Genomic DNA, 144179 nt, shown 5'->3' on the forward strand with positions numbered 1-144179 from the left:
ATATAAAAAGATTTTATTTCATCTATTTTCTATTTTAGATTAATAATTTTGTTAATATTAACATGAAAAAGAATACTCATAGCAGTGATGTTTCCAGTGATTTCATTGGAATAAATCCTTCTCTTTCCAATGAACAATTATCAATGAAATCTAATTCTTTGGATTGTGGCATTGTAATTGATTCACATCATTCTGTTCAACATTCTACCAATAATTTTAATTGTTTAAGGGATAACAATAAATCTATCAATTCACAACTACATGATAATAATAAAAATAATAATATTCCTATGAAATCACTTTCACAACAAGCCATTAAGGATTATAATCGTGTACGTATGTATTTAATTGATTTAGCTCAAGAATTAAATATCCCTGTTGCATACGATATTGAAACAGCTCTTGATTTGTGCATCTTTAAACTAAAAACACAAGTTTAAATTCCTATGTAGGCAGGAAAAAAAACAACAAACAGTTATACATATTGACCATTCCATGTCTCGCCTACGGTGAATATCTTTTTGATTGTTATTTCTACCTCTACAAATGTTATTACTTCTGTTATTTTGATCATTCGACCAGTTATTTTTCTTTAAGCATTGTCTTAAATCTTGTTGTATTCTGCTTTGTTCTGTACATGTTATCTAAGTTAGCAAAAAAGAGAGTAAAATAGAATTGGAGTACTTTACCAAGTAATTAGCAAAATGTTTAAGCCTGTTAATGCTTGAATTAAATTTACCTGACTGAATTTATTTATAATTTTCTTGAAATGTGACTATGATGGTTTCGTTTTCTATTCATAGAAACTAAACTATGTGATTTTGTTTTACACTCTTAACATCACAATTCTATTCTTTTTTTCACTTATGTACATATCCATGTAATTACAATAATCACTTTACATTACTTTATATAATTTTAATTTCTTTTAAATGTTTGTGTTTTTGTGTTATTGTTTACATGCTATACACTAGTTGTATTTAATTTGTGTGTTTTTCTAAGTTGCTGCTCATATTTATTTATGATTTTAACGAGTAATTATTATTTGTTGTTTACTGTTCATTTAATTTATTTCATCATAGTAACGGGGTAAATTGATTCTAGAAAAAAAGTGATTATAATTAACAGGGTCTAAATATTGATATTCTTAAACGTTTACTTCTATTCAAATTAAGTTTACCTGGGAGTTTTGTGTTATGTATTCGTCAATTTATTATGAATGAAACTTGAATATAGTAATAATAGTTACGTTGAGAAAACAAACATTAATTTTAGACAACTCATGATTACAAATTCTTGTCGTAGTGTATGTAATCATTCGTTAATGGTTTGAAAGTTGTAATTTTCTATGTGGTTATTTGTTATGTCTGCGAAATATTTAACTGGCTTGATACTATCTTCTGGAAATGGTGAATCGATTGATGCAAATAACATGAAGACAGTGAATGCGAACCTAATTGACATCCAAAATAAGTTGAAGTGATATCTGAATATAATAATTTTCACTGAATAATGGTCAGATTTTCATACAGTGAACTAAGTGGTACTTGGCAATAGTTCATCAATAATCGATTAGATAAACAGTAGTCGTCTATGGCCAACAGTTATATTGATATGATTATTTCCTATAATGTAACTACATAGTATAAGCGCTTGGGAAGAGAAATTAATATCGTATATCAATGATATTTAAATGGATAAAGCGCTTCTTTAATATATCACCATGTATAACTAATAATGCTATATTTTTCTCTAGTGTTATCCAACTAATATTATTTATTCACAACTTATCTCTACATTCATAGCTTGAAAAGTCTATTAAAGCTAAACTATTTCATTGGAAATGCTAAAATCCACTAAATTGCTTCCCACTATCTTCCAGTATCAAAATCTGCAGCAAGTTGACGGTTTGTGCAGAATAATTTTGAAATATGAAAATTTAAATAGTATGATTGCTTGGTTTTGGTTTATTCCTATTCACATATACTTGATGTGACATATAGGTTATTCAGTAGTTCATTAAATTAGATGGTGGTAAGAGTTTCCTTTCTGGCTTGAACCATGAGATAGTTTTCAATGATGTTTAATTAGTTAGCTGTCACTGGTTACGCTGGAAAGAAAATCCAACTCTAAGCTTTCGAGAATCTGATTAGATCAAAAAATTGTTTTCGACATAATCTTAGAAAAGTTTAAGAGGTAATTTATTCCTTCGGAAATATCACCAACTCGGTACGTAATTGAATAAGAATGAAATTAATATAAGAAAATAACTAATAGCTTGCGAGGACACATTTATTTCATTAGCATAAGTTATGACACAACTCCTAAGAATTCCATATTTCAGTTTTTAGGTATTGTATTTTATTGTTGCTGCTAAAATTAAATATTTCATTCAATCTCTGGATACTTTATTCAAAGCATAATTTGTTATATAGCATCAATAGATGACTTGATCATGATTTTCATTTGACAAAACAAATGATTAGGAAAATAATGTGAATGATTTGACAATGACAATATTACTTTAGCAAGTTGTTACAACTTAATCCTTTTATTCACCTCAAAAAACATGTATGTTTTCATCCAGTAAGCTATCTATAGACCTTAGAATTACAAATAGGCAGTAAAATAAGTATATCTTCAGGTCAACGGCAATCGATTTGACCAACTTTTCAGTACTCCGCATGTATGTGTTCATAGTAAGGAAGTACTCGAAGCTGACAAATACATAAGTATGAAATCAATATTAGAACTCAACTTTGATAAACATTTCTCAGCTTTATGTGTATGTATGTGCATTTTACTCTAGAGATTTTCATGATTCAGACTAGTATTAAAACGATAAATAAATAGATGAATGTTCTATTGTCTGCTTTGTTTTTATTGTGGCCTAAAAACAGTAAGCAAGACGATATTGATATGTTTCCTTATGGTAGTGACGCTTTTAAATATATTATGGGATAGCAGTTGAGAAAAAAAGATGAATATGATCTTGAATACCTGTTATTAAAGTGTTATTTACTTACTTACGCCTGTTACTCCTCGTAAAGGAGCATAGGCCGCTCACCAGCATTCTCCATCCAACCCTGTCCTGGGCAGTCCTTTCCAGCTCCTTCCAGTTGTTATTCATCCTTTTCATATCTGCTCCTATTATCCGACGTAATGTGTTCTTTGGCCTTCCTCTTTTTCGCTTCCCTTCAGGATCCCAAGTTAGGGCTTGTCTCGTGATGCAGCTTGACGATTTGCGTAATGTATGTCCTATCCATTTCCATCGTCTTTTCTTAATTTCCTCTTCAGCTGGAAGTTGGTTTGTTCTCTCCCACAGAAGGCTATTGCTGATGGTATCCGGCCAATGGATGTTGAGTATCTTGCGTAGACAGCTATTTATAAATGCTTGTACCTTCTTAATGGTGGTTGTTGTAGTTCTCCAAGTTTCAGCTCCATACAGTAGAACTGCCTTGACGTTCGTATTGAAGATTCTCACTTTGATATTGGTTGAAAGTTGTTTTGAGTTCCATATGTTCTTCAATTGTAGGAATGCTGTATTTGCCTTGCCAATCCTCACCGCATCTGCATCGGATCCTCCTTGTTCATCGATGATGCTTCCCAGGTATGTGAAGGATTCTACATCCTCCAGAGTTTCACCATCAAGTGTGATTGGATTGCTGTTCTCCGCCTTGAATTTGTGGACCTTAGTTTTCCCTTTGTGTATGTTGAGGCCTACTGATGCAGAGACTGCTGCTACACTGAATGTCTTTGTCTGCATCTGTTCGTGTGTATGCGATAGGAGTGCCAGGTCATCTGCGAAGTCTAAATCGTCTAATTAGTTCTGAGCTGTCCATTGTATTCCGTGTTTTCCTTCAGATGTTGAGGTCTTCATAATCCAGTCGACCACCAGAAGAAAGAGGAAGGGAGAGAGTAAACAGCCTTGTCTGACTTCCGGTCCTTACTTGGAATGTATCTGTCAGCTGTCCTCCATGCACTACTTTGCACTGTAGTCCGTCGTATGAGTTCCGGATAATATTGACAATTTTCTCAGGAACTCCGTAATGTCGAAAAAGTTTCCATAATGTCTTCCTATCTACACTGTCGAATGCCTTTTCATAATCAATGAAGTTGATGTATAGTGATGAGTTCCACTCAACTGATTGTTCGACGATGATCCGTAGTGTTGCAATTTGGTCTGTGCACGACCGATCCTTACGGAATCCAGCTTGTTGATCTCGAAGTTGGGCATCTACTGCATCCTTCATCCGGTTCAGCAACAATCTGTTGAAGACTTTCCCTGGTATTGACAGTGGTGTTATGCCTCTGTAGTTTTCACATTTGCTCAGATCTCCTTTCTTTGGAATCTTGACGAGGTGTCCTTCTTTCCAGTCCATCGGCACTTGTTCCTCCTCCCAAATCTTTTTGAATAGGAGATAAAGCATGCTTGTGGTTGCTTCGATGTCTGATTTCAGTGCTTCAGCTGGTATGTTGTCGGGTCCCGCTGCTTTCCCGTTCTTGATTTGTCTGACGGCCATTCTAATTTCTTCCGTCGTTGGTGGATTGACATCTATAGGAAGATCTATGTGTGCTGCTTCGATGTCCGGTGGATTCATTGGAGCCGGCCTATTCAGGAGTTCCTCGAAGTATTCTACCCATCTATTCCGCTGTTGTTGAATTTCGGTGATTGGCTTGCCTTCTTTGTCTTTGACCGGCCTCTCTGGTTTACTGTATTTCCCTGCTAGTTTCTTCGTTGTATCGTGAAGCTGTTTCATATTTCCTTCTCTTGCAGCTTTTTCCGCCGTCGTTGCTAGTTCTTCCACGTATTTCTTCTTGTCGGCTCTAATGCTCCTCTTCACTTGTTTGTTTGCTTCTATGTATTCAGCTTGTGCTTGGACTTTCTCTGCTCGTGTTCGGCTGTTGTTTATTGCTGCCTTCTTGTTCTTCCTTTCTTTGATCTTGTCCAGTGTTTCTATAGAGATCCATTCCTTATGATGGTATTTCTTTAGACCGAGAACCTATTGACACGTTGAAGTTAATGCTTCCTTGATGCCTTTCCAGTTGTCCTCCATAGTAGTTTCTTCTTCTTTCAGTAGATCTTGTAAGGCTTGGGACCTGTTGTTAAGAGCTATCTTGAATTCGTTGAATTTGTTAGTATCTCGAAAGAAGGCTGTATTGAACCTTTGTATTGCTGTTTGTCCACTTGTCCAGTTCCTCTTTGGCTTCAGTTTTAAATTGGCTACAACTAGGTGGTGATCTGAAGCTACGTCAGCACCTCTCCTGGTTCTCATATCTTCCATTGTCCTTCGGAATTTTTTGTTGATGCAAATATGATCTATTTGGTTTTCTGTGGTGTGGTCCGGTGAGATCCATGTAGCTTTGTGTATGTGTTTGTGTGGGAATGTTGTGCCGCCTATGGCCAATTTGTTGAATGCACATAGATTTGCAAATCTTTCTCCATTTTCGTTTCTCTCTGCCAGTTCATGTCGTCCAATGACATCTTCATATCCGGTGTTGTCTATTCTGACTTTGGCGTTAAGATCTCCAATCAGAATGGTGAGGTCCTTTCCTGGGCATTTCTCTATGATTGACTGCAGCCACTCGTAGAATTGATCTTTAATTTCGTCGTTGCTATCATTGGTGGGTGCATAACATTGGATAATATTCATTAAGATCCCCTCCTTCTTTGTTTTGAATGATGCTTTGATGATTCTGGATCCGTGAGATTCCCATCCTACAAGTGCATTTCGTGCTACTTTGGACAGCATAAGAGCGACTCCCTGAGTGTGTGGAGCATTGTCCTCTTCGTGACCGGAGTATAGCAACATCTCTCCCGTAGCTAGCCTTTTCTGTCCAGCTTGGGTCCAGTGGGTTTCGCTGATTCCCAGTACTGCTAAGTTGTATCTCCTCATTTCCATTGATATTTGACTGGTCTTCCTGGTCTCCCACATTGTCCGTACTTTCCATGTACCTATAAAAATTGTTGCTCTGGTTGTTAGAAGGGGCATCGGCCTCGTGGCTTCCGAAGGAACTCGGCTTTCACCATGAGGCGTCATAATTCTTCTAAATGAAGACCTTCTAACTCCCAGGGCAGAGTTAAAATGGTTTGGATTATTTTTTCTGGTAAGCGTTTTTTTAGCGAGTTAGTTTTCTACGGGATGGGCTTGGGACCGGCAGTAACTCTAGAAGAGCTACAGGTGGAGTTATTAAAGTGTTATAGAATGACAGATTTTCAGTGCTTCATGTATTACAGTCCCTTTTTCAGAAAGGGAGAAGTAGCAATCACTGAGTACCAATTTGTTAGAACCAAGTATGAGAAAAATTTGATGTAGTAAGTCGTGTCAACGTTTCCTTGTCAAGTCATGCTTATTTGTCACTAAATTCGATAAAACACTTATTGCAAACTACTTATAGGATGACTTACAAAATGCTGCATGACATTACTTATGAGCGTCGGTAACCCAAATTATGAACGGTAATCGATGTTGAATAAGAAAAAGAAGAATTCAGCGAAGAAAATTTTCTTTTCGACGAAATCATTTACTTAAGCTGTACATTCGTATATATAGTTATATGGAAAATGTATGTCTATAGAAAGATAGAATGGATTGTATCACAAAAATGGATTCGACAATAAATAACAAATGAGGTTAACGTACTAATCAAGGGGTAAGAAAGAACAAAATTTAAGGGTCAGATAATAGTCCAATTGACAGATACGAAGAAAAACGACAAAACAACAAAGGTCATAATAATAGACTGAATAATAATCAAGAAAACTTGTAAAAGGTAATAATAATAAATGATTGGAGTTTAAAGTGCAAAATAGTAATAATAAAAGTGCATTGAAAAAAAAAAAAAAAAACACCTAGAAACATACCCATTAAGGGAATTAGGGCCAGGGAAGGATGAGAGGTTGGACAAATCGTTTCTGCACGCAAAGTTCAGGCTTTAGTTTGTGGATTGCCAATGTCTCTGTGGTGCATAAAGTATTGATTCGAACCCCCTTCGATCCAGTTCCTTTGACTCTGTAAACTATTTTAAACGAAGAGTCTTTTGGAGCGATATGTCCACAGTTGATTAAGTGCTCCTGTATAGAACTCGTGATTGTTTTTCGCTCCCCTTTCAAGAGCCAAGCCGGATAATGTTCCGAGATGCGTTTGGATAATGATGGCTTTGTGCGGCCTATGTAACATGCCCCACATGAGCAAGTAAATTTATAGATACACATTGAAGTGGCCCAAAGCGAAAGTTTGTCCTTAACACACCCCAGAATGGTAGGTCGGCTAGAGAAGATGATTCGAAGCTTAGCTGCGTGGAACGTCTTATTCAATGATTTCGAAATCCGTTTATTTAGGATTTCAGCAGCCGTATCTCCCTTAAATTCCATATTCATAAACAGAGTTTTTTTCTCTACTGTCAATGCTTTATCATGAGGTCTAGATACTAAGTTTCTATCGATGAATCTCGGTGGATAACCATTTTTGATGAGGGTCTGTCGAAGATAAAATAGTTCCCCATCTATTGTGTCGTTGGAACAAATTCGCCTGATCCTTGAGGATAAAGAGTGAATTAAATTCCTTTTTCTAATTAATGGAACCCAACTGTGGAAGTTCGTGTATTGTCCATTCCAAGTGGGTTTTCTGTATATCGATCTCTGTAATAAACCGTCAGGTATTCTTTTTAAATGGATATCAAGAAAATGAAATTCGTTGTTTGTCTCTGCTTCTTAGGTGAATTGGATTGATGGGTGGCAGTTACTGAAACTATTCAAAATATCATTGAAGTCAATATCTTTTTCGCAAATAATAAAAGTGTCATCCGTATATCTTTTATATAAATGAAATCTTTCAATTATTGGTGGAAGTACCGAATTTTCTAGGTTCGCCATAAAACAATCAGCTAGGAGAGGACCCAATGGAGAGCCCATTGCAACTCCATCTATTTGTTTATAGAAAACATCAATAAATCTGAATTGCACGTTGAGCGTACATCGTAGAAGTAGTTCTTTAAGGTAGTGTTTCGGGATACACATATCAAGATTATTGTTTTCAATATAGTCACATAAAAAGCAAATGGTTTCTGTGAGAGGAACATTTGTAAAAAGAGAAGTGACGTCTAATGAGAACATTTTCTTACCGGATACATTGATATTTCTAATAGAGTCGACAAAGTCAAAGGAATCAAGAGAATTGTGTTTGTTGATATGATTTTTAACAGGTTGTAGAATGTTAACTAACCATTTAGCGATTAAGTGATAGGGAGAATTGTTCATATCCAGTATAGGACGTAGTGGGATATTATTCCTATGGACTTTGGGTAGTCCATATAGTCTTGGTACAACAGAACCAGATGGTTTGAGGTGTTCATAGAGGTCATGATTGATAATATCCTCATCTTTCATTTTCTTCAAAATTTTAATTAGCATTTGTTCAGTTTTTTCAGCAGTGTCTTTTTGAACTTTCTCAATAGAGAATTTGACAGGATCAGATAATATTGAAGATATTTTGGTAAAATAGTCAATACGATCCATAAGAAAAATTCCTGCACCCTTGTCTGGGTGGCATAAAACTAAGTCCTGATTTCTCCGAAGATAATTGAGATTTATGTTCTTTTGTGAGTAATCGGCTAATTGTAGGTATTTTATTTACATATTGATCGATGTATTTCGTATTCCTTAATCAAGTTTGTGCTTTTATCTTAAATGGTGCTGCATTTTGGTTTTAAGAATCTATGGAAAGATAGTCGTATAGCATTTTCTCAGTGAATTCCCTGATTACTAATCATACACTACCTTCTTGTGCTTGAAGAGATTAGGAATTGAGCGCCTCTCATTACTAAGCTCACTGTTAACCAGTTATCTGATTACAATTGTTCAACTTCAATAAATCAGTAAACAACTTAGGTTTTTTTATTTATGTCCAGCTGTCAAATAGGTTTATGTGACATCATTTTATCTTTAGGAAATATATGATTAGTAAATTTATATGAATATGCTGACAGTTAATAGTTTTGCTAGATAAAATTTATTGTTCTTACAATATATTTCTGTCCGACCGTAGCTGCTACCTTGACGCGGTGGTCGGGCTTGCCTATCGTCATTACCCAAGCAAGCTATATTGGCTGGAACATATGTCCCTGTAGGTTCTACCATGCCAGGCAGATCGATTGGAGAACGGTAAGACTAAAATCAGCAACTCAAGGTTCGAGGGCGAAGTTGTACTGCTGACTGTAGAGGGGTGTGACAGCAGTAAGGTGTTTCCCTCAGACAACCAGCATTTACAGCGATGCTGCCTTCCCACAAGGAGGGGTGGGGTTAGAAAAGATCGACCCTAAAAATGTCACACCTCACCTTACCTCACGGGTTTCCGTCTCCGGATGTAAGGCCCTTTGAAGAACGGAGCTAACAAATTAAAAACCTCCCACGGAAAGGCCATACGCGACCAGCCTCAAGCAGTTGTCCCTTGAGATCTACCGTCACGCTCCCAGGTCGCTAAGGCCAACACTAATCCAACTTCTTTTTCGGGTTCCTCAAGAAATAACCTCCCACGGTGTGAGCAGCCGGGAAGTGAAATCATCCCTCATACCCGTAACAGCACACGAGACCAAGTTGGTCACATTCAAATCCTCCCCACACCTCCTAATACCACTCTTATCTCCACAACTAACCCTTCTCACGTCTGTTTATCACCTCGCACCGCTAGGGCAAACGATTCGAGTACGCGGAACGCTATTCCTGGTCTTCTGAAACCACGCTCTAAACTTCATGTTGGAGATTATAACGTCCAAACACTGTGCCAAATGGGACAACAGTCTTCCTTAGCTAGGACTTTAGAATCTCGCACCATCGATGTGTGCTGCGTCTACGAAACGCGCATACAGGATCCGAGTAGCGTCATTCATTTGACTTCACCATGCCAAAATAAAGAACCGACTCGATTCACACTTCGTGTATCTGGAAGCCGTGATTCTGCTTCCCGTGGCCTCACTTGTGTAGGTGTAGCATTGAGTCCTAGGGCAGAACTATCTCTCTTAGACTGGATCCCAGTAGACAGTCGTTTGTGCGCTGTTCGACTAAATGGAACAATAAGGAGCAACACTGGATCTCAGCAGCATCTACCGCACCGATAAATGCTCGAAAACTCATTCCATCTGGCTCTGAGCATAACGAAGAGCGGAGTCAGCTTAAGCGCAAGCTGACAAGAAGTCTACGCAATGATCGTGAACAGTGGTGGGTAGCGAAAGCAAGAGAGATGGAAAAGGCAGCGGCAATAGTAATATCAGACAATTATTCAAACTTGTTAAGGAAACCGGTATTAGGAAACCGACTGTTAGAGAAACACTCTCAGAGAAAGATGGACATAGTGTTCATTCTCAACCCAGGAAACTGGATCGGTGGGCAGAACACTTTACGATCAGTTCAACTGGCCTTCAGCCACACTTCCGTTTCCCACGATCTTCAGTCAACCTGAATGGCAAGTTAATCTAGAGCTGCAGGTCCTGACAAGTTTACTCCTGAGATTTTTAAGGATAGTGGTCCAGTATCAGCAGGGAGATTGACTGAGGTCTTAGGTAGAATTTGGGAACTGGACGTAATCCCATCTGACTGGTCTCAATCACTGATTGTGCCAGTCTATAAGAAAGGACAAAAGTTCTCTTGTGATAATTACAGAGGAATCAGTTTGACTAATATAATGTCTAAAATATTAGCTTCAATAATACTTCAGCACCTAACCAAAGCTCGTGAAGAGCAGACTAAGAAAAACCTGGCTGGTTTTCGACCTGGACGTGGTTATATAGACCACATATTCACATTACGTCAGGTCCTAGAACATAGACACACATTAAGACGCCTCACAATCGTAGTATTTCTCGACCTTAAGGCGGCATTTGACTCTGTTGATCGTGAGGTTCTATGGCAGTGTTTGTCACTGAAAGGAGTACCAAAGAAGTACATTAACCTTGTAAAGGCTTCCTACTCGAACACAACTGGTCGAGTAAGAGCTTATGGCGAATTGTCATCAGAATTGATTACCTCAAGTGGTGTTCGTCAGGGCTGTCCACTCTCTCCATTCTTGTTTAACTTTGTCGTTGATGTGCTTTTAGAGATGACACTTTCCTCATCTACATTCCCAAGGGTTGAACTTTTACCGGGAGATTCACTTATTGACTTAGAATATGCCGATGACATAGTTCTACTTGGTGAAGACACTGATAGAATGCAGAGTCTTATGACCACTCTAAGCAACAATGCAAGCATGTTTGGGATGCAATTCTTTCCCTCGAAATGCAATATGTTGCTTCAGGATTGATTACATCGACACCCGAACTAATGATAGGGAGTGAAGTAGTTGAGTGTGTCGACCGCTTCACTTATCTTGGAAGTCTCATCAGCCCTTGTGGTCTGGTGTGTGACGAAATCTCAGCACGGATACAGAAAGCTCGACTAGCTTTTACCAACTTGCGTCATTTATGGCGTAGACGAGATATCCGTCTATCAACCACAGGACGTGTTTACTGCGCAGAAGTTCGTTCCGTCCTAATTTATGGCAGTGAAACATGGCCGGTAAGAGTAGAGGATATCCGTATGTTACTAGTATTCGACCATAGGTGTCTTCGAGGGATTGCTCGTATATCCTGGGACCACTGAGTAAGTAACGCAGTTGTTAGGAAACGGATACTAGCTAAGGATGGTAAATCAATTGATGAAGTAATGAAACTTCATCAGTAGAGATGGCTGGGACATGTGTTACGTATGTCCGACCACCGACTGCCCCGACGTGCGATGTTCAATGGTGTAGGAGTAGGTTGGAAAAAAGCTAGGTGCGGCCAGTCTAAAACATGGCACAAATCCATGAAGTCACTGTCAAGTGGACTGTCATGTTGGTAGGTGTAGACTACTTGGTTGGGATGTACGAGACGATAGCAACCGATGGTATGGGACTCTGAATGACATGGCTCAAAATGGTTTGCAATGGCGCAGGTGCATCCATTCTTTGTGTTCTCCCAAATTCTAATCTTTTGAATTCTTCATGTCCCTTTCTTTATCCTCTTTCCAAATTTATTTCACTGTATTATACTCCTTGAATAATATCTTCAAACCCTAATCTTTCCGATTACTGCTTATACTCTTACCACCTCTACCACTACGGGATTTGAATCGACAATTGTATTTATGTGCTAATGTGGTGTGGCAACTCTAACTGATGTACATATGTTCGAAGTTCTACTTTGTTACTGACTGACTGATTTCTGGTTATCTTATAGCACAGAGTCTAAAATGGTGTGCTTTTTGCGAACTCTTTTAAAATTTCGTCTATGTCAAAGAAACATCTAAAATTCTTTCTTCTACTCACTGAATTACTAAAGATTTCTCATTTTTATCATAAATCTTATTTGCTTTTATATATTCGTTATTCAGTTTTGTATAAATTCCCATAACGAAAATTGCGGTCTCATTAATTATTAAAATTATCATTTCCCTATCAGTTTATGGAGTTTCCTAGCGTAGTAACTCAGTATTAATTTCTTCTAGTAAGTTATTTCACTCTTCCAGTAGTGATAAAATCAATCATAGTAAACTGTTTACTTTATGTACTTCGGATATTTTACACGAGCACTCTCTTCTGTAATAATTCACGTATAAAATCAGATTTAGAATCAAGTTAATTATATATTTTTTACTTCTATTTCAATACGTTTACATACTTTTAATTAATGTTGATTAATTTTGATGTGTTAGAATTAACTATGTGAAAATTCATTAAAGAAAGTCAGAGTGTTTAATGCAGAATGCCTTGTTACTGTTTAACTAATACAATTGAAATATTATAATTAAGAAATTTGTATACAATCTCCACTTTCCAATCAATGTAATCAATTATATTATAAATTAGATTCAACTTTTTTTAAATAGTCATGTTATTTATTACTGTTATTATTGATATCTATCTTACAGGCCACTTCACACTGAAGTAATAAATGTTACACTACCAGCTATCTGAGACTAAATAAATTAGTCTTTCCCTTCAATTACTGATTATTTCATAGTCATTTACACCAAAATGTAACTAGTAGTCTCTGTTAAGTAAATGTGATATTTCCCCCTAAAATATTTTCTTTGTAGTCATAGGTGAGTTTTTGCCTTTTGCCAATCCGTGGTTTAACAAGATATAAAGTTCTGGAGCAGGGTAGCTATGGAATTGGTTATTGGTTCATGTATAATGATTGTATAACAGTTTTTCCAATTATCATTATTATTGACTCGGTGGTCGAACTTTCTCTTGATATTAAAATAAGCATCTTCACATAAGTCCAGTGAAATGGTTCAACGAAATCGGTATGAGTACATCAAGATTACTTCATTATAAATGACCATGAATATAATTCCTTTCTTTGTAGTATGTATCTTTAAGTTCCCTTGTTCTAGTTGTTCATGTAGGAATGTTTCAATATTCTGCTTAAAGTTATAATAAATTATTACTAGTTTATCATAATCATTATTTAGTTTTGATTAAAATTTCAGTAAATCTTCATTCAAATAGAATATGCTCATAAATCAATTAATAGTATTCCTAGTTCTTCGGTGTTAAATACAAATACACTTTGAGAATAAAAAAAGTCAAAGTCATTAAGGTAATATATAATTCTCAAAAATCTTTCAGTTTTTCTTATGCATTATTAAAATGAGACATTTGTATTAATAACCTGAAATATAGATTATATTAATGTATATATGTATATGTATGTATATAGTTATGTCAATATTGATATATCTAACTATAAATGTATGTACATCCAGTTTCGTCTGGTTCTACTGATTGAACATATTTATTATGAAAAAAAAACTACTGTCGTTGAATGCCATTAAGAAGTATAATAAACGTGTTTCTTTTTAAGAAAGGGAAGTAATATAATATTATTAATAATAAGACAAGAATTAAAAATGGATACAAAAGGAGTAAGAAGAGTGATAAAATGAAATTTGAAACAAAACAGAAACACATAAATCTTTATCAATATTTTGATTTTGTTATTTTTTTTTCTTTCTTTATCTCTGTATGGATTTTACATTTTTCCAGTTTGCTACAATTAGAAAGACTAAAAACAAAAGAAAGAAAAGCAGTTGACAAAAATGCAAACTATTTAGTTTTCTTGTATAGATATATATAAACTTGATTGTTTTTCGTTTAAATAAGTCACTGGGATCCTGGGGTGTTTACACAAGTATTATATATAGTAATGTATTCACAGTGTCACAGCTTATACCCAGTCTAGCATCTAATGAATATGTTCATATATTATTAGTTCACTTCTTGTATTCAATGTACCAATGATTTCGGCTTAAGTGTTATGTATTTCAAGGATGAAAATATGTCATCAATAGTTTATGTATGAATAGTCCTTGTTGAACTATTAAAAGATAATTAATATTGTCAAAAGAGTTTATGAAAATATCCTATTATAATAATAGATATTAACTTATGAGTATAGTGTTAATGTGGCAAAAGTTTAGTTTCTGATTCACGACGTCCAATATGTAATGAACGATTTGCTCCAATTAAATGTCCTAATGGAATTCCTGTTCCTTCACTAGCCCTTGACAAATAAAGTAGGTTAGAATCACATCTAACTTGTGGTTCACATCGACTCATTTGTCGTCTCCATAATAATTTTTCTTGAAAATTTTCAGTACGATAATTCTCTGGATTGACTGGTTCACCTCTACTAAGATTATTTAAACCTTGATTATTATTGTGATAATTTGTAATTGATGGATCGAAAAAGTGATTATTATTGTTAGTATTATTATGATTTTTATTGTTATGTATATCGTTATGGTAAAAAGGATTATTATAACTGTGACAATTTTGAGTTGTATCAGATAAATTAGATGAATAACATTCAGATGAAAGTGATGAAGTTGGACTGACTGTACGTGAAGTTGATTTACTTGTATGTCTACCATTCGATGGTTTCGTTTTTGATGGTCTATGCTCTTTACGTAATTGATCAAGTTCCGATTCTAATTGTTCAATAGATTTTTCTTGTTGTTTTATCACTTCTGTTTTAGATGCTACTACTTCTTCAATTTCTTGACGTTCTAATTGAAGCATTTTTTTCAATTCTTGTAATCTATTTTGATAGAAAAACATTTCAACAGAAATGACAAGAAATAGAATTAATCGACAGATAAATATATAGACAGCAAATAGTAAAAAAGTAATGTATCTATAAAGGTCTAATTATTACGTTACCATTTGTTCAGATTATGATTTTATAGAAAGTAGATTGAATTGTATGACACTTTAAAATGTAGGTAATACAACAGTTTAGGCAATGTTATGTATCATATACATTTTAAGATAATATTTTGAAATAAACAAAATTAGTGTAATTTGGTGAGATGACTAATTTGTGACTTTATTGATAACCTTAAAAAGTTTGATTGTAAAAGAAATCAAATTAGACGACTTTCACTGTAGACGGACAACTATGTTGAACTGTATAACTGTTTTTTTTTTGTATTTTCAAATTTCACTACATGATATACTGGACTTTTAGGCTTTCAAATATACACACTACTGATCAGTTATGAAGTTGAAATCGATTGTCAACTTTCGATTCACTACTTAGTACAATTATAGAATAACACTACCGGTAAACATTCAGCCTGACTTACAAATTGATCGTCTCCCTAGATCGATATTTTCTATGAGAAAATCACTGAATCTTTCTTGATGTACTGATTTATTACCTAATTTAGTATTAAAATAGGGTGCGAATTATTTAATGATAGGTAATTATTGCTCGTTGATTTTTAGTACCTTCCAAACCCATACTTTAAAGTGAAAATAACTTTAAATCTAATTCAATTCTCTTATATAACATCATTGAGATTTTTTGTTGTTAAGGCAAGTTGAATATTCAGTTTTAAATCCTGTCATGTGTAAATTTTATTTTTTGGGGATTTTTTTCAAAAAAAAAAACAACATAGATATTTTATAGTTTAAATGTTACTAAGCTTAGACGATAATTGATTATTAGCCCCATAACTATATACATGTACATCAGATGATTTTTCTCACTAAACAGATATTTCTTTAAATTCAATAACTATTTCTAGATGTTTTATCTATAATTACAATGTTTATTGTTTTAATGGTTGTTACCATAGTATTTCAAGTGTAATTTATGCTTCATTATCATGCTGGTTGATGTATGCGTATACTTGGGGACAAAAGAAAATATTTTTTAAGAATATCAATACAGTACGAAAGTATATTTTATTAAAGCAATTAGTCCGTTTGATAAATTTCGATAGTGTAATAAGAAGACGAAGATTATCAGAACTATGTGATATATTTGCGCAATACATTTCGAACAATCTGGTCACACATATACTTGTTAAGAACATTTATATATAAAAATGAAAGGTCAACTAGACTGGAAACGGGGTAAGAGGAGATAAGGTTAATGATAAGAGTAATAATAATAATAATGTGAACACAATTTGAAACCTAATCACTCTGGATAATAAGCCAATATTACCAGGGTAGGTTTAAGGTGAGAACAAACTGTTTCCGAATACACAAAGGGAGTTTGAATTTTCGTACGACTAAGGCTTCAATAAACCTTAGTATCTGCTTTTATACAACACCACAAAAGCCGAGTTAAGATCAATCTTATGGCAGAAGGTTGAGAAGATCGAATAGAAGAGAACGAGAACAGATAGTGATTGATGTGGAAATGAAGGAACAATCAAGTCTGAGACAATTGTCTGACATTTTTGCTAATGAATTATTTACTGTATGATTCTGAGATTTTACTAAGATATTCTGTAATTTTGTATTCAAATACATTTGATTATCTCCACTGGTGTTCCCATTCACTATAGCGTTACAAACGAGAACAGTTATCGTGTGATCAAAGTCAGGACGACTGATAATGTTACGCGAATACAGCTAATATTCAAGGACTTTCAGTGGTATTATAATCATCTTATCGAGTGATTAATTTATATTTATAATCATAAGAAAATTAAATTTCTTCAAGCATAATTCGAAGAATGTTGTTACAGAAATTTATATTAGCTATCAACTAGCATAAAGAGTCTAAATTCTCTAATAGAATATCCAATGCCAAATACATGTATACTAAAGCATGGATTTGCTAGTAAATAGGCTAACTTAAAGGGTTTTCTTAACATGATTCCTACGGTTACTAAAAACACTGGGAAATCAATTGATCATCACCGAGATTGTTTATTTCTCATACCATAAGTACATTTAAACGCTGAATATTATTAGAGTACTTTCGTTCTGATACCTGTACTACAAATAATAACCGACCTGTCTAGTTATTACCACATAATTATCTTAGTTATTTAATATATGTATCGATGCATAATATATCCATAACATGTAAATACAGTATGATAAGTAACTTCTCCCAAAACAGTGGAGTTTTTCACTACAGTTCTAATGGATATGATGTGGGTTCCACCGAGATCTGTTTCATGGTGAGGCTTAGTAACATGAAAACTCACCTAAAATTTCGATATCTTTCGGCAAATGTATTTTATATTAGTTTTTTTCTTAGAATTGGGACTAAAATAATCTACTCACTTTTCAGCTAATTGATCCAGACTTGGAGATTCAGACAAATGATTTTGTCTTGCAGAAATTCTTCTTGGTTTGTTATTTTTTGTGGTTGTTTTCTTTGTGTATTCACTTGTATCTTCAGTAGTACATTCTGTGATTCTATCATCACAATCGTCATAGTCATAATCACTATCGCTTGTACTTGAACGATCAATAGTTACAGATGCAGAATGAGTAGGAACTAATGTTCTACCAATAGCACACTCACTGGTATAATTATCATCATCTTCATCTCCATCGTCATCATCATCATCATCTTTACTTATTGAATTATTATTCGTTTTGTCTGAATTTTGATATGGACACTGTGCTTTTTTCAACACACGATCTAACGGTATAGGTGTTGAATTATCGGATTTTGAATTTATTATTTTTCGTTTTACTTGACGATAACTATTCTCATCAGTACTTTGTCTTGATAAATTTCTATCAGATCTTCCGTTGTTTATATGGTTATTATTTCCATTGATATTGGCATTATTATTAAGAATTCTATTTGAAGGGTTTCTAATTCTATGTACAGATTGTGTAGAATGACTTAAAGCATGAGATAAATTTGGGTGATGACAACAATTCGGTTCAACTTTTTCAATACAATCATTTAACTGACGTAATTGTTCACGATATTGACTTAATAACTCCTCCATGTTTTCTGACTGTTCAAGGTCATTTATGTGTATTTGTTTAAATATCATATCGGCAGAATTAAATTTACATGGTAAATATTCTTTTTGTATAATAAATGTATCCCACGATTTTTCTTGTTTTGTATTTGAAATAAATTCATTACTATTAGCTGAACTATTTGAAGTAGCATTATTATTAGGTTCTTGTTGATTATGTATTGGTTTTACATTTATAGGTGCTTCCGGTGATAGCTTACTGTCTACGTGTAACTTAGCCAGCTATTAATGTTATAAAAAAACAAAAACAAAATGACATGCATTACGTTTAGGATTTTACATGGTTAAACAATGTATTGTTTGAATTTTATGTAATCATATGCTCAGTTTTTTTCTAAGTAATGAGATCTTAATTAACTTTTTGAAGTTCATTTCTTATTCTTTAACATACATACGTCGTAAAAACGTAAATAAAATTAATCTTATGTTAATGTTAATCTAGAATTAATCAGTATTATCATATTATGCATCATTCCTGTAAAGTTTAAACATTTGGCCTTTTACATAGAATAAGCAATTCATTAGTTTTAATCAATGGATCTTTCTTAAAATCACTGATATTTATCATCTCTTTGAATGTTATCAAGTTTTCCAAATCTATTTATTAGATGAGTTATGTTATCAATAAACCATCATTATTGATTTTAATTTATCAGAATGGGTTTTGTGGAGATTTTTGGAAATTTCACAGGTTGAAATCATTAGTCAATTGAAGCTAGACCAGCATGGAAAACCTGGAAGCACTGGACATTAACACCGTTGGATGCCGGCTCAGTGGTCTAGTGATTAAGTGCTCGCGAGCGAAGCCAGTAGGTCTTAGGTTCGAATCCCGCGGGGTGTGGGATAGTGGATGCGCACTGCTAAGGAGTCCCATACTAGGACGAAACGGCCGTCCAGTGTTTCCAGGTTTTTCATAGTGGTCTAGCTTCAATTGACTCATGATTTCAACCTGTGAGATTTTAATTTAATAACTTGTTTTTTTCTTTTCATTTATTATAAGTTAGTTATAAAGATGTGGATCAATTAGTAACTGTATTGAGGATTCTAATTAGAATAAAATTTAATCTTTGTTAGATGTTAATCATGTAGAAATTTATAATTAGGGCTTTAAATGAAATTTAATCATTATTTGATGTATTAAATTTTACTTCTAGGATTAGTAAATTACCTGTATTCACTTTTAATGACTGTCGATGACCATACTACGTTGAAACATTGGTTCTTGTCCGATTACCTCAGTTAATCGACGTTGGATCTGGTCAGTACTTACATTGATGAATAATACTCTTAATTGATAATCTAACTTGTTTATATAAATGGTATCTATTTTATTAGCTGAATATTGTTCTATATATTCAATTGTATATAATGCTTCATATTGAAAAAAATATTATAGTGTTTTAATCTTTGTAAGATTTATATTCTTTGCAAGTAGTTTGCATCAATAGATATTTGAAGATCAGTTACCGATTCGAGGCACCTCATTAAAAAATCTAGTAAGCATGAATTAGTGGTAATCGGTAAATAGATACTAGTACTAAGTTTTCATTATACTTAAAGCATCTTTTTAAAGAAATTTTTAGGGAAAGACGAACAATAAATCTGTTTACCTTAATATAATGAGGGGAACTTTAATTTACCAACTTACAAATTGAGTTTCAGTAATGAAACGTTTTTCAACCTTAAACATCCATAAAAAATGTTATGGCTAACATCAGACTCGTGAACTGCAAACACGAGAGAATCAAGCTGGCTTCAGACCTGGTCGTGGCTGCATCGAATGACTATGGCTAATATATGTAATGTAATAATAGTTTTAAGTTATCATTTAGTCTTCTGGTGTTTATCGTCTAAAAAATATCTCACTATCGTATTGTAATTCACTATGCGGGATATTTTTTTCGGTAGTTAAAGCAAGTTAACTGTTTTGTTCTGGGTAGTATTTTAAGTCTAGTGATATATCTAGAATCATACAATGGTTTTCTAAATATATGCTAAATACTCTTCAAAAACGTTTGTTATCTTGAATGGAACTGTGAGCATCTGGGCTACCTGTTCCTGCCATCTAGATATTTCAAAAAGCTATCTATTTTTTGTTTGTTTTAATATATCATTATGTTTATTAATCGCATAACCTATTCTGCTGCGTTTCTGAAAAGTGTACAACCTTTCGTTGTCAAAGTTACAAAAAACTCAATAAGAGACAATGTTGTTGCTGGCAATATACAGCGAAAAGAATGCACATTATTCAGATGTTCATTTACTGATCTGCTAACATCTAACTGGCGATCACTCAATATTTATCGCCAGGACCGACCAAGAAGAAAGAAACGGAAACTTGTTGAAATACTTTACGCTGAGAATTCTATATTGTACCAAAAATATAATATTGAATAAAGCTGATGATAATAATAAATAATTAACAATGACTTCTACATAATAAGATGTTCATTATTATTTAGTTATTTTCAAGTACTTTCCTTGTTAACTGTTGTTTAAAATTCTGTTTGACAAATAGTGATACATTAAAAATACGTTTATTTGTAATACTTAGTGTATGACCTTCAAAAATCAAGACAGTAAAACTACGTTTAAATCACTCAGCTTGTACTTTATTCTCAGCGATTCCAGCCTACGGTGTAGTATATTCCCGTATCATTTGAACTGGTTAAAATAAAGTAACTATTGAATTCGAATTTTCATATGAAAGATTGATCTTGTTAGATAACCAGTGAAAACCAATAAGTTGTTTCGGTCTTGAGTGAGATTCCTTAGCAACGTGCATTCACAATGCAATAGGGGACAGCATTCAGGCCCCTCAAGCCTTGCAGAAGTAGATCAATCTCTAGACAGTTGAGTTGAGACCTAACGGTTTACATTTCTAACTTCAGTCAATTTTTTTATGTTGCACGACTGGTGGAGTTCGACCATGTCGGCCGTGAGATAAATCTCATCAATAGCAAGGAATGATGATCACGCAACACCAAGAGATAGCTGAGGTTAGAAATGTAAACCATTGGGTACCAACTTGACTGTCTGCATTTCAGTCACTTGGTACGAAAACTGAAGGTCCTGGATTTGAGTCCTGGTAGGATTCTGGATGGATATTTTTGGAGATTCTCACATCAAAACGAAAAGGCTGTCCGATGCTTCCTGGTTTCTAGTAGTTATTTGATGAAGTCGGTTCTTGATTTGAAACTTCTTTACAGTACCCTACATTAATAATTACTTAGTATGCTTAAAAAGTATGTTGTTTCTTAACAAGCTAAAATAAAACTTCATCTAATCACTTACTGATGGTTTTATGATGGTAGTCGCTTCTGATTGCCTTCTGTTATCAACACCCGAAATAGGATTATTGTTTGAGAGACTATGATGTCTTGGTATTCCACTTCTAGAAGAATGTGAATTACTATTTGTGTTTCTTTCAAAACTGGTCTGACTTTTATGATTCCATGATGTAAAGGTTTGATTATTTAATAACTCTGAAATATTCTGTAGTAGGTCTGGTAATTCAGCAATTTGTGGCGTAATCTAAAACATGAATTTATAAATGGATTAAAAAATAGATTTTTCGAAAATCTGCCAAATGAACATTGAAATAAGTTATATTTGATAACTGTCATTAGTTAGAATAGTTTTGAAATGCTGATATCAACAAATAGAGATTTTACCTTATTTTGAATTTTTCATCAGTGAATGCTTCATACCCAAGATCTACTGAATTCATGGTTAACGGTTATTATTCAGAAGTTTGATCAGAATTCATTGGTTTGCATTTCCTTTTTTATACAGTTTCTGTTGTTGTTGTTGTTGTATGGTCTATTCTCATTTCTGGGTTGACTGATTTTACCTTTACAGCTATTCACTAAAATCTTATAATATCAAAGGCTTTTGTTAAACTTTAAAAATGCATTTAGTCCGACTCTTACAAAATCTTTATCGATAGCGGTGTTGAATGTTTATTTTTCAGATCATCATTAGATCGCTAGGAAAAATCTACTTAAAACTCTTCCAGTACCATCCAATTTATTTGAGAGATCATCACTTCTTATATTGAATAAATGAGAAAATATAAATTTTTGATCTGTAAAATTAGAATAATTAAGTGGTTTGAATAATTTTTTCTGGTTAGCGTTTTTTTAGCGAGTTAGAAAAATTTAGAATGGATCTGATGCAGATGTGAAGGCGCAGATCGGCAAAGCAAGAGCAGCATATATACAACTGAAGAACATCTGGAATTCAAAAAAAACTGTTAACCAACACCAAGATTAGATTTTTCAATCAGTCAGTTACAACATAGGACCAGGCGCATAAATGCATCGGTCCAAGTTGCCACACTTCATTAGCACAGCAAGACGAACACCGGATTCATAGAAGCAGTTAACTCAATGGTGTAATTAATAAAGGAAATATTTTATGTAAGGATATGGTACAGAAAAAAAAGAATTAGTTCAAAGAAAGAAAGATATGAAATAAATTTAGTCTCATATTTTAAGGGAAGACAGAAAGTGTATACACCGACGCCATTGTGATTGAATTTTCAATACAAATGTCAAGACAGTTCTACTGTATGGGGCGGAAACCTGGAAAACTACGAAAGCCATCATCCAGAAGATACAAGTTTTATTAACAGTTGTCGATACAAAATACTTCGGATCCGTTAGCCACACATTATGGGAGAGAACAAAGCAGATTCCAATAGAGGAAGAAATCAGGAAGAAGTGCTGGAAGTGAATAGAACACACGTTGAGGAAAGCACCGAACTGTATCACAAGGTAGCCTTCACATGGAATCCTCAAAGCCAAAGGAAAAGAATAAGACCAAAGAACACATTTTTTTCGATAAATGGAGACAGACATGAGAAAAATGAACAAAAAATTGGATAGAACTGGAAAGGATAGCCTAGGACAGAGTGAGTTGGAGAATACTGATCGGCGGCCTATACTCCACTGGGAGTAAAATTAGAATATTTTTTTAGTACTATAGATCTGTTCATTCTTTTTATGTAACAAAAATATAAAACATAATACCATGATATTTATAAAACAAAATTTATTCACTATTGAACGTACATTAATTTTATTAATATAAAGATTAAGTAATTGAGTCAGTTTTGCAAATTCATATCCTAATTCAATAAATTCATGACAATCAGAATTAGTTGATAAATGATAATTAGAGTCGGTATTTGAAGCAATTGATCGAAGAAATTTATACATGATTGGTATTTCTGGTTCAATAAATGAATTTAATACTTTCATATGAATTTCTTTATCTTCAAATAATGTTAAATTAGCTAAATTTTGTAAAACTTTTGCAATTAATGTTAAATTTCTAGAAATACGATTATTTTCTGGTATAGATGATGTTAAACCAAATAATACTGGACCATGTATAGCTGGACAAATAAAACGCAGAAATAAACAACTTGAAATTAAATGTGCCGCTGATTGAACTCCATGTGTTTCTTCAATTGTTAATGCTAGTGCAGTGAAAACGTCACGTAATTCTCTTTTTTTTTAGAAAAAAAAATTAAGCAAATGATTTTAAGATTATGTCAGATTAATTAAGTTAATGGTATTTAAAAACTAACAAATATCTCTATTAGTAATGAAGGATTAGTGAAAATTCGACTTTCATTACTGACAATTATTATTTGAAATTGTACTTTAAACTACTTTAAATTTGGAAAAATAATTTATCAGTCCTTGTTACAGGGAATTATTTTAATGAACAAGCAGAGTTGACTTTCTCTAGTCGACCAGTAATGTCTACGCAAACGAAGGATAAGTTGCCTGAGTTGGCCTCCTCGATGTGCATTTACGAATTCAGCTACTCCTGTGGAGATAGCTATATCGGGCGTACTACCAACGAATGAGTGAGCATCTGCCAGCTTGGTTTATAAAGGGCCAGATAACAACAATTCGCAGTTCTATCTTGGCATATCTTATTGATAGCGGTCATGCTGTAGATAAATCGAAATCATTTCGAGTGATCTATCGTATACCTTCATCATTTCCCAACGGAGTTCGTTCCCGCCTCCTACATATAGCTGAAGGTACAGGAATTCGTACATATGACCCCAATTTATGTGTACAGAAGAAATTCGTAACCCCCCTATCCATAACTTACCAAACGATTTTCTTTTTTAATTTTTATCATTATTATTATTTATTTATCTTATTCTATTTTTGCTACCATTAACCTTATTTTCACATCCATTATTTGTTTGCAATTTTCCTCCTCTTTCCGCTTGTATTATTCACTATCTAATTATCTACACACTTCTTATTACGTAATGGTTTTAATGTTTTGTGTTGACTATTCCAAGTCTATTTACCCACATATGACCTTCTATTTACAACGTTAAACTATTGATAAGACTTTTGTTATCGTATTTTATTATTCCTACTACTATCGGTACACCTGTCTTCCTACTATCAACATATATTTTTATCTATTATGTGTAGAGACTTATTCTATTTCATTGTGATTATTGACCCATATTGCCTTGATTGGTTTAACATTTTCGTATAAATATTCATGTATATTAGAGTAAAGCCTGATGACGATCTAATTTAAAACAATTGTTCGCTTATATGTGTTTTACTTAAGATTAACACAGGTTTTATATGATGCCGAAAAGAAGTACTCACTTAATATGACAGATTAATATTACATCAATCTATTCACATCTTAAAAGACATTTAAATTTAAACAGTTACTACAAATGATCATTTTGTCCCTGTTTAACTAAACAATTGTCCTGTTAAGTAAATCTGCAACTGAATTATGAGTATGAAAAATATGTTTCCACGCCGCTTAGAAACACGTTTTGTGTCAAACAACTGTAAACTAAATAGAATGATGTAAATTCTGAAATATTTGAAATACTGTTGCAACTATGTAATTAAATCATGTTTTATGGTGAAAGTGTCTTACAAGTTTAATGCAAAATAAGATTGAGTAATAATAAATAGAACGACATATATAAGCGGACAATATCGTATTTAATTAGATCCTCGTTAGGCTTTGCTCTAATATACAGTAATGAACATCCATCTTATCTTTAATAACACATATTCTAGACAGATTGTTGAAATAGCAGTGCGTTCATCTGTAGATCTTACCCTTACTGATTTTTTTTCTTGCGCAACTAGAAAATGGACCTCTCAAAGAGGTTATTAATAAGCTTGACATTTATTGCCGTTATATTGATAATACTTTCATTATCGCCGATAAGAACATTGGAAAGGAACTTTGAGAGCTATTTAACAATAAGTATTTAGCAATCAAATTAACGTGTGAAGAGGAACTTGGTAATAAACTAAATTTCCATGACGTTTTGTTAGGAAGAAAAGAAAGTGATTCTGTCAGTGGCAGTGTCTATAGAAAAAGTTCTTCAGCAAGTCAGTGCACATATTCCTTGGGTTTTGTACCTATTCGTTATAAGCGAAAACTAGTTAGATGTCTTGCAAATAGAGCTAGGAAGATATGCTCAGACGATAATATAAACAAGAAGCTAGAGCTTATATATAATATGTTGATTGAAGTGGGTTATGCGCAAGGCTTCCTGAAGAGACACTTGCATGTAATAAACAAGAAATTAGCGACACCAACGGTCAGTAAGGACCCCCTCTTCCTGAAGCTGCAATTCAATGGAGATATAGTTCGTGATGTGCTAAGGGATAGAGTTACTAAAGCAAGGACGAGAACGTTTAATGCAGCCAAACTCTGTCTACCTTTCTACAGTCAGCCTACGGTTTTCTCTGGTTGTGTTCTCATTCACAACAGTGTGCAAGGTTATTTCTTGTTTTTGAAAAAGAGTATGGTCAAATTTATTTAGTGAAGTAATTATCTATTGTTAATAAGCATGTTTTAGTCCAATGACGTCAAGAATTAAGGTCTTAAAATAATTTCCATATATAGTAGTGAATTTTTTACTACAAGTAGGTTCTCATCACATGCTTATCATTTGATATGTTTGTACTTTCAGCAAATTATTAGGTATTACCAGTCATTATTTCTAATGAATAAATATTTATTTGAACTTACTTCGGTAGTTTACATTGACTTGATTCAATTCTTCGCCAGATCATTGCAACATTTTTTAGTAAAGCAGTACGATTTCTTTCTAGTATAGCAGATAATGTATTTCGGTTGTTTGATGCAGTAGATGAATCATTAGAAGCTCCTAATCTAGAAGGATCTATTTCGAAGTCATCTCCAATAACAAGTAATTGGTCGATTACTGGACCAAGAATGTATCGTAAATACTGAAAGATAACAGGAAAAAAGTAGAATATAATACATTCTTGTTGCTTTGTACATAATGGTAATGAAACTGATCTGTCTTCTGTACGAAACTGTTTAAAAAAACCACACTAAGTTTGCTTAATGTTGTATTCTGATTTAGTTAAGCGATTTAATGATTCAATAATTACACAACCAGAAGAGATAGAGTATAATTTTGAACTATGAGTTTTTCTCTATGGGATTATTTACATAATATCAAATAGATGTCCATATATATAACATATGCCAGTCGTCTTAATTCATTAATGATATCGGTGAAGAGAAATGATGAATTGAGAGATATTCAGTAACGATGTAGTGTTCAATTAAATAAACGCAAGTTGATTAATTTTTTCGAGGTAGTGGTTTATAAGTGAACTCAATGTCAAATATATAACCCCTGAAGTGGCTCTGTTCATATACCCCAAATTTCATGTAAGCTCTTCAATTTCAATACAGTCTAGTTCTTTATTAAAAAATGATTTCCAGTGAAATTTCCAAGCTGTTATATGAACAAAATAAACCATGAGTTACGTATTACAGATAATCAAAACGTTTAGACAGTTAAAAGACCAAGTAACTACTAAACAGCTTGTAATTTCTGAAGATAGAGATGTGTGAGTTCAAATAAATGATGTTTTGATATTAAACAATAGTTTAAACACCTTCATACATCAAAACATAGAGTACTTAAAAGACATTCTCATCACAAACTTTTAGTATTTTTTTATTGTTTTACCAGTGTTACTCATTTTCGCAACACTTATGAAAATATTGATGCTTTCCAGTTAAATGTTTCGTGTCGGATTTTTGCTAAAACGTCTTAAAGTCTCATAAGTTTTAACCATTACATACATTAAGAACAGGAAATAATGGCTAATTTTTTATTCATGGATTAAACTACACACGAGATAACATGTCGAATTTGAAATGCCTACGCTCAAACTATAAGAATTGTTGCTGGGATACATTATTAAATATCACTTTTAATCAAATGATGTGCTTTGTTAAGGCTGCCAACAGACGAAGTTTCATATATAAATTGAAAAAAAGAGTATTTAAATCAACAATTGCTTTCAATAACTTCATGATCAGACTACGGTTTTAAGTCCATAGTTATTGCGTTATTTTACAAAAACCGAAGTAAGGAATGCTGGAACTAAAATATAATGTTGAATTAAGCCATTAATAATAATAATAATAATAATAATAATAATGAATTAAACAGCGTCATATGTTAGAAATGATTAAGTTTATCCGAGATGATGAAGGTTTATAGCTTAGATGGATGATTTAGGTGGTTTTGTTTTCTGAGCAGGATGGTTTGGTCGTGAAGCTTTCATATTATTTTCGAACAATATTACCAGAACAGACTTCAAACTGAAATGAAGTATCCGAATTTCTCCACGCATGACTGACAGCTTGTCCTGTGGACCTCGATCTTGATTAGCTATATTTGACTTTTAACCTGTCATTTTCTACCTTTCTTTTGATTGTTTCTTTCCTTGATTTGATTTTTGATTCTACATTTGTCCATGATTTTTCTGATTAGTTGATACATTGGATCGATTTCAATGTGTTCGATAGCTGATTGACCTCAGTGCCAAGCTTCTAAAAATTCTCTGATGCTTTTAGTGTTCTATGTACATAAACTGGATGTTATCGATCCCTTACCCCCCACTACTAATTATTTTTTTGTTAATATCTGTTCTACCTCCTCAATCTACACACTTATCTTTCCCAATTCACATGTATTTCTTATCATAATTACCTAGATTACATTTCACTTATTACATATTGTATTCACACGACTTCATTTTTATTGTTATTATTATCTCCACTAGCCAGGCAATATTCTCCGGTAAGACTATAATTTATGGACAACCTTTTAGCAATGCTAAAATGACCTTGGAATGTTCGCCTATTTACCAGGATTAAATGAGAGTTATAAATTAGTGTGAAGAAATTAGGATTAGGATTTACAGTTAAATGTTAGGGTTAGGAATTAGATTTAATGTTTTCATCATGAACTGACATCAGCTAAAATGTCAAAATGGTATATGGCCAAAAGAGTGAATGAGCTTCGTGCCAAATCCAAGATCTGCTATCTTAAATGTGATTGGTTTGTCCATAAATTATAGTCTCACCAGTTCTCCTAATATGAATTTTATTCACGTGGTTTATTTTATTAACATTATATAGGTCTAGAGGTTGAGCGTTCGCGCGTGAGACCGAAAGTCTTGGGTTCGAGCCTCAGGTGATGGATCGTGGATGCGCACCGCTGAGGAGTCCCATACTAGGATGAAACGGCCACCCAGTGCTTCTAGGTTTCTAGTGATGGTTTAACCATGATCGATTTATGACCACAATCAAAACTCATTTATCTCCACAATCCTATACTGATAATATCATGTTGACTAGTACTCGACACCTTACGACGAATCATTCTGACCGTTGACCTTGACAACATTCTTCCAGATTAAAAACGACATAATTTAAAACATTTAAGCCGTAACAGACACAAACGTCTATCATTTTCAACATATGACACTGTTCATTTCACTAGCATACCTTATTTAAGTCTTTGTAAAATAACAGTAATTATGGACTTAAAACTGTAGAGTCGGATCACGAAGTAATTGAAGTAAACGAAATATAACCAGAGTCATAAAATAAGAAAGGTCGGTTTGGTAAGGAGTTCTCTTTTCGGTGACTTCATTTTCGAAGCTGTACAATCGCAGATATATACTTATTTTTCAAAATGATGATAATTACAATACTGGTGATAACAAAATTCTGTTAAACATCATAACAGTGAAGTCGAATAAACAAAGGCATTGAAACGTTAGTTTTTTTAATTAGGGTTGTTGTTTCTGCCTCGAATATCAATCATGACGTTAGATGGGGAAATTATAATTGGGAAATGAAGGCTAAGTATAATAAGATAAAATGTTGAAATTGAGATGAACTATAATCAGGAGGATCATAGTCATTGAAAACAAAGTTCATTTAAATATTCTTTGATTAGGAACATTTAAATTGATTAAAGTTGGTTTCGCTTGAATTTTCAAGGATGCAATTCACTAATTTCATAAGTATTCATAAAAGTTAGCCAATCAACTTATGGATAACTATGTTACTAAGGTTTTCCACATACTCAAAATACTTTTAATTATACTCTGAATGTGACCTTAAATTGACTTGTACTAGACAATGCACTCTATCGTAATAAGAACAGTGGATGACAAAGTATATGGTCCAAGTTTCGAATCAGTTCCGAACAATTTTACTAAATTGAAAATTATTGAAGGTTTGAGGAGATTGTTTCATTTTATTCACAATTTTGATTTTAATAGGCACCATAATAATATATAACTCAAAAAATAAGGTTATTATTTTACATTACTTATGAGTAACTAAAATGCATTTACAAAATTAGATGTAAGAGAAATCATTTGTTGGATTCATTCAGGAGTGCTATTGTACTCTGGTCATAAAATGCTCCGCACACTCAGTGAGTTGCTCTGATGCTGTTTGAAAATGCACGGAATGCACTCAGAGGATGGAAACTTTATGGATCCAGGATCATTAAAGCGTCCTTCAAAACAAAGAAGGAGGGAATTGCAATGAATGTTATCCAGTGTTATGCGTCCATCAATGATAGCGATGAAGATCAAATTTACAAGAGTCTGCAATCAATCATAGTGAAGTGACCAGGAAAAGACCTGATAATCCTGGTGGGAAAGCTAAACGCCAAAGTCGGGATGGACAAAATCAGGTATGAATATACCATGGGACGACATGGACTGACTAAGAGAAAGGAATGGGAATGGTGAGAAATTTAGAAATTTAAGTACATTCAACAAATTGGTTATGGGCTGCATAATATTCCCATACGAACGCATATACAAAGCTACGTCTGTCGCACTGGACCACACTTAAGAGATTTGGAACGATCACATATGCATCAATAAAAATCCAGAAGATCAATCGGAGACGTGAGAACCACCAACTGGTGGTTACCAAGATGAAACTGAAGCTAAAGAAGCATAGGACAACTGGACAAACAGCAGTAAAAAGCTTCAATACAACCTTCCTACGAGATACTAACAAACTCAACAAATTGAAGACAGCTCTCAACAATAGGTCCCAAACCTTACAAGATCTATTCGAAGCTGATATTGAGGATAACTCCGCCTGGAGTCCCTCCGGGGCTACTGCTGGTCCCAAACCCGGATAAAGGAGGAGGGTTGGGCATGGGGTTAGCGTCCCCATCCCGTAGAAAACTAACTCGCTAAAAAAACGCTAACCAGAAAAAATCATTCAAACCTTTTAAACTCTGCCCTCGGAGTCAGAAGGTCTTCATTTAGAAGAATTATGAAGCCTCATGATGAAAGCCGAATTCCTTCGAAAGTTACGAGGCCGATGCCCTTTCTGACAACCAGAGCGACCATTTATTTAGGTACATGGAACACTCGTACAATGTGGGAGACCGGGAGAGTCTTCCAAATTGCTGCAGAAATGAGAAGATACAACCTAGAGGTACTTGGGATCAGTGAAACACATTGGACACAAGTTGGACAACAACGACTAACTACAGGAGAGCTCCTGTTATACTCCGGCCATGAAGAAGAAAATGCACCACATACACAAGGAGTTGCATTGATGCTGTCCAAACAAGCGCAAAATGCGCTTATAGGATGGGAATCTCATGGACCAAGGATCATCAAAGCCTCCTTCAAAACAAAGAAAGAGGGTATTTCAATGAACATCATCCAATGCTATGCGCCTACCAACGACTACAATGAAGACGCTAAAGATCAATTCTACAAAAGGCTGCAGTCAATCATCGAGAAGTGCCCAACAAAGGACCTGACGACACGGACTGGGAGAAAGGAACGAAAATGGTGAGAGATTTGAAAACCTATGTGCCTTCGATACACTGGTCATAGGCGGCACCATATTCTCACATAAACGCATACACAAAAACCACATGGACTTCACTGCATCACATCACGAGAAACCAAATTGACCATATCTGCATCAACAAAAAGTTCAGGAGGACGATGGAGGACGTGAGAACCAAGAGAGGAGCTGATATAGCATCAGATCATCACTTGCTGGTCGCCAAGATGAAATTGAAACTAAAGAAACACTGGACAACGGGGCGGACAATATCACAAAAGTTCAATACGGCCTTTCTTCAGGATACTAACAAACTCAACAAATTCAAGATAGTCCTCAGCAACAAGTTCCAGGCCTTTCATGATCTACTCAATGGAGAAGGAACTACTGTGGAGAGCAACTGGAAGGGGATCAAAGAGGCAATCACTTCAACATGTCATGAGGTCCTGGGTCACAAGAAGCACCATCACAAGGAATGGATCACTGTTGATACACTGGATAAGATTCAAGAAAGGAGGAACAAGAAAGCAGCAATCAATACCAGTCGAACAAGAGCAGAAAAAGCCAAGGCACAAGCTGAATACACAGAAATAAACAAACAAGTGAAGAGGAGCATCAGAACCGACAAACGTAAATATGTGGGAGATTTAGCAACGACGGCGGAAAAGGCTGCAAGAGAAGGAAACATGAGACAATTGTATGACACGACAAAGAAACTCTCTGGAAATCGCCGCAAACCAGAACGACCAGTGAAAAGCAAGGAAGGCAAAGTAATCACCAACATTGAAGAGCAACAAAACGGGTGAGTAGAACACTTCAAAGAACTCTTGAATTGACTAGCTCCACTGAACCCACCCAACATCGAAGCAGCACCCACCGACCTCCCAATCAATGTTGGCCCACCAACAATTGAAGAAATCAGCATGGCCATCAGACAAATCAAGAGTGGCAAAGCAGCAGGACCGGACAACATTCCAGCAGAGGCACTGAAAGCAGACGTAGCGGCAACTGCAAGGATACTCCACATTCTCTTCAATAAGATTTGGGATGAGGAACAAGTACCAAAAGACTGGAAAGAAGGATTCCTGATCAAAATACCAAAGAAAGGCGATCTCAGCAGGTGTGATAACTACAGGGGCATCACTCTTCTCTCAATACCGGGAAAAGTCTTCAACATGGTATTGTTAAACAGGATGAAGGACTGCGTAGACGCCCAACTTCGTGACCGACAGGCAGGATTCCGTAAGGATAGATCGTGTACAGACCAAATCGCAATTCTACGGATCATTGTGGAACAGTCAATTGAATGGAATTCATCACTCTACATCAACTTCATTGACTACGAAAAGGCATTTGATAGCGTGGACAGAACAACACTATGGAGACTTCTTCGACACTACGGCGTACCTCAGAAGATAGTCAATATCATACAGAACTCATATGATGGATTACACTGCAAAATCGTGCATGGAGGACAGTTGACAAACTCGTTCGAAGTGAAGACCGGTGTTAGGCAAGGTTGCTTACTCTCACCCTTCCTCTTTCTCTTGCTGATCGACTGGATCATGAAGACGTCAACGTCTGAAGGGAAGCACGGGATACAATGGACATCTAGGATGCAGTTGGATGATCTAGACTTCGCAGACGATCTGGCCCTTCTATCCCAAACGCAACAACAGATGTAGGAGAAGACGAACAGTGTGGCAGTAGCCTCAGCAGCAATAGGTCTCAATATACACAAAGGGAAAAGCAGGATTCTCCGATACAACACAGCATGCACCAATCCAGTCACACTTGACGGAGAGGCTTTGGAAGATGTAAAAACCTTTACGTATTTGGGCAGCATCATTGATGAACAGGGTGGATCTGATGCAGCTGTGAGGGCGCGGATCGGCAAAGCAAGAGCAGCATATTTACAACTGAGGAACATCTGGAACTCAAAGCAACTGTCAACCAACACCAAGGTCAGGATTTTCAATACAAATGTCAAGACAGTTCTACTGTATGGGGCAGAAACCTGGAGAACTACGAAAACCATCATCCAGAAAATACAGGTGTTTATTAACAATTGTCTACGCAAAATACTTCAGATCCATTGGCCGGACACTATTAGCAACAACATACTGTGGGAGAGAACAAAGCAGATTCCAATGGAGGACGAAATCAGGAAGAAGCGCTGGAAGTGGATAGGACACAGATTGAGGAAAGCACCCAACTGCGTCACAAGACAAGCTCTCACATGGAATCCTCAAGGCCAAAGGAAAAGAGGAAGACCGAAGAACACATTACGCCGGGAAATGGAGATAGACATGAGAAAAATGAACAAGAATTGGATGGAACTAGAAAAGAAGGCCCAGGACAGAGTGGGTTGGAGAATGCTGGTCTGCGGCCTATGCTCCATTGGGAGTAACAGGCGTAAGTAAGAAAGTAAGTAAGTAACATATACAAGGGAACACAAATAATGTTGAATGTACACCATGTAAGTGTACATGACACATTGGTTATTCAACATTTTCTCAATGAATTGTTAGATACAATCATTGGCTTCGTCGAATCCGTTTCAACGAATTGCAGTTGCAGTTAAACTACGATGGTCTAAGTTTGTTCAAAAGCTCTAACCAACAGCTGTGGCCGATCCTAGGTCGTATAGTAGCTCCACTAGTTAGTAGTGTTTTCGTAGTTGGGATCTACGGTGGTGAAGTAAAACCATCTGATTTCAACGACATGTCAGCAACACTTATAACAGAGTTACAGGAGTTGCTGACAGTAGGTATTAATGTAGATAAGTATCACTTACATTTAACAGTTAAATTAGTTGCTGTTATTTGTGACGCTCCAGCTCGCAGCAACGTCAAGTACATTGTGGGACACAATGGTATCGCTGGCTGTGACAAATGTCAGGTCTTAGGGACGCGAATGGGTGGTCGAATGACTTTCCCCAATGGTGAACACGACTTAAGAAGTGATGTCACTTTTCGTTGTAGGTCCCAATCTATCCATCATCGTGGCAGAAGTTCATTTGAAAATCTGCCAGTGGATATGATTAAATGTTTCCCTTGTGAACCCATGCATATGATATATTTAGGTGTTACCAAAAAAATTGTTTCATTATGGAAGGAGCTAGCTCTTAAGCGACTTAATAGGATGGATCAATCAATTATCGCATCAATAAATGATGCACTAGACTTATGTAGACAACACACGACATGCGATTTTCAACGGAAATGTCGTTCACTTAATGAAGTTTCTGTATGGAAAGCAACTGAATGTCGGTTGTTCTTATTATACTTAGGACCTGTAGTTCTTCAGAATAGGTTACCATTATCAATGTACAGAAACTTCCAGTCACTCTCCTTGTCTATTTATTTATTATCGCACCCTAAGTTTCATAGCATATTCGCTAACAGTGTTAGGGTTTACATTAATAACTTTTTATTAGGTTACGAAAGGTGTTACGGTACCGAACACTTAATCTACAATGTGCATAGTTTAAAGCACATTGCAGACGACGTTATGGAACATGGTACTTTAGAATCGTTCGCAGCATTTCCTTTTGAGTCCTACATGAGAAAAATTAGGCGTTCAGTACACTGTGGATTCGCCGTGGCTAAACAAGCCGCACAGCGATATGCCGAAGAAGTTTACTTTCAAAGTATACTGAATCAGGATATGGCTGACAATGTCACTGAACCTGAGGTAACTGATAATTCTTCCAAGCAAATGGTCAGTTACAGGAACTCAAAGCTATCTACTTCAAGGCCGGACAATGTAGTTATTGCCAAAGGTAGACCAGGGTTCGTAACAGAAATCCGTGATGGAGGTCTTATTAGGTTCCGGCCATTTCATAGTCCTTCTGATTTGTATACTGACCCTTTTCCCTCCAGTAGTATTGGTATGTTTAAGTGTTCTACCTTAAGCCACGAATGCACGTGGATAACACTAACAGACATACTTTGTAAGTGCATGTGCTTGCGCACACAACATTATGAGGTCATTATCCCTCTTTTACATACATTCTAGTAGTAGATGTGACATCATTTCTCAAGGACTGTTGCAAATATAGCACTTTAGCCAGTAACAGTCTGTTGGTTAGTGATTTTGCGTCCTCCATCAGGAAGTGTTACTGAATTTTCATCAATGCAATATATGTACAATTTTTCACGCCTGCGCATTCATTTACAGCATCAAAGTGGAAAGTACATCTTAGTTGACGATAAGGAAAACAAGCAAGTGGTCTGTATTCCGAACAAATGGCTCCTGACCAACAATCATTACCTTTATCGTGATGATATCAGTGAGCACGAAATTGTTGAGGGTGTTGATGTTGACATTCGATTCGACGTGAGAAAATGTGCCGTTATGCATCGTTGTGGTAAGTTGTAATCAATTAACATTTATTGTTTTCAGACGACTACAATGTAGCCCAGGAATTAAAAGTGTGTTTAGCAACAGTACTGGGCTACAATACTAACATCGCAACTAACGATGAAACGCAGCCTTGTGACGCTAAGAAACCAAAAAGGTAAATTGTTCAACTTCTTATATCATTTGTGTTAGAACTGTCAAACGAAAGCTTAATGATTATCTATGCACCTCGGAAGAACTAGAGGTTGCTGAGGTTGAGGCTGGATTTGCCCCGGTGGAATTTCCAGTTGTCAACATTTCAACAGGAACGTTTTCTCCGATTGCGAGGTTTGTACCTACTTTATCAATACTCATAGATTAGTTCATCGAAAGCTAACCTTTCATCACCACCAATTCTACGTACGTCGACTGAAGGTGATAAACCGTAAGTTGCATTTACTTTATTCCTGATAACGAAAGTTTGTGCGATGATACAAACAAACTGTTAAGAACGCTCCTGAAATCGGTCAGTGAGCTGTCTACGAAAATAGACAAAATGCTATTTTTGTATGAACGCTTAGCCATGGGTGTAACTCACGGGCGTACAGAGGAAATGGATAGTGATGCAATCACTTTCCCATTACGAACGCATGACGAGTTGCGTTCTTTAGAGACAGCTTTAGAGAACAAAAATTCCGGGATCATTTCGTAAGTTGTAATCGGTGTTTGAAGAAATTTTAGATGGGAAGATTATACCATCTACTATGTGATGATCTTCGTAAATCAGCAAAAGCCTGTCTGAAATACCTCCTTTCTCCGGAACTGGCAAACACGTACACCTTGCACGGAACCAGAAGAAAATTCGGGATTAGTAAATACAAATTTTACTCCACGGTTCAAAGTAAGTCCACATTACTGTATCAACATATTTGTAGGTGCTTTGTGTTCACACTTCCGGAGTGCGACCTGTTCGGAAACGGAGATCACGCACGCCATGGCTACAGCAAGCCAGGCCTTCTTGCATGACGCAAGAGATAAAGTACATAAACGTGGATGGCGATCCAAAGAAAGGGTGAGCTAAAACTACTTAATTTGTTTGTTATAATACATATGTTAACTTTGTCACACATTGTTCCTACACGTTCCCCTTCCTACTGTTTTGTATATTGTTTAATACCACTTAATAAAATGAAGTATTCAGTTGTATTCCCAATAACTGAAGTTCACTTTGGGGTTTTCCCCAAAATTCACAGGATGTTAATTTTCATTATATTTATCACTATAATCACTGTACTTTAATTACTGTAACAGCTTATGACTTTGTGATCAATACTCAAAGTAATATAACTTGTCTCTTGTATGTTTCCCTTTCAGCTGGCTTCGCAGGCTTTATCAGACGTAACTGTAAGTTCTTTGTTCGCATTATTAAGAACATTGTTATACTGTTGGTACATCACCAAACTTTCACATATCTTGACACGTTATTATACACTACAAATGATTTATTTATTTATTTTTTAGAACATTATCAATGACATTTCTACGTCTACGTAAGGTGTTGCTGTTACAACGCAATGAAAAACTTTGTACAAATGATTCATTTGTAATTTTATTAACTGTAATAAACATTTATATATTTCATAAATCAGTCTTTTGATAATCGCGACAAATCGGTTAACATTAGGTTTCATTAGCAATGCGCGATTGACGAAAAGTAATAAAACGTCGCAGTAAGAAATGTACGTAAGCATACTCCTAGGTCTTCCGTGATGTCGATAGGCTTTCGAGAAGCTTTTGCGTCAAAACAGTTTTCCAGGAAAACCCAAAGGTTTGGGGAAGCTTCCTCAAAATGATATAACTATCGTGTTCGTTCCCCTTTCACCCGGCTTCGCAGGCTTTAACAGACGTCACCATAGTGTATTTGTGCTTTTGTATATTGTTTTATACTACTTACAAGAATTCAGTAGTCAGTTGCATTACCAATAACTTCAGTTAACTTTGGGGATTTCCCCAAAATTTCCCCAAACTTACCCAAAATTTTCCCCAAACTTACCCAAAATTTCCCCAAACTTCCCCAGGTCAGGGGAAATTTTGGGTTTTTTTTCTCATTTCCCCAAAATTTCCCCAAAATTTATTATAGCGGCTTCCCCAAAATCGACTCGATTTTCCCCAAAGTTGGGAGCCTGGGTAAGTAAGTAAGTAAGTAAGTAAGTAAGATATTGAGGATAACTGGAAAGGGGTTAATAAGGCATCAACCTAGACATTACAGGAGGTTCTTCTTGGGGACGTTAGATCCCCAGAGCTCATTTGGGAAAGGATCCAATTTTGTAATTTTATTTAGAGAATTTGAATTTCTTTGTTTTCGCGCCGAAGGCGCTCTTGTCACCTTCATGTCGTATTTCCCACTGGGAAATATCTTCAATTCTATTGGTCCGTTGCGTCTTTTGGTATGCTATTTGGTAACTCTCTTCAAGGACGGTTTTGTACTGTATATATACGTTTTGAATTGTGTTTGTTGTTATCGCTCGTTTCTGGCTGTTTGCAGAATATACTTCCCCATTCCAAGTTTGGACTTCTCCATCTAGTTAGCGGTACTGGGACGCATTAATAGTTAGCTTGCTGGGCTTTTGGTTACCGAGTTTTGTTTCTCGTTCGCAGATTAAGTGAACTCGTGACAGCTTCATCCCTAGCAGTTCTGGATCTCAAAAACACCATTATATACAATGGGTCTCTATCGAAACCTTAGACAAGATTCAAGAAGGGAAGAATAAGAAGTCAGCAGTCGACATCATTCGAACAGGAGAAGAGAAGGCCAAGGCACTGACAGAGTACACAGAAGGAAACAAAAGAGTAAAGAAGAGAATTAGAACCGACAAGTAGAAATATCTAGGAGAGCTAGTGATGACATAGGAAGAAGCTGCAACAGAAGGAAATATGAAACAATTAAATGATACAACGAAGAAACTCGAAAGGAAATATTGTAAACCAGAGCGACCAGTCAAAAACAAAGAGGGAAAGCCAGTCACTGAGATTCAAGAACAGCGAAATGGACGAGTAGACTACTTTGAAGAACTTCTGAATAGACAAGACCCACTGAGCCCATCGGACATAGAATCAGCGCACGCAGAACGTCCTACAGATGTTACCCTACTAACAACCGAAGAAACCAAGCATTTAAAACTGTGGATATAAGCACATTATGGAAACTCCTTCGACACTCTGGTGTTAGTAGCTGAGAAGATCGTTACCATCATACCGAATCCATGCGACGGACTAAACTGTAAAGTGGTGCGTGAAGGATAGCTGATAGATGCATTCTAAGTGAAGATTGGTGTCAGACAAAACTGCTTATTTTCAACTTTTGTCTTAATTCTGGTGGTTGATTGGATTATGAAGACCTCGACATCTGAGGGGAAGCATGGAATAAAATGGATAGCCTGTATGCAAGTAGACAATCTGAACTTAGATCACCTGGCCCTTCTATCCCATACACACCAACAGATGCAGTTGAAAACAACTAGTGTAGCAGCAGCCTTTGCATCAGTGAGCCTCAACATACGTAAAGGGAAAATCAGGATCCTCAAATACAACATGAGGAACACCAACCCAATCACAATTTATCGCGAAATTCCGGAAGAAGTGGAAAGTTTCACGTAACTAATCAACATCATCGATGAACAAGGATAATCTGATGCAGACGTAAAGGCGAGGGTTGGCAAAGTAAGGGCCGCATTCCCACAACTGAGAACCATATGGGACTCAAGACAACTGTCAACTAACATTAAAGTAAGAATCTTCAATACGAACGTCAAGACAGTTCTGCTGTGCGGAGCTGAAACTTCGAGAACAACTACAATGACTATCAGGAATGCAGAAGTATTCATAAACGATTGTCTACACAAGATACTCAATGTCCGTTGACCGGATACCATCAGCAACAGCCTACTGTGGAAGAGGACGAACCAGCATCCAGCTGAAGAGGAAATTAGGGGAAGATGTTTAAAGTGGATAGAACACACATTGAGGAAATCACCAAAATGCTGAAGGGAAACGGAAAAGAGGGATGTTAAAGACACTTTCGGGAATTGGAAGTAGATATTTGAAGAACGAACAGAACTTGAGAGGAGCTGGGATTTCCCAGGACAGAGTTGGATGGAGAGTGCTGGTTGAAGGACTATTCTCCACAAATTTAAAACTCCTGTAATGCTTTACACATTAAGTTTATAGCATACATCGAATAGTATGTGTGTACCATTTGAGAATAAATAAGATAAATGATGCATTGAGTGGTTTCATTCTATTATATACCTGTTGGGATATTCAGGAAATTATCCCAAAAATTATTCTATTAAGTCTAATGCTATTCTTAGACTTGGAGATGGTATTATTTTCTTATTGGTCAGTACTTATTTCACCTGTCACTTTCCTACTGGTCAATATTGTACAATGTTATTTTCTATTTTATGGTACGATGTGGTCTGCTTGATTAGCATATAAACAGAGTGTGTTTGAAATATAGTGATTCATATATCCGAGACTGAGACTTGCGTTCTGGGCTCAACTGGATGGGCTAGACAGGGAAGCGGGACCAATCAGAACCCTAGGCCGTTCTACGTGTTTGCGCGTCTTTGGTCCGATCAATAATTCGCTACCCTCTAATCTGCAGCATCACAGTTATAGCAATACCTAACTGATTTGTTATTAAATATCGACTAATGAACTAAGTGGTAACCTCCCTTAATTGTTGATTTATTATTTTCTGAATCATTTTGATAGTGTTTTTCACAAGTTTTTCACGCCATTCAGAAAATTCTATAAAAACTAAGCAGTATCAGAATACTATTTTAATGAATATCTTTTAACTGTATGCCATTTATTAATGACTTCACTTCAATCGAGTTTAGTTCATTATCTTATCCTTGAAAAATGCCTAGCCTTAAACAGTTGATGTGTTTTTTTCACTTTCAGTAATCTCATGCTTAACAGGAACTTGTAATAAGTATTTACGAGTAAATCACTAAACTTAATAAATAAAAATTAAAGGTAACTTCTTCGGGAAGCTCATTAGTGTATATTGAGTGATAATAACCTTTCACTATCCAAACATACACTATTATAAGTATGATGTCATACGTTAAATACATACAGGAAGGGATTTTACTTGAATGAGAGATGATTAGTTGAAGTTCATAATTTAACATACCTAAATTCATTAAATATTATAAGCATTCTATTTTTCAAATTCTATACAAACCTCAAACTGTTTTCGTTTATTTAACTTTCGGTTGATTATCAAAAAATGAATAATATCAATAGTTGAGATCATTAGTCAATTGAAGCTAGATCACCATGAAAAACCTGGAAGCACTTGATGGCCGTTTCGTTCTATTGTGAGACTCCGCAGCAGTGCGCATCCACGAGATTCGAACCCAGTACCTATCGGTCTCGTACTTCCAGGTTTTCCGTGGTGGTCTAGCTTCAATTGACTCATGAATTCAACTATTGAAATTACTACAATCTCCACAAAACCCCTTCTGAAATGAAGAATAATTAAATATGGGTTAAATGTTATGTATAATGAATCCAAGAATTTGATCATTCCTATTGTTCAAAAGACTAACTATATAAACTGTTTTGTCTGAAAGTGTAAAATGTTCATTTGGTGATTTTCAAATGTGTCAAATACAAGTCGCCTAACTAACCGTAATCTTTAACTTCTAATTATAATGTATAAATTCTACTGTATCTTTTTGATAGACACTAACTGTCTGGATACATGTAATTTTTGAGTTATTATAATTTATGTAAATTATACAGACTTTATTTATCATTCATGAGGTTAGTTTATCTGTGAAGTTGATTGAAAATCTTAACTTTTAGTAAAATAGATTATTCACAGAGATACTTTATCTTTAGAGTAGTGAAATTTCTATTACTTTTCAAGTGCGCAGTTATTAACGTTAAAGTTCAAGTAGCAAATAGTAAATTATTTTGAGTTAATTTAAAATCATCGTCAAAAATTATCTAAATTTGTGTGGAGTATGTTTATTACAATATTGGATGATCTTAAAGAGGAAGAATGTATTTGTAAAATCTCAGCGAATGAATTTAAAGTAAATTCAACGTTTCACCTAGGAATCTGGTTCAAGCTTTTTCAAGGAAACATAATCAAACATTAAAATTATCGAATCTAAATAGGTACATGGTTCACTGTATACTAAATAGATCATCCAATCAACGTTAACAATGTTTGAATTAGGTATTTGCTTTTGTGTGTATGAGATATGTGGTGTGAAACGAAAAGTGTGTTAAGATAACAGATTGTATGTATACGTAAGTGGTGTGAAAAGAAATTTCATTCATTATATATTGTCTCTAGTCGGTGAATTTTCAGGAAACATACAATTTTTATATATGATACAAATCAAAAATGTCACAGCATACATAAAATGAAGATAAATAAACAACATAAAGGAATGAATTCAAAGAGAAAGGATGTATTTGTAACTGAATTTAAATGAATGTTTATGCTAGTTTTTTATTGTTCCGGTTAACTGTTTAACATATTCAGATAAGACAACTGATTAGAACCGTTAAACATAATTGCTGCCATTCAGATACTAAACAATAGATAAAATGGAATAAGGAGTTCAGGTTTATTTATTAATTATTAGTTGTCATAGGACAACTAATCGTATTCCAACTCTCTTATTAAAACTGTTTGGATTTGCCTCCCATTAAGTCGTCACCCAAATACTGTGTAACTATTCGATCAAATTTAGATAAAAGTTCTTATATTGGATGATCATATTTTAAATGTTTGATCGGGCGTTTATATCCTTGAGATGACAGATATATTTTTCTGAATACTTTCGATGAGTTCCTATGGGCCTGATTAAAGTTCTCTTTTACTTAAACCATTTATCTTATTGATTGCTACTGATTAAAATTGATCAACACTGAAGGCTATTCCACATCAAATTAGGCATCAAATAAGTGGCTATGCAGTTTAAAGTCAATAAATCAATCATCAGCATAAAGGAATGATATATATTTTCTGTTATAAAGTTACCTTTGATATCAAAAACCTAACACTACACTGCTCAACTTTATTAATGATAAATATGACTCTCAGTTTGAAACACTGTAATTATTTCTTGACGTTTCTTGAAATGAGTTATCAATGTATCTCATTCCAGTATCATCTTAGTTGTTAAACCATCTTCTAGTTATTTCCAGTTGCATAATGAAACTACTTTCAGAAATATCAGTTTAGGTGTTGTGGAGATTGTTAAGTTTTTGGTTGAAATCATGAGTCAATTGAAGCTAGACCACCATGGAAAACCTGGAAGCACTGGACGGCCGTTTCGTCCTATTATGGGAATCCTCAGCAGTACGCATCCATGATCCCGCACCCCGCGAGATCCGAACCCAGGCGCCAGGCGCTTAACTAACTAGACCACTGAGTCGGCATCCAATGGTGTTAATGTCTAACCTCAACCAATCCACGAAATTGTGCGACCATCTTCCATTGTACTGAGGTAGACACCTGTTTCTACCCGACACGGATTAGCTCCACTGGTCACAGAAATATGATGAGAAATATGATTCTCATTTACTTTCTTTCAAATTTTCTCTATTTTTCATATATTAAGAAGTTATATTATATAGATGCTTTGACTTTGTAATCATCTTTAAATATCCGAAAATTCATACAAAATAGATAGAAAACTTGAAAGTTTATGTATGTTTTTTTTCCGAATGACAAAAGTATTTAGAAATGTTAATTGAAAATAATACCATATTTACTAATGTGTTCCTTATTCATTTTGTCAATATTGAATGAATTCACTTTACTTCACGAGAATCAGCACACTATTAATTACTAGTATAGGGGTTGTGGAGATTGTTAAGTTTTTGATTGAGATCATGAACCGATTGATGTTAGACCACCACAATTGAAAACCTGGAAGCACTGGATGGCCGTTTCGTCCTATTGTGGGACTCCTCAGCAGTGCGCGTCCACGATCCCGCTTGCGGGATTCGAACCCAGGGCCTTCGGTCTCGCGCGAGAACGCTTAACCAACTGGACCACTGAGCCGGCATCCAATGGTGATAGTTTCTAACATCAACCAATTCACGAAATTGTGCGACCAACTTCCGTTGTACTGAGGCAGATACCTGTCTCTACCCGACAAGGATTAGCTCCACTGGTCACGGCTGAGGAGTCTCACAATAGGACGAAACGGCCGTCCAGTGCTTCCAGGTTTTCAATTGTGGTGGTCTAACACCAATCGGTTCATGATCTCAATCAAACACTATTAATTATTAGGACATTTATTATTCAATAATAATAATAATAATAATAATAATAACCTATTTGCGTCCTGTAATCAGTTATGTTAAAATTACATAGTTGATATAACAACTAATAAATTATTCATATTTTTTTATTTTCCTTTCTATCCATTTTAATATTCCTATTTTAATTCAGATCTTACTTTAGGACATTTTCGATTGTGTATATATATGTGTGTGTGCATATTTCAGCTTGAGTATATGTATATTTGTATGCATGTAGGTGACATCTACTTTATTCACTTTGATATTTGTTTTTATATTCTACAAAAAATAATACTCTGAAATAGTTCCATAGTTGTTTGATTTTATAGTAAACGGAACTATACAAACAGTATTTTTGTTGTTTGATCATATTCTCAATAATAATAATAATAATAATAATAATAATAATAATAATAATAATAATAATAGTGATGATGATGATCATAATGAGATCATAATAGATAAAATAACGTATTCGATTGTCCATTATGCCTAACTGGATGTAAAAACAGGATTTTTCTCCTTTTTTTGGGTCTGTTGTTATTTCCCGTTTTGTTTTTAGTTTCCTGTCCGAAATATAAACAAAAACAACTATCGAAAATATTTTATTCGACTCTTTCTGTTTTATATGCTAGAATTCTCTTATTTAATTAAATCTTTTCTAATACACTAAGAAGAATAGACTAGGTAAGATTGATACTTTGTTGTTTGAATCTTTTAGTTACTTGAATGTTCCGTTGTTATATAACATTCAATGAGAAGAATATTATTCTGTTTATTTTTTAAACAGAATGCATACAGATGTTATTGTCTCTTTGGTTGGTATGAATGAATCTTAGATGAAAAAGATTTATTTATAATCAGTATAGTAAATACTAAAGAAAAATAGCTATTAAGTATAATTACCTAACAATCGTTTGGTGAAGAAGCGGATAAAATGCAGAGTCTTCTGGTAGCACTAAGCAACAATGCTTGGAATGCTCTTCTCTCCCTCTAAATGCAAAATGTTACTTCAGGACTGGCCTGCATCAACACCTGAACTAAGGAAAGGAAGTGAAGTAATAGAACGCGTTGACAACTTCACTTATCTTGAAGTCTGATCAGCTCTAATGGGTTGGTGTCTGCCGAAATCTCAGCACAGATTCGAAAAGCTCGCTTGGCTTTTGCCAACTTACGTCACCTATGACGAAGGCGAGATATCCGTCTATCAATAAAAGGAGTATACTGCGCGGCAGTCCGTTCTTTTTTAATTTATCGCTGTGAAACATGGTCATTAAGAGTAGAAAACACTCGTAAGCTACTAGTATTTGACCACAGATGCCTCAGAAATATTGCTGGCGTCTGCTGGGATCACCGGATAAGTAATAGTGAGGTTAGACGTAGGGTATTAGGGAATGATGGTAAATCAGTTGATGAGATTGTGGATCTTTGTCGACTGAGATGGTTGGGCCACGTGTTACGTATACCTGAACACCGACTACCACGACGTGCAATGCTAACCGGTGTTCAGGATGGTTGGAGGAAAGTTAGGGGCGGCCAAACCAAAACATGGCATCAGTGCTTGAAGTCACTAACTTCTAGTCTGAGCCATGTTGGGAGATGCAGACTACTCGGTTGGGGTCCGCGTGACTATCGTAACCAATGGTTGGAGATTCTTGGTGACATGGCTCAGAATCGATCACAATGGCGTCGGTGTATACACTCTCTATCTTCCCTTAAACTAAGAGATTAAAATTGCCCCATATCTTTCTTTCTACGAACTAATTCTTTCTTCGTGTACTATATCCTTATTGCAATCTTTCTTTTATATATTACCACCATTGAATTAACTACTTTTATGAACCTGGTGTTCATCTTGCTGTGCTAATGTGGTATGGCAACTTGGACTGATGCATATATGTGCCTGGTCCTACGTTGTAGCTGACTGACTGACTGACTAACTGACATAACAAGTGTATAATAAGCTAGACAGAACATAGAAAAGTTTTAGTGGTGAGCAATATTGTGTTCCAATTTTATTTCATTCCATTAAAATGTATCAATATTTCTGGTAAATGAAACAACAGGAAAACAATATAGATTTTTAAAACATAGTATATAAAGTCTGTAGCAGTTAATTACATTATGACTTACATCAGTTCCCACTAATTTAATATAACATTCCATTGCTTTTGATCCTGCTGAGTTAGCTCGAAATATCATAGATTCTTTTCCTTAATTTAAACAACAAAAAAGGCAAATAGTTAATTGGGTTGTTTTTTTCAACAAAATATATTTTCAATAAACAGTGAATAATTGTCTATAAGAGAGTTACATATATGAGAAAGAAATAATAGTCCAGTAGTTTCTAGGTTTTAATGTTCCATTTAGCTAAATTCATACCAAGGTGTAAACTACAAATTAACAAATTTACACAGACTTCTTGCATTAAAGTTGATAATTTACCTGATAAAATATGTTTATAAACCAATATAATACTGGTTATGATAAAGTAGTATGTTATAGAGTCTATTAAGTATTTAAAAAAGAGAACATAATTTAGAGACTGATAACAAGAAGTGAAATAATTGACTAGTTCTAGGGGATTTCATACTTTATATGATCTCATAGTGTCACTGAAAATCAGACGAAAAGTATATTTCAAAGATGAGTATATGAAAATCAAAGTCTATTAAATGACACATTTTCAACAAAACATTTTAACAGTATAGGAGTTATGGAGATTATTATGTTATTGATTGAGATCATCAAGCTAATCCGTGTCGGGTACAGGCAGGTATCTACCTCAGTACTATGGAAGATGATCGTGAAATTTTGTGGATTGGTTGATGGTAGACACTAACACCATCGGATGCCTACTCAGTCGTCCAGTATGTTAAGCGTTCGTGTGAGACTGAAAGCACTGGGTTCGAATCCAGCGAGCGGGATCGTGGATGCGCGCTGCTAAGGAGCCTCACAATAAGACGAAACGGCCATCCAGTGCTTCCAGGTTTCCATTGGTGGTCTAACATCAATCGGTTCATGATCTCAATCAAAAACATTTAAAATTTGTATCACAACTAAATAAAAGAAGCTGTTGAACAATTTACTATTTTTCACATTGTATTGGACCGAATTTATACTTCCGTCATATTCTCAATGTTTATTTATTTGTTTTGAAAAATTAATTAAATGGACAACCGGAAGTGAATTATGATGATTCATATGATGAATTACTGCCAACTAGACGTAATTTAAATATTTATCATAATTCTATAACTTATACAACATGAAAAAAACAACTCTCCAATCAGATCATCTCTGCATCTTTGAAAATACCATCCCACTGAAGTTTCTGCTTGTAGGTGTGGTTTGTATTTGAATCATTATAAGCAACAATGCAAGCATGTTCGGGATGCGATTCCCCCCATCAAAACGCAAAATATCATTTCATCCAAATAATTTTAATACTTTTGGTGAGTAACTAGATTTCCAGGGGTTGAACTTCCACCGGGAGGTTCACTTGTTGACTTGGAATATGCTGATGACATAGTTTTATTTGGTGGAGACGCTGACAAAATGCAGAGTCTTCTGACCACTCTAAGCAACAATGCAAGCATGTTCGGGATGCGATTCTCCCCCTCGAAATGCAATATGTTGCTTCAGGATTGGGTTGCATCGAAACCTGAACTAATGATAAGGAGTGAAGTAGTTGAGCGTGTCGATCACTTCACTTATCTGGAGAGTCTCATCAGCCCTTATGGTCTGGTGTGTGACGAAATCTCAGCACGGATACAGAAAGCTCGACTAGCGTCATTTATAGCGTAGACGAGATATCCGTTTACCAAGCAAAGGACGGGTTTACTGTGCAGCAGTTCGTTCCGTCCTAATTTATGGCAGTGAAACATGGCCGGTAAGAGTACAGGATATTCGTAAGTTACTAGTATTTGATCATAGGTGTCTTCGAAATATTGCTCGCATATCCTGGGACCATCGAGTAAGTAACACAGTTGTTAGGGAACGGGTACTAGGTAAGGATGGCAAATCAATTGATGAAGTAGTGAAACTTCATCAGTTGAGATGGCTGGGACATGTGTTACGTATGTCCGACCACCGACTGCCCCGACGTGCGATGTTCAATCGTATAGGAGTAGGTTGGAAAAAAGCTAGGTGCGGCCAGACCAAAACATGGCACAAATCCATGAAGTCACTGACAAGTGGACTGAGTCATGTTGGTAGGTGTAGACTACCTGGTTGAGATTCGCGAGAAAATAGCAACCGATGGTTAGAGACTCTGAATGACATGGCTCAAAATGGTTTGCAATGGCGCAGGTGAATCCACTCTTTGTGTTCTCCCAAATTCAAATCTTCTGAATTCTTCACGTCGCTTTTTTTTCTCTTTCCAAATTTATTTCACTGTATTATACTCCTTGAATAATGTCTTCAAACCCTAATCTTTCCGATTACTGCTTATACTCTTACCACCTCTACCACTACGGGATTTGAATCGACAATTGTATTTATGTGCTAATGTGGTGTGGCAACTCGAACTGATGTACGTACGTATGAAGTTCTACGTTTTTACTGACTGATATTTGATCCAAGTATTGTTGTTTAATTTTTTGAACAGTTAACCGGTTTAGGTTAAAATCTAGAATGCTTTTTCATCAAAATTATACATTATGAAAGTTTAAAGTAAAATATGACAGTAAGATATTATGAAAATATTGAAATGAATGATTTCACTCATTTTTGTATTATAAGCTTTAGGTTACATGTGAAATAGTTCTATAGTGTATGTTGATGAAGACAAGTAGATTAGTTTCAAAACAATGATATTTTAAATCGTTGTACTAAATATATGGAACATGAAGTAAAAAGCCTATGTTGTATGCGATATTATTAAGCTAAGTAATCTTAGTATCCTCTGAAAGATGACTTATTTAATTCACAACTATCAGAGGTAAGTAGTAAGGTACATTGGATGTATAAATAGATGTGGGAAAACTACTTGAGAATAGTTACAATTGTAGCTCAATATAATGGATAAAATAAATTCAGATAGATAAATCATTTAAATAGGTATTTAGTTTGCTTCTTTCAACAAATGATAACATCAATATGTTTTTGATAAACGAATGAGAAATACTTAAAAATAAGACGTTTTTTGGATTATCACTATCATATACAGAATGACAAATGTAACAAATGTTTGTTCTTTCCAGACAAATCAACATAAATATATATCCACTTTATTAAAATTAAGATATTCAGTAAAATCAGTTAGATAAGGATCTGACGTTAAGTATTTGTAATAGTCAGTCTTGTATTTCTTTTTTTTCTTGAGGTTATCAATAAATTGTATTCAAATCTTATAATTTGCTATACTTTGATTAACACATCTATGACATTAGTATATCAATATTTGATATTCTTGACGATTCTATATATTTATTGTTTGTGGATGGTTAAGACGATATAATAGTTTGTTTTTAAGAATTAGCATTTGACAAACTTCATTAACACTGCTTGCAAAAGTTGAAGTCTATAACTAAAGATTCTTATTTATATTTCTATGAATTAATTATCAGATGAGTAAATATGTTATTTAGCTCATTTTTTGATTTCTTTATTAAGGTTGATATGTGGTGTATGCTACTTATATTGACATAAGTATTATATGATGTTAGTCGTGAACAGAAGGTCTGGCAGCAGAGAGACAAGAGGATAGAACAGTAAAGAATGGAAACAGGATGCAATTTGTATGAAAATGCAAGAACAATGAAGTCTGAGTCATTTTCAGACAATTGGTGGACATTTTGCAAATTAGGCATTTACTTTATGATTGTTAGATTTTATTAACAAGTCCTGTAATTTTGTGTTAAATACATTCGATTGTCCCCACTGGTGTTCTTGTTCACTACAGATATAATAGAATGTCATGATTATATTAAACATAACAATATACTTACATGCTTTCTGTGATATAAGCAGCTTCAATAAATTACAAAGTTTCTTCAAGTGAATGCAATCAAAATAAAGTGAGAAGCTTAAAAAAGCTTCGAAATATTGATAGACTTATTCTACGGTGTGTTACCTTTCTAACTTCAATGTTAAATAATTAGTAAGCAAAAGATTCAATTCTTAAACAGCAAGTTAAATATCTAGTTTAACACCAGTATAAGGGTTGTTGAGATTACTAAGTTTTTTATTGAGATCATGAACTGATTGATGTTAGACCACCGTTGGAAACCTGAAAGCACTGGACGGCCGTTTCATCCTATTGTGGGTCGTCCAGTGCTTCCAGGTTTCCAACGGTGGTCTAACATCAATCAGTTCATGATCTCAATCAGAAAAATCTAGTTTAATAATAAATTACCTAGTTAAAAATTAAACAAACTGTTTATAGATGTTTAGCTATGAGAATAAATCGTTATCTTGACTTCGGGAATCGTCATTTAAAAACTATTGAAGACGAAAGGTATTATAAAACTATTGGGTATAATGTCGAAAAAGATGTCAGAAGTTACTACTATGTAACCAAACCTACCGAATAGATTAGTTAAAAATGATTATGATTCGGTTTTATATACTATTGTGTTTTATGAATCACATTAATTAATAACTAACTTGTCTGTTTTCATTGTTCCTTTAAACACAGAGTATCATGAAAAACTAAGTTTTCTAATACATAATGTAATTAAAAAAAATAATGAGAAGAAAAAAAACCTACCATTACTACTTAAATCTTCACGAAGTAGTACTGATAAAAATTCCGCTACAGATAAATCTGGTAATTTTTCAAAAATATTTACAAAACAACTGGTCAATTCTTCTTTTTGTTTAGCTGATAATTTAAGTTCCAAGTTTCGGATTAAATCTAAATATTTTGTTTTGATGAACTATAAATAAAAATAAAGTGTATAGATGGGAAACATTTAGAAGTATGATGTATTATGTATGTAGTAATGATGATACTAAGTAGTTAGTTTAAAAACAATTAAGTGTTAAATAACCCGGATTACCTTCTCTTAGCGGGGGTGTTGTTTACGAAATTGAGAGGATAAAAAGCGAATGCCCTGCGCCTTAACCGAATTGGTGGATATGGAGGATTCATCTAAGGGAGTTGGAAAACTCTGATTCCGAACCAATGGTGCACATGGGCTCTACTACCCTGAGGAAACAAATGGCATATGAATTAGTTGTTGATCATCAGCTACCATGGAACTGCACCTCCTGACGTCGCTCCACTGCCTTGTGGATTAGACTTTTAGTTAGAAGACTTGGGGTGTGGACCTCTAAAAAAACCACCTGCTTCGGTTTGGGCACCCAGGCAGTATCACAACCTACACACAAATCAAGTTACTTGTGTGAAGCATATGTATCTACTGCCGTTTTGTACCAATATTTATGTGTTCAAATAAATAAAATAAATGACCCAAATAACTGTGATTACAACAAAGAATGTCAAGGGGTATCAATCTCTCACTAAGTATGTTAATTTTTTCAAGATGATAGTTGTATAGTTCTGGTTATTCAGAAAAGAAAACTTACTATTCTTTTCAATTTGTACCATTAAGTCACAAAATTATCAAAAAATCTATAAAATTAGCTTTCAATCCGATCATATTTCTACTAGAAAATTAACCGAACTATCTAATGAGGATGATTCATTCTTTATTATTGACAAAATGGTTAAAGATAAACGACACATTTCTCGTTTATAATAAATGATAAATTTGCTTGGACTAACATTTGGACAAGGTCATGTATGCATCACTAACTTTCAACGTAATCTATATATATATATATATATATATATATATATATATATATATGGTGAAGACTACCTAGTTTCTATTTTTATGATTTTTGTTTTGTTAAACAAGAGAAAAAAAGTTGTTTGTCTTAATAAGAAAGAAATAAATCCCCAAGATAAAAACATATGCTGTTAATGCGTTGAAATTATTCTAGCCAAGAAAAACAGTTACAAAATCGTATGCAACGAAATTGATTGTATATGCTTGGTTTTATTCTTTAATGAATGCTCAAGTATTTATATGATAACATTACGGTTTATAATATTTGAATCAGATGTTCACATCAGGTTAAATATTTCAGAATAAAGACAGTAGACAGATAATCTCCCAATCTATCATCATAGTGGGAAATCAATCAGTCATTCAGTTAGTAACAGCGTAGAACTTCGTACGTACGGTACATCAGTTCGAGTTGCCATAGCACATTAGCACAGAGATGCAGTTGTCGATTCAAATCACGTAGTGGTAGAAGTAATGAAATTATAAGTCGTAATCAGAAAGATTAGGGTTTCCCCATAGTGGGAAATAAAATAGACCACTTGAATTTACCTTGTATTTACTAAGTTAACTGCTCTTGTAAGGCTCGTTACATCAGGCGGATAGTTAAGTAATTCAGACACAAAATTTCCGAATACCATCCTTATTAGGTTACTAAATAGTAGTTAGGGTTGATTAAGAGAACAGCATTTGGTCATTTAATCAAAGTTAAATAGGGTTGAACAAAACCTTTCGGTTTATTGATTGTATGCTACTAAATTTGTCTCATTATATATGTATTCTTCTTTTGCGTATAGTCATAGCTTTCCGCATCCATCTTTACAAACCTGACCTCGTTCATAAGAAATTTGTGGACCCATTCATTTTATTTTGCTCACAAACAAAGGCCTGTAACCTATATCTTACTATTCCTTCTTCTAGGATTTCGCTAAAAATTTTTAATTTTCTTTGTAGCTTTTTTTCTTGCATAAGTGTAATGTTCTTCTTTTCGTTCTGATGAAACGACTATTAACATTTTACATCATAATCAAATTTTTCTAGTTTACTCGACATTATGTAATAAGTCAGTCATATAACTACGTATTCTATTTCATTAATTTAGTTATATCTTTAAGTATTACGATTACACTACACACTTTGACGTTTTAACTAGTGTGTTAAGCACCCTGTGAGTTTGTAATACCGTGATTTAACATATTCACCATTTACTTGTCACCATTTTTACCCTTGTTGTCAAATAACTTTATTTTAATTGAGGTCATGAACCAATCAATGTTAGATCATCGTTGAAAACCTGTAAGCACTGGACGGCCGTTTTATCCTAGTATGGGACTTCTCACAAGTCCAAATCCACGACCCCAGTCTGAGGACTCGATCCCAGGACCTTTGGTTTCTCGCGAACGTTTAACCTCTAGACCACTGAGCCGGAATTCAAAGGTGTTAATGTCTAACTTCAACGAATCCTACTTTATCTTAGTGAAAATTTATAGTATAATAATAATATAATGAAAAGTCATTTGAAAAAAATACATATTTCTTTCCTCTACTTATTGTTTGGGTAGTAATTTCATTGACATAGAAAGCTCACTTTAAATAATTTACTTTACATTTATACATTTTTATACAAAAATGTAACAAGTTGGACGATGTTTTTCACTATTTAACAATCAAATTTAAAATATACATAAGCTGTTTTATATATACATTTTCAATGGAATATATCTTGGGAATTTATTAATTCATACCATGAATAAACGTCAACTAGTTTCTATGTAAATGGGTATTGAGGTCGTTATTGAGGTTAAATGTAAACCGATTTTTCAATATGTCCAACATCTTGTTACGATATGTCGTGTTAAAGTGTAATCATATATATATATCATCTGTGAGTATATAACAATTTAACAGATAATAATCTTTATTTAATCCACTAGAAAACTTATAAACAGGGAATGTTGTGAATATTTGCATAGAAATACAACATATCATTTTTGTTAAATCGATAAATCGTAATTGCTTACCTCTTTTAATTCATTATAACAAGCAATCGGTAGAATATCAACTGTTTGATAATGAATCATCATTCTTAGTTGAGGTAAAGAATTTTCAGGTAAAATAAAATTATTTGTAACTGAATTACTATTAGGTGAAAGATTTGGTGAAGTAGCACTTGATGTAGACGATGATGATTTAGAAATAGTTTTATTAGTTTTATTAAAATTACTATCTGTACTGACACCAGCAGTCCATGAACATTTCTTTTTTGATAGTTCCATATGGTTATACTTTAGTTCATTATCATCATTTAATTTATGATTACTATTAGTAGTATACTGTGAATTGGGTATAATTGAAAATGAATTAGAATATCCAAAACATGAAGCTGGAATCGAATGTTTACGAAATCGTCCTGATACACCATTTGAAGAATTGGTCGATGGTGTTTGATTTGTATCTGTTTGTTGTTGATGACGAACTTGTAAATTTTCTAGATAATTTAAATTTGAATTAATTTGTGGAGGTTGCATCGTAAACCATTTTTGTATCTCACATTGTTGTGAATCATCGTTTAGTGGAATAGTAACATAACCTATTGTACAAAATAAAGATATAGTTTTATTCGATAAGAGATCAGCATCACAAAATAGTCAACTAGAGCAATTATGATGTGGGATATTACTTAGTATACAATGAAATCCGGTATATCCTTGCTATAATAAGTCATACGAGGTCACAATGATTCATTACTAATATCGCTTACTAAGGTGATTGAGAATGTGGTATAAATCTCACTTGGAGTACCAATTCACTCAAGATTTAGATATACCCCACTGCTTTGTAAAAAACCTTAGATTCAAGGCTATCTACTAATTATCGTCAACCGTCTAACGTGCCAAATGGAGTATACAGACGCATAGAAATAACCAGTTGCAGAAAAAATCTTCAAGATACATTGATTAATTGACTGGTGAGTAACTTTAAGATACCTGCTTCAATTCAAAGTAGGCACTGAAGATATCATCTGGAGTACTAACAAAAGCTTCACAATCCTATGTTCGTTATCACTTGCCACCATTTTGATATAGGTGACGTAAAATTATCTTCACATAGGGTGTCTTTTAGAAAAAAACCTTATTTATTCAATATTGGAAGGCTAATATTAAGGCTGTGATATATCCTGAAGCACATTAAATGTGGGTATTTAATTGGTGTAGACATTCAGTAACATGGTAATTTAACATGCAGATTTAAAAGCCACAAAGTTTATCCACTTTTTCAATGTAAGCATTGAAATCCATGAATAATATTCATATTTACTTTTGAAAGCTATAATCAAACTAAAACACTAATCTGAAATGTCTCTAGAAGCCTACAATATTACATACCACTGTAGCTGCCATTTTATATCTAGATGATGAAGTGACTAAAGTAGTAATTATCCAGTAAGTGAATCCTTTATATATAGTTTTGAATCAATTTCTACATACAATCTTTTTGTTAAAATGCACTTCATTTATTACTTTTCATTCTGTGATCAATAATCATTAATTCTGTGAGGATTCTACTGATATTTTACTAAAGTTTGATTTCCCTAGAAAAAAATATAGTATTTATATTGGGTTGTGGAGATTGTTCAATTCCATTGAAATCAAGAACCGATCAATGTTAGACCAGTGGAGTTCAACCGTGTAGGGTGTGAGAATGTTATCTACTGAAGACAATGGAAATGGTCGCCCAACATCATGAATTAGCTGAATTAATACATTAACACCATTGGATGACGGATTAGTGGTCTAGAGATTAGGCGTTTGTGTGTAAGACCGTAGGCGCTGGGCTCGAATTCCGTGTGTGGGGTCGTGGATGCTCACTGCTGGGTAGTCCTATACAAGGACGAAGCCGCCGTCCAGTACCTTCCGGTTTTCAAACAGATTTCTATGTACAACTTATAAAGATCAAATTCACCGGTCATATAAATGCCATTGTCAGTTGAAACTAGGATGTATTTTGGATTTTTATAGAAACGATGTAATTGGGCTTGACTTGTTTCTTTTTATATACAAAGAAGAACAAAACTTTACATACACACATAGAAATAATACGTAGTATACCTTTCTAATATATTTTTGGTCTATTAATTTATACTACTAATAAAGTAATTTTTCAATAACCAGCTTTAATGAAGAAGTTCCACATAAAAATATATATGAAATAGTTATATATCACATACTGATAAATTGATTCTGATTTTTATTCCTTTGTCGTTTGTCTTTTACAGAAGTTGCTTGCCTGAATAAATTTATTGTCATAATGGATATTATAGGCAAATTACTGTCATTGTAAATAATAAAAGAAAAAGTAAGGAATAATAATAAATGATCTTACTTTAAATAAATTAAATACATAGAAAAAAGAAATAAGATAATCATACAAAGACAAATTGAATACAGGATTACCCATTAATTAAAAACAAAGGATAGATTTTGAATAGCATCTATGTCTATTGAATTATTTAAAATAATTGTCAAGCAGACTTCTTTCTTAGCCTTTTTTAAATAGGAGAATATTCTCATTATTTATGTATAATCAATATAGTTTTGGCATAAGTATTTTCATTTTTAACTTTCAAATATGAAACCTTTTGTATGAATACATCTTTATAAAGTAGATATAAGAACAATGAATGTAGAAATCTACTTTCACGTATATTCACTTATCTGTGGGATTTTTTTTAACTGAAACAAAATTAAATGGTTTAGAATGGAGCTGTTAACCGTTTTAGCTACACATTTGCTTGACCACACTGAGAGGTGTTCACAAGCCCGAATGTATAAATTCCTAAAACATCTGCCAATATAATAAACAAAATTTCACGTTCATACTTATTCCTATTGTTAATGAACAACTAAAATTCATTAAATGCTAGCATATTAGTGAGTTAGATGTATAATAAAAGTTTTGTTTTAGAGAATCTGTTGTATAATGAAAAGTGGTATTTATAAATTTGCTAATTGGATTTAGTTGTGTTGATGTTAACGTCTAATATCCATTTGTTATCCAATTGGTTACCATTCGAGAAAATAAGACCAAATGAAATTCATTATCAACTTGAATCAGTTAAATTATGTCCATGTTACTGATGTGTATTCATTTAATATATTCGATAGTGAATGTTATACAATTCTGCCCTCGAATGCCCTGGTATGTCCGAGAGTGGGGAGAGTTAACTTTCTCTCTCGAAATGCTCTCACATGGCCACGCGTATATAGCCTCTGCCAAGGAAGTCCTACTCACTGCCTTCTCTTGGCGGGGGTGTTGTTTACGAAGCTAGAAGGATGAGAAGCGAATGTCCCGCCTTTCAGCCAGGTTAGTAGACACGGAGAGTCTACCTAGGAGAGTTGGAATACTGTGATTCCAAACCGATGGTACACATGGGCTTCAGTATCCCGAAGGAACAAATGGCGTATGAACCAATCGTTGATCACCAATCACCATGCAATCGCACCTTCTAACGTTGCTCCACCGCTTTGTGGACTAGACCTTTAGGTCAAAGGCCCCGACTGTGACTCCCTAAGAGAGCCACTTGTTTTGGTTTCGGCACGCGGGCACTATCCCAGCCTTCACACAAATCGAATGATTTATGTGGCACATATCTAGTTGGTGTCTCCTTGTACCAATATTCATTACTTGTGATAAGAGGAAACTCTGTCATAACAGTTCAAATATCTTAAAATTTTATTGTAATTGGATTATATATAGAAATAAATACTGTTATAAATTGCCTGGATAATTGGATGTTATGGTGTAAATGAACATAGAAATTAGGTAAAACTGTACATTGTACATTTCCATTATTAAGAAACTGAATTTAATAGCAAATAAAATAAGATACTGACATAAATTTCACTCAGTGTTCTACTGTTCTCAAGTTGTCGAGGCAAAAGCTGCTTCTAGGCAAAAATGGTTAAAATATTGACTGATAAGAAATTATGCAAAATAAATCTTTCGTATAGATTCTTCTGACTTTCGATCAAGTGATGTTGGTAAAGAATACTGGATATCAGAATAATGCACATTTTCGCACTTGGAAGACATTTTGATTACTGTTATATCCCGAAGAGAATTATGAATGGTAACTTTTGGAAACTATTTACGAACCAGTACGATACATATATTTTTGTCGTATAATTGTTAAGTAGCTAAACTATGCATATTCGTGTTCCTCTTATTATCAGCTTTATTATTATATGACTTACCGTTCTTGGGTTCTACCCAGTCTACTAATTACAGTCTCTCACATTCACAGCCACTTTTTGCGAAATCTTATACAAAGGTTATTTTCTATTTTATGGTACGATGTGGTCTGTTTGGTTTGTATATAAACCCAGTATGATTGAAATATATGATGCAAATCGCAGAGCCTGAAATTGATGTTCTGGACTTAACAGGCAGGGCTAGGCAGGAAGCAGGACCGATAAGGACTCTAGACTGCTCATACGGGTTTACGCATCATTAGTCCGGTCGAAAAATCATTGTTGTCTAATTGGTGGTATCATTACTTTATATATTAATAGGGTACAAGGCCACAAGTTATAACAATTACTTCGTTTATGAGGTATCAATGTCTCGAACAATTTCTATGCAGGTTGAAAAATTAATTAGTTCGTCCATATTTAATGTTTACATCAATATGGATGCATATTCAATTAGCAGTATAACATTTTGGATTTTTACGAAAAGAAGTAAATTCAGTGAATACAACTTAAACTTCATGAGAAACCGTCTTGAAGTTTCTTGTTATTGCATTATTTTGAATATATTTAGGAATATAAGATAATGTTTCTTCAAATACATAAGTCATACCAATATATATAAAAACACAATTAGGTACATTCATTGAATATATTTACCAGAAGTACTCGTCAACTTAACATTAGTTTTTTCAATATAGAAAATATTTTGTGATATCCCAAAAGATTATGAATTGTTGAAATCATCAAATGATTCTTCAACAGTCTAACACAGTAAAGTAAGTAAATTACATTGGATTTTGCATCGACCACTGCGTAAAATAATGTTAACACTGCTAAATATTACTGTAAATGTATTTTAAGAAAAAAACATCTTAACCAGATTTTAAGTAGAAAATTTCAGTTACCATTTCAAACTCTTCATACGTCCTATTTATAATCATAAATAATTTAAGGGATATTTATTTTATAATTACGATATATGTGAACATAAAGAATGGTCTGAATTATTTTTCTCTGGTTAGCGTCTTTTTAGCGAGTTAGTTTTCTACGATATGAGGTCTTTAACCCCATGCCCAACCCTCCCCCTTTATCCGGGCTTGGGACCGGCAGTAGCCCCAGAAGAGCTCCAGGCGGAGGAGGAAATCAGGAAGAGGAGCTGAAAATCGATAGGACACACATTGAGGAAAGCACCCAACTGCGTCTCAAGGTAATCTTTCACTTGGAATCCTCAAGGCCAAATGAGAAGAGGAAGGTCAAAGAACACATCGCACCGAGAAATGTAGACAGACATGAGAAGAATGAACAACAGTTGGATAGAACTATAAAAGAAGGCTAATAACAGAGTGGGTTAGAGAATGCTGGTCGGCGGCCTATGCTCCATCAGGAGTAACAGGCGTAAGTAAGTAGGTAAGAACATAAAGAGTCATAGAAAAAATATGTTATTTCATAGAAATACAATACCAATGACAAACAAACTTAAGTGTAAAATGTGATTATTTTAATTTGTTTAAAATAATATTTATAATGAAAAGATTTAGAAAAAATTTACAAAAAAATATTCAGTTATTTACTTTAAATCAAATTGTTCCCCCCAGAATACAGTTCCATCTGACAGTTTACTGGTGGTACGCGCATATAATGTACGATCCAAACATATTTCACAAAAGTATCTGTAATAATTAAATAATAAAATATTCTTATCTTTAAAAATAAAAAAACAATAACAGATGGATGTTTATTAAATAATTTTGTTGCGATGTCCATTTGTTGGATTGACAACACTAATGACTAATTACATGACATTTATTCATTCAAAAAAAGTAATAGGATAATATAAAACTATTTATTCGTGTATACCAGTTTCGAAATAATATGCATTTAATTATTATTTATGTTTTATTGTGACTTATCCGTTTATTTCATGACAGATATGCTGCATTTTTGTCATAACCAACGAATAGAAATTTTACATTACACATTACAACCCTAAACTGAAAATTATAATATGCTCATTAGGGACTAGATTTGAGAGAGAAGCTTTGGAGTTCTGTTAAGAAGCTATGACTAGTGAAGTTTAACCATCTTGGATGTGAGGAAACCACATATCGAAGACATTTTGAGCTAGTTGCGCAACATCGTGAATTAATTGTAGTTAGACATTAACACCCTTGGATCCCGGGTCAATGGTGTAGAGATTAAGCGTTCTTGTGTGAGGCTGAAGGTGCTAGGTCCGAATCTTGTGTGCAAGATCGTGAATGCGCACTGTTGAGAAGCCCTATACTAGGACGAAACGGTTGCCCAGTACTTCCAGGCTTTCAATGGTGGTCTAACATTGATCAGTTGACGATTTCAATGAAATTAAAAAATATTCACAATCTCAAACTGAAAACTAATCATTGTACCACAAATGAATCACATCTTAGGTTTGTATTTCAAGTAGTTGTTATCACAATATTAAAAAGAAACTATTAATATACAGGACTTGATATAATTTTAAATGTAAAAATCTTTTTTAAATAAGTTTCTACTTTAAATACGGGAAATACAATTCGAAAATGTGGAAAAATCTCTCTAGTAATATCAACTAATATGCTTCAGTATTATCATGAACAGTAATTTCATTTCTTTATAAAAAAGGAAATTACATTTATTTACTATTCATTGCTCCAAGATTATTAAATTACTGAAAACAATAAAAATGGAATATTGTTTGTTTTCTGATAAGTTCTATTTCGAGTTGATATCTTTGTATAAATCGGAAAGTAACTAATTGATATCAGGTACGAATGAATTTGATCACGTGTGTAATAGTTGAATTATGATAAACAAGTTATGAACGAAATTTTTTTTAGAAAACACTCGAAGTTGATAGTTTTAGATGAAACGATTAGTGACAAGAATCGAACTGTCGAAGAAAGTGGATTTTTTTGTACCCATGTATATACATACAAATACTCATGAACAGATAATGAATTAGCTTTACATTTGCCTTGATAACCATCTAGTTAGATAAATACTAAAAGAGATCTAAATTCATTTTTCTTTACTAGACTAGCTCAATATTTAGTTTCAGCTACAACGTAGGACCAGGCACATTTATGCATCGGTCCAAGTTGCCATACCTCATTGACACAACAAGATGAACACCAGGTTCATAAAAGTAGTTAATTCAATGGTGGTAATATATAAAAGAAAGATTGCATATAAGGATATAGTGCACGAAGAAACAATTAGTTCGTAGAAAGAAAGATTTGAGGCAATTTTAATCTCTTAGTTTAAGGGAAGATAGAGAGTGTATACACCGACGCCATTGTGATCGATTCTGAGCCATGTCACCAAGAATCTCCAACCATTGGTTACGATAGTCACGCGGACCCCAACCGAGTAGTCTGCATCTCCCAACATGGCTCAGACTAGAAGTTAGTGACTTCAAGCACTGATGCCATGTTTTGGTTTGGCCGCCCCTAACTTTCCTCCAACCATCCTGAACACCGGTTAGCATTGCACGTCGTGGTAGTCGGTGTTCAGGTATACGTAACACGTGGCCCAACCATCTCAGTCGACAAAGATCCACAATCTCATCAACTGATTTACCATCATTCCCTAATACCCTACGTCTAACCTCACTATTACTTATCCGGTGATCCCAGCAGACGCCAGCAATATTTCTGAGGCATCTGTGGTCAAATACTAGTAGCTTACGAGTGTTTTCTACTCTTAATGACCATGTTTCACAGCGGTAAATTAAAAAAGAACGGACTGCCGCGCAGTATACTCCTTTTATTGATAGACGGATATCTCGCCTTCGTCATAGGTGACGTAAGTTGGCAAAAGCCAAGCGAGCTTTTCGAATCTGTGCTGAGATTTCGGCAGACACCAACCCATTAGAGCTGATCAGACTTCAAGATAAGTGAAGTTGTCAACGCGTTCGACTAATAGTTAGTTCAATGTAGATCTTCAACTAGTATTTATACTTTAATGATAATTATCTGGTTTTAAGGTCTTAAGTTTAGATCCCTTGATACGGTAATTCAAGTTATTAATATAAAATGATTTTTTAAAATTTACTTTAAATATTTATCACAATTTCTTATTCGATTCATGGAGTGTATATTTAGCAAAAACTGTAAAGAAACTAGCGAGTCCAATAAAACTCAAAAGTAGAAACTTTTTTGATTTTCAATTAAAAAATTTATACCAACCGATTAGCATGAGTTAGTTTAACTACAAGTATAAAACATGTTTATTTCATAATGTTGAATGTGTCACTCAATTTCGTGGATTAGTTGAAGTTAGACATTAACACAGTTGGATGCCGACTTAGCGGTCTAGAGGTTTAGCATTCTCACGCGAGACCAATAAGTCCTGGGTCCGAATCTCGAGAAGCGGGATCGTGGATGCGCACTGAATGTTTGCCAGTTTGTTTGTTTATTTTTACTCATAATATTTCCTTATTTTAGTAAAGTTGATTAGAATGGAGTTTAATGAGATTGTGAAAAAAAAGTTTACGACTGCATCTCAAGTCTTATTAATTTCCAGTTTAAAATCAAGATACACATGTGTAACTTAGAAAAAAAAATTAGCACAGGTTAAATTTACGCTTGAAATAATCTGTTTCTGTTTTGTTACGTTTCGTAAGAGTTAAGTGTTCTTGTCTCAAACAAAAAAACAACTAAATAAGGCATATTCAGATGACTTTAAATTGTCATGTTTAATTAACAAATTAATATATTAAACAGTACTCATTATGTAATTGAACTGACTTAAAACTCTCAAAACAGAAATTAGGTGAATTGAACGTTTCGCTTGCCAATTCTGTGTGGATTTCCCCAGGGAGATAATCAAAATTATTATTATTATTATTAATGTCAAAAATACAAATATGTGCTTAATTGTTTTTGATTATTTCTCTTAAGAAGCTTAGACCACATTGTAGAATAAAACGTTGACGTTATAAATTTTCAGTTGTTGAGATTTCTATATGTACAATTTTTAATTTTAATGATTTTTATTCATATACAGGATCTAACTATTATGAAACTTTTCGTCCAAATCCGGACAGTTCTTATCAAACTATTTTTATGTCTCAGAAAAACTTATAGACAACCTTTTTGTATGCAAAGATGGATAATGGTTAGCAGTGGAATCCAGGACGCGAGTTTCATCCTATTTGGCACTCGTCAGTTGAATGTACCTGTATCCCAGAGTTCATGTTCACTGTAGGACACGAACCTAGTACCGTTCGCTTCAAACGCCATCTCATTATCCATTTAGCTACTGATCCCTAATGGCCACATGCTTGTGCATTGGGGTGAATTATAAATTCACTGGGTGTTGTTTTATTTGTATCTTCTCATTGTTCTTTAGGACTGCAATTGATCTGTCTCGTATTGGCATATGTGTGTTCCGTGCGGATTGCCTCGATATAGCCTTAAGTCATGGCGGTGGGTTCGAGTCCCGAATTGAACATCAACTCAGAGATGCAGGTACGTTCACCCGAAGAGTTCAAAATAGGACGAAACGCGCTTCCTGAATTCCACTGCTAGCCACTATCCATCTTTGCTTATAAAGCTTTTGACTTAAGGCAATATCAAGGCAATACGCACAGGGTGCACATATGTCAACAAGAGACTGATGAATTGCAGTCCTAAACAACAATGGGAAGGTACAAGTAAAACAACGCCAAGTGAACTTAATCTTTTTGTATGTTTCATATTCATACAATGACTTCTATAAATGATAAATGATACCATAGATTCCTGACATTCATTTATTGCTGTCAAAAAAAAACTGTATTTTATAATTCTTTGCATTACGTTTAGTCAACTACAGTGATAGAATAAAACTACACAAAACATTGGAATGTATTTTGTCATTGACTTTGTTTGAATTAAGTATCTATTCATTAAGATTGATTTAATTTACAATGGATTAATTAGGCAAATTTTTAGACGCATATTTAAAAAAAAACCAACTTAATGTTTGTTGTTATTGTATTGAATAAATAAATAAATCGAAAACTTATTTTCATCAACAAGGAATGTGCCAAAATTAGTGTTATTTGTCTATTTTCAGCTTTATTATAAAAAAAGGACCATGGGTCTTTCTTTTAATAGACCAAGTAAGAGATAAACTCAGTAGAACAATTACTTTCTAATTTGTCTAATCATTTGAGTAAATAATAAACCAAATAATTTATTAGTATTTAATAACAGTTGACTAATGAACTGATAAGATGTAGTAAATATTTAATATGAAAGTTTTGTTCATGCAGCAATGTATAATCGTAACACATGAATACTCTGTTAGGAAAGCGGATAAGAGGAAGGTCAAAGAACAAATTACGTCGGGAAATAAAAGCTGGAAAGAACTGAAAATGATTGCTCAGGACAGGGTTGGATGGAGAATGCCGGTGGGCGATCTATCCTCCTCAACGAGAAGTAAAAGACGTAAGTAAGTATGAATACTCTATGCTGAGTAAATCTAAGTAAGTCGATATATAATTAGAAATTCACTGTATATCTGAGCAAATATGTATTATAGGCTATATTAATCAAATAATGTTTTGGTAAAAGTTTCATTTTATTTTCTTCTGAAGGATTCTTCATAGCTCGTAAATAACATTTATAAAAGTTTTGTTTCAAAGTATGGAATGTCATAATGTTCAGCTATATATTACATGCTTTAAATCTTGCATGAAATCGCTATTATTGCTAGTATTATTATTAATGACTTTATTCAATATTATATTTTTGGTACAATACAGAATTCTCAGCACAAGGTATTTCAGCAAGTTTCCTTTCCTTGTTTCTTCATCTATCCTGATAATAAATATTGAGTGATCACAAGTTAGATTTTAGCAGTTCAGGTATCGACATCTGGTTGTACTTTTCCCATAAGTTGCACAGTGAAAGATTGTAAACTTTTTGTAAACGCGCCTAAATAGTTCATGAGATTAATAGACAAAGTAAATTGTGTTAAAACAAACAAAAAATAGGTGACTTGTCGACATATTTTGTTGTTAGAAACAGGTAGCGAAAATATTTAAGCAGGCCGCCAAAATATAGATTTGCAATTGTTTTCATATCACTAAGTAAAAATCTTCATTATATTGTACAAATTTGAGTAGTTTCTTTAAAATGAATTCCATTGAATATCATACTAATATCAAATGGTTATAAGTAATGTATTGAACTCCCAGTGAATACTATATCATGATAAATATTGAAAATAACAAAACTACAATATCCCCCCCTTCCTTCAAAAAAAACATTAAATCATTATTTTTGTGACTATAAATCATCGGTAGCTTTAACTCCTTTGTTTTCTCCTTTGTGTTCAAAATTACATTGATCAATGTATGATTTTTATCAAACAAATGATAGTTTTCTAAGTAATAATAATAATAATAAAGCTTCCTTAAATAAGCTAAACATTTCAACAACTCTCACACATATACATAAACTCGATGTTTTATTTACATTTCAATATTTGGTTGTTATGAAAATTCTTTCTATTAAAAGAAAGAAAAAAAGATGACAGAAATGACATTCATATAAAAATGTTTCTGTTCTATTGTGTTTTATTTATTTTAAGCTGAAAACATCATAAAAGAAGATAAATGTATAGGTTGCATTCATTTATCTTTTCTTTTTTTACTATTTTTCTTAAAAAGAATAGTCAACTTTATAGCATATTTGATTTTAAAGTTAAGGTCATATTATTCTCTATCTTAACTACTTGGGTATCATTCAGTCGAACTAGTAATTTGTAAAGTATCTGATTGTATTGAACTAGAAATAATTACAAGTATTAGGGTGACATTTGTTGATGTCGCTTCATTGATGGATATTTTGGTCTTGTCTTCAATAGATTTTATCAGATAAACCTTATGTTATAAAAATTTGTCTATTGTAATCATTGAATATTTTCTCATTATTAAGGGTTGGACGTATTCTCCGTCAATGTTTCAATGGATTTCATACAGTCTTTTGAAGGCATTAGAAATACAAGTTAAATTCCATAGTTGACTGTCAAGAGAGTGACCGATGCTACTCAATATGAAATGAATATGCAACTTTTGTATATATATATTCTGTTCTGCAACATATGATCAACGTTAGTACGTGATAATAGTTTTATATTGAAGCACGACATTGTCTCACAACCATTAGTAAACATTTTAAAAATCATATGATTGCATAGATTTTCTTTATTGTTATGTCTTAATCTTCAAAAGTATATATATATTGGTAGTTTATTGACTTGTCATTACTTAAAATGTCTTCTAAAATCACTTAAACGCCATTCTTGGAATTTTTCTTTCCACTTGAAAACATTTACAGTTTTTACTTATTACATTAAAACGTTCATGTTTATACCGATCTTTTTTTACTTCATTAACAATAAACGCTACTAACTAAATTCTAGTTCATTTAAAAAAGACTTCGTCAACCATTTTTGAAAATCATTTCATCTTGCTGTTATTCTTTCGTTAAAACAATGTTTTTCCATAACACCACTGACTGTTTTTCTGTTTACAGCATTATTACAACTTTAAATTAAAATAACTACATAATACATGTTGTAACACATGGTTTGACACAGTTTTAATACTAAAATAAAACGAACAAGAATGTCTGTCGGAAAAAAATTAATTAAATTTCTAGGTAGCTAAGTTGTTCATTTACAAAAAATTGACTATAAGCTAGAAGTACTGGGTCAGGAAAGTCACTGAAGTCTATGGTGCTTTAGTTATGGATTTTAAAATAAGATTAAGACTCATAGTATAAAAGGATATTTATGTGTACACCTTAGTCTACTTGAGCTGAAAATAAAATTATATTTCTAATAGACAGTAGCGACAAGTTTATTTTTTCCCTGTTATGTAAGAAACGGTTAAAATTTGTCTATTTTATTAGGTAAAATAATTTCATAACTAAAATTTGAAATGTAATTGTAACCAACCTATTTGTCAAGAGATGCGACTTAGATATATGTTACAAGAAAACCTTCTGTATCGATTTCTTTGCAAAACATTTAATCAATAATTATACCTTAATCGCGTGAGAATTATTAAAGTAGATGGGTCTGAATAAATATTGTCTTATGATGTCCAGTATTCATGACAAAACTAGATTGTTTTTAGCTGTTTGTTCTGACTATCACATTTCTAAGTCACCGTTTTGTGAATACTTTATAAAAAAAGTTACCTTAGTTAGTATTCTCATTACTGAATTTAATCTGACACCAAACTGATTTTATTTATAAACTATAGAAATTTCACATATTAGGAAGGTAATAGAGTAACAAGATGTTAAGGTTTAGTACTAATAGCTTTCAATTGAATCTGTAATGTGAATAAATTGGTTTAATCATATCTTACACCTTCGGTTCAGTTTAGTTTTTAAAACATTTAAAATTATAGGATCAGAGAAGTCTTTTAAGTTATGTTTTATTTTAGATTTCACTCAATAAATTATGGAAATTCAATCACCTATCCCAATGAGCTAAAAATCATATCAATCTTAAGCCAAGATAAGGCTTAAACAACATAAACCAGCAAAAGATTTTCTAGTTTACTTATATAAAACTTCAACTTAAACATTAGCAATCTTTCTTATATCATACTAGCAAAAATAGACAGATTAATTATATATAAAACTAATATCTATCCTCAAATAGTATAACCGTTTTTGTTAAATTCAACATGATGTTTAAAAGTTTTAATTCAAACTTTTAATATTTATAAATTAACTCCTCGAAAAAAAACTACTGAAATCCTTCCATACATTGATCTTTTCATAAAACTCATTAACGATTCATTTCTTCTACTGAAATTGTTTTGTAATAGTAGACATTTTCGTTTAAATAAACAGTAAATGTATTTATATGTGAAAATTACATTTGAAATAATCTCAGCGATTGAAATTTAAATAATTCCAACGTTTCGTCCAGCTAACTTGTTTGGACTTCTTCAGGGTTATAAACCCTGACTTCTCTTTACTCGGCGCCCAACTTCTGTCAAACTATTCATTCTAACCCTGGCGAATATTCGTATAAAGTAAATGTATTTCTTAAACAGAAATTTTTAAACATTTATGAAGTAGATTAAAGGAATGATTTATTTCAGGTTTCGAACCAGATGAGATTTATCACCCTATAGCATATTATCTATTTATAAAGTGAAAATTACATCAGTTGTCTAAAGCTTAAAACAATAACGAATAATTTGGTTTGTGTGCTTATGTGTAATATTTAAATATGTTTAGCTAATTTTAGTTTAAGAAGTTCCGCAAGCCAGTTTCTTTTTGTATTTAATGCAGTGAAAGTCATCTCCTATGAAAAGTAATGATAAACAATATTATCAGATACAAAAAGCCCCATAAATTTTGATTCTCTAATTTGGTGAATTACTGTTGTTGCCAAACGGATTATTTTAATAATTATATAGTTTTGTTTTATATTTTTCATTAAATGTATATTTTTGATCGAATTCCCGTCTTTCCATAAATCACAACAAGGACAGTTTTAATGTCGTCAAAATCAAAAGATTAGTGTGATATGTAAATTGATTTTATTTTTTTTCTTTCTAATGTCATATATCATCCGTAATCTATAGTATGGGACTCCCTAGCAGTGCGCATCCATGTCCAGTGTTTCCAAGGTTTTCCATGGTGGCCTAGCTTCAATTGACTCATGATCTTAACCATTGAAATTACTATAATATCCACAAAACTTCTAAAATAATTATTTGATCATTATTTAACAAATTTATTCTATGTGTTTTTATTTAGAAAAATTGTAAACACTATTATTAAATGTGAATATACTGACTGACTGATTGATTTTCTGGATAATTTGTGATAGAAAAGTTTATTTCCCATATAATTTAAGCATAATGAATTTAATCAGAGAGGGGTTTTGTGGAGATTGTAGTAATTTTAATAGTTAAATTCATGAGTCAATTGAAGCCAGACCACCATAGAAAACCTGGAAACACGAGACCGATAAGTCTTGGGTTCGAATCTTGTGGAGTGAGATCGTGGATGTGCACTGCTGAGGAATCTCACAATAGGATGAAACGGCCATCTAGTGCTTCCTGGTTTTCATGAATTGAACTATAATGAATTTAATTTATTGAAAGTTACATTTTTCTCTAGTCATAACTTGAAAATAGAATCTTCATTTAAATTAACACGAATTAACATTAACTACTTAATAAAAATATTTTCAATATAAAGTTTTAAAAATTGTTCTTGTTGGAAAAATTTCTCTAGACATACTTGCAAACAGTAGATGATTGTGTAAATAAATGATTTGAATTCTTATCATTATGCTCGCACTTTATTTTCTAGGTAATGATAAACACCCCTTCATTTTTAGCATAACAGTGAAAAATATAGTTGACACTTAATCATGTGTTTGTTGGAAAATGACTGAGATGAGTCTTTGCAGTTTTATTGAGAAACGGTTAGTGATGTTCATTCATCTCGGTGGGGAATCAATTGATGACACTGGGTAACTAACATGCCATATTGATAACTGAATGAAGTAATTAGAAAGAAGTGAACCCTTGTACTCCAGCTCTACGATCCAAACCTAATGGGCATGATGAGAAGACTGAAGTTTCTAGGTTAGAGTTCTGATGTGTTTGGGGTTTGTAATCCTTTAGAGTCTCATGCTAGAGCAAGAAATCCACCCAGTGCTACACGGTACTCAACGATTTCTCAATTCTTAACGAGTGGACAATTAAGTCAATTGCTTATAGCAAATATTTGATATTTATTAAATTCTACTAAAATAAAAAGTTGTTTAAGGTTTCGCAGAATTTTGTAATCGTTTTATTAGACTATAAACTATTTGTACAGGTTAGTAAGAAATAGGTATCTTAAATTGGATTCAGGTTTAAATGAAATTCAAATTCTTATTTCGAAAGCCTTTGTATGTTTCGATAATAAACTCTGAACTAACATTGGGCTCAGTTTTCTCGAACCATAAAGTCAATTATCTCCTATCTGTACAAATATAGATTTGTTATAACTAGCTAGTTATGTACATAAAACACATAGTCTATGCATGCCTTTCTTCAAGGTTCCACAAATTTCTAAGATGCCACAAGTTATGAAACTCAGATAAAAATATGACAGTAGTTAAGATATTTTCTTCCTTACCAAATGTTTAAAGAAACAAGAGACACATTGAAATTCATGTGCCAAACATGTTATACAGTACAAAGCTGATTGGAAATGTTTACACTTGAAGATTATGGCATATAATGAACGTTCAATGAAACGTTCATTATAAATCTGAATATTTAGAGTTTAATTGTAAATTAAAGATGATTTTTTGTACAATTTTGTGTATTTTGATCTGAGGACTCTTAACTATTACCATATTTATGATATTGAGTGAAGTGTTTATTATGATCATTAAATTTCAACTTTTGGTCAATTTCTATGGAATATTTCTATTGAAAATTATGAGTATCCACATTTCTCTAAACCTAATTCATTGTAAAAAACATTATTTGTCACCATACGTTTACATTGATATTTATTCCACAATATAAACAATTTTCACATTTATATTAACAAAAAGATAATCTAGAAGCCGCATTGTGTAGAAGGTTATTCATTATTGGTCTTGAATTTATTCTTTGAATTGACCTATTTTATTGTATCCTGTTTACATCTGCAAATGTACTAGAATAAATACTCAAGATTTGCATCATTATTTTCTCATTTAATCATGTGTGTTAATTATCAATAGCTTCTTTTATTTGATAATCATTATGGAAAATAATACATATTAACGTGATCTAAGTACTTTATATGTATTTTTATAGTCCATTGTATTATGAATTAAAGTACACATTTATTTTTAGATGTAATTGTTATCATTAAAATCTACAGGTTAATTCTAACATGTTTTATCAGTATGAAGGTACTTGTATAGAATGCATATGTTAAAACTAAATTTACTGAAAAAAAAACAAGTTATCCCTTGTTAATAAATAGTGTATTACAATCTGAAACAATAAAGAGAATTCATAAAAATGTACGTATATTTAACACACTTCCCAGATTAAATTCACTTTGTATTGTCTGTTTGAATCTTCCCATTGATTTTTAGAATTACAATTGATCAGTCACTTATTGGAATATGTGTATCCTGTACAGATCGCCTCGATATTGCCTTAATTTACAAACATTATAAGCAAAGGTGAATGATGACTGGCAGTGGAATCCAGGACAAGTGTTTTGTTAATGCGAAGATTCAAACAAACAATACAAAGTAGATTTAAACTTTACCTAATTGCACAAGATAGCAGCTATCAGGACTCAGTAGCTGATTGAATAACGCGATGGCATTTGAAGCGAACGGTGCTAAATTTGAGTCTCGGAGTGGACGTCAACACTTGGATGAAGACACATCCAGCTGACGAGTCCAAAATAGGACGAAACGCGCGTCATAAATCCCACTCTTAGCCACCATCCATCTTTACCTCGCAAATTACTACAAAATTAAGATCAAAGTTTAAATTTTTAACAGGTATCTGAAAATATAAACTATAAAGTACAGTAAATTACACTGTCAAGTCACTTGGTTTTATACTTTTGTTAGATCAGCATATCCATAAACTTTATTGTTTTATTGAAATCATGAACCGATTGATGTTAAACCACCATTAGAAACCTAGAAGAACTGGACGGCCATTTCGTCCTATCGTGGGACTCCTCAGCAGTGTGAATCCACTATCCCTTTCGCTAGATTCAAACTCAGGGCCTTCAGTCTCGCACGCGAACTCTTAACCTCTCACAAGCTAGATCGTGGATGTGCTCTGCTGAGGAGCTCCACAATAGGACGAAATGGCCGTCCAGTGCCTCCAGGTTTTCAATGGTGGCCTTACATTAAACGGTTCATGATCTTAATAAAAAAGCTTAATAATCTCCACAACCTTATACTCATAAACTTAATAAGTGAATATATAAGATAGAAATTAAAACACATAAATAGTCTTTCATTGCAATTCTTTTTGTTTCAAAGTATTTTATTTGAGAGTGATTTAAATTTTAATTATTCGTAATATCAGGAAACTAGTACCGCTTTTAATAGTCTATTTCAGTTAATTCAGTTTCTCTCTCTCTTAAATTAGTATCGCCTTATGTTGGGCAAGAAATTTCATTATAAACTAATATACATTAGAAGATTTTAATAAAATTCACCGTATTTTTTTTACAGGTTACTACCCTATCAACATAATATTACAGTAATAAAATTCTAGTTTTTTTACTTTTAATATATATTTTTTTCTTTATATCTTTAAAGAAAATCTGGTTTAAGTGTTTACTTACTGATCTAAGTTCATTATATTGAAAAGTTTTGCTTTAGAAGTGAATTAGTTCTTAAGCGGTTCTGATATAATCCAAAATAACAAATTAAGTGATTACTTGATAAGAGATAAACAGATTTTTGTTTTCAAAATCTTTTTTCTTAATCCTTCTACTTACACAAAACAAGAAAACTAATTTCTATGTAATCAGGTTAAAGAGAAAAATGTTAAGATACTGTTGCCTTCACTTATTGAGATAATTTGAGATGTTCTAGTGATTGGATAAAAGGATTTTTTTTCGTTTCAAACATCATATTTAAATATTTATTCCTATTTAATCAAAGGGAATTTTTATGTCAACCCTAATTTTTTTTTCTAATATTTCTCTTATGTTTACCTCAGATTCCTACTCATACTATGACGTCATAAGACTCTTTATATTTAGTAATATATAAGAGAAATCTAGACTGATCTGATGGTTTGCCTAGTTTATTTGAACGTAGAATATGTTGATAGCAAACATGAACCTTTAGCTTGATCCATAGATAAATATCTAATTCTTTGTGTCGTAAGCACATTGGGATAACTTTTTCAGTGATTGAATATTTCCCTCAACTGTAGATATTGGATAAATGAGAGGAATAAGTTGTATATTTTATAATAAATGATTTGGTTTTTCATATGTTAATTAAAATAAATCAGTATGCATACATCATTCATATAGGTCTTTTCTTATCTATGAAGTAATGTAATAGACGAAAAGCGAATTAAATAGATCATAATAATCAAAAACCATAACATTCGCTACAATATGAACTAGTGATTGTCCACTTATGATTTGCCGTTAAAAATTATTGCTGTACAACATTATTAGTTAACGTTAATAAAAAGTAATCACACCGAAGCAATAGTTTCTATCGGTAAAACAATCAAATGTCAATGAAAAAATATTTTTTTATTAAACAAATAATTTTAATGATGATGAAGTCAGAAAATGACGTCGAACGAATGTGTATTCCATGAATTCTAGAGAAATAGAGCTACAGCAAATTACAAAATAACACTAGATAATATCTATTGTACTTTGAACTAGTCAGTACTTGAAATTGTTCGTTCTTTTCTAATATGAAAAGGTTTGTATAGTTAAATCCAAAGGGTCTTTAAAACGTCTGATACAAAACACTCCAAGTATTTGTAATATGTACTACTGATTGAGAATATTATTATATGATATAATGATTGGTAGAGTGTTACATTTCATTCCACATGTAGACTATACCGTAACTTTGTCGCTATTTTCCATACAAACTTGGAAGGTTTCCGATGGTTAGAAATATGCAAAAAGTAGGTTACGTAATATACAATAATTCACTGACAGCTCAATAGTTAGTCTGCATATATAAATTCATGGGTTATAATCCCTATTTTACTGGTTTGGCGTCTTTTATGTAACGCATTCTTTTGACATTTTAATTAAAATACTCATTGATACATGAATAAAAATTTATTTAAAAAAAACTATTTTGAAATTGTTTAAAAGAAACCCTATTCCATTATTGTAAAACATACCGTCCTTTAGCTGAAAGATTTTTAACTTCTTGTATGGATATTCGAAGTGATACATCTTTATGTTGTTCATTTTCCAATTCCGGTTTGGCACGTCTGCGTAAACTGTTTGTTTGTTTTTTTAAAAAAAGAAAATAGTTGAAAACAGAAAATAATGCTAACAATGAAATTTTTTTATTAAATATAACAGAATCTTATTTTAGATTAACAAAATATTCTCTGAAGAAGTGACTTACATTAAGTCACGAAACGTCAGCAAAAAATATAATTTTTCTACTCATTGGGATATTACAAATATATATTTATTAATAAAACAACATACAATTTTCATCGGAAATCATTGCAAATACATTGTTATTAGTAGTCTGTTTTTCACTTATAAATCACAGCATAACCTTGTAATAAAACAATTACTAAATTCACCTGATATTGTTTACTTGAATCTTCCCATTTATGTTTAGGACTATAATTGATTAGTCCGTTATTGGTATATATGCATCCTGTGCGTAGTGCCACGATATTACGTTAATTCACAAACATTATGAGCAAAGATGTATAGTGGCTAGCAGTGGAATCCAGGATGTGCGTATCGTTCTATTTGAGACTCGTCAGCTGGATGTACCTGTATCTCAGAGTTGACGTTCACTCTGAGACTTGAACCCAGTAACGTTCGCTTCAAACGCCATCGCGGGATCCACTTAATTACTGAGTCCTGATGGGTACTTGAGTTAACATCAACTCTGAGTTGCAGTTACATTCAGCTGACGAGTCCCAAATAAAACGAAACTAGCATCCTTTATCTCACTGCTAGCCACTATACATCTTTGCTTATAAAGTAATTATTACTTGTAATTATTAAAAATGAAATTTAATGAAGACAATCAATTGTTTGTAATATAGACAAAGCAGTTTTCATCCGTCTAAATAGCTTACATTTAGCTTAACATATTATAGATAAATATCAAAAGATGAAAAGCTAAATTATACGAGTCTAGTACCCCCGGTTTTGAATACAACCCTAACAATAAACTTTGTATAAAAAAAGTAGGTAGTAATTAATAATGGAATTTAAATACTGTACAAGTTAAATAAACAATGTTTGATACAATAATCAATATTTTGAAGATAAGTAAAATTTAATTACTAAAATATTCTTTTAAAGAAACAAATTAACTTTGATTTAAAGCAATTGAAACAAACTAACAAATTGTAATTATTGACAAATTCAGCCGAACTAAGAAACGTTATTCAATAATTTACATAAACAAAAGACATTCATTCAATATAAATAATAAACAATAAACAAAGTGACATAGACATTGATGATATATCAAAACAAATAAAGATTTTGTTTAAATAAACAAGTTATGACAGAAAATAATCAAAATCAAATTGAACTTATTTCATTGATGAAAAATAATAATAAAAGAAAATGATAAAGTTTTAGAATGAAGAAAGAAATAAAATTAGGAAGTGTCATTGTAGTTTGACTAAATGCGGTCAATAATACATATATCATAATGATTTCGGATGTGATACATAGAAGTGATAGTTATCTTGAACATGAAATAACTAAATCTTTAAGATAAATTATGACAGAAATTGTCAAAGCATAAGTTAAATATAATTTTATATATATGGTTGGTTTATGGCTTAAGTTAAGGGAAGATGAATTGTATATGGAGTACTATGTGATCGTGACTATGATATATTCTGTAATCTATAGGCGTCAGAAGGCTTCAAAAAGTAAACCATAATTTAATCCGTCACCCAAATATACATAACATTTAAATTGCCCTAAATTTTAGTACATTTAAATGTCATTGAAAAAAAGGTTTTCTGTTTATAGTTGGTGTTATATTCTACTACTGATGGTTACTTTAATCAAATTAGTTTGAAATCGGCATGTATAAGCTTGGTAATACAATACGGGTGTTTATATCTGGTTATTTTAAATTAATTTAAACTTTTCAGAAAATATGCATATTTATTTAAGCCTTGAAGATGAATAACACAAACATCTAAATGAATAATTGGTTAGGTAACAAACTAGATGTAATATTTATCATATTATAGCCCAAATCTAATTTGTAGTTGAACTTTTTAATTTCAATGTCAAGTTGATTCAATCTATTATAGATCCTAGTGGTATTGAGAAGCATTGATAAACTTGGATTTCAAACAAACAGGCTCGTCGTGAAGATAGTGTAAAAAGTGTAGAGAACAGCCTTGAATGTAGTCTGAATTTTAGAAAATATAATTAAAACAGTACAGATATTTCTTGTTTTATGGATACCTCGAACTCTTAGAACTATATATATATATATATATATATATATATATATATATATATATATATAATGAAAGTATGAAATAAATTACTGACCGAATATTACTGTTGAAGCAGCGATTCAAAGGAAATATTTTGTTCATGACTAACAAAAAGCGTACCAAGTATACACAATATTCAGTAACAAGATGTAGTTGCAGTTAAGAGAGTAATTCAAAAGATATCAAAATATCATTTACTTCTCATGGAAACTTTGAGAATGACTTTTAGATTATGCCACTCTGATTCTTACTTTTGATTGAATTTTCATGAGGAAAATTCTCGAGCTCAGACGACCTTTTCTAAGGAATCGATGCATGTACGTTAACTTCGTGATCATAAGTATCAACCCAAAAATCATTGAAGCTGCATATTACGTGGCTTTGAAATAAGACTAACCGATGGCAAACTAATTATTCAGTGGTATAGATTATGTAACTAGACAATACAAGAAACAACTAGTTTATCGATCGAAGAAATCAGTTATCTAATCCACAGGGAAAATCCTGAAGTGCTATTTATTTTGTGTATGTGTGTTGGTGTGAATCACAGCATTTTTTTCTCAACTTTTCCTTTAACTAAATAAAGAATGTTGCTTTTAATGCTTCAAAAATACTTTTGTGTGTCTAGCAGAAAAGTTAGGTAGTGATTAGAATATTCTAGCCACCTTTGCTAAATATTTCAAATTTTCACTTACTTTAGTTAAAAGTTGTTCACTAAACACGAAAATTTTGTAAACCTATTATGTTCTAACGTTTAAAAACATAAAGAGAAAAGCAATTTATTTTAGAAAATCGTCTGGAAGTTTTCAGATTTTAAGCATAGCAGTTCGTTTGGTTAGGCTTCCGGTGAACGGTCATTATACATAAGCCCACTATTTCTAAAGAAAATTTTTACTAAATAATAATTCTCTTTATATCATAACCAGGTTACACAGGGGAAAATTCACTCTACAATGAATACCAAAATCCTTGGTCACGTAGATTAGTATAATGGCCATTTAAAAATATTACACTGTATTATTGAAGAACATTTTGCTTCATTCGAGATTTGTTGTTGACATGCTTTTGTAAGTTATTGCATGATATGAATCTGGTTAAGGGAGACACATGTAAAGAAACATTTTTTAAATTATCTAATAATCGGTAATAGATCTAATGAAAATACAGCTAAGGATAAATCTTGCTGAACACCTTGCATATCAACAGAACCTAATGAACTCAATTCCAGTGGTCGAAAAACAAAAATATCACTCTATCACGCTATTCTGTATTATTCACCATTTCACACCCGTTTAACTCTATTAAACCAGTGAATTACTCTTTTACTAGTGACTAAATAATAAGGAATGTTGGTTGTAAAAGAAAATTAAAATTTGCATAAAAAAGATTATTTGAGTTATGTGTGAAAATCCCATGGAAGAAAAAACGATGGAAAATAAACAAATATTTGAGAAATCAATGACATCGGTTAACTCTATATTTATTTATTTTAATGATGATTGAAACCACGGAAAGATATATGTTGTACAGCTACTTAGAACCTGGAATCATCGGACGACCGTTTCGTGCTAGTGTATGACTCCTCAGAAGTATGCACTCATGACCCTGAAACGGCGAATCAAACCCAGGACCTCCAAGCTCATACGAAAACGCCAAACTCTAGACCATTAATTCATTATCCAATACTGCACAAAATAACTTCAATCAAACCACGACCATTTTTCATTTTCATCGATGAGTGTCTTCCTCAAATCCGATAAGGATGAACTCCATTAGTCACGACTTCTTATCTGAACTACGAAAATTTCCTCTTGAAGCTAACCACCAGTGAATACACGACTACTGCTACTACTACTGCGCACAACATTGAGATGTCTCATACTAAGGCGAGACGGCCGTCCGGTCCTTTCATATTTTTATTGGTTGTCTAACTAAGATGTATTATTGATTTTATATGAAACTACTTAATTCCCTAGATCCCACTCTGAATTAACTCACCAAAAAATAATTATGGAAATACAACGTCTATGTTTACATTTGTTAAGGAATTTAAATACTATTTTAAACTTCTATTCCACTGCTACCAAAGATTGTTCTGCAGAAGAATATATAGGGAAATTACAGTAAGAAAAACAAATATATCGATCATTAATATTGTTGATACAATAATCTCTGTTAAAGTGTTTTTAATCGCTTGTCAGATTATTGATATAACAACCCACAATATATTTTACAAGATAATATATATATATGTATATATTTGTTTATTATTTTATTCATTTCTTAAAGCAATAATATGATTTGTTTAAAAATTTGTCTCAGGGGTGCTTGCGTCATTGATTACTCATGCATATATGAAACATACCATAGAAACATGTGCAAAATGCTGTATATCCTTATGAACGAATCACCAACGAATTACACTTACTTTTATTGACCTTCTTTAAACAACCAAAACTAACTACTATACACTGTAAACATATAAATAAATAAATATTGTTTTGCTAGTGGAAATAAAAGGCATACCTTTTATGGAAGCAAATATCTGTAGTAAATAGGTATTAGTTTATTTATTTTTCTATTCATATTGATGATTTAATTAATTTGATTGGAAAAATCTACAATGTGGAATATTTTAAAGTTATATGTAAATGATTTGCTACTTGTGATGCTCTTAGTTACATTTATGAATAAAATGAATTCAAGTTTAGAAGTCAGTTTTTCCAAGGTTTTAAGTACGTTTATAATAATTAGAGAGAAGTGACAACAAAGCTCATTTCAGGATTCCTAATAGAAAAATGAATGTATTTCTCTATTGTAAACTATATGAATAAGTTAATATATTTGTACTATTTAAACTTCGATTAATTTTGATTTGGTTATTTATTCTCTGAGGAGGCGGCTTACATAAGTCACGAAACGTCAGAAAATTTAATTTTTCTATGGATTTGGATATTACAAAAATATATTAATTAAGTTATTATTTTGAATAGTTTTAATGAAAAGAACGAATTAATTACTGACATATTTATCTTCAAATGTCTCTTGTTTTAAGAAGAGACTATTCATGTTTATCTTGTCAGAAATATTTAGGAAGGAAAGCATTACATAAACAATTTGATTGATAAAGTAAATATTTTATAGGGAAATACTAGTCATGAATAGATTGTAATAATATTCATTAGTTAGTTAAGATATACTAACATGGTTTAAAAACATTATAGACAGCTAAATCAATTTAGGAATTATTATACTAGATGTTATATCTTCTCTATGTAAACTATTTACATGTTATTGTTATGTAACTGTTAAAGAACGATTTCCTGACTTTGTTTATAAATTTTATTAGATACAGATTCTTGAAAAGCATTTGTATATTTATGTGTGATCATTTACTTTGTTAGTGGATATTAAAAATGCACGGAATTATTACTAGTATTTGTGCTTTTAGTTTGTTTAACTAGCATTAAGTACAACAAGGATATCATCAACAGATTAATAAGAGTTTTTATGTGAAAAGTAAGTTTGGTTAACTTTACCATGTTATTGAACTCAACTACGAAAGAATGAAAGTAGCCGAGAACCTTTGAATCAGGATCAACTGAGAACTCAATTATAGTTTTACTCTTTATTGGCTATAGATGTTATTATTTATTTTATCAGAGGTCTCTTATCGTAGGTCATACAAAAAGTCAGCTAATAACATGTTGTGCAAATTGAACAAGCTATGGACAACTCACATTTGATCAGAGTATTATTTTACATTTCGCGAATATATTCTAAAACGTCTTGGATCAAAATGAAGTATTTGAAAAAGTAAGATCTTTAGAAATATCCTGGACATAGGACATCTGATCGATACTTCAAAATCTTTTAAGGTGAATAAGAGACAACATAGTTGTAGTCTTCTAAAATCACCTGATAATATTAGGCGTCAGAAAAACAATTTGTTTGCTCAAAAGGAAACAGTTGTTAACCTTTCTTTGCCTTGGTAACACGTTTTTCTCTTCACATCACAAAAGTTTATTCAACTCTTCATTTCAATTAATTGAATCATTATCTCTTTCTCTTCTGTTTTCCACTTTATCGATGATTCCCTTTCAACTTACTGTGCTTTACTCGTTTTATTTTTGCATATTATTAGAGTTTGTCCATCGTGCAACCACGTATTTCTAGTCTTTTGGTCTTTTGTTATTTTCAGTGTTATAGGTTGTTTTGCTACACAAGATATACATATACAATATTTCCATTTCTATTTAGTGGCTTGAATTTATTTGCATCCTCGCTATAATATGCCGATCCGTGTTCGAAGCAACTTCCAAACAAACTAACTTATTGAAATCATGAACCCATCAATGTTAGATGATCATTGAAAACCTGGATGCACCGAACGACCGTTTCACCCTTGTGTGAGACCTCCGCAGTGTGTATCCATAAGTCCTTACGCGGGGCTTGAATTAAGGGCCCCCAGTCCTTTGAGGGAACGTCTAACCTTTAGACCATTGAGCCGGTATCCAACAGTGTTATTGTCTTACTTCAACCAATCCACCGTATCGCTCAACTCCAAGCTGAAAACTAATTCATCTAAGTATTTTCAATCTGTTTTATAATCAGAATTTTTAAATTTTACAGGCTAATAGCAGCATATGAGAACTTAGCGACATAAAATAAATTTATATTACAATCCTCAAATTTCTCTCTTCAATGTTATTTTAAGTTTTATTCAAACGATCTATATATAAGTCAATGAGTTTAAATGATGTTTTCAACACAAATGAATATTGGCTTACATTTAATATAAACTTTAATCAACTAGATAATATTTAGTGTGGATTTAATGGCTGACAACAATGTGCTCAGGCTTCTAAAGAACCACTGTAATAAACAAAATTTAGTTACTTGAATGTTCAAAATATTCACATAATCACTTTATTGTTTCGATAATGCAATGAGAAGATGAAGTTTATCAGAGTTATGTGATATATTTGCGCAATACATTTCGAACAATCTGATCACACATATACTTGTTAAGACATTTCTATATAAAACTTACTAGGTCGACTAGATGGTTTAATGGTAAACCTTAACAAAGAAAAATAAAGTACACAAAAACAACGTGATAACCACTCTGTATAATAAGTCAGTATTACCAGGGTAGGTTAATGGTTGATAAGAGCAAATTGTTTTTGAACATGTAAAGGGGGTTTCAGTCTCCCTATAACCAAGGCTTTAATAAACCTTAGTATACGTCCTTAAAGGCTTTTCCGCAACACCAGAAATGCTGACATTATATCAACCCTATGACCAGTCTCAATCAAATGTTTCGCGAAGGAGGATGATGTCTGTCTATCTTGTGATCTTATTTGACCATTGGAATTCATTTGTTTTTTGCAACCATTTGGGTATGTGTTCACCCACCCTTAATTGCAAATCACGATTGCTCCTCCCTATTTACATGTTCCGCACATACATGTAAATTGATAGACACAATGTGATGTGATACAATCGCTTTCGTGTTGTTTGGGCTTTTGGTAAAACCTGGACCTTTGTTTTTCGATAATGACAAGTTGGGCTGCATAAAATGTCCGGTTGATAGCTAATTTAAGTCTCCGTTTCAACATGAGACTATTTGTATCGCCTCTGAATAGTAAACGTAATGTAAACTCGCTTTTTGGGTGCTTGAAGAGTCATAGGTCAAGTCATATTGCAACCCTTCCAGCGGTTTATGAACTTCAAAGGGTAACCATTATTGATTAACGCATCAGTCAAGAGCTTCATCTCTACTTCAATAGTATCACTAGTACAAATACGATTGATTCTATTGAATAAGCTCTTTATTAAACCACGTTTGTAAAGAACTGGGCAGTGACCATGAAAATTAAGATATTGCCCTGTCCATGTTGGCTTTCTATATATAGAACGTTGGATGGAACCATTATCTCTCCTATTAATCATGATGTCTAGAAAAGGAAGTTGGTTGTTCTTTTCTTCTTCACTTGTAAAAGAAATGACTTGTATTGAATTATTTTAAAAAGTGGTTTATATTTTCATATTTATCCCCTATGATTATAATATCATCAACATATCGTTTATACAGACCCATATTTCGAATTGAGTCTTCAACTAAATTTTCAACATATCCCATGAACACAGTCAACTTAACTCTAACCTGTCTAGCTGACCTTTTATTTTTATATATAAATGTTCTTAACAAGTATATGTGTGATCAAATTGTTCGAAATGTATTGCGTAAATATATTACGTAATTTTGATCAATTTCATCTTCTCATTGCATAATCGAAGTTTATTGTTTATCAAATATTTATTACTGTAATATTACTAATATGAGTACTTTTCCTATAGATCATTATTTATTTTAAGGATCAATTCGATTTAGTTTTATAGATATCAATGCCAAGGTTGAACTTAATAATTTTAAGTAAACTAAGCATTAGATAGAATGTTAATTATATATATCATTGATTTATATGTGAAAATAATATTTGAAATATTCTCAGCGATTGAAATTTAACTAGTTCCAACGTTTCATCCAGCTAACTTGTCTGGACTTCTTCAGCGTAATAATCAAAAGAAGTCCAGACAAGTTAGCTGGACGAAACGTTGGAATTAGTTAAATTTCAATCGTTGAGAATATTTCAAATATAATTTTCACATATAATGACTTCTCTATACTCGGAGCTCAATTACTGTCAAACTATTCGTTCTAATCTTGACGAATATTCGTAGATATTATTGATTTAGTTTTGTTATTAATATAATAATTTCTACCCAGAAAACATAATGGTATCCTTTAACTTTTCTTAATTCAGTATCATTTCAAGGATAAATATAAAAACCATTATATTTGATTATTATTGGTCAATTTACAACATTCTATTCAAATTATCTGAATTCATTTTTTTCCCAAATTTTTTTTACAGTTTCATTACTACCATTTATCTATAATAGAAGGGAAAAAACGAAACCGAAAAAATCTTCTATTTTAAGCAAATAGAAATGTATAAGAAAATATTGAAATATCATTAAAAATTAATGTTTATTACATTTTACATTGAACAGGTGTAGATATTTTTGAGCGTAGTTATTGTTTCGAATGTTTCATTAGGTCCTTTAAATGTTGATTAGGTAATTGAAGTTATAACTACCGTAATTGTTAACTTAATGAAAAAGTTATAGTAAAACAAGTTTCACAGAAAAATGTTGAACGCTTGCGAGCAAGACTAATAGGTCCTGGGTTCGAATCTCGTGGGGGGTTGAGATCGTGGAGGAGTCTTACAATAAAACGAAACGGTGGTCCAGTGTTTTGAGATTTTTCATGGTGATCTAGCTTCAATTTACTCAGGATGTTAACCATTGAAATTACTATAATATCCACAAAAACGCTACTGATATAAGATGATTATTATCGATAATTTAACTGAAACTCCCAAGAACATTGTCAAATGTACACCTATATATATCATGATAAATATTATTTATGACAAAGTTATTAGTTAACTTTGAAGAATTGATTATTGTAAACAAAGAAAGAAATTCATTGTATCAGTCATAAAAATTAAGATAGTTGATCAGGGAGAAATTTTAATTCAATGATGTTATTATTTTAGGGTGGAAAATTCTATTTTTAGATACTGAATATAAATCATTTTCAAATAAAGTAAACATAGATTGTTTGATGACTGATTTAATCAAAAAAGTTTTGACAACAACTTGTAATTACTTCATAGTTTGTAACATGAAAAGCTGTAAGATGAAAACAAATTTTAGATGAAAAGATTAAAAAATCACTGTTTATTCGATGAATAAGAAACAAATGTAGAAGTAATGTGGAGATAGTAACGCCAATATTAAACGGATAGTTGAGACATATGTAAAGCGAGGGTTTGAATACATCGCTTTTGAACAGATCAGGTTTAACTTGATAAATTACTAAAGTCTCTGACCCGTAAGCCTCTTCATTTTCATAAATAAGAACTTTCGTCTAAATTTAAACGAATAGTTTCATAATATTTGGGTGCCAAGTTAATTTGAGACATTAAAAAGAAGGATATATTTGTAAAATCTCAGCGAATGAATTTTAAGTAAATCCAACGTTTCGCCTGGCAATCTGGTCCAAGCTTTTTCAAGGAAAATATAATCAAACAACAAAATAGGTACAAGGTTCTTCGGTTTACTGTATACTGATTTTTTAAAAATCCTTCAAGTTGATTGGATGACTTATTCAGTATACAGTAAACCGAAGAACCTTGTACCTATTTATATTCGATAATTTTGTTGTTTGATTATATTTTCCTTGAAAAAGCTTGGACCAGATTGCCAGGCGAAACGTTGGATTTACTTAAAATTCATTCGCTGAGATTTTACAAATATATCCTTTTTAATGTCTCTTCATTTTCATTTATGGATAATTTCCAAAACAACTTTCTGAAAATACATAGACTAGGTTGATGAAGTGTCTAAGAATGAAGTCACTGGTTATTTTAAACTTCTTCATAGTCATTTAGAGTGGTTCTTTAAGGCGAGTTTAGACAGAGAAAAAGGATATAAACTAAATAGATTTTGATTGAAACTACAAGCTATTCCTGTTGTCAAATGTATTATCTCACTGATATTTCGTTGACCTTATGACGATATAACACTTCATTTGTTCCACAATTATTTTCCAATCTATTTATTATGATAAAGTGTTTATATTGTTGTTGTATGTACCTTTTAAGTATGATACTGTCTTTACACTAATGTAAACTTGAACACTGAATCACATTTATTGATTTTATACTATGTACATTGTCCTGAAAATCTGATACTGTATACCATTCTCTTGTTAACCTTATATTGATTATAAAAGTGATGAATTCACAGCAATAAATGAAACAAAATTATTATCATTTTTTTCTTAAAATGAATTACCAGTTCAGTCAGTTGATTTAGATTCAGTTAAGATTTTAACATTTAAACAAAAGGTTAAGAATTTCATATCTTAGTTCACTGTTCATTTTTTGTCATATAACATTTTTATGGTTAAAGCTATATGCGGTTCATAAAATGTTTGACTAAACTTGAACATGAACAGTCTGTCAATCAAGGCAAAAGATGCCATTCTGATATATATATATATATATATATATATATATATATATATATATATATATATATATATATATATATATATAAACAAAGCATGATTTACAGCATTTATGAAAACAGTAATTTCACCGTTTGTTCAGTTTATTTCTAGATAACTTTTATGTCAGCATTAGTTATCCACAGTTCCGTTAAAGCCAGAGGTTTACTTACCTTAATCATTAGAACACATGAATCATATATTTTACAGTGTAACTAACATTTTTTGGTTTAAACTGTTTGAACCATATTAGGTATCTGAAATGGAATAATATAGACCGTTAGAGTTTCCTAGTTAGTAGGGAAATCATTTATTTATCAAATGAAGCACACAACCAGGGAAATATAAATTTCTGTAAGAAGCGAATAAATAATTTAAAATCATTTGAGTTATTGAGAGATTTGTTCTAATGCTAGACTATCTCAAACTACTTAAATCGTTCAGTAGTAGAAATCATAGGTGTTTTAGACGCCAGATAAGTTAGATCATTTATAGTACTTAAGAGCCACCATTTTAGAAAAAAGCAGTTTTTATCTACTAAACATAAATGTTTGATATGAAGCTAAGGGCGTAATCAAACAAATTTGCAAACAGTATGGTAATTGATATGGTAATTTGAATAAGGAAAGTAATATATTGTGTTCAAACTACACAACATCAACACTCACGAGTAAAAAAGAATGGTCAATTATTTTGTTCGAATAATGAACTATTCATTGTTTTATTAAATTCTGAACTGTTTGTTTTTATATTTGTAGCATTATCAATCGCTTATTTGAACTATTTAGAAATGAAAAAAAAAATTCCATAATTTTATGGAAATATCTTGTTCAAGTGATAGAACAAACACTTTACATTAAAAACCGATAGAATTGATTCAACAATTATACAGGCTATATGATACATATCCTAAGTAGTTCTAATTCCTAAGATGCTATGAGATGAACATTGGACAGTTCAAAATTTGAGATATATGTATTCTCAAAAGAGGGTTTTGTGGAGATTTTAGTAATTTTAAAATTGAATTCATGAGTCGATTGAAGCAAAATCACCATGGAGAATCCGGAAGCACTGGACGGTCGTTTAGTTCTAGTATAGGACTCCTCAGCAGTGCACATCTACGATCCATATATGTATTCTTAAATTTCAAATCACTTGATTTCCTTTTACTTCTTATCACTTACTGATATTTTTTTTAAAAATGAATAGATAACGTTAAACGATGTTTATTTTGATGAAATAATATTTCAGATTTTAGGTACAATATCTTTTCATGTAACATATGATTAATTGTTTCCAATCAGATCATATTCGTATTGTTATCCTATTCATGTTATCAAATGTTTCAGATAATCTAAAAATATATTACTTAAATGTATGAATTTTTTTTAAAAAGTTTGGCGAAAACATGGTCACACTTTATTTTGGTTTTCCATAAAATAAATGTACCGAATCACTGTGTGGAACAGTACTAGGGAACATATGTTTTTGTTTCGATGACTACAAAAAGTGATTTCAAACAAATCAATTAGAGATAAACCCTTGTTCATGACTTTTTTTTCAGAAATTTTAAGTCATCAATCATTTCTGTATAACATCAAACTCATTTAAATTTTGATTGATAATTAAAACCAATTATAAAACTATAAATTCAAATGAATAAATAACTTCATTATATAAAATACTGTTATCCATTTGATTATTATGTATAACAATAATTAAAGGTTATCCATTTTATAGATCATAAATGAATTGAAACTTATTATTCATTTCAAATGAAATTCTACATTAATTGACATACTACATTGTACATTGGTTAGATTTTGATCTGATCGTTTATCATAGTGTTTTGTTTATTATATAATCTAAAAGTTATAGAGTTCATTCTATTGTGTTTGACTGTTTGAGTACTGTAATGTAATAAACTGGAATAAAACTTTTTTTTCTAGAACTCTCTAGCTTTTAATGCTACTTTAAGTAACAACAATTTGCGTGAGACTATAATTTATGGACGACCTTTGAGCTAACCTAGACTGGCCTTGAGAGTGTCCACTTAATATCTAGGACCAAATGAGGATTCTAAACCTGTTTTAGGAATTAGAATTATGTTTTACAGTTGATGGTTAAGATTAGGAATTAGATTTTGGGTTTTCATCACGAACTAACATCAGCTATAATGCCAAAACTATTTGACCAAATTGGATGAATGAATTTTGCGCCAATATCCGAGGTCTTTTATCATATACCATATTGGTTCGTCCATAAATTTTAGTCTCGGCACAATTTGTAATAATGAATTACTTCAAATCGGAATAAAATCTAAAACAGATTAGAATGATAGTTACAAATATAAGTGCTATATTTTCTATAGGTTAACCAAATTTAGTTATAAATGTTAAGCTATGAATATTACTACATTCTAATGTTTTATTATGAATAAAATAATCGATATATTCCTTTGATTATGTCTGCTTAGTTTGTAACGTCACCATGAATGTTTTTATGATGAATAACAGATAAACAAACCAATAATCAATACAGATAAAAACATACTGGTACAGAAAGTACTTAAAATTCAGTGATGCCAATATAATGTTGATAAGATGTGGAATAAAAAGTAATGCATAATATGCCATTTTATATATTTGTGATTTATATAGTGCAATGTTTTATTTTATACACAAAGTTTCATGTGATCGAATGCAATTATGAGAAGTGTGTTCTTTCATAACAAAAAAACAACATATTCTCTATGTATTTTCAAAGGAATCGTTGATTGTATAATGTCAACGTTTAACTTGACGATCTTTATTATTGTCATCAGTCATGTTTAAGCATATTCGCTGAGAAAATAAGGTTGTCATTATGAAAATAAGCTAGGATAGAAGATATATGATATTTGGAGAGAACTATATATTACTGTTGGGATACTCAGAAGAATATCCCAAAAACAATTATCCGGTTAAGTCTAACGCTACCCTTGAACGTTAAATGGTGTCATTTCCCTATTGGTCGTTTCCCTACTGATCAATATTTATTTCGCGTGTCATTTTCCTATTGGTCAATATTATTGAACGTGTCATCTTTCTGTTGGTCAATATTTATAGTAATCCTAACTGTATAAATATGCATTTGTTTGTAAATAATTATTCTGCTGCTCCTGACCCCATAAACGATTTTTCATCTACGGTTCGTGTTCTGATATATTGGAGATTGGGAACAGTATTGGGGTCGAACTGGGATATCTGAAGCTAGTCAATCGGTAGAATTTAGAGTAGCCAACTCACGATTCACAATAAATTTGGCGACGGAGATTTAGCAACAAGTTGGTGATTAACTATGGATTCAGCCAAATTAGAAAAATTGTTCGAACAACAACTGAAGCTGATGGAGATGATTACTCAGACGCACATATCTTCTCGAGTCCCAACTACACCGACAATTCCTGAATCAGTTGATGGTATTACCAGTGGTATTTCAGAATTTTTTTATGATCCTGATGCCAACATTACATTTGATACCTGGTTCAGACGTTATGAAGACCTTTTCAAAGTTGACTTTGCTGACAGAGATGATTCGTGGAAGGTGCGTCTTCTTCTTCGTAAACTTGGTCCATCCGAGCTGGATAAGTATTGCAACGTCATTCTACCGCAGAACCCACGCGACCGCTCCTTCGACGCCACTATTCAGTCCCTTAGCCAACTTTTTGGTGATCATCACTCACTCTTCAGTACCCGATATCACTGCTTAAAACTGGTCATGAATGAGTCTGATGACTTCCTGACCCACGTCGGCGTTGTTAACCGTGAGTGCGAACGGTTCAAGCTCAGATCCCTCACTGAAGACCAATTCAAGTCCCTAATACTCATATGCAGTCTTCAGTCACCCAAATTCTCCGACATCAGAACTCGGTTGCTCAACCGCCTTGAACAAGATCCAACACTGACACTTAATGCGATCATAGACGAATACCAGCGTATCATCAATCTGCAGCGTGACACCACTTTGGTTCAATCTGGGGGCCAGGGTGGTTCCGAAGCTCATGCTGTTCAGCACCAGAAAAAATCTTCGAGATCGACAAACTCGAGTCCTTCGAACGCCAGCGCTGTTTCTATCTCTAATCACTCTAAACCGGCTCAGAAGCCCCCCTCGCCATGTTGGCACTGTGGAGCCTGGCATTATGTGAAGTTCTGTCCATTCAAACAGCATGTGTGCGATCGCTGTCAGAAAGTTGGTCACAAAAGCGGCCTTTACAAATCCAACCGATTCAATAACCGTCGAAATGCACAGACGCAGCGTCGTTTTCACAAAAAGCCGATTACCTCATCAAGGAGTTTAGCAGCAGTCTTCCATACTCATGCCGCGACTCGACGCAAATTTCTGACCCTCTCAATCAATGGTCAGCCTGTTCGTTTGCAGTTGGACACTGCATCAGATATCACCATTCTGTCGAAAAAGACTTGGCGAACCTTGGGTCAACCTCCATCAAACCATCCTCTCAAACAGCCGTCAGTGCCTGTGGGGGTCATCTCCGCCTTCATGGTGAACTCTATTGCTGTATTTCATTCAGAGGTACAACCTTTAATGGGACATGCTACATCACCAATTCTCCGCTCAACCTTTTAGGTTTAGATTGGTTCGAAGAACTTGGTCTCGCTGATCTTCCTATTAGCGCTGTCTGCAATCAAGTCCAAACTACTGCTTCTACACAACAGCATGCTGAAGACCTTCGAAAACGATTTATTGAACTATTTAGGCCTGGTCTCGGACTTTGTTCCACAACTGAAGCTGTTTTAAAACTGCAGCCAGAAGCTACGCCAGTTTTTCGCCCAAAGCGTCCAGTCCCATACGCATCTTTACCTCTGGTTGACGCTGAACTTCAACGTTTGGAAACTGAAGGTGTCCTAGTACCTGTTTCTTATTCATCATGGGCTGCACCAATTGCGGTTGTAAAAAAATCCAACGGCTCCATACGCATCTGTGCAGACTTTTCTACAGGACTCAACGCGGCTCTACAACAGCATCACTATCCGCTGCCGATCCCAGATGACTTATTTACTATTTTAAATGGTGGTACCTATTTTGCTAAGCTGGATCTGGCAGATGCTTACCTTCAAATTCCAGTCGCTCTAGAATCCAGAGAGTTGTTGACAATCAACACTCACCGAGGACTTTTTCAGTATACCCGATTACCCTTCGGTATCAAAACTGCTCCAGCGATCTTCCAGCAGATCATGGACACTATTCTGGCAGATGTTCCTGGTGTTGCTACATACCTTGACGATGTGCTCATTGTCGGCTCAACTGTTGATGAATTGCATACCAGAACCCACTTAGTTCTGCAACGCCTCCAGGATAATGGTTTTCGCCTTCGCCCAGAAAAATGCCATTTCTTCTTACGTTTCGTTAAGTACCTGGGGTTTATCTTTGATGCTTCCGGACGACACCCTGATCCTCAAAATACTTACGCAATCCAACAAATGCCTGCTCCCACTGATGTCTCCTCACTCCGATCATTTTTGGGGATGATTAGCTACTATTCAGCATTTCTTCCATCACTGCATGACGTACGATATCCATTAAATCGTCTGCTAGAAAAGAATGCTACTTGGAATTGGTCAACACAATGTGAGTCAGCCTTTTCAAAACTTAAAGCTATGCTAAGTTCCAATCTTCTGCTAACCCACTACAGTCCGAAACTACCCATTGTGGTTGCTGCTGACGCTTCAACACATGGACTGGGTGCCGTTATCTCACACGTCTTTCCCGACGGGTCAGAGAAAGCGGTGATGCACGCTTCGAGAACACTAACACCTGCTGAGAAACGCTACGGCCAGATAGAGAAGGAAGCGTTAGCCCTAATTTTTGCTGTCCGGCGATTCCACAAATTCATTTATGGGCGCCGTTTCACCTTGCTCACAGACCACAAACCTTTGTTATCAATCTTTGGATCAAAGAAAGGCATTCCTGCCCATTCTGCTAATCGTCTTCAACGTTGGGCGTTGGCGTTATTGGGGTACGACTTCGACATCCAGTATCGATGTTCCGAAGATTTTGGTCAAGCGGATGCACTGTCCAGACTTATCAGTAACCATTCTACCACTGATGAGGACACACTCATAGCCATAGTATCAACCGAAGAGGATTCCGGTGCTACACTATTGGCGAATGCCGTTCGAGCAATGCCTGTTGCCGCTGAAGATGTTCGGGAAGCTACCAGAGAAGACCCGATTATCCAAGAAGAGATCACCTATGTTCATAGCAGATGACCAGTTAAGCAGCTGAGTGGTGATATGCAACAACTAGCGAATCGTCGCAGCGCTCTCTGTATTGTTAACGATTGTCTGATGTTTGGTGATCGCGTAGTAATTCCAACAACCCTACGTTCCAAAGTCCTACGCCAATTCCACTCTGGACACCCAGGGATAAACCGTATGAAATCCATCGCTCGAAGCCATGCATATTGGCCAAATATGGACAAACAGATTGTCGACTTCGTCAAAAGATGTTCACATTGCCAAAAAGCTGCGAAAAATCCTCCTAAGTTGCCTCCAGTGCCCTAGCCGAAGTCAGAAAAACCCTGGTCGCGAGTGCATATTGACTTCACTGGACCCCTAGATGGTACCACATATCTGATACTGGTTGACTCATACTCCAAATGGCCGGAGATATTGCCGATTACGCCACCCTCTACAACTCGAACCATCAAACTCCTTAATCGGATCTTCGCTCAGCATGGTCTTCCAGAAACAATAGTAACAGACAATGGTTCACAATTCACATCTAGCCAATTCCGAGAATTTTGCCTGCAAAATTCGATCAACCATGTTCGTTCTCCGCCATATCACCCGCAATCTAATGGACAAGCTGAAAGGTTCGTTGATACATTTAAACGAGCCATGCTTAAAGCACGAGGGGGGGACCACAGAAGATATCATAGAACGATTTCTAGTTGCGTACCGGAAGACCCCGCATGACTTATTGCCAAACTCCAAATCCCCTGCTGAGATGCTTATGGGGCGAAAATTACGGACAGTTCATGGTGCGATGAAACCCAAGCAAGTGGCCCGGCAAAGCCTCCAGATGAAGAACACTCGAATTCCCTACGAAGTTGGTACAAAAGTGTATGCGCGAGATTATAGACATGGATGTGATAAATGGGTAGAGGGTGAAATCACACAAAAACATGGGGGCGTCATGTATGATGTCAAAGTGAACCAAGAAATCTGGACCAGGCACCACAATCAACTCAGGTCAAGGGAAGCGAAGGAGAAAGAAGCAATTACAAAACACGTCCCACTCGACTTGCTGTTGGATACCTTTCAACTTCCGCCAATACCTCCAACAGAGACGACTAAGTCATCTACTCAAGTAGAACATCCTTCTGGTTCTGTGTGGTTGCCTCGGAGGTCGGATCGCAAAAGAAGACACCCAAAGAAACTTCAAGTAAACCCTCGGTTACGTCGCTATTAACTTTTCCAAAGGGGAGGTGTTGGGATACTCAGAAGAATATCCCAAAAACAATTATCCGGTTAAGTCTAACGCTACCCTTGAACGTTAAATGGTGTCATTTCCCTATTGGTCGTTTCCCTACTGATCAATATTTATTTCGCGTGTCATTTTCCTATTGGTCAATATTATTGAACGTGTCATCTTTCTGTTGGTCAATATTTATAGTAATCCTAACTGTATAAATATGCATTTGTTTGTAAATAATTATTCTGCTGCTCCTGACCCCATAAACGATTTTTCATCTACGGTTCGTGTTCTGATATATTGGAGATTGGGAACAGTATTGGGGTCGAACTGGGATATCTGAAGCTAGTCAATCGGTAGAATTTAGAGTAGCCAACTCACGATTCACAATAATTACTTAAACCTAAGAGCGAATAACTATTACATTTCTTTAGAATGTAAAACGTTCATACTAAGATAACAATTCCTTTGAAATGATACATTTATGTATTTTATGAAGTTATTTACATTATGCTCTTAGTATTATGTAACAGACATATTAATATTTTCTCTTACTGTGACCGAAATGAAGTGCCCAAAGTATTAAATTACTAAAGGAGAGTACGTGAAACTTTAAACACAATAAGCAGCTCATAATTGAATGTGTGATATATGATATGAAATCTTCATCAAATAGCTAATGGAAATAGAAATTACTAAAGAATCAAGATAAAACAAGCGTATCTCTTTTTATAGATTCTATAAGTTGTAAAAGCAGTTATAAAAGCTCCTTGATTATCAATCGATTGTTTTTAGGAATGATCAACAAATTCACGAAATATGTATCTACATACTCGTTGAGATTTTTTTTAGTTTAGTGGTAAGTTAGAAACAGAAATCCGTTCAGTATTTTACAGTTAGATTCTATTACATTGCCAGTATTTCATTAGTATCAAAACACATTATATAACATAGATGACATTTAAAGGAACGAACTATAACCTAATTATTAAGAAAGTGGTATTTCATACCAGTGAGATTTTAAAATACTGTCTTTTGAAAAATATAAAGATAACTTTAAGTGGGTTACCTCTCATGCATAATGTGTTTATATCTGTAGTCATACATTTTATCTGTAAAGCCCCCAAATGCCCTGGTATGGCCGAGAGTGGGGTGGGCCCGCCCTCCCTTTCGAAATGCTCTCACACGGCCACGCGTATACAGCCTCTGCCAGGAAAGTCCTACTCATTGCCTTCTCGTGGCGGGGGTGTTGTTTACGAAAATGAGAGGACGCAAAGCGAATGTCCGGCGCTTTAACCGGATCCCAAACCAATGGTGCACGTGGGCTCCAGTATCCTGCGGGAACAAATGGCGTATGAACCAGTCGTTGGTCACTGGCTACCATGGGGCGGCATCTCCTCACGATGCTCCACTGCCTTGTGGATCAGACCTTCAGGTCGAAGGCTCGGGGTGTGGCCCCCTAAGATAACCACCTGCTTCGGTCTGGGCATCCGAGCAGTATCACAGCCCGCAAACAAATATGATGAACTGTCGATAATCATGAAAAACACTTTTCTTGCTTCAACTATTAATCAAACGATTCACATTATTATTATTACTATTGTTATTATTTACTACATCATTTATTCACTCTCTTTTATTCCTACTCTGTCTATCCTTATTTTTCGACTTATACAGCAGCTCGTCAATGGTGGAAATTCGGTTCTATCTAAACGTTCTCGAGTAGAGACGTTATCAGATATGGCTCAGAATAGAAGCCAGTGGCTATCCTGCTGTAACCTTTTACTTTCGCCATAAAAAGTGGTTGCTTCTTCCTTAACTGAAAGATCTCTTCTGAGTGTACGTTTCTGTTTCCCCCATTATTATTATTACACTACCTTACACTAATCTGTTCGTTATCGTTTTTTTACGCTCCTTACCTTTTTTTCCTTCTCTGCAGATTCTCATTGTTTTGTGTGGCGCATATAGATATGGTGCCCTCCTGTACCAATATTTATGTGTTTAAATAAAATAAATAAATAAAACAATTATCTGTAAACTATCAGGTTTGTGACAACGATCACCATCTTATAAACTATATGATGTTTTACAGTCACTCATCGTCATCTACAAATCGAATTCATCATAATTAATTATGTTTGCAGTACATGACAATCGAAATGATAATTTGCTCAATTTATAGCTGATGTCTAGTAATATATATAATACTTTATTATAATATTAAAACAGTAATGTTAACTGCAAATTGTGGTAAGAACGCTTCCGGTATGATCTGTCAAACCAAGTTCACACCTGATTAAGCTATGAGCCTTCAGTGAATACAGGTATAGATGTATTTAAAAAATTTACAAAACTAGTAATCAAAATTCAGCTCATAAGACAGTTTAGATATAGAGTCAGATGAAATACTGACTTAATTGATAAACAGATAAACTTTACATACACTATTTCATGTTGTAAATAAACATGTCAATTTATGGAATCACATGTGATATTTAAATAAATGAAAAAACTTAAATTTTTGGAAATATACCCATAAAAATATGTTAATCTACTGATATGATTAAAATACATAAATTTCATATCAGAAGGGTTTTTGTGGATATTAAAGATAGTAACTCACTGTGTCGCTCGATTTCGTGGATTGGTTCAGGTTAGACATTAACACCGTTGGATGCCAGCCCGCTCAGTGGTCTAGTGGTTAAGCGCTCTCGCGCGAGACTGATATGTCCTAGGTTCGAATCTCGCGGGGGGCGGGATCGTGGATGCGCACTGTTGAGGAGTCTCACAGTAGGATGAAATGGCCGTCCATTGCTTCCAGGTTTCCCATGGTGATCTAGCTTTACTCAATTCATGAATTCAACTGTTAAAAGTAAGTTAATTATATTGCTGTAATATCTCAATGAGTAGAAATTCGGATTTCTGGCGTTTTTTAACTTAATGTAAGTCAATTCTTTCAAATAAAATAGATAAATAATTAAACTCAGTTGATACAAGTCTAAAACATACATCAGTACAAAACAAAATATTTAGTTTAATCAAAAACAAAAGATGTCCGATCATGTCAGTGTTATGTGAATTCTTATTCGAAGTGATTCTATATGACACATCACTGTGTTTATTTGTATATATGATGATAGCTATAAAAAATGAGTAACTTCTAGTACGAAGGTACAGAGTTAAGATTTCTAATGTGTATGTGCGTAGACTGATAGAACTAATTATCTTACTTTGTTCCGATATACCATTTTAACTTATGTTCATTTGATTTGATCATTTATTTATTTATTTCGAAGAAATGACTTACTCTAGGTTACAAAATACCAGAAATCTGAATTTCTGTCACAAAAATATTATTTAGTAATGTATATGTGTTTTATTATTGTTATGCAGTCAAAGATAAATCAGTAATATATATGGAGATAAGTTAAGAAATGTATTTCATTGATTTAAGGTTCATTCATGTATTTTTAATAATAAATTATAATCTATTTAGGTTGTTTTGATGTTTGTAGCTAAGCAACAATTACATTTCCAACTATAAAAGCCACTTTATCATTGTAGTCAGGAATTCGCCAACATTATTTTTATTTTACATTCTTCGTTACTAATTTTTTGTATGATTATTGTACACACACACACACACGCAAAAGCAATATGCATGATAAAACTTTTCGCTTGATAAATAATCCAAAGTAAATTCAACTGAGTGAATTCGGTAGACACTGAAATTATCATTTATACATTATAATTATTTTTTTTCATACAGTAAACGTTTCTTTCCTCCGTTTATTATTAAAACTGGTTATTATTTTATTTCACTGTATCAATAAAAATGTTTATACTAAATCCCAAATGTATTAATCGAGTATATACTTACATACACTGACATAAATGTTGGTCTTATTCCCACTATTATAAGAAAACTCGGTTAGGTGGTCAAAGTTATGAAAAATATAAACATAGTTAAATGTATAAAAATATTCACAGTTGGAAATATCACAATCTACCCAGATCCACATGGTAATCATAATCATGAGCTCACTGTTGACTAGCTACAAGATGGATTTTCTGGAGTGCTAGTGAGAATCTGTAATTAGTGGAGTCCAATCTGTGTCAGATTTGAGACATTTATCTATCTTAGACAAGATCATAGACCGATCGAAGTTGGATATTAACACGGTTGGGTACCAAATCAGTGATTTAGAAGTTAAGCGCTTGCGCAACAGACCGAAGGTTTTGGCATATAGTCTCGCGTTCGTGGATAGGCACTACTGAAGAGTCCCATATTAGAACGAAACGGTCATCCAGTGCTTCCAGGTTTCTAATGGTGGTTTAGCTTAGATCGACTAGTGAATTCATCTGTGAACATAGTTAAGTACTTGAAATATTTAGCCATAATGAAAGTTTTTTTCCCTAAAGTTGATAAAATAAATTCGGCCTGACAGGTAGACATTTTAATACAAAACTTTGTATACCGGGTTACTGTTTTGAGCTATAACTTTTCATAACTGTATTGAAAACAAATTAACTGTCAAAAATAATATGATAAAGCTAGTAAATTTGAATCATTAGGTAAGAAAAACGATAATTATACGTAAACCTCTTGAAGAATGATTTTGATGTTTGAAAACGTGAGTTTTATGTATGTTATGTTGAAACATCCTACAACGTTAGTTTATTTGTATGACTATATATATATATATATATATATATATATATATATATATATATATATATATATAGTTATTTCACAGATTGAAATCATGAGTCAATTGAAGCTAGACCACCATGGTGTACGGTGGCGCAACTTCGTGGATTGGTTGAAGTTAGACATTAACATCATTGGATGCCGGCTCAGTGGTCTAGTTGGTTAAACCCCTGGCGCGAGACTGATAGGTCTTGGGTTCGAAGCTCGCGAGGTGCGGGATCGTGGATGCGCATTGCTGTAGAGTCCCATCCTACGACGAAACGGGCTTCCAGTGCTTCCAGGTTTTCCATGGTGGTCTAGCTTCAATTGACTATTGATTTCAGTCTGTGAAATTTCTAAAATCTCCGTAAACCCCTTCTGATATAGTTATTTACTTAGAAATTTTCCGATTGTTCACTTGGTTTTCGCAAAAATCGGCTTTCACTCATCAAACTATTATTAGGATACTTCTAACTTCATGATTATCATTCGTATTATTTAACAAAATTCAACTAATCCCAGCTTTACTTTTTCAATCTATATTTATATAATGAAAGAGGGATTATCTTGTTATATTAATATACTTGTTACAATATTTTACGTGAAACTTATACATGACTAACATTTAAACATTAATATTTTTATTATTATTGTGTAAGTTTTACAATAGAGTTATTGGTTGTCAGTTGCCTTTTATGAAAGTTATTTTCAATCAAATAGGTGTAATCAAAATGTATGTTGTAAGCTTATTTAATACACCCTATTTACTAGCTAATTTGTAAATATTTCATGTATCACTATATGGGTAATACATGAAATCCAGGATAGATCTCCATTTAATAATATACTTTATCCTATTGTTCTTTTTTTTGTAAAACATTTTATTTCATCTCAAGTTACCTAGATATATTTGCCTATATCCAGAAATAAATTTTAAAAAATGCTTTTATTGTAAGATACCACCATATGAAATGATTCCAAACTAATCTATAGGGATAAGGATTATGGTAAGATAATTCGAATTAAGCTTTTATATGCTTTTATCTCATCTGATAAATAAGCATAGTCAGTAGTTCTACAAAAATTGATATTTAATATTTCCTGATATACATTGAAGTAACTAATTATATAATGACTTTCATGGTGTAAATATTAGCTTCATTGTTGAATAAACTTTGTTATGAAAATCTTATTCAAGTTACTGTTAATTTATGTGGGTGGATAATGTTGATCAATTAGGAGAACATCTCAAAATGCATTGTTTCTGAGTCATATCTGTAATGATCAGCTTCACTTAAGTTTATTTGTTTATTTAAATCATTTCAATGTTTTAGAAATTTTTCTATTACATCTTTAAATGAAGAACATATTCTGTACAAAATACATACACAGATTAGTTGTATAGATGGTAATTCACAGTCAAAATAACTTGACATTTAAATCCATGAATTCATGACTGCTGATACAAGATATAAGTCTATCTGTGTTTACATATACACTGACTTGTTTGTTATCACACATATCAGAGGTGAACTTCATGAACGTGAAGTACTATTTTATTTCACGATGTTCATACTTAAAGACACAATGATGAATGTTTAAGAACTGCCATATCTTTCGACTGATTTCATTATCTACATCAATCGATAACACCTTGAATAACTATCATACAATTGATGCCATTGAATTAGATCGATTAAGTTGTTTATTTCATACTATAATATAAACAATTGTAAAATGTGTCTGAAATTTGGTAGAAAACTTAAAGTGTAGTATTATTATTTGTCAAATGTTTATTATTTATTTCTAGAAAGTAAACTGATTTTTTGTTGTTTAACTTATGAATAATGATTTTTCTGTACACTATACATTAAGTTTATTCTTTTGATGGCAATTCTTGTAGGGACAGTATATTCCTTACAGAATATTACATTGAACAACTTTTTAACAACTGATAGTGAGAATATTAAAGAAATAGTTTAATAAATATTTTTCATTGTAGAGTGCTATTAGATTCAAGAAGAATATTCTAAGGTTATTGTGAAGAGCCATGATATATAGAATTAACGAATCTGCCACCCTAACTGTCGTTAATACTGTTATATCCTAGTGAAGATTAAATTAAGGATAACTTCCGAGGACTATTAATGGACTAATATTCTATAAATGTTCTTATTGTATAGTTCTTCGATAATTAGATTATGTATATTTATATCCCTTTTATTATAAGCTTCATTTTGACCTATAATTTATTATTATACGATTTACTGTCACTAAATTATACTCAATTTATTAACTACTGCCTCCCACGTTCACAGCCACTTTTTGGCTTTATTGTGTACAAATGTTATTTCCTATTTTATGGGGCGTTGCCGTCTGTTCACTTGATATATAAACACAGTATGTTTGAAATATATGATTCGCATAGTGGAAGCTGGTATTGGTGTTCTGGACCCAAGTGGACGGGCTAAGCGGACATAGAACCAATAAGGACGCTAGGCTGCCCATACCGGTCGAACGTCATTGATTTGGCACGGTGCTAAGACTGTAAAAGTCGTATTTTGATTAGTGGATAAATCACGTGATAAAAGCTGGACATAAAGTCACAACAAATGCTTACTCATTTAGTTTAACTGCAAAGTGGAATGATAAATATATTTCACAAAAATTCATAACTAACAAAGAAATATTTGCATTAAAACAAAAATTCCTACGAATATTATTAAAGTGTAAATTATTTGTATCAGAAAAGGTTTTTGTGGATATTATGCTAATTTCAATAGTTGAGATCATGAGTCATTTGAAGCTAAACTAGGATTAATTGAAGTTAAACATTAACACTGTTCGATACCGGCTTGGTGGTCTAGAGGTTAAGCGTTCGCAAGCGAGACTGATAGGTCCTGGGTTCGAATCTCGCGATGCGGCATCGTGGATGCGCACTGCTGAGGAATCCCATAATAGGATGAAACGGCCGTTCAATGCTTCCAGATTCTCCATGATGGTCTAGCTTCAATTCACTCATGATTTCAACTATTGTAAATTATTTATTAAAGCTTTTATTTGACTATAACTAATTGGAAAAAGCTTTATATACAGTTTGGAAGTTATAGTGAGAAATTGAATGGACGATGGTCTAAGGAAAAATAAAACATGAGGAGGTTTGTACAATACTGTGATACGAATTGAGAATGATGTCAAGTAAAACACTTAAAAAACTTATTTGAGGAGAACTATGTGAACTTTTCTTTTATATTGTTATCATAATTAAGAAAGGTATTATTATTAATGTCATTGGTTTAGGAAATAATCTATCGAAATGATAACATATTGAGGTAAATCATTTATTCGGGGGCGTGAGAGGTTCTATTGACTTTTAAATACATTGGGAAAGGTATAAATTGAAAATGGGAAAAAATGTTACGTTATCTAGTTATGCATGTTTGACAAACTTTTCCACAAATGTAACAAAAAAGAAGGTATATATATACCACTATTGTAAGACTTCAGTGAATTAAAAAACTACACAAAAATGAAGCATAGTATAAAAGCTAACATACTTCAAAATATTTTAGTTCCAATAATTAAGAAGATACCTTTAACACAAAATTACGTCTATAGAATGGGTTGTATGGATAGTGAACCGTTCTATATTGGGAAGTTATTTCATGAAATCTTAAATCAAGCCATCAAATATCTATACTAAATGAAGGTCCTGATAATACTGATGGACATAAGAATTTTTAAATCAAACCGATAGCAGAAGTCGATACCTATCTCAGTATCCACCAAAATTATGTTTTTAACAACATTAAAATAATTCAAAAATGTTTTTCCAACTATAAAGAAGGGAAAGTAATTTGGATTTTCTATTTATTGCTATTTCCTAATGATCTCGATAGGAAAGAAAGCCGTACTATCTATCAATATTTACTCTTTTTCTACATTATCACACATAATAATTTAACTCTTTCACGTTAAAATTATTACTTTTTCAAATGCAATAGTAGCATCACCTTGAGTGGACTGATAAGACAGTTATTTGATCAAAGTTATTATGTTTATACAGATTCATTTTGATTTATTTCTTTGTACTATTTAAACTTATACCAGTTAGCTATGAGATTTTTTTAATTTCTGAAGAAGTGGCTTACACTGAGTTACGAAATTCATTTTTTTCTACTCATTTGGGTTCTGTAAATGTAACGTTATTTGTATAATAACCCATTCATTCAATCATCTATTTATTTGAAATTATCAAGTTGAACCTTGATAGTGATATAAACTATATCAATCTATTTTTTGATATAATATTGATTGGTAATTCGCCACCCAAAACATGAAACGAACTTAGTTGCCAAACCGTTTAGTAGGTTTTCATGAAATTTCGGCTTGGTAGTATCCGTTTCTATTACTTGACGCACATCTATATTTATGACAACCAGTTATATTACAAACTATTTGAACTTAACGTAAAATTTAACATTAAATGACCAGATTACTTGCTGTCATTATTGAATCATTAAAACAACATTTTTTCTAATATATCAAAAATTATTGATAACTGTATGTAATGAACACTGTGATAATCACAACTTTTGCCTAGACATATACTTCACATCTGAATCTCTTTTTACATCTTTTCTTTATTATCTTTAGTAGGCAATTGGTCTGGTACATTGAATCAACAAATCTAAGCTTATCCAATAAGATAAATGTTCAACTTGAAAAACAACTTTTATATGCAAAATAATTCTGTTATTTTGAAATAAGATAAATCTCTTTCAAATGTATATTACGCAATTAAATGTCTGTTCAATGATGTAATAGTCATTTGATAACAAAAGATTCAAATATATATTTACATTAAATTTGATTTTAACCCTTCTCAATGCATGTCTAATAGTCATTATAGAAAAAAAAACATGACAAAATTTCAACTCGGTTATCTTTTCCCCTGGAAACAATAATAAGGTTATTTTTATAAACATTCAAATGATTCATTAATGTAAGTAAAACAAAACAACTAAATCTTATGTATGTATGTTTCAGTGGATATGTATATGTTTATTTTTCTTACAAAATAATATAGAAAATGTAGTTTGTTCTATATGAGGATAGAATAACCACATGATTGATAAGTGTACGATATTTTTTTTGAAAGCAAATCTGTTTCCTCTGAATGAATACAATTTCAACTATTCATTTTAGAAATGAAATTATTCATGATGTATTTTTGCCTAAAAAAGATATATATATGTCAGTGTTGTCACTTTATCATATTGACATTAAAATTAATATCACAAACTAATGCTTATTCAAGTTTTCTTTCATAATTTATGCTTTAAGGTATGTTTTTTAAACTACATAATTGTACACACATGATCATATATCTACCATACTTGTATTATCATCTACAACGCCTGATATGTAATTATTCTCTAATCCTATTGATCGTGGTTGTGTTGTTTTATTTTGAAATAAGTGAAATGACTATTAACTTTTCATAAGAAATTTAGTGTCACGTTGATCTGATTCTAATTTGAAAAACCAAATGAATATGCCGTGAATATAAATCTTCCATTTAACCTCGTATATTACACATTGGCTAAACTAGTTTGTGCGATGGTGGTAATAAGAAGCCAAATACAAGTTCATTTGCATGAATTTATTTTAAGCAGACATTGAAAATAAGAAGCCGTAAAGCGACGCAGAGAAGCAGATCGGAGAAGGCAAGTGTGCCAACTTAATTTGATCAAGTATGACTTAATAATCATAGCCAGACAAAAATAACCTAGACATGTGGTGAGTGAGAGATAAACGCACATACGCTCATTTAGAAATAATCAAGGTTAATAAGCGGATAATTGGCATGGTTAAAATGTGACTCAGATGAATAAACAAATCAGTCTGTCAGTAAGGTAGAATAACCTATTTTAGCTTGACATTACACTAGACAGAGTAATACAAAAACCTCCTCCTACAATAGTGTCATTAATTTTCAGACTATCACTAAACAAAGTCATTTTAAGTGAGACCGAATTAAATCTTAATACAGCAATAACAGCTAGAATATAAACGTAGGTGACTCATGGAAATATTAACGCATTATGCTGCGTATTGGAGATAATATGGAACAAGTGTTAACATTCAAATGGATATTGAATATAAGACAATAAATAAAGGAAAACGATTGAATAGTAAGTCAGTTACGACGTAAAAGCTGATGTGTATATACATCGGTTTAAGTTACTATACCCTATGAGCACAGAGAGATGAAGTTGACAGGACAAATCCCAAAACAGTACAGGTAGTAACAGTAACAATGGCAATAGGAAAGATCAGATGTCGAAGATACGATTAAACAACAAAAAAGATGAATTAATGAAATAAAAGCAAAAAAGATGTTATGAGGAATTCAGAAGCTCAGAATTTAAAGGAAGACAAAGAACGGATACGTCTGTGCCATTGCAAACGCTTTTGAGCCGTATCATTCAAAGTCTCTAACTATTGGTTATGATAATCACGCGGACTCCAACTAGACAGTGTTCACCTATTCACATGGCTTAGTCCAACTGTCAATGAATTTATGGGAATAGGACTTTTAGTGTTTCACAAAAGAACTACTAGTTTACTAATTATAGAATGGACTAAATGACCTTAAAATATACATAACAACACAATTTGTTGGAAAAAAAGGGAAAAATAACCACCAGGAGACAAGTTCCAAGCCTATCGTAATTCACTGTTATAAGGCGATATATACGATTATGATAACAATTCGGCTTATGTGATGTCTATAATCATACAGCGTTTGTACAGATTGTATTCAATTGACTCAATCTTGTTAAAGTTATTTATAATAATTCACTGTAATTTATTGAAAAATTATCATTATTTTTTTCCGATAGTTTGAGACCATTTTTTAAAACTTTGTAATAAACTATTAATTGTAGTAAAAAAAATGGAGGTTTATTTTCCAAGATGAAAAGAAGTTTGTTCACGTTCATGATTTGACTTGTTTAAATGATGATCTAATATACTAATAGTTATTGACCTTAGTGTAATTCATATTATACCTTCAATCTTTAATTTATACTATAAACCATACAACATAACCTGAATCATGAGTGTATTAAATGGCAATCATAATTTACTACTTAAATAAATATAATGACCCAAAAAAATTATTCGAAACTTTAAATGTACATGGGTATTATGATCAATTTTCAGAAAAGTTGTGCATATTTTTTTTTATCAGAATGGGTTTTGTGGAGATTTTTAGAAATTTCACTGGTTGAAATCATGAGTCAATTGAAGCTAGACCACCATGGAATACCTGGAAGCACTGGACGGCAGTTTCGCATTAGTGTGGGACTACTCAGCAGTGCGCATCCACGATACCGCACCCCGCGGGATTCGAACCCAGGACCTATCAGTCTCGCGCCAGGCGCTTAGCTAACTAGACCACTGAGCCGGCATCCAACTGTGTTAATGCCTAACTGATAGATCTTGGGTTCGAATCTCGCAAGGTGCGAGGTCGTGGCTGCGCACTGCTGAGGAGTCCTATATTTTTTTTGTTTATGAAATTAATAATTCGTAAGAAAATTATATTGACGATTTTTTTTGTTACATTTAATTTAAAATATGGGTGGAATTTAAGCAAATAGAGAATAATTCTGTACTCTGGAGTATATTATTAGTTTTGTCACTTTTTCACAATGAGTATGATTAATGACACAATCTATTATGTTTGGCATGAATAGTTTCGTCATAATTAAATTGTAAAGTTGTTGAGATATCGAAAAACAAACGATTTAGCAAGTCATATTTTAGAAGAATTTATTTGGGTATGAGTCCTAATGTTACTACCCAGTTCCATTTACCGAAAACCAATTACCTTAATCACTCAGCCACCGCTCACATTGTAAAATTCGAATAAAATTAAAAATTCAGTGATTTCCCTATTATATTGATTTGCAGGTCAAGAATAAGTCCCAGTTATTAATGTTGTTACGCATTACTAATTTTACAAATGAGAGTTTTGTTTGGGTATCAGTAAATCACTTTAATGAAAATTCACTAGTCTATATAATGTTTCTGCTAAATGGGTGATATTTACACAAGCAACATTTGAACTCTTACATAAAAATAAGTTTTATCAATAGTTTTAAATTGCACATAAATGTTACAAGTACAACATGGTAATGAGAGAGATATACTTAAATAATGAAAAACTGTTAATTTCAAATTCACTTGATATTGTTTACTTGAATCTTCCCATTGATGTTTAGGAGTGTAATTGATCAGTCCCTTATTGGCATATATGCATACAGTGCGTATTGCCTCGATATTGCTTTAATTCACAAGCATTATAAACTGGGTTTGAGTCTCATAGTGAACATCAAATCCGAGAAGCAGACACATCCAGCTGACGAGTCCCAAATAGGACGAAACGCGCGTACGGGATTTCACTGCTAGTCACTATTTATCTTTGTTAATTTCAAGATTAGAATTAAATTGCAATGATTCAGATAAAATGGATCTACCTATAAACTGTGAACTAATCAAACAGGATTTTATTTTACGTGTAGTATAATAATTATCTATTCAAATTCTAAAGGCATTATTAGTATACTGTTAATTTTTAGTTGCATAACTATGGGAACTTAAATGTTTATTGGTTGTTACTAAGTGATAAGTTATTAATTTTATCGAAGTACTATCATGAAAAGTTTATTATTTTACTTCGAACGTTTGTTATTTTTGTGTTGAATATTTTTTTATGTTCATTTTGAGATCAATAATATACAATTTATATGTATAAATAAGGTCTTGATATCTTTCACAGTTTATCATAATTTCAATTCAATGATCGAGTTGTTGATAAAGCATAGAAAAAACATGAGGTATCTCTCTATTTGCCATAAATATATTTAAACAAACACATTAAAAACTCAATAGGAAAATATATTTTCTCTTAAATGTGCACATGTAAAAAAACATTTTATATAAACATGTACTTTACGGTGTAGAGATACTATTTATAGTTATTGATAACTGACTTATGTAAAAAGAGACATGATATACAAAGCTATATAAGGTGAGTTCGATAATTGAGGTTAGGAGCAAAAACAAAATTTATTCAGTAGAAAATGTTACTGTGAAGAGATATAAATGAGATGGAGAATAAAGCGATGATTGTGAGATGGTGGAGAAGATTTGTAGCTCAGGTGGATGATTTTGATCGATGATTATTATGTTGTATCTCGATGAGAATAATGAATGGTAACTGTTGGAATCTGTTTATGAACCAATACGATACATATATTTTTATTGTATAAATGTTAAGTAGCTAAACTATGCATATTCATGTTCCTCTTATTATATGCTTTATGTTGACCCATAGACTATTATTATACGATTTACCGTTCTTGAGTTCTGCCAAGTCTACTAATTACAGTCTCTCACATTCACAACTACTTTTGTTTAGATCTTGCACAAATGTTATTTTCTATTTTATGGTACGATGTGATCTGTTTAGTTTGTATATAAACCCAGTATGTTTGAAATACATAATGCATATTGCAGAAACCGAGATTTGTGTTCTGGACTTAACAGGTAGGGATAGGCGGGAAGTAGGACCGATAAAGGCTCTAGACTGGGTTTTATGCGTCATTAGTCCGGTGGATAAATCATTGTCCTGTAATTGGCGGTATCATTACGTTATACAATAATAGGACACAGGGCACAAGTTATAACATATTATTAAGCCGATTTGTAGATGACTCAAAAAGTGTAGTGAACTTTATACAGCCAATTTAACGATAGCTAAGAATTCTATTAATTTGTTTGTTTGATTCTGCTTGCTAGTACAGTTCTAATCATAAACATATTAGGTAAATTATTTTTTATGGTATCAATATGAATGGAAATGGTCGAAGTATCAGTGTCAACTTCAGAAATCCGAATGTTTCACAATTGATTGATCACTGGGTGGTGATCAATGTCATGCTTGTCTAGTCCTTATTAGTGCAGATCGAATGCTATCGATCATGTTGCAATGTGGCCACCAGTCTAGGTGACTCGACACTGCGGGCACTATGTATTGAGATTTAGATGGTGGTTGGAGGTAGTCAACAGGAAACCCTGGACCCGGGTTTCGTGCTACTTGGCACTCGTCAGCAAGGTGTACCTGTAATCTTGAGGGAACTGGTGCTCCCTGGCGGATTCGATCTCGTGTCACCCAGGGAGCACCAGTTCCCTCAAGATTACAGGTACACCTTGCTGACGAGTGCCAAGTAGCACGAAACCCGGGTCCAGGGTTTCCTGTTGACTACCTCCAACCACCATCTAAATCCGAATGTTTCTTTAGAATATAAAAACATTTATCCAATAATCTGGTAAAATAAACCATGGAGTTAGGTTTTTTAAACAAACTTTCATTGTTATCATATAATAATAGAGTAGGACTATGGTTTACTTCATGTATGGGCTGAAAGTTTGATTAATCTATTCATTAAACAGAGGTCCCATTAACGTGTATGGTTATGATTCACCATATTTCGATTTAAATGACTTCTTATATTAATCAAATTTTTCTCAGTCTATAAAGAAACCTTTCTTGCCAAATAGATCTTCATAGTTGAGAGTATTCAAAATATTTTTTGAACAATTGACATCATGTAAATAATTGTCATGTGCATTCATATGTTCATTTAGATTAAATGACTAAGGTATCCTGCTGGGTTATTTTTTCCAGAACAATATGCAAATAACCAAAAAAAGTGATAACGAGAAATACACACTGTTCCTGTATAGACAGAAGAATTAAATTCTGGGCATTACTATCCCGTGTTGTTCGAATGGTATTACAAAACACAAGAAACATATAGATATCATTAGCGAGGTTTGACTGGGTAATTTCGAATAAATTGACGAGTGAGTAGATTGTTATAAACAAATAATATATTTGTAATATTTCAATGAATGAAAAAACTAGATTTTCTGACGTTTCGTGACTTAGTGTAAGCCACTTCTTCATAGAATAAATAACTAAATCAAAATTAATCCACATTTAAATAGTACAACGGAACAACAAGAATATTATGTGATCAATCAAAAAACAGGTCTGAATAAATCAGTGTCACGTCATTTCACTCAAGGTGATTTTATAGGCGACATGTATGTAAATTTGTGTATATGTAAGTGTTTTTTGATTGATCACATAATATTCTTGTTGATCCGTTGTACTATTTAAATGTGGATTAATTTTGGTTTGGTTATTTATTCTCTGAAGAAGTGGCTTACACTAAGTCACGAAACGTCAGAAAATCTAGTTTTTCTACTCATTGGGATATTACAAATATATTATTTATTTTAAACAGTTGAGATCATGAGTCAATTGAAGCTAGACCACCATGGAATACCTGGAAGCACTGGACGGCAGTTTCGCATTAGTGTAGGACTGCTCAGCAGTGCGCATCCACGATACCGCACCCCGCGAGATTCGAACCCGGGACCTGTCAGTCACGCGCCAGGCGCTTAACCAACTAGACCACTGAGCCGGCATCCAACTGTGTTAATGTCTAACTTCAACTAATCCACGAAATTGAGCGGCACATCCACCATTGTCATCAGTGAGTTATTACCAGGTTTCCCATGGTGGTCTAGCTTCAAATGACTCATGATCTCAACTGTTTAAGATTACTACAATCTCCACAAAACCCTTCCTCATATTATTTATTTACAAGAAACTTATGTTTATCAATAAAACATTATTCCTATGTTATTTACATTATTCAAAAAGTACTGTTTAAACAAATTCATTAAGATTTTTTTGGAAATAGAATGTTTTTCTTGTATCTCAATTGATGTATTTCAGTGTCAAGTAATTCTTTAAAAAAAGGTCTTAGAAATAGAACAGTAAACTTTAGTACAGACTGTAAAAAACGAAATAAGAATATGACTGAATGATTTTGCTACAGATATATCTTTTTATTGGATTAAAGTGTACATACCTGAAATAAGATTTATGTAATGATTCTAATTTTATAAATAAAATTATCCTTTTGAAATGACCGTCATTTCTTTAACTTTCATAGTTTACTCTGACTATACTGACTATAACATTTAATACTATGAATGTTTGAATATTATGTAACATGAAGAAAATAACTTCAATACATAGCCCACAAGTAAATTGAATTGTGAATACATAAACAGTTGATTCTATATGAATAAAAGGAACAATGAGTATACTTGAATTCATTTGTTACGGTTTATAATCATTGAATAACATTAGTTAGTTGCAATATGATCTATTCTATTTAAATAAATTAGTTATTTTTATATTTCATATGCTGTTAGAGGTATCACACATGTACTTTCTGTACTATATCCTTACATAAAATCTTTCCTTCATATATTATACCATTGATTTAACTGCTTCTATGAATCCGGTGTTCGTCTTACTATGCTAATGTAGTGTGACAACTTGAACCGATGCATGTATGCGCCTGATCCTACGTTGTAACTAACTGACTGACCAAATGACTTATATTTCATACAATTTAAGAATCTCAAAAATAAGCATACAAGTGTACTTTTTCATGCTAGACTGTATATATATATATATATATATATATATATATATATATATATATATATATATATAATAAACCCTATGTTGTAATGTTATTTCAATTAGTATTATATAAATTATTTCGTTTAAATTTACCTATTTATATAGAACAATAAAGTAATAATAACTCTATTTCTTCTATTTCCTAACAAAGACGAATTATTAGCAAAACAGGCGTTTAAAACTATATAAGCATACTGATTGTCTCAATAGGGAAACAAATCAATCAATTTTTTTCTAAAAATAGTCTGAAAACTAAATTTAAAAAATTAATGCATTTTCAATATTCCACAGTATTGATTATTTTAGCAACCAGTTAGTTGGTTAACTAAAAGGTATATCAAACAGTTATAAGAAATCTTAGTTTAGTTCTTTATAGAAGGTTTATCCTTGATCATGCAAGACAGAAACAACGAACATATCGAACTCATTTGTGTATAATATTATCTTATAGATTTTCTTATTTAAAAACGTCTAAAAATCTGATCGGTGACCTTTGTTTCATGGTAAAAGTATGGAATTTATGATAATCTGGTATTTTACACTCAGTAAGAAAACCCCACAAACTATCACTAATAATTCACATTAATTAAAAAATATCTTATTTTCAATAAATAAATACTATTGTAGCGAACGAGAACAAAAGTGGGGACAACTGAATGTAGTTGAACACCAAATTACAGAACAAATTAGTAAAATCTGAGACCCATACAGTAAATACATAATTTGCAAAATGTCAACCAATCGTCTCAGACTTCATTGTTCTTTCGTCTCCACACCAATCATTCTTTGTTCTCATTCCCTTTTCTTTGATCTTCTTAACCTTCTGCTGTCAGGTATTTGACTTTTGATTGATGATATATACTACTTATATCTATCGACATCAGTAGCAAACATTACACTATCATTTGTAGTTGGAATATTTACAGTTTAACTGAATACCTTAATACTATTTCAACTTAATAATGTGAAGAGTTAATGACATAGCATTTTTAATGAAAATTATATGATGATGAATGATTATTAGTAATGATATATCCTCTATAAAATTTATAAAGTAAATAGTTAAATTCTATTATCAATAGTTAACAACTACTCATAGGTAAAGTAATGAATTGAATAGCAAGTTTAGTTTCTTATTTCGACCTAACATATTTTTGGTAATCGGTTCCTTTAATTTTGATATTGTATACCATCTGATTGTGGCTCAGTGGTATAAATGTTGGAAGTTTGTGCGTGAGCTTAGAGGTCCTGGGTTCGATTTTAGGTTTTGGGTTTGTGAGTGCCTATTGCTAAGGAGTCTCGTACTAGATCAAAACGACCGTTCAATGCTTCCAAATTTTCAATGGTTGTCTAACTTAGATTGGTTTGTGATTTCAATGAAATTTAATAATCTCAACAGTTTTATTACTAGAAACAGTAAACATGAAAATAATGGCAGATTCACACGAATTTCTGTGGAATATGTCTCTCAAATAAGCTGTGCACTCATCACTTGCATGATACCATATGACTTAATTTTATAAAGACTTGTTGAAGAAAGTCGGTAGTTGAATATTTATGTATTGTACCTATATTTTCCTGCCTCAGATACACATCTTGAAAATAGTAAATAATGTCGGTCATCTGCTTAAAAGTTCAAACTTTTTGTCATTAGCCAATACTTAGGAGTCAGGATGTAGGAAGAGTTCCCAATTATTCTCGAACTAGTGACAATTCGATTTAAATTATCTTCAAAAGCTAATCTATATCACAAATCCTGGTAGTTGATTTATCATACTTTATAGTAATATGAATAGTCTCAAATATCGTAATGCATCGCATTGAATTTACTCTCATTCCAATTTATGTAAAGACTATATACTCAGCAAAATTACTCACATTGTTTAAATGATCTAATGTCCGATCTAGGTAATTTCGTAAATGTGAGAGCCGAAGATGGTTTTAATACCATCAGACAATAAGTTCAAAACTAGTGAGCATTGGAGACCCATTTCATCCTATTGTGGAAAACCTCCTCATTCTCTATTACATGTGGGGATGGAACCTAAAATCTTCATAGATCTCACAGTGCCTACCAACTTATAGACAGTGAGTTCGAATTGTCCATGTCGATCATGACATCGTAGACCATGGGTATGTGTTGCTAAAGTCCATCAGGATTGAACAACTGTTCAGTCCTCACTGATTAGCTTATATAAACCTTACAACCAATCATATGAGCTGCATAGAAGTCAGCAGAATGGAATAGGGAAGCAATGAGGATGGAATACTACAATGAAAATCAATAATTCAGCCTTATTATTTCGGTGATGCTGTTTAGACGTGACTCATTGAATATAAATATGCATTTGACAAAGCATTAATCATTTGTTTTGTTAATCTAGCTTATGTGAAATTCTTTCTACATAATGAGATATTGTAGGTAGATAGAGAAGACGGTTATGATGACAGACTAAACAGGGGATTACATGCTAACAAAGTAGAACATGTTTCGGTTTCTCTTTACATATGTATACATAGATGTACAAGTATATATATATATATATATAGGGATTTAATTTAATATGACCTAGATTGAACAATTGTTCGAATGTCTCTCATAATTGACATATCATCTCACTAAAGTTTGTGGAACACATATCTATATACACACATATATATTGTATTAATTTACACGAACAAATTGATGACAATATTGTTAATGGCTTGTTAACAAAATCAATAGTACTATTGACATAAAGCAACATATGTCTAACTACCAATGGTTTTTTTATTTGTTTATCATTTATTAAGAAAATTACTTTCCTCACTAGTCAACTAAAGCATATTCACTTCATAAAAGAATACTGAAAAACAGACATTGTAAACTTCTTGTCAAAAAAAATCACATATATCGAAAAACATCTACCTTGATAATCAATAAATAAAATGAATATCAAAAATTGTGTAAAGTATATGTATTCGTTGAAGTTAGACATTAACACCGTTGGATGCCGGTCGGCTCAGTGGTCTAGTGGTTAAGCGCTCGCGTGCTAGACTGATAGGTAGTGGGTTCGAATCTCGCGAGGCGGAGTCGTGGTTGCGCACTACTGAGGAGTCCCACAATAGAACGGAACGGCCGTCCAGTGCTTCCAGGTATTCCATGGTGGTGTAGCTTCAATTGATTCATGATCTCAACCATTAAAGTATATTCACTAATCACTTCATTGTTGTACATAATTAATCATGATAATCAATCTTGAATCATTCAAATTACTAGAGATACTTTTGTTTCAGAATTAGTTTACTTGTTAAAGTTTCTTATAGTAATTTCAGTAGATACTGCGAAGTGAAATGAATTCACTTACTTTTTAGTGGCCCGAGATCTGACTCCAATTAGATCGTATGAATGTTCGTTATTGAATGATTGCTGTCGAAATATATGTGTCACCTATTCTCGTATATTTCATCGACTTAAATCGCCTTAGTCAATAAAGGAATTAAATAAACCAAATACGAGAATGAATTTCGAATACGTATATTTCATACAATCTTTGATCTAGACAAAATATCGGAGAAGCGAAGAGAAGAGAGCAAAGCATATGAGCCAACTCCACCGCGCGTCATTTCGTTTTGCTCTCTTCTCTTCGCTTCTCCGATATTTTGTCTAGACCAAAGATTGTATGAAATATACGTATTCGAAATTCATTCTCGTATTTGGTTTATTTAATTCCTTTATTGACTAAGGCGATTTAAGTCGATGAAATATACGAGAATAGGTGACACATATATTTCGACAGCAATCATTCAATAACGAACATTCATACGATCTAATTGGAGTCAGATCTCGGGCCACTGAAACTTCTTTATCATCCATATAATCATCAATTTACGGATAAGATGCTTTACAAATTAATTTTCAAAAGAATTCTTATAATATATGATTTGGTTTCCTGTAAAATGAAAACTTATTTTATTTCTAGAACCATATGAAATTATTTTTTACAGAAGCAATAATCCAGAGAGTTGATTACATAGATAGTAAATTCAAATAAATTCTAGGGTTATGCAATTATAATAATAGTCATTTCATAACACATAAGCCTCTCAAAAATTATCGATTTAATTAAGGACAACAAAAATCGATAAGGTAATATTTCAGATGTGAACTGAACTATATGGAAATCTCTTTTGATCCTACGCTAAATAGTACATGTATGGGGATAAGTGGGCACCAAAATATATGAGAAGCAGTTCAGTCTAGAAAAATGAAATCAGAAAAGATTCTTTCACTTAAATAATTTACTCTTAATTACATGAAGAAAGTGAATGAAAATTATAGCATGATCTCCATTGACTTATAGTTAGTTCTGCTTTTATTTTTATTATAATAGTCTCTGAGTTATTTTTTTCACCGTCCAGTTGAATAATAACTATTAGTATTAAAAATAATTAACAAATGAAAAGTACAGTCCTAGGTAACGTTTCACCAATTAAATAAAGAAGCCTTGAGTATAAAGTCACTAATACACCTCCAATTGATAATTTGAGCATCTCTATCTGAATTTCTTTTCTTTATTATTACAGAAACTAGATTATTTGCGATTCTGTTGTATTGGGTAAAAATTATCCAATGCATTATCTCTATTAAGAAATGACAAATTTATATATGCACATATACATATGCAAAAGAGAAACCGAAACATGTTCTACTTTGTTAGCATGTAATCCCCTGTTTAGTCTGTCATCATAACCGTCTTCTCTATCTACCTACAATATCTCATTATGTAGAAAGAATTTCACATAAGCTAGATTAACAAAACAAATGATTAATGCTTTGTCAAATGCATATTTATATTCAATGAGTCACGTCTAAACAGCATCACCGAAATAATAAGGCTGAATTATTGATTTTCATTGTAGTATTCCATCCTCATTGCTTCCCTATTCCATTCTGCTGACTTCTATGCAGCTCATATGATTGGTTGTAAGGTTTATATAAGCTAATCAGTGAGGACTGAACAGTTGTTCAATCCTGATGGACTTTAGCAACACATACCCATGGTCTACGATGTCATGATCGACATGGACAATTCGAACTCACTGTCTATAAGTTGGTAGGCACTGTGAGATCTATGAAGATTTTAGGTTCCATCCCCACATGTAATAGAGAATGAGGAGGTTTTCCACAATAGGATGAAATGGGTCTCCAATGCTCACTAGTTTTGAACTTATTGTCTGATGGTATTAAAACCATCTTCGGCTCTCACATTTACGAAATTACCTAGATCGGACATTAGATCATTTAAACAATGTGAGTAATTTTGCTGAGTATATAGTCTTTACATAAATTGGAATGAGAGTAAATTCAATGCGATGCATTACGATATTTGAGACTATTCATTTTACTATAAAGTATGATAAATCAACTACCAGGAATTCATAAAAATGTTGTCAACCACATAACTTTGTGAAACAGATTATTACATATATACTACAAACTTAGTACAAATATAACTTACGTTATGGGTCCCACCCAGCCAATGTCTACAGATGACAAACCACCAGTTGCTAGTTCTTCTTTGGTGTTGGTAGACTGGACAGGCGCAGACTTTCTTGATCGTAACATTATTTGTACTAATATCCGTTAATTAATGTGTAAGTTTATGAAAACGATTCTAGGATTAGTTTGCTTGATGAATCATTTTTTCCTGTATTGGTTTACTCTGCTAATACGTCAGGATCACAGTTGCGCATATAAAAAAATAATTGTGCTTAATCTACAGCTAGTCGCTGAATTACATCGCAATCAGCTAACTAGTTTCTAATGTTAAATCTATTTTCTTTTCATCCACATTCATGTGTATTAATAAAGTACCGACTGAACATTATGTTAATAAGTCAAATTTGATTGGTGAACTAAATTAACCAATCAGAGAGCCAATAGAGTAATCTAAGTCGTATGTCATTACGATCCACACTAACCAAAACTAACCACATTCTTACAAAGGAAAATAAGGTTCCACATATATGCCATTTGGATTGTTGATCCAAAGTCACTTTTTCAGACGGATTTCATTCGAATTCTTTAGTTCTACTGGCATTTTAAGTTTATTATGGATAAAAAATCCATTTAATAATGAATGAACGGTACATTCCTTCTTCTTAGTAAAAAAGTAAAGCAGGCCACTTTATGCAAAAATTTGTTAGTCTCAAATATGCTTTTCAAGGAATTTATTGCAAATTTGCTGAGTATTTCAGATGATTAGAATTTAATACTTTACGGAAAATAATTTATTAAATTCATAGGAATATAAGACGAATAATTAAGAATTTATCAAGCTGAAATATTACAACAGTCAGTTTGTTTACTTCAAACAATGGAAACTATTCGTACATAGTATAATCCATCGATCACAATTTCAGACCACTATGCAAATACCATTTCCTAGATATAAGTATAATTACGAAGAATAAATTTGATTTAAATTGTTTAATCTACACGAACTTGATGATTTATGATTCAGCAAAGAAGAATATATCACTTGAGTATATTATGGATCTTTACTGTGTAGATATTGGTTCATCACTAAATTGTATAGGTAAACATTTTTCATCCGGTTACAGGAAAGGTCTCATGAACAATAATTGAATATAAAATAATTGACAGTGTAATTAAATTTATCATTAGTGATAAATCATTAATTTCACAGGTTGAAATCATGAGTCAATTGAAGCTAGACCACTATGGAAAACCTGGAAGCACTGGAAGGCCGTTTCGTCCTAGTATGGGACTCCTCAGCAGTGCGCATCCACGATCCCGCGGGGGAGGGCGGATCCACGTCCAGTGCTTCCAGGTTTTCCATGGTGGTCTAGCTCCAATTGACTCATGATTTCAACCTGTGAAATTTCTAAAAATCTCCACAAAACCCATTCTGAAAATCATTAATTATTTATCTACATTAAAATGGATTATAGCTATAGGTTATCAATAAATTCTTCTTAGGTAATGATTGGATAATATTTTCTTACAGTGAAACAATAGTTTTTACCCCTAGATTTTAATGTATAGGACATTTGTAAGAAAAATTATACATAATTATTAACTTCACTGGTATCAAGTCAAATTTAAAGTGGCTTAAAAAATCTACCACAGTTTTTTTGTACTCCTAAAGAACGATAATTTCATTTGCTTTGTTCCTGTATAATTCATTGTTTTTCTGTTATGCATGGATGGTAAAAATACTTGTTTTTCTGATAGACTGAATAATTTTTTTTGTTTCTTGTCATAGATAAACCTATAGATAGTGAATATCTTCCATTATTATTTAATTAAACTAAGTATACCACTTCACTTGATATACGTTTACTTTCTTAAACAAGACTTTTTACTTCTCTAATAGTATATAAATGTTATTCTAACCAAATTCTGGAAAAACCACTAACTAATGAGCTACGTGTCTTCAAATGCTCTGGTACGACCGAGGGTGAGGAGGGTCAGCTCTCCCTCTCGAAATACTCTCACACGGTCACGTGCATACAACAACTGTCAGGGAAGTCCTACTCACTGCATTCTCGTGACGAGAGTGTAGTGTCAGTTATTATGCCAAGCCCATATACCTTATTCTAACTTCCGGACATCCCATTTTATTCATTCTACTCGAGCCATACTTTGACCTTGTTATTTATTCGCTTATCAATCTAGACTGTTTTTATATGAGCGTATATGTGTGTGCCCTTCTTATCCTATTAATCACATGTCTGTAGCTTTATTTTGTCTGACTATAAATATTGAGTAACGCTTGACTAAAATGGAGTTGGCTTCACAGCCATCTTCCCTGCGCGTCATTTCGTTTTCTATCGCATTCACTTTACATACAAAATATATGTATTCAAATGCCATTCTCGTTAATTGACTTATTTAATTCCGTTATGGACTAACGCGATTTAAGTCGACTATTATATACGAGAATTGACGATTACAAACATTTATACGATCTTGGAGTCAGACCAACGGTCCACAAAAAGAGGACGAAAAGCGAATGTCCGGCGCTTTAACCGGATTGTTGGATATAGAGGATCCGCCTAGGAGAGTCGGAATACCGTAATTCCAAACCAATGGTGCACACCGGCTTCAGGGTCCTGAAGGAACAAATGGCGTATAAACCAATCGTTGGTCACCGGCTACCATGGGACTGTATCTCCTGACGTTGCTCCACTGCCTTGTGGATCAGAACTTTAGGTCAAAAGCCCCGGCTTTGGCCTCCTAAGAAAATCATCTGCTTCAGTCTGGGCACCCAGGCAGTATCCCAGCCCTCACACAAATCGAATGATTTATGTGACGCATAAGTATTTGGTGCCCCTTTGTACTAATATTTATGTGTTCAAATAAATAAATAAATAAATAAATAAATAAAAGAACTACGTAAGATTTAGACGTTTCCGATGTTATACCGATTATATGTTTTTTTCCCTCGATGCAATAGCGTAACTCCATCAATACGTCGAAGACTCAATAAAATGTTTGGTAAAACTGTCAGCATGTTAGGTGTCTCAGTTGTATGTGTGCTTACAAATACTTTCGAAGTTAATCAGCCCTTTGATTTGAAATATTTAAGGCCTACCTACCATCATATGAATCCAATTCTTCACATCTTACCTTCTCACTAAGGGATTCTAAATGTAACATTCATGAGGGAAAACCTTTCAGGAACCGGTAATTAGCAAAGTGGAAATCATCACCTTGGAAACGATCTCGGAGTTACAAAAACATCATCAAGAACGTCGACTAACAACTAGTACTGTTTTTAGCAAACTGGGATGACATTTCTGAATTGTTACAAGCGAACCATCTGAGTGAACTACAACAAAGCTGAGTGATGAGTTGAGTCCATCATGACGTTTAGTAAGAGACGATGGCAATGCTCAGCTACAACCACAGAATACTGAGCAATTGGTTTAAAATAAAATGATCCAGCCGATATCACTTCATTGTGAAAAATATGCAGATTTTTTGGTGAAACCACTCGATAAAACTACTAAATTTACTTCTTAGTTGGATGGTGACACATAAATAGATTAACTATGTGTTGATTCTATCAATAATGGTTCATGTACCACTTATCATTTTCCTGTCACGTATTATATTAGATAGGCAAATTAGATACTTTTCATCAAAATAATAACGAAGTGTATTTCATAGTAAAGTACTTTTCATTCGTGCAATTTTCTAATCAAAATGATTGCAATCTAAATTGAATTATCCTAAATGGTGAATTGAGGTGTGACAGTTCATCGACAAGTTTTAGAAACTTTAATATCAGACAACTACTGTTAATGACACGTAAATATGACTCATCAAGAGTTCATTATAATATAAATAAAATTTCATTTATCAGATGGCACATTCCATGTTCTAACATGCACTCATATATGTATTTTTATACATTAAATGATATAATAAACTAACAATAACACCTACTTTAAATGTATTCGTTTTCTGAAAGTGATGTTTTTCTAAGAAAGTACAAATGGTTGATATTGTAAAATAATCTCGGTATTTATAAAGATATTAGAATGGGATTTTTTTGAAGATTGTAGTAATTTAATATTTGAATTACTGAGTCGATTAAAGCTAGACCACCATGGAAAACCTGGAAGCAGTGGACAACTGTTTCATCCTAGTACGGGACTCTTCAGAAGTGCGCATCCACGATCTTGCACACAAGACTTGAATCCAGGACCTTCCGTCTCGTACGAGAACGCTTAACCTCTAGACCACTGAACCGGCGGGAATCCAACAGTGTTCTATCTTACATCGACTCATGAATTCAACTATTAAAAGCTTATGAAAATAGACACAAAAATCACCTATTTAAGTGTACACTAAAAATACATATTATGTAAAACAGCTATGAAAACGATACTTCTATCTTTATAATTTACTAAGGATCTATGTTTATTATTCAATTTTCGTTTACATATTGTGTTTTAAATCAAATTTATGATCTTTTCATGCTCATGGGAAATAGAAAATGAAATCAAGATTATATCTTTATTTTATATTTTGGTACAATATGGAATTTTCAGCACAAGGAATTTCAACAAGTTTCTTTTACAAAAAAAAAACAGAAACGAAGGAAAAAAGTTAAAAAAAATCTGAAGAACTTTGCAACTTTTCAAATTAGAAACATGTTAAGAATGCAGGTTATTGACTAGGTTAACTCTAACAACTTGTTCGTCACAGAGTATGTTTGCTAGGTAAGGTATTATAGAACTTTTATACTTTTGCATGCGTGCATGAATTTAAATGTAATTTCGTCTCGTTCTACCAGAAGATATACAAGGAGAAAGATATGAGTGAAGGGGATGGTTAGTATCTGATGAAATAACACCTGCCAGGAGTTTGCATGACTTTAGATGTCTATCCACGACCATATTAATTATGGCCTCGAAAGATTTACCACACACCTTGCTAACTGCCTTCAGCACTCTCCGCAATACAGCAAAGTCTTTTCGCAAAAGCACAGGAAAGAATAATGGAGAACAGTAAAGAATAATAGGTAATATGCAAGAATTGACAAATTGTAAGAGTAAATGACGAGTAATTGTAGTTAGACATTAACACCCTTGAATCCCGGCTCAATGGTGTAGAGATTAAGCGTTCTTGTGTGAGGCTGAAGGTGCTAGATCCGAACCTTGTTTGCAAGATCGTGAATTCGCACTGCTGAGGAGCCCTATACTAGGACGAAACGGTTGCCCAGTACTTTCAGGTTTTCAATGGTGGTCTAACATTGATCAGTTGATGATTTCAATGAAATTAAAAAATATTCACAATCTCCGCAATACAGCAAAGTCTTTTCGCAAAAGCACGGGAAAGAATAATGGAGAACAGTAAAGAATAATAGGTAATATGCAAGAATTGACAAATTGTAAGAGCAAATGACGAGTAATCCCAAGAGCATGCAATCTTTTTATGTAGTAAGTCAGACGGAAAACCTTCTTCGATAACAATAAAACGTGAGAAGACCAAGAGAGATCAGATCAGGTTATATTGATGAAGTAAAACTTTGTGTAAAATGCTATTTAATTATAATTTTATGGAGAAACAATGTAACAATGATTTCCGGATTGGTTTTTTAATAAATAACCTAAAACAAGAGTAGAGATTCACTTGAAAAATATAATCTTCTAACTTTTTCTAACCTCACTTTTTATTGGATAATGAATTCTTTGTTTTTCTCGCATTGATTTACAGTTAGTATGATCACTCTCCCTGTCATCATACTATAGCGGTCATTTAGAGTGATGAATTAGGAGAGTTATTTACACGATCAAGTTTTCAGCCTATTAATTTGGCTTAGGTTAACTTATATTTATTTATTTATAATTTTGTTTACTTTGAAGGTCAAGGTTGGTGATGCCAGTTTTTTAGATCTCATTAAAAAAAAAAATGTTTATTCTGATCAGACTGATGAAGATACAATAGGCAACTCGATTTAATTTTTATCATGCAATAACATATAGCTTAAATACTATATATCGAAAAATATTATTATCAGTCAGTAAACATTGAGTTGCCAGTGAGAATATTAAGGTAGAATAACAGAATTTTAGGCCCTATTTTAAAATCTTTTTACAGTTACCAACTGTCATAACGCTTGTGAAATCGTACGTCTAGTTCATCCATAACGACAGGGTTCTTTTACACCATGTCATGAATGATTCAAGGACAATCAGCCATTACTTTGGCTTTCCGATTATTAAGTGCTGCAAATTTTAATGTATAATGAAGCACAATCTGCTCAAACAACAGAATTCAAAGTCTAGGACAGCTCGATAGTTAAAATTTGTAAAAACATCTAAATAGAACATTGACTGCTGATAGTCTAGCCTTGGGAGAGCACTTGGAATTTTAGGCTATAGAAAATCATCCGGATGAAACATTTCGGCAGTCATAGTGATTAATTCTCGTTTATATGGCAAATTTCAGTCCAGAATCGACCTCCTCTGTTGTTTCGCCACCAATCAATTGTGATTACGTCTCAGTCCTACAGGAGGCCGGTCGTGGTCCGGATAGCCCAGTGGTAACGTCTCTGACTGTGAAGCTGGGTGACACGGGATCGAACCCGTCAAGGAGCACCAGTTCCCTCAGGATTACAGGTACACCTCCCGACCGTAGCTGCTACCTTGATACGGTGGTCGGGCTTGCCTATCGTGACGACCCAACCAAGTTATATTGGCTGGAACATATGTTCCTGTAGGTTCTACCATACCAGGCAGGTCGATTGGAGAACGGTAAGACTAAAAGCAGCAACTCAAGGTCTGAGGGCGAAGTCGTACTGCTGACTGTAGAGGGGTGTGACAGCAGTAAGGTGTTTCCTTCGGACAACCAGCATGACAGCGATGCTGCCTTCCCACAAGGAGGGGTGGGGTTAGAAAAGGTCGACCTTGAAAGTGTCACACCTCACCTTACCTCACGGATTTCCGTCTCCGGATGTAAGGCCCTTTGAAGAACGGAGCAAACAAATTAAAAACCTCCCACGGAAAGGCCATACGCGACCAGCCTCAAGCAGTTGTCCCTTGGGCTCTGCGGTCACGCTCCCAGGTCGCTGAGGCCAACATTAATCCGACTTCCTTTTCAGGTTCCTCAAGAAATACCCTTCCACGGTGTGGGCAGCCGGGAAGTGACATCAGCCCTCATACCCGTAACAGCACACGGGACCAAGTTGGTTACACTCAAATCCTTCCTACACCCCCTAATACCTCTCTTATATCCACGACTAATCCTTCTCGCGTCTGTTGATCACCTCGCACCGCTAGGGCAAACGATTCGAGTACGCGGGACGTTATTCCTGGTCTCCTGAAACCACGCCCTAAACTACACGTAGGAGCTTTTGACGTCCAAACACTGTGCCAAGTAGGACAACAGGCTTCCTTAGCTAGGACTTTAGAATCTCGCGCCATCGATGTGTGCTGCGTCTCCGAAACGCACACACAGGATCCGAGTAGTGTCATTCATCTGACCTCACCATGTCAAAATAAAGAACCAACTCGACCCACACTTCGTGTATTTGGACGCCCAGATGCTGCTTCTCGTGGACTCGCCGGCATAGATATAGCACTGAGTCTTAGGGCAGAACTATCTCTCTTAGACTGGATCCCAGTAGACAGTTGTTTGTGCGCTGTTCGACTAAACGGGACAATAAGGACTCGGAAAGATAGGAACACTCATCGTTGCCTCTTCGTCGTCTTTGCCTATTCTCCCACTGACTGCAGCTCAGATGATGTAAAAGATGAGTTTTACAGAAAGCTTTCCGACCTTCTCCGAAAAGTTAGGTGCTCTGATGTAGTAATAGTGGCTGGGGACTTTGATGATCAAGTAGGTAAACCAATCGAAATGGCAAGACACCTGGGTGGATCTAATAGCGTCGTGGCTCAAAGAACAGATAATGGTGAACGTCTGTTGCAGCTATGTTCGGATAACCGCCTGTTTCTTGTAAATGCTAACTTTAAGCATAAGGAAAAACATCTTTTGACATGGCGACCCCGTAATTCGTCCCGACGTTGGACCCAAATAGATCACATCGTTATCAGCCACCGATGGAGGAGCTCGACAGAATACTGTCACTCATTCTGGAGCACATGCTTCGATTCAGATCATGCTCTAGTAGGAGCGCGTATCTGTCTGCGTCTTACTGGACGTAGGAAAGACGCTGCAAGTAAACTTCTTAGGCCCCTACTTAATGATAGTCAAGCTAAGAGTATATTTCACGAACAACTAGGAAAACAGTTAGGCAGCCATGTATGTGATGCCCACCCCGATGCAACATGGAATGATATCCGAAAAGCTGTGGAAACAGCAATGCTATCTGCTAGTACGGTAAACTACAAGATTAGGGAGCAACACTGGATCTCAGCAGCATCTATCGCACTGATAGATGCTCGAAAACTCATTCCATCTGGCTCTGAGCATAACGAAGAGCGGAGTCAGCTTAAGCGCAAGCTGACAAGAAGTCTACGCAATGATCGTGAACAGTGGTGGGTAGCGAAAGCAAGAGAGATGGAAAAGGCAGCGGCAATAGGTAATATCAGACAATTATTCAGACTTGTCAAGGAAACCGGTATTAGGAAACCGACTGTTAGAGAAACACTCTCAGAGAAAGATGGACATATTGTTCATTCTCAATCCAGGAAACTGGATCGGTGGGCAGAACACTTTACGATCAGTTCAACTGGCCTTCAGCCACACTTCCGTTTCCCACGATCTTCAGTCAACCTGAATGGCAAGTTAATCTAGAGCTGCAGGCCCTGACAGGTTTACTCCTGAGATTTTTAAGGATGGTGGTCCAGTATCAGCAGGGAGATTGACTGAGGTTTTAGGTAGAATTTGGGAACTGAACGTAATCTCATCTGACTGGTCTCAATCACTGATTGTGCCAGTCTATAAGAAAGGACAAAAGTTCTCTTGTGATAATTACAGAGGAATCAGTTTGACTAATATAATGTCTAAAATATTAGCTTCAATAATACTTCAACACCTAACCAAAGCTCGTGAAGAGCAGATTAGAGAAAACCTGGCTGGTTTTCGACCTGGACGTGGTTATATAGACCACATATTCACACTACGTCAGGTCCTAGAACATAGACACACATTAAGACGCCTCACAATCGTAGTATTTCTCGACCTAAAGGCGGCATTTGACTCTGTTGATCGTGAGGTTCTATGGCAGTGTTTGTCACTGAAAGGAGTACCAAAGAAGTACATTAACCTTGTAAAGGCTTCCTACTCGAACACAACTGGTCGAGTAAGAGCTTATGGCGAATTGTCATCAGAATTGATTACCTCAAGTGGTGTTAGTCAGGGCTGTCCACTCTCCCCATTCTTGTTTAACTTTGTCGTTGATGTGCTTTTAGAGATGACACTTTCCTCATCTACATTCCCAAGGGTTGAACTTTTACCGGGAGATTCACTTATTGACTTAGAATATGCCGATGACATAGTTCTACTTGGTGAAGACACTGATAGAATGCAGAGTCTTATGACCACTCTAAGCAACAATGCAAGCATGTTCGGGATGCAATTCTTTCCCTCGAAATGCAATATGTTGCTTCAGGATTGGGTTGCATTGACACCCGAACTAATGATAGGGAGTGAAGTAGTTGAGCGTGTCGATCGCTTCACTTATCTTGGAAGTCTCATCAGCCCTTATGGTCTGGTGTGTGACAAAATCTCAGCACGGATACAAAAGGCTCAACTAGCTCTTGCCAACTCGCGTCATTTATGGCGTAGACGAGATATCCGTCTACCAAACAAAGGACGTATTTACTGTGCAGCAGTTCGGTCCGTCCTACTTTACGGCGGCGAAACATGGCCGGTAAGTGTACAGGATATTTGTAGGTTACTAGTATTCGATCATAGGTGTCTTCGAGGGATTGTTCGTATATCCTTGAACCACTGAATAAGTAATGCAGATGTTAGGAAACGGGTACTGGGTAAGGATGGGACATGTGTTACGTATGTCCGGCCACCGACTGCCCCGACGTGCGAAGTTCAATGTTATAGGAGTAGGTTGAAAGAAGGCTAGGTGCGGCCAGACTAAAACATGGCACAAATCCATGAAGTCACTGACAAGTGGACTGAGCCATATTGGTAGGTGTAGACTACTTGGTTGGGATGTACGAGACGATAGCAACCGATGGTATGGGACTCTGAATGACATGGCTCAAAATGGTTTGCAATGGCGCAGGTGCATCCATTCTTTGTGTTCTCCCAAATTCTAATCTTTTGAATTCTTCATGTCTCTTTTTTTCCTCTTTCCAAATTTATTTCACTGGATTATACTCCTTGAATAATATCTTCAAACCCTAATCACTCCGATTACTGCTCATACTCTTACCACTTCTACCACTACGGGATTTGAATCGACAATTGTATTTATGTGCTAATGTGGTGTGGCAACTCTAAATGATGTACGTACGTACGAAGTTCTAAATTGTTACTGACTGACTGACTGACTGACAGGTACACCTTGCTGACGAGTGCCAAGTAGCTTGAAACCCGAGTCCAGGGTTCCCTGTTGACCAATCACCATCTTATCTCAATTAATAACCTTGTTTGCAGGTAACAAACAAGCAATGAGAATTAGCGAAATAAATGGATTCATGTTATTCTGTTAAGTTTATCAATTAATCAGTTTTACAGACTAAAGTTGATGATTATAATTTGTTGATTGTTAGAAATGTATGGGCTTCATATGAGCCTAAGGATTCAAACCTGATAACAGTTATTTGAAATGCCAACCTAATAATGCTATTCTGCTTAGTTCATTACATATATTTACTAATAAGAACTGATGTTACAGCTTAGTAATTTATAACCTTTGAGTAGTTGACAAAAACTATTTTTGTTATTTTGTTCGTATATGTGAAATAATTGGTAGTGTTCAAGCGCTAAAATGAATAACATTTTTATCAACAAACTTAGTTAAAACAATATAAAACAAAGATGTAAATAAATGCGAATGAATAACAGTATCATAATTTCTTAATGAGATTACCGCTATTTCAATGTTGTAATATGTCCAAGCGAATAAATAATTGTAAATTATGTATGAACATTTTGACGGAGTTATAAAATATTTAGTTTTTAATAGCCACTGGTGATGAAACTATACTTTCTAAGCCATTACTCTTTACTTTTCATAACGAATGTCTCAATTAGTTAAGATAATTTGCCTCTAGTTTTCTAGGTGAAGATAATCATTTGGGATATCGTTTATTACTACAAATCATCTGAAAAACTGTAGGTACTCTTAAAGTAATAAAAAGTTTTCAATATTTAACAGCGATCTTGTTAGCCTCACGTGATTTTTGGGTGTAGGTCTCTGAATCACGAAGTGAAAATGATCTACACACGGTATAAACCCATCAGTTAACCATATCCTCATAACTCAACTCAGGTTGTGTGAAAACATTATTTTTATAATCCGAACTACTTATACAATGAACAGTAGGCAAATATGTTATCAAAAAGCTTCATACAAAAATAAGACAAATGACTGAACAACAAATTACGTGTAGATCGTTATATAAAGTCGATGGTGTTTTACTGTTGATAAGGTCTAACAACCTAATTCCTATACCATAATGCGACAGTCTCTAAGCCTAAACCCAATGATCTATGTTTTATGTCAGACAAAATAATTAGAATTGAACACAATATTCAAACAACAATTTAATATCTTTATCGTAAGTAAATTTTAATTCATTTTTGTATTGGTTGTCTGAATCTTCCCATTGATGTTTTGTACTGCAATTGATCAGTCTCTTATTAGCATATATGCATTCTGCCTCGATATTAACTTAAGTTTCAAGAATTCTGAGCAGAAATGGATGGTGGCTAGCAGTGAACGCGCGTTTCGTCGTATTTGGGACTCATCAGCTGGATATATCTGCATCCCAGAGTTGATATCTACTTCGAGACTAGCGTTTGAATCAAACGGTAATGGGTTTGGGTCTCTAAGTGGACATCAACTCTGGGTCTCAGGTATATCCAGATGACAATTTCTACCATCCGTCTCTAAATTTTAGCTTTGCTTCTCTGTATATCAGTAATTCCAAAGGAATAAACTAATTCACAATTATTGAACCCCTCACATACAAATTCTCCGAAATTTACGTTTTTTAGCCTATTCTGGTTAATTTAAACCTAAATACTTTGAGTAGTACATGTTGACATAGAGATTATTATTCTGTGTAAATATATACACACGCCACAAAAATTAAATTCTTTTGCAGAAAATTAAACTAATCATTGAAAATAATGAGTCACTTCTGTTACCATACTAAAAGTTGTTTATGTTCTCAGTGAATATTAATTAACTGTCAGAATAGTTTGACAAACTAGACTGTTTTTATAGTGCATAAAAAACACTAATAATTATGAATAATTCCAGATAGAATGTCGTTATGACTGAGATAAAAAAAACCCTGAATTTTAACTGTTTATGATGACACAATTATGAACTACATTCTTTTTCAACAGTGAAGCTAACTGAAAGCAGTTAAATGGAACCTTCTCAAACAGGAGCTGGATAATTACAACAAGTTTATTGTGGATTACACTTTTAGAAGATAAATTACCCTCAGTAATCTGGAAAATATCAAACCACAGTTATTTTATCGGAAAAAGTAATCGTTTACTGAAGAATGGTTCATATCATATAGTCTAGTCTACCATATGGATATACTTATGGTAATCAGGTTTACTTGGTTGCCAATATGATCTGGGATTTAATATCGTAATGCATGTAATTTAATGTTAGACAATTTGAACAGTCGGTAGAAAGTTCTTAAAATCAACTTACTAGGGTTTAATTGTGATTTTCACTTTTAATAAAGCATAGAGCGAAAAACTGACCAACGTCGTTGTACAACATGATGACAGATTTTCGGAAGCAATTAACTTAATTTCTGCTTAAGTGAATGTGGTTTTTTTTCAATTTGTTGATCATCAGTCATCAACCGTATGTTTCTTGATTTGTCTAAAATTCACATGTAATTAGCAAGCACTAATCACCTTATAAGGAAATAAATGAATCAATTATACTACAAATGAAAATAGAAATCCTCAAAATTGTTACTATCTATCTATCTATCTATCTATCTACAATTTTATAAATTTTGAAATCTTAATAAGGTTTTTTTTCAAGTGATGGATAGTGAGGAAGCATGGAATGTGAAATGTGTTAGGTCACTCAAAAGATGAATACCATTCCCATATTTTTTACATCTCTTTTAGCATTATCAGATTACTATAGTTATATCTATATTAAAAAGTAACATGGTTATTTGAAACTTACACAAATGATCCAATGTTAACTGAATGATCGATCAATGTTTCATTTTGAAACTGTTTAGTATATTCTAAGTTATGTTTGGGAAACGGTATTTCAGTACTGGTTTCAGTGTTACTAATAGATTCACTGAATTTTTTTGTTAAATTTTTATTTGATTTTGAATAAAATGGATGACTTGATTTTTGTGAACTACGAGATCTTGGTGAAGTCGGTAATTCTGCTCCATTGATAGTCTGGAAATACAGAAACATAATCATATATTTTAAAACAGAAAATAATACTTGAATAAATTTTAGTGACTTATTAAATGAATACTTTTGATTATAGTATTTGACCCCTTGAAGTAAAAGCTGATCAAGTTTACTTCAGCTACTAAGGAACTAAACTTAATAATAACTCAAAATAAACTAAATATCTGTACATTTCTCTTATTAATTGATAAGTAAATGACCGAGGGAAGTGATATTCATGAAAGTATCCATTAGCAAAAATAATCGATTAAATAATTCTTAAAGCGTTTAATTATTTGAACAGGTGATTTCATGGCATTGATTAACTTGGAAGAGTTAATACGACAATTTAGTTTTAGAGACAGGTATCCACCTCAAACAATGGATGAATGGTTACGCAGCCATTGATGGATCTATCGAAGTTAGACATTAACACCGTTGGATGCCGGCCAGCTCAGTGGTCTAGAGTTTAAGCGTTCGCTCACGAAGTCGAAAGTCTTGGGTTTGAATCCCGCGTGCAGGATCGTGGATGCGCACTGCTGAGGAGTCCCACAATAAGACGAAATGGCCGTCCAGTGCTTCCAGGTTTTCCATGATAGTCTAGCTTACATCTACTTATGACTTCAACTATTGAAATTACTACAATCTCTATAAACCCCATTCTTATCATAATTTAGTTTCAAACAAATTTATTTCATTTCATGTTTTAATAAATCCAACTAATAATTTGAAAACAAAATTGTTATCTATACTTCCATAGTTTTTTATGAGTAATTTACTTAAATTCACACTTTAGTATAATCTCATGTAATTTGGATAGTCAGTAAGAATATTAATATAGCAGATAATCGTTATGAATAGAAGAGAATTAACTGTACTTAAGATAAAATGTTAGTGATGTCTGCTTTCGGCTCGTGTTTAAATACTATGGTAGTCTTATGTAAACAGATTTCCTGATATCAAAAATTCTTAATTGGTTTATACATTACGAGTAGAGATAACTAGCCATAGATGAGGACCACTACTAAGGCACGAGTTTACATTTGACAGATGAAAATGAAACCAACTTTTATACATTTCTAGTTACAAAACCAGTATTACTTATATTTTTACACCTTTTAACCACGGTTCCACTCCGAGTAGATTCACTCTTGTATAGAGGTACAATAATTTCATATTGATCTGAAGTGAGAACATCCTAAATTCCAGTAGTTCAGACGTCAGTAATATGAATTGCATTTTCTGAATTCTATGCAGAGTACGTTCATAGAAGTTGCTGTTTTTAAACCTTAGACAAGATATTTCCATTTATTGGAATGATATAATTAATATTAAGGAAATATTTTGTAATAATCACTTTATTGCATTGATTATCTACCAGTTTAACCACGATTTTAACGATCATTTGTTGTTGTCGGGTTATTTATAAAACCTCAGTAAGTTTGAAACGAATAAAAATCTTTGATTCTACAGTTATTCACTATTATAATCTATTAATTTCCTCCAGTTTTTATTATAACGATCATAGACTACAGCGCTGTCATGACTTTCAAATAATGTGGTTTCTATTGAGGTCGTCACCGAAACCAGAGATCAAATATTTTTATCCCCTAATTAAAAGCTGAGTATCTTTTATTTGTTCACAACTGAATTCTTGGCAACTAATAATAAAAAACAGGGATCTATTTTGGTTTTCCGAATAGTTGCGAAATTACCATTCCAAGTCCTATTCTTTGAAATGTTGTACTTACATAAGTAGTAAAGTGATATTGTAATTTTTGCTTTCTTACCTTGACAGGTTTCTGTCTTATAGGTTGCACTGAAGCTTTTGGAATTTCAACTGATTTACGTGAATTTGAAATATTGCTACAATTTTTTGAAAAGGATTGTGGATTAAGCTGGAGATTAGAGATTTCCAAAGTACGGTTAGATTCATATTTTATTGGTTTTCTGTGAGTCACAACTGATACTTCAGTTTCTGAAGATGATGTAATCAACATATCAACAGGATGTCTTGTATCTTGCAAAATATTAGATTCTATCACTTGAGTTTGATTTTGTTCAGTGTTATATTCACTAGTATGTGAATGTAGTTTTTGATCTCCATGTAAAGAAGAAATTGTAGTTGGAACATTATCAGATGATTTGATAAATGCTAAATTTGATGATTCTGGATTTACTTCAGAACTTTTACTCAACATTTGTACTGAAGGAAGTAATTTCAAACATTCAAGTTTATCCAACGGAACAGTATCATAAGCATGACAATTATATCTACTCGATATAGCTTTTGGAATTTTCGTTTCATACTGACGTCCATTCAGATTAAATGGTTGTAAATTAGTTTGTGATGAGTTATTGTTAACAGATAATCGGTTAAAACTGTATATCAAATAAAATAAAATAATGTTTTTAGTTTCCAACCGTTGCATTAAACTTAACAGAATATGATAAATTAATGTTCTATACTGTTACATATATACTGCATGGTGTTGTATCCTATGAATTTATTATTTGAATATTAATTTATTTCATTATTTTCAATAGTTGAGATCATGATACAATTGAAGCTAGAACACCATGGAAAACCTGGAAGCACTGGACATGGATGCGCACTGCTGAGGACGAAACGGCCGTCCAGTGCTCCCAAGTATTTCATGGCGATCTAGCTTCAGTTGACTCATCATCTCAACTATTGAAATTACTATAATATCCACAAAACCCCCTAATGATATTATTTTATTTTGCTAGAAATAACGGAAGTATTCATTTAATTCTTTAAAATACTTTTATAATCTACTAGGTTGTTACCATTACAAAAATAAAGATTCCTGACAAGTATAGTTGTTAAAAAATTACAATGATATTAATATGTTTAATAATCTTTTGTTTCATCATTTAGCTAGGTATATAAATCTAGTCTACTGATATCATAAACAGACTAATGATATTAATCAATATCAAATTGATTCTGGCCTGATGACAAAAGAATGTTCTGTAGCATACATGAAAACCTGTCATATATTATTCTCAAATTCCTAGACAGTATACAGTTTAAAACAATTAGTCCCTTCGGTAAATTTTGATAATGCCATGAGAAGATGAAGTTTATCAGAGTTATGTGATATATTTGCGCAATACATTTTGAACAATCTGATCACACATATGCTTGTTAAGACATTTTTATATGAAAATTAAAAGGTCGACTAGATGGTTTAATGGTAAACCTTAACAAAGAAAAATAAAGTACACGAAAACAACGTGATAACCACTCTGTATAATAAATCAGTATTACCAGGGTAGGTTAAGGGTGGGTAAGAGCAAATTGTTTTTGAACATATAAAGGGGGTTTCAGTTTCCTTATAACCGAGGCTTTAATAAACCTTAGTATACGTCCTTGAAGGCTTTTGTATAACACTACAAATGCTGATTTGACGTCAACCTTATGACCAGTGTCAATTAAATGTTTCGCAAGGGAGGATGTCTGCCTATCTTGTGATCTTATTTGATACATTGTTTTTGTGTACTTTATTATTATTATATTTTCTTTGATACGGCTTACCTTTAGACTGTCTAGTCGACCTTTTAAGTTACATTTAAAAATGTCTTAACAAGTATATGTGTGATCAAATTGTTCGGAATGTATTGCGCATATATACCACACAATCCTGATAAACTTCGTCTTCTCATTGCATTATCGAGAATACAGTTAGTTAGTGTTTTCATTTGCAAGATTCATTACGAGCCATTTTTTGAATTTCAAAAAATATTTATAACTGAGGGTACTAAACTTACGTTCATGCGCATAAACATACTTTGATGTACAATTTTAATTTAATTTAAACTTACTAGTTCTTATCTTGAGCATCTTGAAGTTCTGTGAATATTGAAGTTGTTTAAGAAGTTAATATCACTGGTAACCGTTTTTCGGAAAGGCTTAAAACTAAAATCTTTCATGTGTTTTTGTATGTCACCGAAAGTATAATTAGTTAAGACAATTAAGTGACTGGTTGCAGTTGCTTACTGTTTTTTGTATAATAAACTTGAAATTAAAGAATTAATTTTCACCACTTTAACTATGCGTTACACTTTAAGCGAGTTTGCTGATAAACACCAATTAAAATCCTAGTGGAGATGAAGGAAATTTATTTTCGGGAAGACCCCTATTTCTCGCTTAATAGTGGTCTCTAATAGACAATATGATTTTCATCAGAAAATAATCTTACTAAACTCAAATATGTTCCGGTAATCTCTCAAATAAATTTAATACAATAAATACTACTAATATGCGAGAAAAGTTGTCAGTAAATTTATCAGTCAACAACCATAAAACAATTCAGTAAATAAGCAAAGATGGATGGTGGCTGTCGGTGGAATAATAGATTCCATGATTCCACCGACAGCCACCATCCATCTTTGATTATAAAGTTTGTGACTTAAGGCAATATTGAGGCAATCCGCAAAGGATGCATATATACCAACAAGAGACTGATCAATTGCAGTCGTAAACAACAATGAAAAGACAGAAGCAAATGAATCCAGTAAATATTCAGAACAATCAACTCGAATTATATACAAACCAGTAATTTACAAGAAAATGTAACAGATAAAAATTGTTTTAGCAAGCCTCATTTTTTGCTGCAAATAACTAATAAATCATAAACTTAACCCGCTTTAAGGGACACTAGTGTAATTTGAGAGGATTGTCTCCATAAATTGTTATTGTTAACTACATTACAATCGGATTAAGACCTGTATATTAAATTTTACGTTTACGGAATTTATCTAACTGTAATTATTTTCTATCTTCAGGTAGTATGCAGATGTTTTTCAGGACATTAAGATAATTAGGTAAACGTGAATGTCTTATTCAAACAAATGTAATTGTGAGTTGCTACTGCATCTAGACTAATAACTAGTTTAGTTGATTTTCTTTTAATAAGTGAACCATATATACTGAAATCAATCTTCTAATCAAAGAATTTCGATGGAGTTTTGTTCTCTGGATGATTTGGTCGTGGAGTTTTAATCATTATTGTAAACAATAACAAGTTTAAGGTTAACAAGAACCAATTAACATCGAGGTCTACAAGATAAGCTGTGAACCACATGCGGAGAAATTCGATTACTTCACTTCTACCTGAATTCTGTGCTGATGATGTCACTCAGAAGAATGATCAAAAGCTCAACGACCAAACCATCCAGCTCAGAGAACAAAACTCCATCAAAATCACCCATTTGCGCTACAAATCTTCTCCACCATCTGAAAATCAAAGAATTCTTAGGTTTAATTCATTAAATATTTCCAAGATATCAGTCCACCAATACATCTGAATTTTTAATTAAGTGTGATGAACCTAAGTTGGCAGTCAGTGTACTCAACTGCCAATAGCACCATTTCTGTTATTAACTGGACAGTACAGAACAACAACCAGCAAGTGAATTGAAACAAAAACTTGCTTATTGTTAGCATATTTCAGAATTAAATTGAAATGAAGCGAATCTTCTACTGATTAATTATAACACGGATTTAAAAATCAAAGCAATATTGAACAAAAATCACACTGAATAAAATCAAGATTATGTATTTTTATCCCGTTCTATCAATTACCAATAAAATCACTCAATAAGATCAATTAGATATTGTTCCATATACATGACAACTTCTATTTGAAGTTTGGCTTTCATAAGGTTTCCTTTTGACATCCTTCTCTGTATCAATATCAAATATCTAATCCAATAAGTTCTGATTGATAAACTGATACAACAACGATTTAATTTTATCATAATACTTTTTTTTCAAAAATATGTTAGATATCATATGATGTAAAAATTGAGTATATTATAATGGAACAATTTTAAGTCTTGATTTTAACAAATACTACATCAAGAATTTGGCATAATATGAAGACAAGTGGATACTCTCAAACACTTGATCAATATAAGTAACTAATGAGAACCTTTTCGACAAGAATGTTGGCAGCGTTTATTGTTTTGAGAAACCGTGAAAGCAGTTATTGATTACTTTAAGACATTTTACAATCAATTTGTACTAGTCATTTTAGTAATGAATCCGTATAATTTCAAATGGGGATTTTCAATTGATATCTAAGCATATATAATAATCAATAGATATATATATCGATCCTATGTTTCTTATTAACGGGAAGTGTAGTGTAGACTAGTGGACTTGTACACCAAGGAAACCTAGAAGAGGAGTTCCTAGACGAAAAAATATCAAAACACAACTAGCAGATTCAGTTGGAATGAAAGTTTAAACACAAATACTTTAGGAATACATTGAAATGCTTCAAAAGTACATACATTTTATTATCTCATGTTGGTAATGATTTGAAAAATTAAATAAACATTTGAATTTTACCTTTGCTGTGTATTTTGATTGAATTCCCTGAATTCAGAGTTTAGACTTGAACTACGACTAATAAAACCTGACTGTGTAGTGGATAAATTCGGAAAATCACTGAAATGAGAATCATTTGATAACACAGTATCTCGTTTTGTACTTTGTTTTGAAAATGATAAACTAGTTGGTGTTCCTGACTTATCCACACCCATATATGATGCACGAACAAATAAAGCAGCTCTTCCTAAAGTGGGAGTTCTTGGGCGACGGAGAAGCACGGTAGATTTGGAGGCAACAGGAGTTGGTGGATAAACTTTTTCGCATGTCGAACAAGATTCTATGTTTCTATCACTAGATGTTTCTGAAAACCTATCTGATGGTGTAACACTAGAACTTCTCTGTCCACATTTAGGTGGTTGAATCATCACATTAGTACAGTTGTCATTCTTGTAGCTACTTTCTTCAGGATTAACACATTCGTTTGAACACACTGTTGAATTTTTTGTTTCATTGGAATCAAATATATCTGATTTTTCTTGATCAGGCCATTGCAAACTCATTTTGACCGTTGATGGAAGGTAGGTTAAACTTGACAAAAATATCAATAAAATAAAAAGTTGAGATGTATTGAGTATTATAAATTCGATGAACACAATACTTGTTTTTGTACAATGTGTACGTCGAAATTTTCATAGGAATGCCCTAGTAAAAAAATGTCAACTAAAGTTCCGTAAATAAGTAGTTCGCAACCGATATAAGATTGCTAGATTATGCTCTCAATGTCCTATGGACTCTAAATTTATTGGTTAGAATCAATTAAAGACTAAAGTTATGACCTGACTACAGTTCTCATCGAGAAAGACTGTCAGCGAATTATGTTTAAGAATACGTTATTAAATGGTCAGTCAAGTATCTATCTAAATGGCGATAGTATTTAACAAAAATAAACTTATTAATTCATATATTATTAAAACTTCGTGACTAGAATTGGTATGTCCAAGTTTGTGTCGCTATTAAATAACATTGAGAGCTCGGTTAGTGAATCATAAGCATTATGAAGTGAGCGAAAGAAACAATTTAAATAACGATTTATGTAATCAAGTATTTCCATTATAGTATAAAGTGAAACAAACAAGTCTAGAGATTTTTAATTTCGTCCAACATAATTATGTGTCATGCAATTGGTTCCCATATGAATTTAAATAAAGCAAGAACAAATATTGGTGCAGAATAGTATGAATTCATATTATTTCGAGGTTTCTCGTCAGCTGCTTACAAACCAAAAATGTGATAGAATTTTTACATTGAGATAGAGTGAAAACAATTGACATAAATGAGTGCAAATAACGGGGTTACAATAATAACTATATATATATATATATATATATATATATATATATATATATATATATATATATATAGAACAGGTCAGAGGTCAAAAGGAATTAATTCGGGTTGGGTGGTGTAATAATGGAATTGAATAGTCATAAGATAGGTTACGTAATAATAATTAAATAGAATTTGAAAAGTTAAGATAATTTAAGAGGATCAGGTGGTGGAAATGTGTGAATAATAATGTGGTTTAAGAATTATGTAATAGGGGAGGTGTATAAATATTTTAAAATAAATAAAAATATAAAAAGGTTACCAGGGTAGTGATAAGTTAATTAAAGTCTCTTTTTGAATGCATAAGTCAGGTTTAAGTTTTTTGATCATAATGGCTTCAGCAAAACGGAGGGTGGTCGTACTTCTTTGTCTATTGATAATTTTGAAAGCCTGTGGAATGTCGATGGTGTGCCCGGTGTCAAGTAGATGTCGAGCTATTGCGCTGTTGAAAGCCTTAGTCCCACGCAGCCTCAAGTTTCTTGGAACATGCTCAGAAATGCGGACATGCACGATGGACATGTCGCGATGGCCGAGTGGTTAAGGCGTTGGACTAGAAATCCAATGGGGTTTCCCCGCGCAGGTCCGAGTCCTGCTAAGCTTCAACTGACTCATGATTTCAATCTGTGAAAATTTCTAAAATCTCCACAAACCCCTTCTGATAATAAATTCTATGTATCAATAATGTGTTTTATTCTGTGATTAAGGTGTAAACATCAACTCTGAGATGCAGGTACATCCAGCTGACAAGTCCCAAACAGGATGAAATGCGCGTCCTGGATCCCACTGCTAGCTACTATCAATCATCGCTTATAAAGGGGATATTAACATTTGATTAAAATTGTTTTAAGGATTTTAAGTATCTGAAATCTTCATCGGATCCGAATTGTTACTATGACGTCAGTTCATAATTCATATACATTTATGAGTTCTAATAACTAGTCAATTTATTAATTTACAACAAATTTAGTCAAATATTATGTTTTAGATCTTTATTGAACTATTGTAAATCGAATTCGCTTGAAAGTTTGTTGTGTAGGTATAATTATTTGTACCAGTAACTAGCTGCTGTCTTGAATCACAGGGAACAATCAGTTGTATTGTTAACATTGGGATTATTAATGTCGGTTGTAGTACCGCTAATCTTGATGTACTAGTCGATTATGTCATCCACTATTCAGTACAACCCAATTAACATTCTCTCAGATAGAGCTTGTGAAAAATGATGAAGTATATGTATTTTTCAACGTATTCTATGAAAGGAACTCGGATTGTTTTTATTTCGAGTTGACTAATGTCTTTTAAGCATTAAACAGTGGTAAAAAAAAGTCAATTATTAACTGAATTTTTGAAAAACTACTTGAAATTTCACTATTTCTGAGTGTCTTGAACTCGTCAGTATCCTATTTAAGAACACCTATGGTATCACCACGAAGAAATCAGTATTTAATAAGTTTTTAATATAAATTTCTCCAAATTTGTATTCATGCACGAACTATATACGAGGTATAAGCAATCTGAAAACTTACGTTTGATTGACTGAACCTTCTAAAGCAAGATACTTGACGAAATGTGAGTGTTTAGCTGAAACATTTCTTATTGCATCGAATGGGGATATTTCATTATTAAGTAAATCTGCCTTTTGCTTTTTTGATTTGTTCGTAAACCCAATCCTGAAGAAACGCTATAGGATGGTAAAATATAAATAAATCAAAAGAATAGATTACTACAATCAGTCGTAAATGTTAAAAACATTTTTAACCTTCGTTAATTTAACTTCAAATAAAACCTTTTAGTTGAGGTGTAAAATTTAGGGGTTTCATTTTACTACACAATAAATGAAAATATCATGAAATACAGGGTTTTCAAATGATTTTGATTTAGTGAATGCATCTCATCTGTTCACCAAAAATGTACGCTCCGAGAGTTAGTAAGACGAGTAAAAGAGGATGGTTCGGCATGAGTTCACCAAAGTGATCCCGCAGAAAACAACCTTGCTAAAAAAATGCCAACCCGAAGAAACAAATTTAACCACTTAAACTCTGATCTCCGAATTTAAGAATCTTTATTCAGAAGAATTATGACGCCTCATGGTGAAAGCCGATGCTCTTCAAAAATCATCAGGCCGACGCTCCTTCTGATATCTAGAGCAAAAATTAATATAGGTAGATGGAATGTCCGGACAATGTGGGAGACTGGGAGGATCATTCAAATAGTTACAGAGATGAAGAAATACAACTTGTCGGTGCTCAAAATGAGCGAACCTCATTGGACCCAAGCTGGACAGAAAATATCAGCTTCTCAAGAGGTGCTGTTGTACTTCGGTCGGATTCCGTAAACATCGATAGTGCACAGATTAAGTCGAAATACTACGGATCATCGTTGAGCAATCAGTTGAATGGAACTCGTCACTATACATCAACTTCATTGAATATAAGAAAGCGTTTGATAGTATGGATAGGAGAACTTTACGGAACCTTCTCCGACACTATGGAGTACTTGAAAAATTCGTCAATATTGTACGGAATCCATACGACGGACTACACTGCGAAGTCATTCATGGAGGATAGCCGACGGACGCATTTTAAGTGAGAAACGGAGTCAGAAAAGACTGTCTACTCTCTCCCTTTTGTTTCTTCTGGTGGTCGACTGGATTATGAAGACCTCAACATCTGAGAGGAAGCATGGAATACAATGGACAGGTTGGATGCAACTAGACGGTTTGAACTTTTCAGATGACATGACCCATCTATCCCATACACACCAACAAATGCAAGTCGAGATAACTAGTGTAGCAGCAACTTTGCATCAGTGAGCCTCAACATACACGAGGGGAAAATCGGGATCCTCAAATACAACATCAGGAACACCAACCCAATCACAATTTATGGCGAAATTCCGGAAGAAGTGGAAAGTTTCACGTACCTGGTCAGCATCATGGATGAACAAGGATAATCTGATGCAGACGTAAATGCGAGGATTGGCAAAGTAAGGACCGCATTCCTACAACTGAGAAACATATGGAACTCAAAAAAAGTATCAACTAATATTAAAGTAAGAATCTTCAATACGAACGTCAAGACAGTTCTGCTGTACGGAGTTGAAAGTTCGAGAACTACCACAACCATAATCAAAGTGGTACAAGTACTAATAAACAGTTGTCTACTCAAGATACTCAGTGTCCGTTGATCGGATACCATCATCAACAGCCTACTGTGGAAGAGGACGAACCAGCTTCCAGCTGAAGAGGAAATTAGGAAAAGACATTCGAAGTGGATAGGACATACATTACGAAAATCATTAAACTGCATCACAAGGCAAGCGCTAACTCGGAATCCTGAGGGGAAATGGAAAAGAGGAAAGCCAAAGAACACAGTGCGTTGAGAATTGGAAGCAGACATGAAAATAATGATTAGCAACTAAAAGCACCTAGAAAGAGTTGCCCATGACAAAGTTAGATGGAGAATGCTGGTGGGCAGTCTATGCTCCTCCACGAGGGGTAACAGGCGTGCGTAAGCAAGTAATATTCAAAACTGTAGTTAATCAGTTTCTGTCAATATATATGTAGCACGATCACATGTCTACCGTACGTTTTAAGCAGAGAAGTACATTCCATGAAAACTTCGCTGGTGCTCCTTTTGACTATGAAGGTTGAACTTCGTTCATCGAGGGCTGTATTAAACAAAAAACGATTATATTTCTTTTAACTGATTTAGGTGCTCTTTTACACGGCCACGCGAGACAATGCTAAAGAGCGTTTGTAGATGCTGAAATTGACAAAACAATGATTACTCGGATGGGGTCGTAGATTTAACGAAATCTCTAAATTTAAGATTGGGATACTATTACGTCCTAAGCTAGGTCAAATATCGTGAAACAAGATCATCAGTCAGAACACCAACTTATACGGCTTCCGCCCTATGTTAAACCAATGACTCGTTACGCAGCATGAACAGCCTGGAGTCAACTATGAGTCCTTAATGGTCCTTCTCGCCTACCCCTACCCGTTGAGTCCAGAGTACAACTTCAACCTCCACTGTATGAATAGTATATTTCAGACACACTTGGTTTATATATAAGTAGACCAGACCGCATCGCACGGTAACATAGAAAATAACAATTATACAAGGTCAAGCCAAACGAAGCTGTGAGTATTGGAGACTTTAGCTAATAAATCGGGAATAAGTTAAGAATGGTAAATCGCAATAGCCAATAGGTCAAATGAAAAGAATAGGTATATATATATAGTCTAAGAATGTGTGTAATAATAGTCCACAAATAATTCCTAGTGGTTACCACTCATTCATTATTCGTTAGAATATAACAGATACATATTTTCGATCAACAGTAATCGAATAAGTCATATAGTCAGTAGTTATGTCAGATGTTTGATAAAACATTACGTAATGTGCAATAATACGCAGTAACCAATGTAAACTTTGTGTATTTCTTAGTTCGAATCCAATTTAACCCAGCGAATCGCGATATGTCACTAGTCTAAGTGACTCGACATCATGTGCATTATATCTTGGTATTCGATAATCGGAGCCATTCAGTAGAGAACGCTAGTCTCGTGTTTTATGACACTTGGTGTTGGTCTCTTAATGGTTCGTGAAAGATTTCGAGCAACTTCACAAAGTATCAAGATTTGAGATGTCGCCAGCCGTAACTAAAACAGTAATGTTGAGTGATGTAAGTCAAAATCTTACAGGAAGCATCAAGATCACAGGTACACTGTGTTGAAATCAAGGCTCAGAGTTTCCTGTCAACTGCCTCCAATAAATCAACATTAATTAAGTAACCCATTAGATTCTGAGTAAGTAGGTAAGTAAGTAATAATAAACTAGTGTGTCTTAAGTAAATTGTTGTATGGTAAATATATATCTGTAGAAGGATAGGAAAGATTTCATTATAAAGTGATTCGAAATTCTTCTTATCAAATGAGGTTACGCAATAATCAAGGAGTAATAAAAGAATATAAGGATGAAAATAATTTACAGGTCAGAATTATGGAAGATGATTGTCCACTTGACAGATATGAAGGAAAACGAATACATGGACATATATTAAGCAAAGATGGATAGTGGCTGGCAGTGGAATCCGGGCCGCACGTTTCGTCCCATTTGTGACTCGTCAGCCGAATGTACCTGCATCTCATAGTTGATGTTCACTCAGGGACATATATTTACCATACAACTAAAAATACGAATGTACAGTTTGAGTAAATGATTTCGTCGAAAAGAAATTCTAGTGATTGGAATGTAAAACAAATGTAACTATTACTGAATTATTTTTTACAAAATCCAAGCATTGGAAACCTTAATATTATGAATGATTATTATAAGCATTTAGGTGGAAAAAATGTTGTCAAACTGTCACTTCATTATTCTTTGAAGATTAGAAATTTTGTCATTCAGTATTAAATTTTTATGACTACTTTTGGTCACTCACACGATAGACCAGACTTGCTGGATAGAAATTCAGTAGTCCCTCAGATGAGTTTGAATTCATTTGATGGTATGAATAATTATGAACAAGCGCAAGATTTAACTTTTTCTCCTTAATATATTGGTCAATGAATTGACATAAAAAGAAATGACTTTAAAATAACAATTTGTAATGTAAACGAAGTTGATTTCAAAGTTATCAAACTGCCTCGCCTCCGATACTTTCAGTTAAGAGGAATCACACTATTTATTGATTAAATATGTGAATTATATCCACTTTGTGTCCTGTTTATAACAGATAGACCTCAACTAGATGCTATTCTGGTCGTTGAGGTTCCCAATTTAATAACGATACTACCTCATCGATCACTGAAATACTGTGTAATGAATCATTTTGGATTATTCAATCTCTTTTCAATGTCACTTTTACGATGGTAACCTATTTTGCAGACAGGAATTAATTGCTTTTGTTCATATTCGATTCAGTATATATATATATATAAATCAGAGTACGGACTGCAAATAATTCAAAATAATAGTAAAATACTTTCATTAGTCATCAAATTTAGGCTATTTTATAAATGGTTTCTTTAGACATAGAATTGCAGAAAATAGACGAATTTAGTTAAATATTTCCATGAAGTATCCTAAACCAGTCAGGTTTCTTACCCATCATACTTTGGAATATGATAACAAGAACACTTGAAAAGTTGCATAAAAAGTTACGCAGAAAATCACAATTATTAAATTAGCTCCAGAAAGCCGTCCAGTATTTGAAAAAAGAAACCCCTATATTCGCTTGTAGCCTTCAAAGTATGGATGTTAAAGTGCTAGTGGCTGGAGAAAGGACAATTACTGGCATGTTGGACAGTACTGATAAAAGTAAACGATTGGCTCCTATATTCAGCCACTTCTTTGTGCAAATAGAATGTTAACTGCTTATTTGTAGAAGGCCAATGGAGTAGAAAGACCATATTAACCCACTACCTCTTTATCAAATATTGTTCAAGATGGCTAGTTAGATGGAAAAATTAATTTATTAAAAGTTCATAAGTGTATCATCCAGTGAACCTAGAGCATAAAATCTTTGGGAGCTCAGAATTTGAGGGTTTGTTCATATTCATTTACTAAGTATGAGCAAAAATATTAGCATATAATGTTTACTATTGAGCTCATTTACAAGACTTCTCTATCAATCTTGTATACAAATCATTTATGTTTTTCTACTTTCTTTCTAATAACGTTCATGTTTACATAGTTGTATTTATAATGACTCACTTTACGGTCATACAATATAATCGTAACCATTACTTTTATCTATATTAATAATATTACCATTAGTCTCCGTTATGTTTTAATAATTTTAGCCCTTTGTTACATTGTATATGAATCATTATCTTTTTTAGTAAGTAAAAGACAAATTGTTTTCCCTATCTTCTAGGCCCACATAAATAAATGAATT

The 144179-nt window shown here is 33.4% G+C and overlaps 3 protein-coding genes across 4 annotated transcripts in view; 2 read left to right on the forward strand and 1 right to left on the reverse strand.

Moving 5' to 3' along the window:
* The window catches only part of MS3_00001693 (uncharacterized protein), a 17497-nt gene extending 16237 nt beyond the window's left edge, over window positions 1–1260 (forward strand). For both annotated transcript variants that reach the window (XM_051209162.1, XM_051209163.1), the window contains one exon: window positions 39–1260. In XM_051209162.1, the coding sequence (XP_051074593.1) occupies window positions 39–440 (402 nt within the window). In that variant the 3' untranslated portion in view covers window positions 441–1260. The remainder of the gene's footprint in view (window positions 1–38) is intronic.
* An 11501-nt stretch (window positions 1261–12761) lies between these two features.
* Window positions 12762–116308, reverse strand: RASAL2_1 (Ras GTPase-activating protein nGAP). The gene is made up of 12 exons (XM_051209164.1): window positions 115956–116308; window positions 74173–74274; window positions 59840–59938; window positions 56246–56346; window positions 54039–54607; window positions 50934–51102; window positions 46355–46434; window positions 26390–26610; window positions 23407–23845; window positions 21626–21865; window positions 17613–18553; window positions 12762–15120 (listed from the first exon to the last, which is right to left on the reverse strand). Exons 1-12 carry the CDS (start codon window positions 116060–116062, stop codon window positions 14481–14483), a joined length of 3708 nt encoding a protein of 1235 aa, XP_051074595.1. The 5' UTR covers window positions 116063–116308; the 3' UTR covers window positions 12762–14480.
* On the forward strand, window positions 33576–38061 carry MS3_00001695 (uncharacterized protein). Its single transcript, XM_051209165.1, has 7 exons — window positions 33576–35906; window positions 35942–36056; window positions 36092–36226; window positions 36261–36323; window positions 36359–36779; window positions 36814–37282; window positions 37400–38061. The coding sequence occupies exon 1, from the start codon at window positions 34259–34261 to the stop codon at window positions 35552–35554; it is 1296 nt and encodes a 431-aa protein (XP_051074596.1). The 5' UTR covers window positions 33576–34258; the 3' UTR covers window positions 35555–35906; window positions 35942–36056; window positions 36092–36226; window positions 36261–36323; window positions 36359–36779; window positions 36814–37282; window positions 37400–38061.
* Window positions 116309–144179: the final 27871 nt, after the last annotated feature.

This window comes from Schistosoma haematobium, chromosome 1 (genome assembly GCF_000699445.3).
Source record: "Schistosoma haematobium chromosome 1, whole genome shotgun sequence".
In the NCBI taxonomy this organism is placed as follows: Eukaryota; Metazoa; Platyhelminthes; class Trematoda; order Strigeidida; family Schistosomatidae; genus Schistosoma; species Schistosoma haematobium.

What these genes read in the sequence shown, in the direction of transcription:
- RASAL2_1 (XM_051209164.1), bottom strand. Translation starts at nt 116,062, where the DNA reads ATGTTACGATCAAGAAAGTCTGCGCCTGTCCAGTCTACCAACACCAAA. An exon ending in GGCTGGGTGGGACCCATAAC is followed by an intron (nt 74,275 to 115,955) that starts GTAAGTTATATT and finishes ACAAACAAACAG; the next exon opens with TTTACGCAGACGTGCCAAAC. An exon ending in TTTATATTAATAAAATTAAT is followed by an intron (nt 21,866 to 23,406) that starts GTACGTTCAATA and finishes TTCATGTTTTAG; the next exon opens with ATTACGCCACAAATTGCTGA.
- MS3_00001695 (XM_051209165.1), top strand. Translation starts at nt 34,259, where the DNA reads ATGTCAGCAACACTTATAACAGAGTTACAGGAGTTGCTGACAGTAGGT.